At 40.5% G+C, this 144,179-nt stretch overlaps 6 protein-coding genes across 16 annotated transcripts; 5 read left to right on the forward strand and 1 right to left on the reverse strand.

The window, feature by feature from the left end:
- Positions 1-10,315: 10,315 nt before the first annotated feature.
- Positions 10,316-24,406, forward strand: LOC124143119 (kynurenine/alpha-aminoadipate aminotransferase, mitochondrial-like). Its single transcript, XM_048400168.1, has 13 exons — positions 10,316-10,352; positions 10,585-10,728; positions 12,988-13,085; positions 13,639-13,726; positions 14,604-14,672; positions 15,282-15,426; positions 15,850-15,924; positions 17,515-17,778; positions 19,873-19,955; positions 20,500-20,596; positions 22,470-22,596; positions 23,159-23,361; positions 24,305-24,406. Exons 2-13 carry the CDS (start codon positions 10,712-10,714, stop codon positions 24,362-24,364), a joined length of 1,326 nt encoding a protein of 441 aa, XP_048256125.1. The 5' UTR covers positions 10,316-10,352; positions 10,585-10,711; the 3' UTR covers positions 24,365-24,406.
- A 4,095-nt stretch (positions 24,407-28,501) lies between these two features.
- Positions 28,502-52,161, forward strand: LOC124141019 (kynurenine/alpha-aminoadipate aminotransferase, mitochondrial-like). 7 transcript variants are annotated; one of them, XM_048400171.1, is made up of 12 exons: positions 28,502-28,654; positions 30,009-30,094; positions 30,681-30,768; positions 33,076-33,144; positions 34,805-34,949; positions 35,206-35,280; positions 46,210-46,473; positions 46,747-46,829; positions 49,085-49,178; positions 50,677-50,803; positions 51,271-51,473; positions 51,717-52,161. In XM_048400171.1, exons 1-12 carry the CDS (start codon positions 28,632-28,634, stop codon positions 51,762-51,764), a joined length of 1,305 nt encoding a protein of 434 aa, XP_048256128.1. In that variant the 5' UTR covers positions 28,502-28,631; the 3' UTR covers positions 51,765-52,161. The 7 variants fall into 7 exon arrangements, with proteins under 7 accessions (XP_048256128.1, XP_048256127.1, XP_048256130.1 ...); XM_048400170.1 differs by lacking the exon at positions 35,206-35,280 and adding an exon at positions 45,522-45,596; XM_048400169.1 differs by lacking the exons at positions 46,210-46,473; positions 46,747-46,829; positions 49,085-49,178; ... (1 more) ...; positions 51,271-51,473; positions 51,717-52,161 and adding exons at positions 37,250-37,513; positions 37,847-37,929; positions 38,953-39,049; ... (1 more) ...; positions 39,623-39,825; positions 40,267-40,819 and having other exon boundaries at positions 28,503-28,654.
- Positions 52,162-52,819: 658 nt separating this feature from the next.
- LOC124141031 (kynurenine/alpha-aminoadipate aminotransferase, mitochondrial-like) lies at positions 52,820-66,180 on the forward strand. The gene is made up of 12 exons (XM_046508897.2): positions 52,820-52,964; positions 55,864-55,949; positions 56,913-57,000; positions 58,709-58,777; positions 60,028-60,172; positions 60,587-60,661; positions 61,516-61,779; positions 62,803-62,885; positions 64,855-64,951; positions 65,178-65,304; positions 65,633-65,835; positions 66,015-66,180. Exons 1-12 carry the CDS (start codon positions 52,942-52,944, stop codon positions 66,060-66,062), a joined length of 1,308 nt encoding a protein of 435 aa, XP_046364853.2. The 5' UTR covers positions 52,820-52,941; the 3' UTR covers positions 66,063-66,180.
- Positions 66,181-70,254: 4,074 nt separating this feature from the next.
- Positions 70,255-80,230, forward strand: LOC124143560 (probable methyltransferase-like protein 24). 4 transcript variants are annotated; one of them, XM_046512578.2, is made up of 7 exons: positions 70,255-70,905; positions 75,722-75,857; positions 76,748-76,860; positions 77,495-77,623; positions 78,657-78,731; positions 79,167-79,308; positions 79,837-80,230. In XM_046512578.2, exons 2-7 carry the CDS (start codon positions 75,816-75,818, stop codon positions 80,158-80,160), a joined length of 825 nt encoding a protein of 274 aa, XP_046368534.2. In that variant the 5' UTR covers positions 70,255-70,905; positions 75,722-75,815; the 3' UTR covers positions 80,161-80,230. The 4 variants fall into 4 exon arrangements, with proteins under 4 accessions (XP_046368534.2, XP_048256131.1, XP_046368542.2 ...); XM_048400174.1 differs by having other exon boundaries at positions 70,257-70,905; positions 75,722-75,853; XM_046512586.2 differs by lacking the exon at positions 70,255-70,905 and adding an exon at positions 70,976-71,638.
- Positions 80,231-85,754: 5,524 nt separating this feature from the next.
- LOC124143573 (kynurenine/alpha-aminoadipate aminotransferase, mitochondrial-like) lies at positions 85,755-103,051 on the reverse strand. The gene is made up of 11 exons (XM_046512599.2): positions 102,863-103,051; positions 101,654-101,753; positions 94,339-94,407; positions 93,640-93,772; positions 93,280-93,354; positions 92,354-92,611; positions 91,188-91,270; positions 90,279-90,375; positions 88,942-89,068; positions 86,942-87,144; positions 85,755-86,238 (listed from the first exon to the last, which is right to left on the reverse strand). Exons 1-11 carry the CDS (start codon positions 103,032-103,034, stop codon positions 86,188-86,190), a joined length of 1,368 nt encoding a protein of 455 aa, XP_046368555.2. The 5' UTR covers positions 103,035-103,051; the 3' UTR covers positions 85,755-86,187.
- Positions 103,052-114,627: 11,576 nt separating this feature from the next.
- On the forward strand, positions 114,628-127,519 carry LOC124141044 (kynurenine/alpha-aminoadipate aminotransferase, mitochondrial-like). 2 transcript variants are annotated; one of them, XM_046508917.2, is made up of 12 exons: positions 114,628-114,737; positions 115,761-115,858; positions 116,707-116,806; positions 117,740-117,808; positions 118,391-118,523; positions 118,846-118,920; positions 119,378-119,635; positions 122,063-122,145; positions 122,927-123,023; positions 124,687-124,813; positions 125,608-125,810; positions 126,959-127,519. In XM_046508917.2, exons 1-12 carry the CDS (start codon positions 114,721-114,723, stop codon positions 127,007-127,009), a joined length of 1,311 nt encoding a protein of 436 aa, XP_046364873.2. In that variant the 5' UTR covers positions 114,628-114,720; the 3' UTR covers positions 127,010-127,519. The 2 variants fall into 2 exon arrangements, with proteins under 2 accessions (XP_046364873.2, XP_046364883.2); XM_046508927.2 differs by lacking the exons at positions 124,687-124,813; positions 125,608-125,810; positions 126,959-127,519 and adding an exon at positions 124,147-124,675.
- Positions 127,520-144,179: the final 16,660 nt, after the last annotated feature.

Raw genomic sequence — 144,179 nt, forward strand, 5'->3', positions numbered from 1 at the left:
TTTCTGATGTCCCCCGCCGTGATATTGCTGGAATAATTGCTAAAAGCGGCGTCTCACTACTCACTCACACTAGTTCAGGCGGGCAAATCAGTGAAAGGGAATTTGCTATTTGATAGTTATTGAACGATATCAAATCATCGATATGCCTCAATCTTAAGTTTGACTTCTTGGCCAAATTACCTTCCTTTCACTTTGCCAATCCAAGCAGAAGTTCTGATTCATATGCGCAAAGAAACAGATCAGCAAGAATGGGAGCACGGCAGGTGCCCACGGGGATGCCGACTCCTTGCCTAAATGTCTTACCCCCAAAGTTTATGAGGAAGTTCAGCATTTCACATATTATTTTCTCAGTAAACTTCAGATGACATTTGCTTTCATTTTTGACAAAGTGACCGGAACGTCTGAAGATAGATATGTAACTGTATCTACATGTATGGTCACCACGTTTTGTAACAAGAGCCCCATGGATCAAGGAATGAAGTTTTTCCTAAAGTTTGTCGTGTGGGATAGTGGTGTACAAAGTTGTGTACAGAATTTAACCTGGTTCTTTTCTAAGATTGTAAGAAGTCCAGCAAACCGTGACGTTTGATTTCTTAGTCTCGCAGTATTTAGTGTGCAGTCCCAATGGTTCCCGAAGAAGAGGCAATAGATCTTCTAAATGAATGATGTCTTGTATCTTGGCTTCGTCGACATCTTTGGGATGCCGGGAACAGACTCAATACTTTGACGTTGGAAGTTCAACTTAAGATTCAGGTATTGCGAATCCACATGGTATTAATTCCACTTGTCACAAATATACTGAACAACAAAAGTTCCTTGACATTGAATAAGATTTAATGCAAAGTTATGTTTTTACCAAATCTGAAACAATTTCGGTTTGCAACAGATAAAAGACTCCTGTAAGTGTTCAAATGGTTTCATTTGCCATACTGACTTCAGAAAGTGCGTGATTTCATTAAAAAATTTAATTGGTGGTAGATCAGAGGAGCAAGCCGGCCAGGGGATAACAGTCACGTTGTTTTGTTGAAGAGAATCCTGAACAAGGGACGTCAAAATGGGACGTCTGGCGGGTCTTCTGGCGACAATCCCTGCACATCTAAGGCGACGACGTACGGTTTGTGAAGATATTCGTCGAAGGCCAGGGATGCTTCTTGCAGTCACTGTTGCTGGCTGGAATCGATTTCGTGGATGTGTTGTTCGAATCCAGTTTTCTTGTCGTTTATTGGTTACGCGTGGCCTGCCACTCCGAGGATGGTCTCTGACTGCATTCGTCTGTTGCCAACGTTGCCACAAACCCCAAATGGTGATTCTGTGGACGTTAAATTGTCTTGCAACATCACGTTGACTCGATCCTACTTCAAGCATACCAATGGCTAGCAGACGCTCATTTTCGGACTGGCGTGGCATTTCGTAATGTTGAATAATTGCGTAATTTTGTTGTTTTTCTGAGTGGTTGTTGTCAGCACGATGCTAAACAATGCATATGGAATCCCGTTAACGCACATTTTTATATCCATTCTTGGGTAGTGAAATGCATGGCGCTTGCATGAAAGTCAACTTTTCGATGGAATGCATGCTTTTCTATAGCAGTTGCGTTTTTGTGACTTGATTCCATACATGTACTACAATATTGAAAACCAAACTTTACTTGTTTGAAAAAACACTAAAATATTGGTGTCACAAGAACTATTGTTGTTGAGTATACTTTCTGTGAATATGAAGAAAGCCCTTCCTTGATTGTATCAAGTATTATGGTTAATCTTTGAGACAGGGATTTAGTGGCACATTTGCTGGACCCCTGTACGGATTTTTATGGAGCTTTGGAATCCCGTACAAAAGAGGAATAGACATGTATTCAGGTTTAGCCAAAAGTCGATAGTTCTGATGTATTGTTTTGGTAGATTTCGTCTTCATTTGACATACTGGCCTGATCTGTGGCATTATTTGACGTGTCACTTCTACCAAGTTCTTTGATCAAACAATTAATGAAGTGATGCTAGCATATAATGGTTATGTTATCTGAGCCCTTGTCAGTGGGAACAACTATAATATTTTCATGTTGGGCAGTCAGACTTTGAATTCCATTGTTTGCAAATTTCAAATTCAAGAGCATGCCGAATTGTCTGATTTAGCGGAGTTTGTTTCTGATTTGGCCAAACGTTTTAAAGCAATATCAAAAACAAAACTCTCCAGTCGATATTGTGGGCTTTTACTGTTTGTAGACGCACCCATAAGCAAAGGTTCCTGGAGTCGTTTAATTTCTATCAATGACACATAAAATAGTCTCGTTCCTGCTTTGTGCAGTCCCAATGGTTTATGAAGGAGAAGCAGCAAATCTTCAAATGAATGGCATCTTGTGACCATGGCTTCGTCGACGTCTTTGGTATGCAGAAACAGACTCAATTCATTGACGTTGTCAGTTCGTTGGTTAGAAAGACTGCCACCGTCTTTTATTTTGTCATTACATCCGTATGGAATTGCTGTACACAACTGTCGAATCCAATGATTTTCTCTGGACATTCTATAAGGTTTATGGCTATTAGATGGATGGTATATTTTTTTTGATATCCTAACTTTCATGCAAAGGATGGAGTGAGTTAGAGAAATGTTTACCTTTGGATTAAGGTATGTGCATTTGTTATAGGGAAGTTGGCATAATCAAGTGAAGATATGTTTAATGTTGGATTTAGAGTAACAGCTTGAAAATATCGCACTCTGTAATGTAATATTTCACAGCAACACATAATTGTATCTAAACCGTCCTGGAATGTCCCATTCTGTCCATACAGTAGCATTTGCGTGCAGTTGGTCTTCAATACTCACATCCCGTGGAGTCTGGGTAAGTCGAGAAACTAACGTACGTGTATGGCGGTAGAATGCTGCAGGGGTTTGTATCCTATATCTCAAATACGAATTAATTATTTTTTTATTTGTGTTCATTGCCCAATATTAATATTGATGTATTGGTGAAATGTTTTGTGGAAACTATTATCGTTGTACAGTTGTATATCCTTGCAGCCTAACTACCAGTAAGAAAGTGTGTGCAGGGATACCGACTATATAATAAAAATGTTATACAGGAAGAAATTGGAATGAATTTTATTTGGCCCTGTTGGCCAATGTGACTATCAGGCCACAATGACATTCTTTTACTGTCCTTCAGGCCAACAGACCAACACAAGTTCATTTACTTGGATAATATTGATTTGGAAAGGGATTTGTCGCTTTATTGCATAATATAATGTACACATTTCCTAGAGTCTTGAACAAACTGTGCACAAATTTTGCATGCATAAACATTATTTTCTTATTATTTGATAACAAAATGATTGAATGTCATGATGATTCATATCAGAGTAAAGATATGTAGGGCGTATATCATACAAGGGACAGTCACGGCAAGATTGCACGTTCTTTGTCTTCTAGAAGAGAGCATTCAATACAAAGAATATCCTTATTATGTACAGTACTCAAACCTTTTCTAAGTTTCTGAATGCCTATTGCATTGTATCCTTTTCAAAATTGTATAACGAATGTATTCTTACAGTTAGTTATGTCTATGTCGTAATTATATAGTCTTCTCTTGTAAAATCACTTTTATGAGTTTGGACTGCCAATCTTGTTTATTACCATCGATCTCTGGATGAAGGCATCAAGAAAAGATTTGTTACCGACCTAATCCATACATCGCCACAACAATACAAGAAAAACACAATTCTAATATGAGTAACCGAATTTGGGAATTTTCTACTGTAGGTTTGTCAGAGCATATTATAGCATTGAAATGGATGCCCCGTGTGTTACATTGAAATAAGATGGAGCCAGCATCGAAACAGTTTACGTAAAGAGTAATATAAAAGGGACTCTCCCATAATCATCATAGGTGACACGATTTGGTAACTGGAAACTAGTATCTAGTACAAATTTGCAGAACTTTCGACGGAGAACTTCGATGTTTTCTCTTTGTGTCCCTATATCTCACTTCTCACATCGTCAAAATCTCACTTCTCACATCGTCAAAATCTCACTTCTCACATCGTCAAAGTTGGTGCAATTTTTTTATCAAATATTTCAAAGGTATTTGTGGCAGTAACATTGTGTTTCAGCATTTATTTTGGAACGAGAGCTTTGAGGAAATAGTAGTCCATGACTTTGTCCAAATCATTTTAGGAGTTATCATTAATACCAGATAATTATGCCTTAACAACTTTAAGTTTCCTTCCTTGGATGATCACTTCTCATAATTTGATAAATATCCCGCGTTCATGAAAACCATCATCTGTTTTTTTCAATCCTTGATTTCAATTTCCCACTGAATACAGTATTGGTGCAAACATTCTTTGTAGTCTTATTGTAGAATCTGCTAGAAGTATCAGGTCTTTTGCAGATAATTGAGCAATAATGGCATACAAGTCCTCCGATACAGATATACCATCAACAATTGTTTGTGTAAAATGTGTTAACAGCTCTTTGATGAACATTGAAAGAGAATTGGTCTTAAGGTACTGCTTTTGCGTACACCCGCTTTTTCAAAGAATTACTCTGTATATTTAAATCTATTTTGAAGTCTTACCACTGCTTTAATTAGAACGACCTCATATATAATTTGTATTATCGTGAAGAATGTGTTATGTATACCATGAATATGAAAAGAATAAATGTTCAACAATGTTACTCTGTCCACCTTATCGAACGCTTTGATTAAATAAAAAAAGGTACAGAAAGAAATCCCTTGTCTTCCTCTCTTGTATGGTTTTGTGCAAGAGCTTGTAAACTAGAAACACTATCAATGTTTGAGTGATCTATTCTGAAGTACCTGGATGTGTTATATATATATATATATATATATACGACGTATATCATGACGTTGAACTGAGCTCATGCAACAAACAACCCTATATATGCATTCGTGCTTGCAACCATGACCCTAATTAGCAATGCAAGTTTTTTTCCTATTCGTGACTTGAATGAAGCATCTAATTTACATAAATTACAGACCGTCGTCATCTAAGTGTAATAATGCTGAGTGCGGCGTTAAACAACACACATACACACACACTCTCTCTCTCTCTCGCTCTCTCTCTCTCTCTCTCTCTCACACACAAACACACATACAGATATGTGCTTATATATATATATATCGTTGGTCTGAGCTTACGCAACAAAGAATATTCTATATGCATGCGTGTTCGCAACCATGACCCCGATTTAGCAATACAAGGTCTCCTTGAGGTTTTTATTATTCGTGACTTGAATGAAGCAACCTAATTACCATCAGACCTTGCTTGTTATGCTGTATGAAGTAGGAAATCAACCAGATATGCCTCTACTCTTTGGCCATCTTTTCTAGTAAGTGAAATATTTTCAGAAATGTAAATGTATTATTCTCTTATGTTAAACCATGAGCCAGATTGGATGTCTGTCACCGAGCACAGATGAGGGACAGCTACTGGACCGTCCATCTTTTTTTATTTTTGAGGCGGGGGTCTGGGATTTTGTATCCGGAGTTGGTGTTTGTATCAACTACAGCTACAGAAAACAGATATTTATTAAAATTTAAAACTTTGAGCATGAAAGTACACTATTTTCATAAATAATCAGGAAGGCTACGATAAATCCCATTTCTTCTTACCTTTTTTCTCTGGAAACTACAAATCAACATGCACTGGACACAGACATGTGTAACACAACACGCGTCTTCGTTCTGGTAGAAGGTTTATTTCCAGGAAGTACAAATGGTCCTGTCTCTCAAAAGGGACCGTTTCTCTGTGTGCTGCTAGTGGTGTTTGCCTGTTGGTCTCTCCTAGTTCTCTCCCTTTCTCTAGAACCTTCATATATTATATTGACATCTCATCGAGTGAGTGATTTGGGTTTAACGCCGCTTTTAACAGTATTCCAGTTATATCACGGCGTGTCAGCTTAATGTGTGAGGAAACCCCGAAGTGATGCAGGTGCTAGACGGTTATCACTTCGGTGAAACCCGAGAGCACGGGTATGGTGCTGACAAACCTAGAAACATAATCAGGGCGAACCGGGACACATCTAATAGAGGAATATTCATAATCACTAAGATGGTATGTTCATATATAACTGTATAACTGTTAGATCATATTATAGAAACGCCATATACCCGTGAAGATCATGGGCGTCTTCAGCAACCCATGCTTGCCGTAAATGGCGAGTGTGCTTGTCGTAAAAGGTCGACTAACGGGATCAGGTGGTCAGGTTCGCTGGCTTGATTGATGTATGTCATCGTATCCCAATTGCGTGGATCGATGCTCATGATGTCAGTCACTGGATTGTCTGGTCCAGGCTCCATTATTGACAGACCGCCGTCACATAGCTAGAATATTGCTGAGTGCGGCGTTAAACAACAAACAAAACAAAAACAAAAAGTAACGCAACAACTCCTTACTTGGACCTCTTGGTAACTGTACTGTATGAGGTAAGTGTGGACTAACGTCAATGAGTAATTTCCGCATATTAGATGGGGTGATAGTACTAGGTGTCAAACTTCCGAGGGCGAGGATGTTTAACTGTAACTATAGGTAGACCCGTGAAGATCCGGGGTAGAACAGGTCTTCAGCAACCCATGCTTGCCGTAAAAGGCGACGAACGGGATCGGGTGAGGAGACTCGCTGACTTGGTTGATGTTTGTCATCGGTCCCAATTGCTAGGATCGATGCTCATGGTGTAAATCACTGGATCGTTTAGTCAAGACTCGATTATTTACCGACCGCCGTCATATAGCTGGAATATAGTGCAGCGTTAAACAACAAACAAACTGTAGATGATGCAGAGAGAACATTATTTTCTGGATAATTTCACGAATTTCCCGACAAACAACGAACAACCTAGATACACTAACACATAATGCTCTCATTTTAACATCTTGTCTTCTAAGATTATCGTTATGTTAAAGAACTTTACATCAACGTTATGTAAGTCAGTGTCTAAATTATGTCTATCTTATCGAGATTTCAACTCGGGAGATGTTCAATAAAAACCTACAGCGAGAGATAAAGCTTTCCGATTCTTAAATAATATTTCAACATGTTTGTGTACATCTTTCACATCTCCTTCCGATACTGTGCCAAACAGAAACTCAGTGAAGTCCAGATCTCTTTGGTCTATCCTTTTTTTATCCTGAATGACTTGACGCATTTCCTTTAGTTTTGTTGGTGTCTTGTCCAGTGAAAGATATCACTATTTGGTTCTTTGAATGGTACAAAGAAATTTTTCTTTGTGGGATTGCAATAGCGAGTTCGTGCAATACTTGTAACCCTTGCAACGTCGCTTATGTCTTTGTTTAGTCCGACAAGAAGTCATTCATAAGGTTTAAGGTTTTTGACAAAAGTCAAGCGCTCACGGAACGAAATTATCGAATTGTCCTTAACTCTCTTAAAAACTAAATGTTCACGAATTAGCAACGGATTAGTAATGGTCAACCCAAGGGGGAAACTTATCGTCGTTGTCATGATTCTGCAAAGAATACATATGACGCATTTGTACTTGGTTCATACAATAGTTCATGGTTTATGCCTGAAATAGGCCGATGATTGGCTCTAATAACCGCCTTGTTTTGGGTTGTGTTTACGCTCTGTTTTTTGGTGTTTTAGTGTCTAATTTCTGATTGTCAATAACATTGATCTGCGTTTTTCTGTGTCTATGTCTTTAGGTCTTTCACTATATTCCTCATAGCTACAGCATCACTTTCTACCCGTCAGTTGCTTGCTCAGTTGTCTTATCCGGACAAACCCACTTAGGTTGGTAGGGGATTCCAGCTCATTAACTTAACCACAAGTAACTACAGGTTGGGACAAACCAATCGAGTTTAAGCCATCAATTCGCAATGTATTTTCACTGTTGTCGCATTCGTCTTCCTTACCTGAGTTGAAATGTTCACTTTTCAGATATGTCACTTGGTAAACTCATATATTCACTGCACCCTACAAGACATACCCTACATTGAGACATTTAATTCCTATTCTGAGTGCAGCGTTAAACAACAAACAAACTGTAGATGATGCAGAGAGAACATTATTTTCTGGATAATTTCACGAATTTCCCGACAAACAACGAACATCCTAGATACACTAACACATAATGCTCTCATTTTAACATCTTGTCCTCTAAGATTATCGTTATGTTAAAGAACTTTACATCAACGTTATGTAAGTCAGTGTCTAAATTATGTCTATCTTATCGAGATTTCAACTCGGGAAATGTTCAATAAAAACCTACAGCGAGAGATAAAGCTTTCCGATTCTTAAATAATATTTCAACATGTTTGTGTACATCTTTCACATCTTCTTCCGATACTGTGCCAAACAGAAACTCAGTGACGTCCAGATCTCTTTGATCTATCCTTATTTGAACCTGAATGACTTGACGCATTTCCTTTAGTTTTGTTGGTGTCTTGTCCAGTGAAAGATATCACTATTTGGTTCTTTGAATGGTACAAATAATTTTTTCTTTGTGGGATTGCAATAGCGAGTTCGTGCAATACTTGTAACCCTTGCAACGTCGCTTATGTCTTTGTTTAGTCATTCATAAGGTTTAAGGTCTTTGACAAAAGTCAAGCGCTCACGGAACGAAATTATCGAATTGTCCTTAACTAAAAACTAAATGTTCACGGATTAGTAATGGTCAACCTAAGGAGAAAACTTATCGTCGTTGTCATGATTCTGCAAAGAATACATATGACGCATTTGTACTTGGTTCATACAATAGTTCATGGTTTATGCCTGAAAAAGGCCGATGATTGGCTCTAATAACCGCCTTGTTTTGGGTTGTGTTTACGCTCTGTTTTTTGGTGTTTTAGTGTCTAATTTCTGATTGTCAATAACATTGATCTGCGTTTTTCTGTGTCTATGTCTTTAGGTCTTTCACTATATTCCTCATAGCTACAGCATCACTATCTACCCGTCAGTTGCTTGCTCAGTTGTCTTATCCGGACAAACCCACTTAGGCTGGTAGGGGATTCCAGCTCATTAACTTAACCACAAGTAACTACAGCTTCGGGGCAAACCAATCGAGTTTAAGCCATCAATTCGCAATGTATTTTCACTGTTGTCGCATTCGTCTTTCTTACCTGCGTTGAAATGTTCACTTTTAGATATGTCACTTGGTAAACTCATATATTCACTGCACCCTACAAGACATACCCTACATTGAGACATTTAATTCCTATTCCCTTTTTTAGTGCAACTCGTTTATTGATCCACGAATTGGTTTCACATTCCGGCATATATCCTTAAGCAAAATATTTTCATCTTTCCTTTGAACATCCTGCTAAACTGAGATATATATCAAGAATCCATTTCGTACTTATTTCTAAGAGAGATGGTAACGGAGAGAAAAGCAAAAGTCACTTAGGGGCCAACCATTTGACCATTAATACAGTTAGCACCCCCCTAACACCTACCCACCCCTAAGACACACCGGGGAACACCCACACCCACACCCACACCCACACCCGCACCCACCCACACCTACCCGTCATATGCACACCACCAGAAAATCAAATGGTCGATCCTTTACCCAGTATTTGACGTTGTTTACTCTTCATGAATCCGGATCTTAAGGGGACAAAAAGGCCCACAAGTGTAACCCGTTTCTTTCTTCAGGTAGAGGATTTGTTTACAGTAAGTACAAATGGCTGTCACCCGTGGCCCTTTTCACTGTTTGCTGCTGGATATGTTTGTCTGTTGGTCTCCTTACGTTCTGTCTGTGTCTCTGCCAACCACCTTAGTATTTAAGGAGTAGCAGGGCGGTGCCCTTTGGACCTGGCGGCCCAGAGTTTACCTCGTGGGTGACACAAGCCATCCATCTCTTGGCACTTCTTAGCATCTGCCCGTGTAGTAACCACTACTACACTATATGGCTTCTGGACAGTGAGACGTGATGGATTATATGATGTTCTAATACGAATGGTCACGTAGTTCAGTGTTGTCCTGTAAATGAATAGCCTGTCCAAAAGGTCCATCAACATGTATACCCCTTATTATAAACGTCTGCCCGTCTGCCAATACTAATCGTCATGGTCCACATGCCCTCTCGAACAAACAAGATAATAAAGATGACTTTACACCATATGGTCATCGCAGTGTGACTCTTGGCTGGACAGCTATGTTACATAGTTGACATATCTTACATTCAAATTAGACATGTTTCCAACACGATTTGTCAGAAAGGTCAGATGGGTCACGGGATAAACCAGCGTTGTTTATGTATGCTGTTAATATCTACATACTTCCATCGCTATATAAATTTTGATCTATGCTTGTTCCGTGCAGAAAATAACAACTTACAAGCGTTCTCCTGGAGTTATCTAAGGGAAGTATATTACAGTAAGTGCAAACCAGACAAGAATGGTAATACATTCAGTTGGGATGTCTTCACGATTCACCAGCTTTGATGTTATATTTTGCCCAGACCGAAACTGCTCTTCATTGGGCTGGAAGGATGTGCAAATGAGATATGGTTGAATAACTAGCACTTGTCGTTCTTATGGAGTGGGGTCGTTTTCTCGAACAACGAATATCATTAGATTTTTATTGTCATCCTCGTGTGTAAATGCAGTTCCAGTTACACGTCACCGCAGCAAACAGAAGCAAGGCATCGACACTCTGCCCGGGTTCGTGGGCTACGTTCATCTTTTCGTCGTTCAAGAAAGGTTGTGCCGCTGACTTCCGGGAAACCGCAAGCGATGGGCGACCATAATAGGTAGGGAATTATGCGTTTCATAGCGAATCATAGCGACCATGGACAATTTTTTTTAAATGCATGTTTGGCTGCATACTTAATCCGTCACATAGAATATGTCTTCAGCAACCCATGCTTCTCGTTAAAGGCGACTGTGTTTGTCGTAAGAGGCTAAGGCTCACTGACTTGGTTGAAGCATGTCATCGTATCCCAATTGCGTGGATCGAAGCTCATGATATCAATCACTTGATTGTCGGGTCTAGACCCGATTATTTACAGACCGCCGTCATATAGCTTGAATATTGCTGAGTGCGGCTTAAAACAACAAACCAACCAACCAACCGTCACATCATGTGTAATATCTGCAACTGCAAAGCAATGCCTCTTAAAGCATCGTTTATAAATATGGATGCAGTGAAACCTCCTTAATCCATATACGGAACCCTTCTGTTTGCAATTTTCGGGATTAATATATATTCAGTTTCACAAATCATCGGCAATATATAGATATGACCTAAACAAATAACCGCTTAGATGGGTTCAATCCCCAAGGTCGCGTGATATAAAAACTTAAGACATGAAAAGTCAGTACTTGTTATCCTGCCGGGTGCTCGTTATTAACGAGATAAAACAAGGATGAATGAATGAATGAATGAATGAATGAATGAATGAATGAATGAACACACATACGTATTGCTATATCAGTGCAATAATCATGAATGCGACGTTAAACCCTATTTCGCCACCACCGTTTTCATGGCTAGGTTTTTATGACCAATTAAACGAACATATTTAGTTATGTAAAACAACGTCAGCATCAATATATTGGTGACAATGATATGCAAACAAAAACTACATTAAGCTCATAACAGCACATACACTACATACATTAATAATAATGCATGAATGGGAATTGTCCACTGGAGATAAATGTATTGTTTGTTATTGATAGACAGCGACACCACGGAGCGTCAACTTGAAAGAAGACATTCCATATGAACCTGTACCATACCAAATATTTCTATAAAAAAACAGAGTCTATCTATCATGAACTTATTTAAACAATGTTTCTAAACCACATTTACTTTCTTGAAAATAGGATATTAATGTAAAAGTGATACACTTTCAATGCCGTGGAATATTTGCACAAATATGGAAGACATGGCTAAGAAACCAACAATGAAAATTAATCATGAAAAAAATCAACAAATTCAGATTTTTTAAAATATGTACATTTGGAAAACACTAAGGTTGCGAGTTGTAATTGATGGTTGTCGGCGTGAGTCACGGGTTTACTCTGATTAAGATCCTTGGTTTGTAACCACGATACGCCAGTGGTGTTGAGCTGCTTCTCGCTGTGTTTCTGTCTCACAGTGTCTCGTAGGAACTCGTGTTATTTGCTCCTTTATCTATAGAATCCTAGAAGTGACAATGTGTGAAGCCCATTGCTGGTGTACCCCGCGGTGATATTGCTGGAATATTGCTAAAAGCATTGTCGTGTTGTCGCATTGTTGCGTTGTCGCCCTTTCAAAAACAAGTAAACGGTGTCCAAATACACCAAAGCGCTACAATGGGACAACGCGACATCTAGTCATTTGTCGCACTGTCGCAATATCGCATTGTCGCACTTTGAATTATGCTATTTTTATATTTTACCAAAGGACGACATTGCGACATTCTTCAAGGTAAAAATAAGTCGCGTTGTCGCATTTTCGCTCCATCAAAAAGGTGTAAAAAGACGTTAAAATGCGCGACATCGCGTTGTATCAAAAGTTTCACGTTTCACGTGGAGGACACGGACGAAGGCTCCGCTTTTCGCTGTATAGAGTTGCGTCCCTGAGGCGTGCCAGAAATCTGTGATCGTGGGTTCGAATCCCGGTTTGCCCTGATTATGTTTGTCAGCACCATACCAGTGCTCGTGTGTTTCACTTAAGTGGAAAACGCCTAAAACCTGCATCACTTCGGTCCTCACTCACTCACTCACTCACTCACTCACTCACTCAAAATACCCACCCAATCACTAACTCAAAGACAACCCACTTACTCACTCAAAAACAACCCACTTACTCACTCAAAGTCCACTCACTCACTCATCCACTCGTGCGGTCGGGTAGTGGTTAAAGCGTTCGCTCGTCACGCCGAAGACCCGGGTTCGATTCCCGACATGATGACAATCTGTGAAGACCATTTCTAGTGATATTGCTGGAATATTGCTAAAAGCGGCGTAAAACCATACACACTCACTCACTCATCCACTCACGAGTTTCCCATACACTTCAGCGTGAATGGTGTGACACAGCTGAGAATCACCAACTACGACAAGTATCTCAGCAGGCCGGCCTTAAGAAGAAAACCATCGGCTCTCCGGGAACTCCAGAGTAAGTCTCGTCCCAAACTAGAACTGTCCCAAAGTGATCATCCAAACACACCATTTCTCCTCATAACTGATTATTGAGTTGCAATCTTGGTATTTTACATATCATGAATGATATTATCGATGCCATAAACCGATCCGATAACCTTTGTTAATATATGTATGATGGCAGGCAGCTCGCATGATCTACTTCTAAGCTCCATACATTCATGCAATGCAATACTGTCCAACGTGAAACTATATGTATTTCCCAGGTGTTTTGTACAAACATGACTGAAAATCATTTGCCACAACCTGATAAATGGGGCGGTTCATTTAAACAATTGTATTTATTGTATTAGATGTATTTATACTCAGTTTCAAAAGCTATCTTGATTAAAATATGGATTATTTTTTTTATAGAATAGCTTGGTTTGAAAAAAAACATCTTAACCCTCGTGTGTATCCGTTTCGTAAATATCATATATTAGAAATAACAAATATTATACCTTACAATTATATGGTACATTTATGACACGGAATGACATCCGGCTAACGACCATCTCTGGTTGTGACAGGGTATGTTGGGTCCGGTCTGGTGTTGATGGCTGGAGGGATGCCGAACGGTGGACTCTTCCCCATTGTGGAGGCGGATCTCGTCCTAAAGTGAGTTGCTATTGTACTTGGGGGCGGTGGGGTAGCCCAGTGGTTAACGCGTTTACTCGCCACGGGTTCGATTCCCCACATGTGTGAATACAATGTGTGAAGCCCATTTCTGGTGTCCCCCGTCGCGATATTGCTGGAATATTGCTAAAAGCGGCGTAAAACTATATTCACTCACTACTATTGTACGCAAAGTGCAACATCCTTTTTCATTTAGAATTATAACTTCCACTGATGTGACGTCATACATTTCAGCGAACACATATCCTCAGGCTATTATACAGTATGGTTCCTGGTTGCCCTTGCGTTGTGAAAACTTTGTAATGATTAAATGCAAAATCTTTACGCCATCTGTTCCGACCCATCTTCATTTAGCCGGTAGCTAGCATTCCTCTTTTCAGAGGAAAACTGTCATATTTTGGTATTTCGAATCAAACGCTATTCAGATGAAATATCAAATTGATAGACCAGTGAAGATCCGGGGTAGAATAGGTCTTCAGTTACCCATGCTTGCTGTGAAAAGTGACTATGCTAGTCGTAAGAGGCGACTGACGGGATCGGGTGGTCAGGCTAGCTGATGGTTGATGCATGTCATTGTATTCCAATAGCGTGGATAGATGCTCATGCTATCAATCACTGGATTGTCTGGTCCAGACTCGATTATTTACAGACCGCCGTCATATAGCTGGAATATTGCCGAGTGCGGCGTTAAACAACAAACAAACAAAATCAAATTAATAACCGAATCAGATAAACAATAGTATACCAGTATATTCAGGTGTCGTTTCTTATGTTTGAGTACATACATGTATAGGAGTCATGCCTCTATTTATTTTCTTAAAAGTATTTTTTGATTCATGTTCTATGTGTTTCAATATAGAGATGGTCGGCGGTTAACAATAGGACCACAAGAGATGAAGGGTGCTCTTCAGTATGGCGTCACTAAAGGGTAAGTTATGTAACTGCACACGTGTCTTATACGATACTCCTAACTCTTTTACTGTGTACCTAACTTCAATACTTGCGATGGGAGGGGGCACGCCAACATACCATATGCAGAGTTGCATCCCTTAATTAGATACCAGGATCCGATGGTCGAGTCCCAGAATCGCCCTTGGTTTCACCAGTTCTAACGTCCTCGATCTGCATCACTTCAGGCTTTCCCACACATTAAGTTGATAGGCCGTGATATGGAATACTGTTCAAAGCGTCGTTAAAGCAAACTCCCTCATTCTTATATATCTCTACAAGCCGTGTTTCAGACAACTGACATGATACCATATAAACTATACTGTATATTAACAATTAAATTAACTATATTTATTGCATTTTCTATTGCTACGCCGACACGTCGTGATTAAACTGATGTCCCTCTCCACACCTACGTCTACGCCTGACTGCAGTTTAGGACTGTGTGAAACTAGCCCGCCACGCTGTTTTATAACTGTAATACTGTTCATAGAATGTTTATAGAATAAAAAGATATACATTCCTATAATGTAGTTTCTATAAAGGTTTATGTACTTTCTGATATTATATTCGCGACATTTGTATTTAGCATGACAGATATCATCGACTGGTTGAGGGTGTTACAACGCCAAGTTCACCACCCCCCGACCCTCCCCCGTGACAGCACCCCACCGTCAGCTTCCAGTGACATGGACCTCATCATGTGCAATGGCTGCCAGGAAGCCATTAGTAAGGTGAAACACACGCGCAGAAACGTACACAAACGCACATCAAAATAATATCCGTGTTTACAAAAAACATATTTTATCTACGGTGTAGAGAGTAATGGTGTTATTTATTAGTCCAAGGATGCCGCAAGTCTCTGTGCAGGGTTGTCTCCTGTACGCATGCCAGGAACCTATGATCATGGTTTCGGATCCCAGATTCGCCCTGATTATGTTTCGAGGTTTGTTTAGCAACGTGCGCATGGCAGTCGGCTTTATGATATAACTGAAATACCGTTCAAATCGACGTTTAGCAAAGCTTAATCACCCACTCATTAGTCCAAACCTACTGGAAAACGTACTAAGAGTTTTATAAGTCCATTTTAAATACCATTTGTTTTCATCCTAATGCCACTTTATTGAAACGTCTTCATAACGTCTCATATGTTTCAGACATTGGAAGCGGTTCTGAATGAAGGGGACTCAATCTTGCTGGAGGAAGCAACCTACCCAAACGTGATGAGCGTGGTGAGGCGCCAGTGTTGTAATTGATGTTATCATTTAGTGCCATCTTCGTGAGTATGGGGTGTATTTAATGCACAGCCATTACAGGCTCGGATATCTTGTATTTACCGGATCAATAAATAAATACTGCAGGAAACATTCCAACGCAAATAAATGATGCAGTTGACAAATCAGGTTTGAGTCAATGAGTGAGTGAGTGAGTATGGTTTTACGCCGCTTTTAGCAATATTCCAGCAATATCACGGCGGGGGACACCAGAAATGGGCTTCACACATTGTACCTATGTCGGGAATCGAACCTGGGTCTTCGGTGTGACGAGCGAACGCTTTAACCACTAGGCTACCCCACCGCCCCTTGAGTCAATGAGAACGGATGGAAAAGGTTGAACGCTATAAACATGCTCTAGGCTGTGGACTTGGCGCATTATAAATATACACAGATTAAAATAAATACATGCAGCAAAGAGGGTTTTGGCGATCCTGGCATAGCCAAGCTGGAAGGCTCATCATCAGCTCAGGGTCCTTGTCCCCGCTATACGCAGCCCAGACAGGGAATGGGACTTCTCCCAGGAAGCACTGCCTAGTCGAACCCATCCAGATCTTCTCGGAGAATGTGAAGACTCCCCAACATTGCAGCCTTCTGCATTGATCAGATTGTCAGAGGAGTTGTATCTGCGGCAGCAAACCCGGGTACTCTCCTAGTATCAGACAAGATATTGGGAGGTTGGGTATTAGGTACCGAGAACAATGGGGAGTCGAACAACTATTACTTGGGATGCAAGCGTGACATTTCAAAAGCGACTGTTCCTGAGCAGCAAACAGAAAGCCTTCTGTTTCACTTTCAGGCCAGCCGACTTCATCCGAGCGAAGGACTCTGCAAGGTTGCTGATCTTCTTCTCAACACAGTTCACAAAAACTCGATGCAGTGATCGTTCAGATAGCCACTTCTTGAAAGACTGAATCTGGGCCGATTTGATATGACACTTCGCTCGGTTGTCACTCATTTCTGTACCGTCCAGCAGTACAGAACCGTCAACAAAATCAACATTAAGATGGAGATTATGCCCCACATCCTTGCCTTGTTTACGAAAACTGTGGAATGGCTTGTTTTCATCACGAGTCTTGACATGCTTAACAAGCGGATCATCAGACAAATAAATGTGTGCAAAAAGTGCACAATGCAATTCTATCATGAAGAGCCCCCGCGTTAATCAAACCACACCCTCCCATTATAATTGTTAAATATAAGCGATTGAGGGAAGAACGAATGTCTATTGTCTGACATGATTCCTCGTATGAGAGTGTGAGTACCCTGAAGTGGTCCCATCAACAACACCAAAAGAATACGAAAAGATGGGTCCAGCATAAGTATTTGTGGCTTTGACTCTGAATAAGTATTTTCAGCTCTGAACTCATTATTTCTTAAGTGTATATGTATTCTGCCGGATATTCTTCCTTGATATTGTCATTCTGGAGTTTGTCCCTTACCTGCATCCCTAAGTACGTGTAGACCTGACCTTCCACGTGATGTCATTATTATCATTAGTCCAAGTAAGTCCATTTATGATATGATCATTTTTACTTTTGTCATAAGGGACGTCCACTCGGCGCAAAAGCAGTGTCGGTACCATGTGATTCATCCGGCATGATACCATCAGAACTTCAGAAAATACTCGCGACCTGGGACACCGACAAATGCGGTCCGAGGCCAAAGATATTGTACTGTGTTCCTACAGGCGGTAACCCAACCGGCGTCAATTGGTCTCTAGACCGAAAGAAGACAGTGTATAGTATTGCTCGCAAGTACGACTTCTTGATTCTGGAGGACGACCCTTACTACTATATCCAATACAGCAGAGTGAGTCATTCCTCGTGTCGTGACTCGAGTCAGAATTATATTGTATATATTTGATTGTGTCCTGATTCAAATGTAATCGCTCCGATTCAACCGGAAGCGCTCGTTAAATCTTCAACATCATCATCATCATCATCATCATCATCATCATCATCTTCATCATCATCTTCATCATCATCATCAAATGTAATTGTTTCCGTATTTTCGCTTGATTTTCCCCGGATTCACATTGAATTGTGTCAATAACGTGATTCGATATTATCTAGATTCAGATTTTTATTTTATTGTGTTTGTTGGTTAAGATTATTCCCATTCAGTTTTGTATTGGTTCAGTTAGGGTTCGATATTAATTACCCTTTATGATGTAGTTGTTTATCCCTGTCGCAAATCCTTCTGTAGTACATTAATTAACAAGTCCCCTAAATATGAAGAGGAAGTGTGGGTTTGTTGTTAATAGGCCACAGTGAGCATTATACCAGCTATATCACGGCGAACAGGTATGAATTTACTTGTACCCCCACGGCCTCACAAGCCCGACTGTCAGATCCCAATTTTTGGGACTCTTACGACAAGCATGAGAACATAGCGACCTATTCTGACCCTGAATCCTCACAGCGAACATACACGTATTGCGAACCATCCGCCGCAATTGCTCTGTAGAGTTGCCTCCTTTAGACGTGATCATTGGTTGGAATCCCCTGAGTGGGGTATCCATGTTTAACTGCGACATGGTATCTCATTAATTAATCCGCACTAATAGAAGCAGTCACACACACACACACACACACACACACACACACACACACACACACACACACACACACACACACACACACACACACACACACACACACACACACACACACGTACATACACGTAGCAAAAAAAGTGCAACAACCTTCAACGCGGCGTTAAACCTTATTTCACCTCACCTCACTATCTTCTATTAATCCAATATTTTATGAATACGACACACCGAGGGAATAATTCATTGTTTACAATTGTCATGACATATTTAGAAAGCGGCACCATGTTTTACAGACATATTCATGTATAACGCTGGAATAGGTTTTACATGCATTTTAACTGCATTAGGTCATATGTCAGTATGTAAGTTAAACAAGGAGTTTCACAATGTGCTACCACCAGATGTGGGAAAATACAGTATGATTGACAATCGGATTAAGTCAAGGGGGATTTTACTTTATTTATGATAATTCGCATTAGTTCGCTTTGTTCCCAATATACTTTGATTGCGATTCAAATATTTTTTGTGTGTGATCGGTGTATAGGTATTGTAGAAATTATGTGAGTGAGTGAGTTGTGTTTTTAACCCCGCTTTTAACTGTATCCCAGTTATATCACGGCGTGTCAGCTTAATGTGGGAGGAAAGCCCGAAGTGATGCAGGTCTCAGACGTTTACCACTTCGGTGAAACCCTAGAGCACCGGAATGGTGGTGACAAACCTAGAATCATAATCGGAGCGAACCGGGATTCGAACCCACAATCATATGTTTCTGGCGTGCCCAAAGGACGCAGCTCTGCACAGCGAATTGCGGCGCCTTAGACGACTGGGCCACCCGTGCCCCCTTATGTAAATTCAACCGTAGGATACTGTTGGGTGTTATTGAACAGGTCAAATAACTTCTCGTAAAACCCAGCTATGGCAACATCTGATTTGGTACTGATGATGTGGAATTCTCACTCTGTGATTATGCATTATGGGGCAGTCTGGGTGAACTAAACATTTGGGAGTTTATATTCGGTTGAGCTGTTCAACGCTTCTTTGAGCAGTACTTCAATACAGTACTTCTTAGTAATATCCCGGCGTCTCGGCTTAATGTGGCAGAAGCCGAACGTAGTGCAAGTCTCAGACGTGTCAGTGGTTAAACCCTCGAGCAAAGGTATGGCGCTGACAAACTAAGGGTCATAATCGAGACACAATTATAAGTTTATCATATCTAAGGGACGCAACTCTGTGCAGGGATTTGCGACACGTTTGATGACTAGACAGCCAGTATCCCTATTCAGATGAGCTCTCATGTGGGCTACGTGACGATGTAGAATATATTTAACAGGTATGAGCGTTCGTTTCAGCCACTGACGCCCAGTTTTCTATCCCTAGACGAAGATGGTCGAGTAATCAGATGCGATTCCTTTTCTAAACTCATAGCTGCAGGGTAAGTCTTGACACGACACTGAACAGAGCTGATACGCTTCTGTGATCTTGTGGATTGAGCTTCGGCCCTAACAGGAAGGTCGGTAGTTCGATCACCTAGCCACGACCTACCGAAAGCCATTAAACGATGATTCTTGTTACCCAAAGGTGGTTTCCATTTTAACGTAAATATAAAACGTCAACGTCAGTCTCGTTTATCTGCCGAAAAAGATTCCATTGGGCGTAAAAGGCAAAATAGTGGTGAAAAGTATATGAATGGATCACCATTCCGGTCCATATGTGTTCGTAAATATATTTTCAGCATTGTGAAAAACATTTAACCAAATAAAAGCTTTGTTTGTAGTTTGGAAAACAAAAGCAAAATAGACCAGGTTTACAAAGATTTAGACCACCAACGTAAGAGATAGGTCTTTATTTATGCCGAATCAGAATCCATATGGCGTAAATGACAAATTAATGATGAAATGATATGAATGGATCATTTCAAATAAGTACAGTGTATGATGCCTGTGACATTTCTGCATTGCCTATGGTGTATCTATCAGGGCGCGACTTGGCTTCATCAGTGGCCCAAAGTACCTCCTTCAGAAGCTTGTCCTCCACCTGGACTCTTCCGTGGCCTGCACCAACAACCTGTCACAGGTATGTAACCTCAAACCTGCACCAACAACCTGTCACAGGTATGTAACCTCAAACCTGCACCAACATCCTGTCACAGGTATGTAACCTCAAACCTGCACCAACATCCTGTCACAGGTATGTAACCTCAAACCTGCACCGACATCCTGTCACAGGTATGTAACCTCAAACCTGCACCAACAACCTGTCACAGGTATGTAACCTCAAACCTGCACCAACATCCTGTCACAGGTACATGTATGTAACCTCAAACCTGCACCGACATCCTGTCACAGGTATGTAACCTCAAACCTGCACCAACATCCTGTCACAGGTATGTAACCTCAAACCTGCACCAACATCATGTCACAGGTATGTAACCTCAAACCTGCACCAACATCCTGTCACAGGTATGTAACCCCAAACCTGCACCAACATCCTGTCACAGGTATGTAACCCCAAACCTGCACCAACATCCTGTCACAGGTATGTAACCCCAAACCTGCACCAACATCCTGTCACAGGTATGTAATCTCAAACCTGCACCAACATCTTGTCACAGGTATGTAACCCCAAACCTGCACCAACAACCTGTCACAGGTATGTAATCTCAAACCTGCACCAACAACCTGTCACAGGTATGTAACCTCAAACCTGCACCAACATCCTGTCACAGGTATGTAACCCCAAACCACTACCAACATCCTGTCACAGGTATGTAACCCCAAACCTGCACCAACATCCTGTCACAGGTATGTAACCTCAAACCTGCACCAACATCCTGTCACAGGTATGTAACCTCAAACCTGCACCAACATCCTGTCACAGGTATGTAACCCCAAACCTGTACCAACATCCTGTCACAGGTATGTAACCTCAAACCTGCACCAACATCTTGTCACAGGTATGTAACCTCAAACCTGCACCGACATCATGTCACAGGTATGTAACCTCAAACCTGCACCAATATCCTGTCACAGGTACATGTATGTAACCTCAAACCTGCACCGACATCATGTCACAGGTATGTAGTCTCAAACCTGCACCAACAATCCGTCGACAAGTGAGTTACCCCAACCTGCACTAACAACTTAATCCATGTCTGTCACTCCCTGCCTCCACCAATAATCTGTCAAAAGGTATATTGCCATAAGCTTCCCCCCAACCTGCACGAATCACTAAATAGTGACGATACCAAGTGTTCACCAACATACGAACGCATCCCGCCCCATCTGTGGTACCTGCCACAAACACATGCAATTGCATGTCAATAGTTTACCTGAAATAGTAGGGGAACATATGGTACAAGTCAAAACAGGGAATTGCATCAGGCATATGAGTCATTTCCAAAATTTGTAAGATTTTTTGTTATATTTTAGTATCTCATTAATTATGTTATTCTAAAAATGTGTTTTAATCTTAATTTGTATCTTATATATGTCTGCACATACTACTTTATACAAAATAGCTATAAATTATAGTTAAGCTCCAAAAAATGACTTTGAAGGGTCAACTTTTCCCCATTTTGGCTTGTCACAAGCCTGATGGCCCAACTTCATGATATTCACTGATGCGTCAAAATGGAAAGGTTCTCCACACGTCTACCATAAAACGTTTTGAAAGCCTTAAAATTTGTAAACCTGATAACAAAAACTTTGAGCAAATTCGTATGACGCTCTTTAGGATGTCCGCAGAATGAGCTCAAAGCTTGTGAAATGTGTCTCCCAAAGGTTAGAAGTACTGAAACAGTATTTGACATAAAGGGAAGAGTGACCATTGGAGAGTTGAAGTCATCCCTCATGACATACAGTTTTGTGGATAGTGTCAAAGCACGGAATGGAATGAAAACTCCGTGAGTAATCTGTTCGTGTTACTGATTCAGATATTCATGTTGTAGACAGTCATCATGAAGATCCTGGTGGACATGGGACATGACGGCTTCCTGCGACACGGGGAGAAACTCGCGGCCTTCTACAAGGAAAGAGCTGACAAGATGGTCGCCATTGCTCAGACACACCTCAAAGGTGAGTCCTTATGATACAACGAGATTTCTCCATTCTTGTAAATATGGGTGAATCGCCTGTAACAATAAGGAAGAATATAAGGCAATATTTCCTATTTGAAAAACGTTCAGTTCAGGATATAACAAACAACAAGAGTCTTGAAATACCATTACGAAGTTATATCAACATGAGCGTTACTTTAAATACCATTCGGTCTTTCTGTTATATCCTCCTGAGCCTTACGTTTCACACAATTCGTTCTATATGGTTATATACAGCCAAACACACTCCAACTTTGTTTTGTCGAATTTACGGATTATTCATCATATTCGGTTGTGTCGAATCTCGGATAATTCGAATAATTTACGAAGGTCCCTTAAAGTTCGACACATCAGTGTTTGATATAATGTATTTATACACACAACTGAACATTACATTAAATGCCATTCGGTACTTCTGATTATATATTATTCTGAATAGTTACGTTAAATAACTTAGAAGAAATACAGAAGAAATATCAAAACAAGCGGTCGTAATTGCTTTCTAATTTAATATTCATCCCTTCATAAAATCTTGCGACTAGGTCTGGCAGAGTGGTCTCCCCCTGCTGGCGGGATGTTCATATGGATGAAGCTCCTTGGGGTGAAGAGTTCCCAGCCTGTTGTCCAGCGAGTCATCGAGAAGGGGGCAGTGTTAATGGCTGGACATCACTTCCTTCCCGAACCGAGGGAAACCCCCTACATCCGCGTGTCTTTCTCGTACGCATCAGAAGATGACATGAACAAGGTAACTCGACATTATTTTCTTTTCATAGGAAGGTACATGTAGGGGCACGGGTGGCCCAGTCGTCTAAGGCGTCGCGATTCGCTGTGCAGAGTGAGAATTCCATATCATCAGTACAAAATCAGATGTTGCCATAGCTGGGTTTTACGAGAAGTTATTTGACCTGTTCATTAACACCCAACAGTATCCTACGGTTGAATTTACATGGGGGGGTGGGGGACGGGGGGCCCAGTCGTCTAAGGCGCCGCATTTCGCTGTGCAGAGCTGCGTCCCTTGGGCACAACAGAAACCTATGATTCTGGGTTCGAATCCTGGTTCGCCCCGATTATGATTCTAGGTTTGTCAGCACCATACCCGTGCTCGTGGGTTTCACCGAAGTGGTAAACGTCTGAGACCTGCATCACTTCGGGCTTTCCTCACACATTAAGCTGACACGCCGTGATATAACTGGAATAATGTTAAAAGCGCCGTAAAACCAAACTCGGTCAGTCACTCACTCATAGGAAGGTGATTAGTCATCCATTGTTATGTCTCGCGTATTATTGAAGGGTGTACATGTATGACTGGGGGAACTGGTTTTCAAATCACCATCAGATAGGACTAGGCAGATATTTCAAGCGTTATAGGGATTGTAGTATACACAGGAAATTCCTGGGCGTGCCATACTGATCCATCCTGATTATGTTTCTCGATTTATAAGCACCGTGCCTGTGCTGAACGTTTAAGACTTGCATCACTTCCGACATCAAGCTGACATTCCGCGATACATCTTGTAACAGGAATACTGCGTTACTGCAGCGTCCGACTATGATCCCTTTGCTTTGATTGTGGGTGTAACCAAAGAGGCTAAGATGGGCGCTCCCATTGTATTCTCACACACATTGATATAACTTATATGCTGCTCAATGACACCTGCCTGATCAAGACATCTTCTACCTTGTTGTAGGCATTCACCTGGCTGGCTGAGGCATTGAATGAATTCCACGAAGCTAAAGGAAACAACTAAAAGGAACTTGACAAAGACAATAAACATCATGAAATAAAAAAACACGTTCACGTGATCGTTCATTATTTACAATATTGTTCTCTCAGTCGCAATTCGCTGGACAGAGTTGCGTCGCTTAGGCGTGGCAGGATCCTAAACTGGTGGATTTGAATCCTAGAACCGCCTTGATTATGATCCTTGATCTGTCAGCGCTATACCTCGTAAGCATAAATATGGCATGCCATGATATACTGTGGAGTTCAACACGTTCTCCATTGCACGGGTAGTAACAAAACTCGATCGCATACACAACTGTTCGAAACACCAGATGACCAGAAGAAATCATTTAGGTACTATGTTCTCATAAGGTTGCATGGTCTGGGTTGTCTCGTCCAGACTCTATTATTTACACGCGTCCGTTATACAGGTAGAATATTGCTGAGCGCGGCTTTAAACAACATGATATATGTGAACTATTGAACATTCCAGTTTAGTATAATAGCATCTGTGGCAAAATACCACCGTCTGTACAATCACCGCTGTTTTCACACAAGGACGTCGACGGAATGACGGGAACTCTTTGATGACGAAATTTGATTTCCTCACATCATCATCCACACGTCACACAGGACAAACAATGAGTTCTAACAAAAGGACCAAGCTACATATTCAAGAAGCTGCACTTAAATAATGTGATTAGATTATAAACAAAACTAAAAAGAGAATTTGTTCATAACTATAACATCTTATGGACATGTGTTCTTCGTGATTATGAACATGTGTTCTTCATGTTTATGGGCATGTGTTCTTATTGCTTATGGGCATGTGTTCTACGTGCGTATTGACATGTGTTCTTCATGCTTTATGGGTATGTGTTCTTATTGCTTATGGGCATGTGTCACGTGCGTATTGACATGTGTTCTTCATGCTTATGGGCATGTGTTCTACGTGCGTATTGACATGTGTTCTTCATGCTTATGGGCATGTGTTCTACGTGCGTATTGACGTGTTCTTCATGCTTATGGGCATGTGTTCTACGTGCGTATTGGCATGTGTTCTTCATGCTTATGTGCATGTGTTCTTCATGCTTATGGGCATGTGTTCTGCATGCTTATAGGCATGTGTTCTTCATGCTTATGGGCATGTGTTCTTTAAGCTTATGGGGATGTGTTCCGCATGCTTATGGAGATGATGTTCATCATACTTATGGGCATGTGTTCTTTATGCTTATGGGCATGTGTTCTTATTGTTTATGGGCATGTGTTCTTCATGCTTATGGGCATGTGTTCGTCTTGCTTATGGGCATGTGTTCTTCGTGTGTATTGACATGTGTTCTTATTGCTTATGGGCATGTGTCCTTCATGCGTATGATTAATGGGCATGTTCTGAGAGAGAGAGAAGGAGAAGGATATAGAAGGATATGTTTTGTCCACAGAAATGTTGATACGTATCCTCGTTAACAGACACATGGATGCGTGTCCTTGACGTTTACGAACAACTTTATACGTGTCAGAAACCATTAGAACAGGTCTTTTCACTTACACAAATGATGCCACCCATGTAGATAGGTTTCGTGTTTGTTCACGGATGTGAGGTTACCTACTTTTGATCACAGACAGTTGAACAAGTGTTCTTGATGTTTAAAGACAGGACTGTTATATTCGTGTCCTTGTATGAACGTCAAACGGACACTACTATGGAGAATACGAACAGGAATGCCCACGAGGCATTGACGTTTTTTAATAATTAAACAAATATATCGATATATTCACCTAAGGCATAGTTATTATCCCGTACCTCAAATTCACAGGGGGACGTCTGATACGTCAGGTATGACGTCTCCATGACGAATATAGGATATACATACGATGATGTTAACGCTGGAAACGCACTGAATGCTTCTTGCAGTTAACTTTCAAAATACGTGACTGAGGTATATTTTAGCAAAGATATTTGATACAAATAATAAGTTTGTCACGTACAACTACCTACACAATGAGTGACTGGTCTCCATAGACATGCGTTTCTTCGGACTGATTTCACCGTTTGTGTCGACATTATGCCCTGTCAGATATACAGTAAACTACGGTTATAACGAACTCAAAGGGACTATTATTTTTGATTCGTTATAACCGTAGTTCGTTATAAGCATATATACAGCATATAGTCGGGACTAAAAAGTAAGTTCGTTATATCCGTCAGTTCGTTATAAGCGTGTTCGTTATAACCATAGTTTGCTGTAGTAGAATATAGGTAGTTTTGCTTTACATTGCACATTACCAAGTCATTCTGGAAGAACACGGCTGAGCCATAATATGGCTTTGTCATTCATCGGGAACTTTAAGTGCAGGAATATCTTAGCGTGTCATTATAATACTACAATTGACACGAAAACGCATGTACATGGCATGAATATATAAAATATTTTCACAAATATCAATGCCTTGAATAGTTCTTTGGCTCTCACCTGTAAAGGTTAATAGCCCCAATGAACACCCATACAGTGAAAGTCAATGACAGTGAATATCCCTTGTTCGCCTCGAATTATGTGTACATAATTTTATTTTGTACAGACATACACTATCGAACTGTATCGAAAAAAGGTATTTCCTCAAAACAAGACATTACATGAGCGTATATATATATACTCAAACTGATCTACAGTAGCATCGTTTGTCCTTTGGTTACAACAAATACAATCACCAGAAGAAAAATATTTTGCACCGCCTCCTTAAGTCAGTCAGAGGACGTAAAACAGCCGACAAGGTCAACTTCATTCCGGAGTAGTAGGGGTAGCTGTAGTTGTAATGTCAGTAGTAGTAGTAGTAATAGTAGTAGTAGTGGTGGTGGTGGTGGTGGTGGTGGTGGTGGTGGTGGTTGTAGTGGTAGTAGTAGTTGGAGTAATAATAGTCGTTTTGGTGGTTGCAGCAGTGGTGTTGGTGGTGGTTGTACTAGTGGTAGTAGTAGTTGAAGTAGTATGAGTGGTATTGGTGGTAGCAGCTGTAGTAGTAGTAGTAGTAGTAGTAGTAGTAGTTGTAGCAGCAGCAGCATTATAGTAGTAGTACTTTCTTGTATTTTCCATATTAGTAGTACTTTCCATTTTCAGTCTGTTCGTTTCGTAATGGGGGCACGGGTGGCCCAGTCGTATGAGGTGCCGCAATTCGCTGTGTAGAGTTGCGTCCCTTGGGCACGTCAGAAACCTATGATTGTGAGTTCGAGTCCCGGTTCGCCCCGATTATGTTTCTAGGTTTGTCAGCACCATACCCGTGCTCGTGGGTATCACCAAAGTGGTAAACGTCCGAGACCTACATCACTTCGGGCTTTCCTCCCACATTAAGCTGACACGCCGCGATATAACTGGAATACTGTTAAAAGCAGCTTTAAACCCAACTCACGCACTCGTTTCGTAAACCAACCCAAAAATAGTGTAATTCACCTGGAAATGTAGTCGATATGTAATCGACGGTTTGAAATGTCTCCAAGTACAGGCACTAAACCACATTTGCTAGCACTATAGATCGGCATCCGTCTGGACTAGTACAAGCAGCCACACACACTTGGTGCTGGGTTTCGACTTTTTATTATACATATGTTGGTATAAAAAGAATTTCCGAAAAGTGTATCGTGTTTCTATCAACTGGCCGCGTCATACCAAAAAAACGTTAAAAGATGGTACTTCTTGTTATCCTGCCTGGCGCTCTATATAAGGAGATAACACATGAACTGCTCGGAGACAGTATAATGTGCCTAAGTAGGGTATTCTTGTTAACCTGCATCATGGTATCTCAATGGGCCCCTCACTATAAAACCGAAAGAAGTCTTGATTAGTTCAAGCACACACACACACACACACACACACACACACACACGCACGCACGCACGCACGCACGCACGCACGCACGCACGCACGCACGCGCGTTGCTATATAAGTTCAATAATCTTGGACGCGACGTTAAACCCCATTTCACTGCACCTTCAGTCAGTGAGTTCAAAGATAAGACCTTATGACATGACATATTTAGAGAAGATGTTTTTGTTGTTAAAATATCACGTAAACGTGATAGCTGTTGGACAACAACCATTAAGTATTATTTTTAAATTCACACGCACCACCAAAGTCAAACAATATTGCACCTGTTCATGCCTACCTGCCATGCCTACCAGCCCGGATGACCTTGAAAACCTTTCATGTGATCCCATGACTGCATAAAAATAGAAACAAAACCATTGCTCAGAAAGCCTGCAAGGTCTGAGAGACACAGGTCCTGGTAAAGTCTCATCGGGGAAAATGGGCGAAGACGCTGCTCCCGGGTAAGTCTTCTCCTGTCCTCCACCATTACTGACATATCTCAGAAAAATAGGAAATGTTACCAACACCGTGACGTCGACAACTTCCTGTCTGTCTTTAGGTTGCAGGAGCCGGGTGTCGCAATTCGACACGTTTTTATGGCCAAACAAGTGATATTGCACGTGCATGTCATGTTGGTGTGTTTCGGCGCCAGGCTCTTACGTGATTGTGTTTTTTGCGATTTTTCCATCTTTCCACCAAATTTCTGCCGTACTTCATTCAATCCCAATCCATGCAGAAATGACCCAAAAACGACAACTTTGAAATTACTCATGTTACCCCTATCGTCCTTCAAGATCCTTGGCGATCATAACATCTACTGTCATACTTCAATACCGGCTGTAATGTGTACCCAATTCCTTCATAAGTATCACACAACTATTACTAGTAACTAATATCTCTTACAATGTTAGAAATATGAAGTTACTTCCAAGTATCATCTACTTATTTTAAGAGCATACAATATAATAAGGCAAGTTAGCAATAGTTCAGGGAGATGTCTGGATTGTTGCCAAGGTGTGGCAGTTTTGACGACGTAATCGAACTCTCCAACGGACCTCATGCGCGCAACGAATCGTTTAGAAATGGGACATTCCTCTCCACGTACACGGACTAATATCTTTGTGACCTTGTGTCCCTGCATGTCAAATATTGTTAAACACCAGCCGATCCCATATAATGTAAGACGTGGGACCGAGACAAGGCGCATGCTCCTGTAAAAGCTGAACTTTGAATATTGACATGTCTAGGTAAGTTCATCACTTTTATTAATGATAATCTATGGTGAGTACATGGGTGATTTGGGGAATATTTCGATCGCCCTGTACAACATGTAATTCGTTTTATAGGATACTGTTTGACACGGCGATGGTCTTAATCGAGTGTGGACCAGACAATCCAGTGACTGAAAGTATGAGCAACAGTCGAAGTCATTCTCGTTCGATGACGCACAAAATTACCCAAGCCACTCAATTCACGGAGCCTGCCCACACGATCCGCATTTTAGGCGTTTTTTTGCAAGCCAAAGTAGCTGTGGTCCTGACCCAGACTCAAGAGTCTTCCTAACAACACCTGCACCCAACCCCTAACCCCCTATACATGTACAAATTTTGGATGAAAAATATTTTACGGTTATCAACGAAACGAAATACGAACGGATAAACGGACACATAGGTGACTTATTTTTTTGTTCCGGCCATTTGCTGTATATATGCTATATGCTATATACATGTAACGAATTACGGTTATAACAAACTAAAATTACTGGTTCCTTTGAGTTCGTTATAACCGTAGTTTACCGTACCTTTATTTTGTCAGTGCAAATCATCGTATAAACAACTATGAGAAATACTTCAACAAATCAGCAAGACGAAGAAAACCAACGATTCTCCGAGGATTCCAGAGTAAGTCATAAATCGCATGTCCCGTTCGTACCCCCTCGTGTCATTCTGGATATGCCCTTTTTGCGTCCATTTAAATGACTAGATTTGGTACATAGTGAAAACGAAATAGTAAACTTGTTGAGCTTCTTGCGACACTGTTGAATCAGCTTACATGTGTAGAAACACAGAGTTGACATTTTAGTAACTGATTTTGTAGGTTTGTTTTGTTTCTTTTGGCCATGGCTTGCTGGTCGAAGCGTCATGACGACCGCCTCCGTGGCATTGTGGATAGAGTGTTGCCCTGAGAGCTGAAGGCGATCTCCGGTCGCGCCATACTAAAAGACTAAAACATATGGTACTTGTTGTTACCCTGCCTGGCGCTCGGCATTAAGGGACTAAGGGCCATGGTGGCCATGGCTAGGCTCCCTTGTGAATCTGACAAATAATGGAAGGCAATGAGTGTTCAACAAAATTGAAATTTCAGTGAATGTTAGTGAATGGTCAATTAACATGTTGTGTATGTGTGCGTGTTAAGCAATAACATTCGTTAACTGAAACGTATTTATGCATTGTAACTGTTATACCAAATCTGGCTTAACTTTGATAGAATACCTTGGAACTGACATGCTTTACATGGCCGGAGGTCATCCTAACACGGAGACATTCCCGATCACTACTGCACAGCTACGACTAAGGTTGGTACGAGTTACATATTCGTTAGACGTCCTGCGAAATCTAAGAATTAACAATATGGCCCATGCGTTAAAACAGATCATGCGTTAAAACACACTTGAGAAAATGTTTTGATTATTGGCTTTGTTGTGACGTTCGACGTTTACTTTTCAGTCACTGATCTGAATAGGTGAAACTTCATATGTTCTACCACTAGATTGTATGGTACACTTCCATGCATCTACCCAAGGCAAGTGAGTTAACTGACCATACAAGTCCAGTTTCCACCCTTGCTGAACTAGACTGGAATTTAGGCATTATATTTTTGCTGGATATATGAGACTATGCATAGTCCAATCAAAATCGCGTAACGAAATCGACATCCACTTCGTAAACTGCCATGCAGATTTCTGTCGCTTGCAGGTTTTGCAAAGCGTGTGTACCGACATTTTGGCGTCAACATATATTTTACAAATCTTTTCATGTTTTTTCACCAAGGTCGGCGGCGGCGCCATTTTGTTTGAAGTAAATGTAAGCGACATGAGAGGTGGAATCTGATTAGTTATAGAAGGGACATCACTCGAAATAGCCACCGATGGCGCTACGATCAAGCCAAGAAATTCCAGTCTGGTTAGGCAAGGGTGGAAACTGGACTTTTACGGTCCGTTAACCGCCCTCGCCTCGGGAAGATGACTTCCAAGCCTTAAACTGGCATTATCCTTGACAAAAACCAATCACTCACTCAATTTAGTTTAGATTTCCAATGAATCCGACATTTGGTAAGTGGGCTTTCTGACACAAGGATCCAAGTTTCATGATAATCGTTCATATGATTTTGATATCATAAGTGAATGAGTTTGTTACGAACATTAAAAAATATCAAGGGTCTCCAAGATGGCCTTTAATTTGTACCATATACCAGGAAATCGAATGTGGTATTTGACGAGACGGGTAAACGCCTTATCCGTCGAGTTCCCCAAGCGCTCCTAATCTTTCAAAGTCAATTTATCAATCAAGTTTATTTCGTAATTCAGGCCACATGGCCCATGGTTCAAATTATATTTTAGGTCACTTGTCCAGAGAGTTACATCTTTGTCGATCTCGTTTTAAATAATTCACATAAATATAAATCTATCAAGCGTAGTACATTAATATTACCGGAGTTAAATAAATTCGCGAACGTAATTCTACCTTAATACTATTTCTGTAATGAAGTAAAAAAAAGTATTTCTCAAGTGAATATTTTCTTACATACAGAAAGACATGGTATTCATGTTGTACTAAATGAAGGTACGGTGTTTACATACAGATTATGTATGAGGTTTATTTAATGACCTTCTTACGAATAATCTTGACTTAAACGTTGTGAAAAGATTTACACATTGCTCTAATCGTTTGTCGCCAGGAACAGTTATATATAATTTGGGTTGCAGAAAGAGATTTTATATTAGCATAATGCACTAGAAAAGATTCCAAACTGTGGTACCATGTTTGGATATTACTATCTCTCATGTGTCTTCTTAAATGCAGACAAAAACACACGTTCTTATCATCAAATACTTTTAGCATAACATTACTTTGAAAAGGGTATCGACTTGCATTCATTCGCAAAAGCTTCAGCCAGTAGTTAATTACCCTTGTTTGCGTATTTATAAACGTGCAATGAGGTCCAGTGTCAAAATAGCTGTGTTTGCTGTAAATTTACCCACAACAAGCAAACGTTTAACAGAGCATGCCTGTATCTTTTCAGTTGTGTCATGATATTTAATACCCCATATTTCCGAACCACACATTTTATATTTTACAAGAAGTCGAGAAATCTATAAATCTGTATTACTGCACAAATGAATGTAATTATAATAATTATTCCTACTCCGGTAGCAGCACACAGTCAACATGCCTATCCCTCCCTTACTCGTGCAATTGTGTTATCATATTGATGTTATATTATACTCTTGTGGTTTTCATAATCTTTGGGGGGCACGGGTGGCCCAGTCGTCTAAGGCGCCGCGATTCGCTGTGCAGAGAGTTGCGTCCCTTGGGCACGCCAGAAACCTATGATTGTGGGTTCGAATCCCGGCTCGCCCCGATTATGTTTCAGCAAGTTTCAGCACCATACCCGTGCTCGTGGGTTACCGAAGTGGTAAACGTCTGAGACCTGCATCACTTCGGGCTTTCCTCCCACATTAAGCTGACACGCCGCGATATAACTGGAATACTGTTAAAAGCGGCGTAAAACCCAACTCACTCACTCACTCACTCATAATCTTTGATTGTGTCCATATGTACCTGTTTCTGAACTATTTGTCAATATCTTCGCTGCCTTCCAGAGATGGTCGGACATTAGACATAGATGAGGATGAGATGAAAGTGGCACTTCAGTACGGGGACAGTAGGGGGTAAGTTGTATTGCGTTAATAGTCACACATGTTCAATGCATGATTCTCTTCTTCCCGCTTATATTTGGGAGATACACATACTGTGTATTTAATGTACCTGTTACCTGTAGGGTTAACACCGCTAAATTTAATTTGGGCCTGAACGCACAGCGTGAGGTTTTAAATGTTAAATTTAGCTCGAGTAATCTACAGGTAACCCGCCTCTACATTAAAAACACAGTATGTTTATCTCCATTCTACTATGACTGAACAAAGCGCGAACTCTTTGGCGTTTGCAAATATATTGCGTGAAGCGGCATTGGTTGAGTCCAGTGTTTTGAGTGGGTTGTCGACCTGAATTGCGGGATCACCGACAATGGCTTTTAAACAAAATATGGCGTTTAAGCTTAAGTAGTTTGTGTACATCTTGATGTTCACTCCAGCATATGACAGGCATGGAAAACATGTAGCACAGCAACGTCGTCAGCTAACATGAGGTTGGCTTAGAAAACTAAGCAAGCCTTGAAAAGGTTTCGTTCTACACCGCACGTCACTATTAAGACGTCTTATCTCTCTTTGTGACGCAAAAGATATGACGTCACAGCCGTAAGAAGAAACGCGCTCACTGTTTCCTCGTAAGTTGAAATACATTCTCTTTGTAGATTGCTATCGTCTTTTTCGGCACAATGTGTATTGCCACACATCTTTTGAATATTATACTAACCGCAACTTTGCATTTAGTAACCTATTATTGTACATACAAGCACTATTCTATGAAATACATCCAGAAAGTTCCTCTGCTATCTTAGCTCATTTTGGGCATATGCTTCGACGACATCCATACTGAATTTTAAGTTGTGACCTCATCTGGTAGGAGGCTGGTCCATATTTGAAAACTGAAGTCATCTGTGATTATATGACCAACATGTTGTTAGCTGTATGGTGAGTCCTGGAAGCTGCAAGTAGTGAAATTTATATCACGAACTGCAAAGTCCGCGTTCTGCAACACGTTCATGTAATTGAACAACGTGGAGGATATGGTGTTCGTTAGGAAAATGAAACTGTTGGTGATTTCTGAAATTTGAAACTGTCGGGGTCATTTTTAGAAATTGACGTTTGTCTGAGAAGCTTACTTAAATTTAAGGCATACATAACCTTGTTTTCAAAATTTCATATTCAAACTGCATTCTTTTTCTTTTTCTTTTTCATTTCCCAGAGGTTCTAAACACTTTCCACGCAAAACCTCTCTTCTGAAGTTACCATAACACCCATTAGCCAGTCTCAACAGATGTATAGTAAATCCTCTCTGTAGTGAAATAGCAAATATCCCGTCCATGAACAAAACACCTGCGGTATTTTATCGAAGTTTCATTGTTTTGTTTTTTACCTCTCCGTGTTACGCTTCCTTAAAGCTCCCAACATCGAAACTGCAATCTCTGCACTCATATGACGTAAATACCAATGTCGTGGGTTTATATTAATATTATATAAGCTGTGGAACATTTCAGTTCAACCTTTCAAAGGTTACCCTATACAATCTGAGCATGATCATGAATATGAGGAACACTCAAAACGATTTGTTTGTCCTTATAGTTATTGAGCCTTGGCTTGCTATCTATCACCGGTATTGGCAAATTGGTAACGCTTAACTTAGAATACATTATATTTATTTGACTTGTAGGTCACTGAAGATGCGTGAATGGCTGACGGAGTTGCAGCGACGCTTCCATGATCCGCCAACCCTCCCTCCTCTTGGCGTCTCCCCATCGGCAAACAGCGACATGATCACAATCTTAACCAACGGTTGTACGGAGGCTTTAAGCAAGGTTGGCTAATCACCGATTTCTTTCTGCACATTTCCAACATGAGGGATGGCACATATGTTTCTTTTCCTACTCATAGCCTGCTACGAATCCAAACTTACATTGTTTAATTGAGAATGCTCTGTGTCAAATTAACCAAGAGGACCAGATGTATTTCTGTTAGTCTACCAGTATAACTGTTACCATAATTATAGATCCAGGATATACGCTAGAATGTATTATAGTAGTTCTACGTATACTATCTACTTCTGTTAACAAGGTCATTGGACTGGTGTTGGAGGAAGGGGACTCGCTGCTGGTCGAGGAATCAACTTATCCCTCGGTTTTGAATGTGGTATGTTGTGGACACCTTCGGTTAATAATATATTTTCGATAGTTGCAATAAGGAATCATTATTGGAAATCATATGGATTTTGAAGGAGCAGGTTCTACTTTCAGGTTGTGTCAAATCTTTGTCCTTGGTCAGGCAGCACCTAACCCGTAATGGGTGAATATCATTAATGTCCATGACGTGCGTAATTGTTGACTCTTCTCTCACACTATAGTCAGACACGATAATATAACTGAAATGTTATCCCAAGCTGGAATAGACACGACTAATTCTGAATGAGCATTGGCTGCCCAATAATGCTACATGTTAGTCTAATTCTTCTGATCATGTGAGGAGCGGTGGGGTAGCCTTGTAGTTAAACCGGGCTCGATTCCCAACATGAGTACAATGCGTGAAGACCATTTCTGGCGTCCCCCGCCGTGCTGGAATATTACTTAATATGTCGTGAAACATCATTACCTCCATCATGTGATCGTGACTGCGTTGTGTATCTTGCTGTGTAATACTCGCCAAGGCTCGCTTAATACAATGTTTATTCCTAACACAGGATATGTATCATCCCCAAACACACTCGCGTGATAACCTCTATGTATTGACCCGTATTTAAACCGTTTACAATTGAGACGCTGTTTTAAAAACAACAACAATGTGGTGAGTTTTTTATTTTGTTCCTACTTGGATCCACACAAGAGAAGTAAGATCGGATTGTCAGTATGTGAATGAAAGAGCCCAAACTCTTTCCATAGCCACAAGCAATCCTTTCTAATGGAGCCTTTACACAGGATGGCGACCTATGTGCCACCCGTGTGCGACTATAAAATTTGCCAGGTCGTCGTTGGAGGCCCAAAGGAGGCAGAGTGGTTGCCTAGGTCTTCCCAAGGTGATACACAGGAGGTTCAGTCATCTCCATGGACGCCATGGTGGCCGTGAATTTTTGCACATGTTGAAAGTAGTCAAATTTCTCAGTTCTCATACTTTGTTTGGTTGAGTCCCGTCTGGGATTCGAACCCACACTTGCCAGAGTGAGGCACCTAATCGCCAGCAGACAAAGTCAGCGATCTAACCCGCTCAGCTACCGAGACTTCCACAAAAGTCCGACTACTGGTAGTCTCAAGTCACGTACTTGAAGTACCCCTCTGACAAGTGTAAATTGGCACGGATCCCATGGCCGAAAGCTATGAATACACAACGCTATTTAGAAAGTGGTCAAATTTAACACATGTGATATTTGGGATAACACTTTGTAGTAATGTACAGATTCTCCTACTTTTCTGGGTTGTGTCAAAACGGTCGCACAAAGGTCGCCGAGGAGGTGGCTCAAAGGAGGCAGATGAGAGGCACAAGTATTGTCGTTGTTGCAGAATGAAGGCACAGTGATCGCCCAATGGACGCCAGGTAATTGGTGCGTTCTGCTGCAAATTTTCCCGTCAATCTTGGCGATGCTTCTGCCTCCCTTGTGCCTCCTTTGGGCGATGACTGTGGCGACCGCCATGCCTCAATTCGGCGACCAGGGCAACCCTTGAGACACCATGGCAATGCTTCTGCCTCTTTTCTGCCTCCTTTGAGCAACCTTCATTGTGATTGCAGACGCTGAACAACTCGAGAAGTTACTGCTGAACAACTGCTGGAGCAGTTACATAGAAACACGATTTTCTAGGTTAAGGCGACCATTGAGTGTCCTGGCCAGTTTTTGATCGCTCAAAGGTGGTACAAAGGTCGCAGCCCTGTGTAAAGGGGGAGTCGATTATCCGATTCCGACTGTATCATGATCATGTGTTGATGAATCATAATCAAACAATCAGGATGCCAGGTGTTCGCGAAAAGTAAACTTGCAAATCAGACAAATCATTCCACATGGTTTGAGGACGTTGAATTTTACTTGTGCTTAATCTCCTTTATTTTACTTTGGTACATGTACATTACAGGGTTTTGAATGAAGAAAATGTTCTTCACACCTCTTTCCTATATTCAGATTGAACCAATGGGTTGCAAACCGGTGACTATCAAGAACGACGCAGATGGATTGATTCCCTCGGATCTTAGTAACATCCTGAGTTCCTGGAACGAGGCTGTATCCGGACGACGGCCAAAACTCCTATACTGTGTTCCGATTGGTGGAAATCCGACAGGTGCCAACCTCACTTATGAGAGAAAGAAGGAGGTTTATGGTTTGGCGAGAAAATTCGACCTGTTAATCATCGAAGACGACCCCTACTATTTGCTTCAATTTACCAGGGTAAATAAATGATGGTATGCAGAAAATTGAAGAGGGTCGATTTGGTAGTTCTAGCCCAAAGAGGCACGGGTGGCCCAGTCGTCTAAGGAGCCGCAGTTCGCTGTGTGAGTTGCGTCCATTGGGTACGCCCGAAACCAATTATTCGCGGGTTCGAATCCGAATTCGAAGTGGTGAACGTCTGAGACCTGCTTCACTTAGCGCTTTCCTCCCATATTAAGCTGACGCGCCGTGATATAACATTCGTATCCAATGATTCAGTGCGTACATTAGAGTCAGATTATCATTGTTTCATTAGAAACACACTTTAGATAACTGGAATCAAACATATTTCAGCCCCTCATACCCAGTTTGCTGTCATTGGACGTAGACGGGCGTGTCTTCAGATGTGATACCTTCTCTAAATTGATGTCTGCTGGGTGAGATGTTTTACTATACTGTATTTTTCTTACCCTTTCAGTTCGACGTTACGAGCAACCGTTCAACCTATATTTAATATTAATTATTGTTGTTTTGGGGTTTCCAGAGAAGAATAGGTTCTAAGTTTCTTTTGATTTCTTCAAGACCAGACTAAACTGACAAAATGAGAACCTTCCTGTGGATCAGCATATATACTCCTTATTTTAATCTTCTGCAAAATTCTTTTTCTGTTAATCGTTCATTCATTCAAATCTTTTACTTCAGTCTCACATAATCCCATAAGGAATGGCCTATGTATTCTCATCCAACAGGTGTGATTTTAATGTAAGAATGGTGTACAGCAGGGTGAGACTTAAATAAAATATCTGTCTATCTGACTATCGGGTAGATGTTCTCTGTGCACACGGTTGCGTATTAGTCACCGCACCCAATGACATAACTTTGTGCAAACGCTTGCTCCATGAACGACTTGTTTGTGATAGAAGCATTCGTAAATACAGATCGCTGTTAGTGTAGCTTTGGTGCTGCTGACCGTGAGGAAACGTTATTCACTTATAAGTAACCTTATAACATAATAGGCCAAATAAACATACGTGAATTTCAGGTAACCTAGACTAAATAGGTATGTGTTGTCAGGTTTCTTATTTTATATAAAAACAGATGGCCTGTTTAGACTTCATGTGAGTTGCAGTGCGTTCTCGGTTGGACAGGTCACATATTTACAGCAACGATGCTAAATATTTGCAGCTATGATAACAACTTTTCGGTCCAAGCTGAATGATTAAAAGCTACATAACCCTTTCCTTAACAATCTGTCGGTCGGGTTACCTGAAACACACGTAATTTTGTTAGAGATGGACTTTGGTCAATTTTGCAGTCCAAAGGTACTGATCCACTGTCTCGTAATGTATCATCTTGTTCAAATTCGCAGTGGACAGTGTTTCCGTTCCACAAAACGTGCCAATTACAGTCCCAAGATGACCACCTGTGATTTTTTTGACAATCTCTGTTCACGTGTTTAGTGCAAGGTTTGGATATTTGAGTGGCCCAAAACAGTTCCTGGAAAAATTCATTGAATGGAAGGATGCAGAAATTGGCTCCTCTAATATCCTGGCAGAGGTATATATTACATTATGTTCCCATGTTTAGACTAGAAGACATTATTCTACTTTGAATAACGACTGTTATAGTGATGAACGATAACTGTAACGTACTATACAAGTTTTATGTAAATCATAATTATTTTTGTACATCTCGTCTGAATCATACACCAAATAATTGCCATTTTCTTGTACATATTAGGCAATCCTTATAATTATTGTTTCTTTTCTCTGTCAGACCATGATATGGAAAGTCTTGCAGAACATGGGCCATGACGGTTATATGGAACACGGGTGCCGTGTTGCCAACTTCTATCGCCAGAGGTCGCAACGTGCTCTAAGGACAGCTGACAAACATCTTAAGGGTAAATATATCCGATCGCAGCGGAGCTTTACAACTTCAACCCGCAGAGTGAAGAGCATGAATACATAATGTACTTATACTCCCCACAAAAGGATTATCAACAATATTGGTGTACTGGTTTATGTGACAATGTATTGATCACTTACATGTTTTTAGGTGAACATTTTCGGATACATCATCATATTAATTATCATTATCACTGTCTCCATTTGCATCTTTATTTGCCAGGTTTGGCGGAGTGGTCTGTCCCTATGGCTGGGATGTTCCTGTGGATGAAGCTACTGGATGTAGAGGACTCCAGACCCATCTGTCAGAAGCTGATCCAGAAAGGGGCTGTGGTGGTCCAGGGACACATCTTCTGTCCTGCCTCGGTTAAGTCCCCTTACATCAGAGTATCTTACTCTTACTCATCCGAGGCCGATTTAGATCAGGTAGAGTAGTAGCATAAATAACACAAGGGAAGCGAACTTTGAATCTTCATATTGATACATGTTGAAACCCATTCGGCTTTTTTTGAGAATAACATCTAGTAATTTGAAGAGTACAGAAAATAGTATCCTAATGTTTCCGAAATAAGAAAAACTCTAACACAATTTAACAAGTTACTAAGGTTAAAAACAAGCTTATAGTTAACTGGTTCATTGAGTGTTGACAATGATCACGTTTTCTTATATTCAGTGAGTGAGTGAGTGAGTATGGTTTTACGCCGCTTTAAGCAATATTCCAGCAATATCACGGCGGGGGACACCGGGAATGGGCTTCACACTTTGTACCCAAGTCGGGAATCGAACGTCTTCGGCGTGAGAAGCGAACGCTTTAACCACTAGGCTACCCGACCGCCCATTTTATATTCAAATGATTTGCATTTCCAGGGCTTTTCCTGGCTGGCAGAGATCCTTCGGGAAAGACAGGAACAATGAACATCACGCTCCAGTGGCTTCGTGACCTTGCAAAGATTATATTTTGAAAGAGAATGTATATGGAGCTTACAATGTTCATTTACTTTACATATACACAAGGAATAAGACAAAGTTGTGATTCAGGCGTTATAGTTTTGGTAAATGCATGTAGAATGTATATTAGAGATCAATGGTAAGGTTTGAACACTCACTATGTAATGTTAACTATTGATCTCAGACCTTTTAGCAGTCGCAAACGGAATGAGTAGAAGGATATTGTATATTGTGGGATTACATGGGATGCATGTAAGACAATGTAGGTTTCATGTGTTGAAGTGATAATATACATTCTACATGCGTTTACCATAATTGTAAAAGCAAAAACTTAAACCGAATCAAATCCTCTATAAAGGCGGATATTTGTACTTCCCAAGTACCATGTTAAATCTCACACATATCATAACGAGTATATCGAACAGTGAGTCAAGGTCGAAGCATGCGAATAAAGTCGACGTTTGATTTGAAATAACGTTCTTGTTGTTGTTGATTCTTAGGTATCTGATAGATAGCTTGTTTCCCCACCTGGTGTCTTCAATGATTTTCAATTATCCATTCGTATAATATCACCGCTATTTTACCTTTAACGTTCAATGGAATGTGTTTCGCCAGGTAATCGAGACTGTGTTCTCCGGCGTTGACGTTTTAGGTCTTGTTGATCATGCAAAGGGATACACACGTGTGCACAATTTGTCAGCAATGAGTTATTATCATAGAGCGTTATCTTGAGTATTATCCTCTTGACATCAGAGTTTGTAAAATCTAAAATCAGCGAATACCTTCAGCATTTATTGTAATTCGGCATTATATGTGTCCATAAGACAATAAGCGCTATTATCAACCAATATATGGGAGGAAGTTTGATAACGTCGTTGCTAAATCAACCGTTTTTCAAATTCAGAATTTGCCAAACTATTTTCTTTCTTCCCATAAATGATTACCACATGACTGATAACTTCCAACTCCCATTTAAGACTAGTTTTAATGGGGAGAAAATTCAGGTGTTTAATTTCAACCTTTTCTATTCTCCCCTGGCGTCGACCCAACATCACGAGCGCAACAAATTATGAGACTTTGGGCATTCCTTTACACGTAGGGCGATTATTGCGGTGTGACCTTTGTCTACCGCCTGTCTAGCCATATCAATGTCAGCTCAACCAAAACCTCATAGTGATACGTGTGGGTTCGGGACGGAAGTTGAATGGTAAATGTTCCCGTAAGTTAAACATGGATGCTGACAAGCTGCCCAAGTGAGTTCGCTATCTTTTTCTATACCAAAGGTATTTTTATATACCAAAGGTTGTATATAATGCAGTTTCAGACGAAATCTGAGAATCTGAGAATGGTTTACGTATATATATATATATATATATATATGTGTGTGTGTGTGTGTGTGTGTGTGTGTGTGTGTGTGTGTGTGTGTGTGTATATATATATTTACAGCATTCGACGAATATATTTAGGCCATCGAAGTGAACATGTGTTCTATACATGTAACATATAATGTATATCCGCAGTGGGTGTTGTTATAATAGGTGTCTACAATAAAGAAAAACAGCCAGATTCCTCTACTTGTTCAGATTTTATTATGTAAAGTACTGTAATGTTTTAAGCAGCCAATGGGCTGTGTCACACTTGATAATAAAGGATGGAAGACGAAGTAGCGTGGACCATGCTTGTTTTTTATTTCCTCGCTTCATCTCATAAGGGGCATTACTCTCATGCCTCGTTACACAAAGCATACCGCTAAAATACGTATCGTACTTTGATATATTCATGTGAACACTACGATTACATCAGAGATAAACTATGGCGCAAATGAAGACAACATGTGACCTGCATATAACGCAATCCACAGCAACGAAATTCTTTTGGGAGCTTCTCTGATGTTGAGAGACTATAAACTAGACAAAAAAGTTAAAGAACACCCCGACTTTTCACATTACTTTAGTATATTTGTCAAGACATGATCACTCAAATATCAACCGCAAAAATGAATGACAAAAATATGAAACAATCAATTTACTGACTTTACATACGGGTTAACATCCATGGCATTACAGGGGAGAAAAACTATAAATGAAAGCATAATTAGTCTTTGAACTAGTACTTTTTACACGGGTGTCTCTTTTCAGTGGAAGTCTTCATATTAACGACTATGAAAAATATTTCAACAAAACTGCTAGACGATTAACATCCTCGATGTTGGGGGGAGCCGTGAGTATGTAGACATATGCCACATGTGCCTTATATCCCCTCACTAAGCTCATGCAGAGTGAATGAAAACGTGGATTTGTCATGCTTCTCGCCACATGAAGATCTCAATATGGGTAGCCAGTTGCTATATTTCCATTTGCTATGTTTGGGGGCGGTGGGGTTGAACCGTCACCGTAACGGAGAAGACCTGGGTTCGATTCTCCACATGGGTTCATTGTGTGAAGCTCATTTCTGGTGTCCCCCATCGTGATAATGGTGGAATATTGCTTAAAGCGATGTAAAAACCATACTCACTCACTCATTTGCAATTTGGTAATATCAGTGTGTGCGCCCTCTGGGGGGAGATTCTACTCGACGGAATGGCAAATGTGGTGAAACATGATCCATCTGGCACATCCACATCTTGTTGTGCGCTCGGATATAAATGGGCTGCAAGTGTAGAGGTTTCCATGTGTGGCTGGTGCCTGTCGTGTAGGGGTCTTTCAAACAGTGTGAACATGCGGAGAACATTCCCAAATTTCAGTGACCAAAGGGATGTCCGAGGCAATTCCCTATTTTTGCTTGTAAGATAATGTTCCCGTGTTTGTTCAGGTAAAACCTTGACGTGCCTTTGCATGTGTTTGTGAGGGGTGCCACCAGTGAGACAGGGCACGCTCACTGTGAGGAGTGCCTCAGGGTTTACAATAAAATTTGATTGTTGCGGATAAATAATTATTTTGGCTCTCCCTCCATGTAACATTGACCATCACTATGGAAATGCGACTTGCCATGAAGTATTTATAACCACACCTACCTTTCCTGATGTCTGAAAACATTCACTGTAGACTATTTTGGGTCGGACCTACTGTATCTGGCCGGAGGACTTCCAAACTCGGACATGTTCCTGATCACAGCGGCAAAGATAAAACTAAGGTTGGTACGAGATTTATCTGCAGGTCCTCTTTGAGCAATCGAAAGAATTTACAATTTAGAATTTAGAGATTCTGGGTTAAATAGCTCTTGAGTTTTTCATGGTTGTAGTTTGAACGACTAAGTAGGTGTTGGGTTGAGTCATTTCATTAGTTCTCAATCTAAGCTACATTGCAGATCTTGGAATTTACATTTGAACATGACCTGCACAGCAGCCACTGAATTTGAAATGAAGCCAGTACATGCACACCATTGAATTGTTTGTGATATCTGTATGTGTGATAGGCTATAAATATTTTTTTATTATATTCGACCATAACATATTACATTCAATCATGGATCAGTAGAACGCTGTTTATGCTTGTAACTACACTATTCGTATGATTACTTCCGAGCCGCCATAATGGTACCATTGATGTCTGTCCAATCTGTCCAATTGTTTGCAATGGCTTCGTGATAATCGTTCAGTACTTCTGATGTTTTAAGTGAATTGAAATGAGTTTTCAGGACAATCACAGCAGGGGACTAGAAACTTTGGAAAACAAGACAATGTGATTCACATACATATGTTGTACTCATTACAGGAATCGATTGAACACTTTTTCTACTATTCTATCTCAACGCCTCCGATCCTTTGAACATTTATCCTGATGTCGTAGTATTGTTATCAATATTACCATTCTACCTTTACTCATTCAGTTCATCGTCACGCCGAAGACCCGGGTTCGATTCCCGACATGGGAACTATGTGTGAAGCCCATTTCTGGTGTCCCCCGCCGTGATATTGCTGGAATATTGCTAAAAGCGGCGTAAAACCATACTCACTCACTCACTCATTCAGTTCATGGTCATATTCATGCCATCATCGTCCTCGGAGGTGCTATTTGACTACTCAGATTGTGTATGCCGGTTTCTAAACTACCTGTCAATATCGGCTTCACATTCTAGAGATGGTCGAACCGTAAACATAGCTGACGATGAGATGGAAGTGGCACTCCAGTACAACAAGAGTGCGGGGTAAGATGTATTGTGTTAACAAGCATACAGGGTCAATATATACATCCTATGTATATTTGAGCAGTATTCAAGAAACAAAAAGGCATTGATATATAGATACACACACACACACACGCACACACACACACATACATACATACATACATACATACATACATACATACATACATACATACACACATACACACACACACACATATATATATATATATATATATATATATGCACACACACATACATATATACACACACTCAGGCACCGAGGCTTTCATAAAAATGAAAGTCCGACAAGTGGTAGTCTAGATCACGTACTTTGTGTACCTCTCTGACATGTGTAAATTGGCACGGATCCTATGGCCGAAAGCTATGAACACACGATGCCATTTAGAAAGTGGTCAAATGTAACAAATGTTATATTTGGGATAACACTTTCTGTGTAAAGTACAGATTATCGTACTTTTTTGGGTTGAGTCCCCTCCGGGATTCGAACCCACACTGCCAGAGTGAGGCACCTAATCGCCAGCACACAAAGTCAGCGATCTAACCCACTCAGCCACCGAGGCTTCCATAAGGACGTTGGCGAGAAACACACATAATGATTCTATGGGAAAGTGTGGAATAATGGCTTCTTTCTTTATATTGATATTGAAATTACACACATCAACACATCATTCAGTTTTGGGTTTTTTTAATTTGAAGGAAACCCGAAATGCTTAAATGGCTAACTGAGTTGATGCGACGTCTCCACGATCCACCTACACTCCCTTCTCATGGCGTCTCCCCTTCAGCAAACAGCGACATGATCACAATCTCCACGTATGGTTGTACTGAGGCCATTAGCAAGGTTGGCTGAAATCACTAACTTCATTCTGCATACACATTCCTACATGAGAACTGGTAAATTTGCAATAATTAAATAATAAGAATCAGAGTTGGTCAGTTGGGAGTGCCTGTTGTCATTATAATACATCCAGAATACACACGTACACTAGACTTGTAACAGTACACCGTGTTCCTCTGTTACACAGATCATAGGACTGGTGTTGGAGGAAGGGGACTCGCTGCTGGTCGAGGAATCAACTTACTCCACGGTTATGAATGTGGTATGTTGTGGACACCTTCGGTTAATAATATAGAGCACATAGTTGCAATATAGAGTCATAATGGGAATTCATATAGATTCGGAAGGAGAAGGTTCGAATTTCAGGTTGTGACAAATCATTGTCCTTGGTCAGCACATGTTCGCGGTTGATGAGTCGTCTCAACGACCCACGTCACTTGACTTTTTTCCCACTTGCCGCAGAAACTCGATAAAAAACTGAAATACTGTTCACTTTTCTTTCTCTTTTGACAATGTGAGTGCGGAATGTGATTATACAATCGTTGTTGGTTAATATTGTGCTGTATTTGATAAAATTATTAAATCATGCTGCTAACAAGCAGATAAAAATCAGTCTGTTAGACAGTCAGCATTTGACATGACATATGACATAATGTGGTAATTTATTAATAATACAATACGGCAACGACAGAGAATAACCAGTTTCGACCATTCCACTGGGTGAAAAACGCTGAACAGCGGGGAAAGGTGGACCACTGAAAATCAACAAGACGTATGGCTCAATCTCACTCATTAACCCAGTTCCATTGTAGCATTTTGAATGACCAAGTTATCTTCGCTTGCTATATTACAGAACAATCTTTCATGTTAATCAGATTGAACCACTGGGTTGCAAACCAGTGACTGTCAAGAACGACGCAGATGGATTGATACCCTCGGATCTTAGTAACATCCTGATTTCCTGGAACGAGGCTGTATCCGGGCCTCGGCCAAAACTCCTATACTGTGTTCCGGTTGGTGGAAATCCGACAGGTGCCAACCTCACTTTGAAGAGAAAGAAGGAGGTTTATGCTTTGGCGAGAAAATACGACCTGTTAATCATCGAAGACGACCCGTACTATATGCTCCAATTTACAAGGGTAAACGCTAACGATGTATTTGAAAAAATGAAAGGTGAACATTTATGTATTATTGCGATATGATCGTATGAAGGAACGCCGAATGAGTCAAGGAGGTTCTCATAGCCTAATTTGATACAGACAATGATTATACACAAGAGTAATAGCGCGCATCAAATCAAAAGTACATTTAACACAGAATAATGAAGTCAGGTGTTCGTTCTTTCATTTTGAATACACTTGTATCATGTCGTGTACCACATTAGTTTCAAACCACAATCAAACTTATTTCAGCCTCTCATACCCAGCTTGCTGTCATTAGACGTAGATGGGCGTGTCCTCAGATGTGACTCTTTCTCTAAAATGCTAGCTGCTGGGTGAGCTGATTGGTATCCTAAAGGTTTTCTGGCCCTTTAAGTTCGACATTGTAATTTTATCTCACTTTTTCGGAAAAGAAAAGGTCACAAGTAACCAACGATTAATGCAAAACCCTACAAATTAAAATTGGAGACTGCTGCAATGAGTGGTTGACTGTGTATCATCGTATACTATTACCCATGGGACCTTTCTTGTTGGGACTTGTTTGTGTAATATCATTCTCTTATGTATGCCCCGATATGCATGTACATTCCAGTGCTGCTGACTGAAGCAAAACGGAATTCACTTATTAACCGAAAATGATTTTAAAGAACTAATTACATGGGCACCTATAATGGTCACGAGATCGTTGAGCGAACGCTGTCTTACTTTCGTGCTTGATTTACAGGCCATCAATCAATCAATCTTTATTTCAACTACTGAAAAGGCCATAGGCCTAAAGTACATATATACATACAGTAGCAATATGAATTACATGTATCGTAACTAATTAAATATCACATGTATGAACCTATCTGATGTTCATTGCATGGTATATAAACATTGCAAGATGTTTTGTGACTGCTTCATTTTGAGATGACATGATATAGAATTTGTCTATTCTAGGATTCAGATAAAAATATGTATGTATTATTTTCTGATATTTGCATACAATAGGCAGACTAGCAAAAAATGGTATTCATCTTCTACCTCATCGCAAGTGCAATATTTACACAATCTGTTTTCCCTTGACATTGCTAAATGTCTACCCTTTTCTATTAGGTCATGAGAACTAACATCTGAATCGGGATAGTGCTGTTCGGAATTTCTTAACATCTATATCCAAAAGATATTTTTCAGTAATAATGAATGATTTAAAACAGGTGTAATGATTTAACTTATTGTGTAAACATAGTGAAGAGAACCACTTTTGAAAATACATATCTTTTAGCATTCGTCTAAAATTACATATGTTACGATCTGGAACTGCTACATGTTGCTGTCTCCAAATGTAATCATACCCGCAAGATCGGACTATCATTTTGACACCCGAGGCACAGTTATTTTTACCTCTGCTATCGTAAAGAATCATCATATTATAGCATTTCTTTGGGAATCTGGTACTTGGCATTGTAAGCAATTTTATACAATATTTTATTACTTTCATGTGACTAAACATATACATAGGGTATCTCCCACATTCCCCGTAAACTGTAACATTTCAGCACCATAGATTAGAATAGGACTGATCTTAGTGTCGAAAATCTTGAAAAATGTTTCAAAGCAAATATTTCCAAAGGGTTTTAGGTTTTCTAAAATGCCAATTAAAATCTTTTTGGCTTGCAGTGCGGCTTTGTTGCAATGCAGTGACCAAGTGAGTCGATTTGTAAAATGTACTCCCATATATTTGTCCACGAGAACAAAACTATATCACGAGCAAAAAGGAGTAGAAAAAGTTTCCGGATGGAGTTGGAAGCCCTCGTTACAAATTTTCAGATATTTGTAACGAAAGTTCATTTATGAAAAACGATAACAGAAATGGACTTAGAATACATCAAACCCCAATATTACAATAGAAGGAATCAGATAAGGTGTTATTGTTTCAAAGACAAACCTCACATTGTGATATATGCAACATAGTAATTTACCAATTTTGGTACTGATAACTTGAGATTTACAAAGGGACCACAACATGTTTCTGTTATTGAGTCAAACGCTTCAGCAAAATAAAAAAATATATCATACATTTTTTCTCCTTTTTGTGCCAGATATCTCTGTACAAGCGTCTGAAATATACATTATCAATTGTAGAGTATCCGTGCCTGAAACCGGCCTGTGCTTTTCTTATTAAAGGAATCGGTCCAAAATACTAAAGGTTTGTGTATAATACTGGTAAAAATCTTAGTGAAAACACTCAAGAGTAATACCCCTATAGTTGTTGGTGTCATTAGTCGATAACTGTTTGTGCAAATGAATTACAATCCCCAAAGTCCACTCTTGTGGAAAATAAGTCTTTTCAAGAATAACGTTAAAAAGGATTTCAAGGCAGGGGAGGAGAATTTCGGACGAATATTAAAAAAATCAGGATCAAGTTATCTTCACCAGCTGCTTTATTAATTTTAAGTTTGCAATGCCCTCTGCTTCTGCATGTATATATGTACTTTAGGCCTATGGCCTTTTCAGTACTTGAAATAAAGATTGATTGATTGATTGATTGATTGATATAGGCCATCAGTGAACAATTGAACAATTGAACTTCTGTTCGTGTGTTTAGTGCAAGGATTGGGTATTTGAGCGGTCCAAAACAGTTCCTGGAAAAATTCATTGAATGGAAGGACGTAAATGCTTTCCCAAACAGCCTAGCAGAGGTATATATATTCCCATAGAAAGACATTTGACAAAGATAGTTGCGAGGGCTGGTAAAAATGTTCTAAGCCTGACTAACTTTCAACTGTTGGCCATAACAAAGTGAACTAGTCAATATAGTACTTTGTCTGACTAGTTGATTGCAAGTGTATTGGGTCTGTTGAGGCCGTTAGTGACAACCAGTTGAACCTGATAGGGGTCCAAATGAAAACAGAAATGGAAAAGAACGAGTACCGAGCAGTCATCGTGTTTTTTACTTAACAGAAAAGTACACCCCCGGAAATTGATGACCGTATGTCACAAGTGTATGGGGATAAGTGTCCTAGCTATTCCACTGCTAAACGTTGGGCAGCTATGTTTAAGTCTGGGAGTACAAGCCTTGGTGATGACCATAGGCCTGGACGATCCTTCCATCAATGAAGAATCAAGAAGATAGAAACACTTATACAGTCAGATAGACGTATTACCATTGCTGGACTTGAAGAAGACACAGGTCTTAGCTATGGATCCATTGAAAGTAAACTATTATTCCTGAACATATACAGATGAATACGATATCTGCTCGTTGGGTGCCAAAGTTTCTGAATTCTGATCTTGAGGAGACATTGCCCGAGAACATTTAGAGCTAAATGAGAAGGATTTTGTCAAATTCAAAAAGAGATTAGTAACGGGTGATAAAACACGGGTCTACCACTATTCTCACTATGAGTCAAAATGTCAATCCATATGGAATGGCACCATTCCACTTTTCCGGCACCAAAGAAATTCAAGTCTTCAAGACCAGTGAAGAAAGTTATGGCCTCTGTATTCTGGTATGCAAAGCGTGTGATTCTTGTTGAATACCTAGAATGTCAAAAGACAATTACCTGTGCCTCCTATGCTGATTTGCTTTATCGCCTGAGAATATATCACAGAAAAGCGGCGCGGAATGCTGACTGCTGGAGTTCTACCATTTCATGACAATGCCTTTTCTCACACCTCTCAACTTGCAAAGGCTGCTGTGCGACAATGTGGGTTCGAGAGGTTCATCATCCTTCATACTCGCCAGACCTGGCACTAAGTAATTTCCACCTGTTTCCTAAAATGAATGAACACTTTCGTGGAAAGGGCTGTGACGACAATGTTGACCTCAAAGCTGCCGTGAGTGGAATTTTCAGGATTGCTTCAGAAAACTTCTTCCTGACTAGAATTTAAAACTTTCACTATCGATATGAGAAGAGTATCTAAAAGCAGGGAGATTATGTAGAATAAAAGTTCAAAACACTGTCACAATTGTTGGTTTTGTTAGTTAGGCTTAGAAGGTTTTGACCAGCCCTCTTCAAGTGTAAAATTGTCACCTTGAGATACCTTAGAAAACGTACCATTCCACTAACTCATGCGTTTGCTATGAACACTTTTCCAGGTGAAAATGAAGTTTTATCACCACATCATTGCAGTTTTCTTGTGGAGTAAATTATATAAGGCAATCTTTCTGTTTGTTTCCTTTCTTCGAATTTTCAGACCATCGTATGGAAAGTCTTGCAGAACATGGGGCATGATGGCTTCATTGAACATGGGTGCCGTGTTGCCAACTTCTACCACAAGAGGTCACAACATGCTTCACGGATAGCTGAGGCATATCTTAAAGGCACTTATTGTTTATGTATAGGAATGAATGAATTGTCTTTAACGTCGCTTTGAACATAATTTCGGACATTATCACTTCCTGTCTGCTTGATGTAGGGGGAACTCAAAGTGATGCAGGGATGAGATGTTTGACGTTTCGGTGATACCCAAGAGAAGGGCATGGTGGTGACTTACCTAGAACTAAATTAGGGCGAACTGGGATTCGAATCTGAGGTGATAGATTCCTGGGTCGGCTAAGCACAGAGAATTGTGACGTAGAGTGCTGCCCCTGAGTGAGGAGCATGAGTACAAATGGATATATACAACAACAGAACCCTTATGTTATACATATCAATATTAGATATGTCGTTATACATATTGGTTTATGTGAAAATGTATCACACACAAATATATTTAGAAAATGCATATCTTGATACTCAATCTAACTTCCTCATAATCATTGTCAATATCGTCATCTTCATTTGCCAGGTTTGGCGGAGTGGTCTGATCCTGTGGCTGGGATGTTCCTGTGGATGAAGCTACTGGGTGTAGAGGACTCCAGACCCATCTGTCAGAAGCTGATCCAGAAAGGGGCTGTAGTGGTTCAGGGACACATCTTCTGTCCTGCCTCGGTGAACTCCCCTTATATCAGAGTATCTTACTCTTATGCGTCAGAGGAAGATTTGGCCAAGGTGAGTTAGTATATATGTAGCATGGATTTAAATGCTTGTTCCTCAAACCAAAACACGATTGCGAATGTTCATGTTCACACATGCTGAAACCCATTATTCTTTCGATATTGAGGAAAGATTTGAAATTGTTGCATTGACTGACATGTGTTTGTAGAATACAAAAAGATGTAAGTTTTAATTTGCTGGTTCAAAGCAGCATTATTACTAAGCACACACACTAAAGGATTTTTTTCTCATTTCTAGGCCTTCTCCTGGCTGGCCGATATCCTTAAGGAACAATCGAAACAATGAAGAGCATCCTATGATTTGGAAAATATCTATTTGGAAAGAGAATGTATATTGAACCATCTAGTTTGTACTTTACATACATGTACACTTGTACGTATAAATACATAAAATTGTTTGATTCATGTGGTATTCATTTTTGGTAAATATTACCTGTAAAATGTATCATCACTTTGAAATAGAAAATCGTCAGTGTATTACATTGATACCAATCCTTTTTCCCCCTTGATGCCGAGCGTCAGGAAGTGTGACAAGTTCCATCCTTCAAGGCGACATTCCACTCTCTGGTCAGACACCATGGGAGAAGTGAACAGAGGAATGAATATTAGGTACATGGGTATTGTAATTATCACAAAAATGTACCATAAAAATGCAATAAACCATCCTATTATTTACAATTGAACGAACGTTTTTTCTACTATATTCTTGTGAGTGAGCTTCAATCCTACTTTAGTTATATTCGGAATTAGTCTGATATGTGCGTAAAAGCCCAAAGTGATGCAAATGTAATACGTGTATAATCTTAGTGAGCCCTCGAGTACCTGGTATGGTTTACAAACCCAGCTGCAAAAGCAGGGCAAATCTGGGATTTGAACCAACGATGAAAACAACATGGCACGCGTAAAGGGTGCAACCATGCACAGCGAATTGCGGTGCCTTAGGCCAGCCGTGCCTCAAAGATATGGATATGAAGTAAGACAAGTAACCTGATGCATAGACACGAAACGTATTGTGTCAATTCTTCCACCGGCGTTTGAGGTCTGGCGTCATATTTCGCTGAGGCTAAAATTAGTGAATACATTTTATCTTGCACGAAGCCGACAGTTATCTACTATAACATACAATGTAATGGCATCGGTGCCCATACACAGTTGCCTTTGTGGCTACCCAATTCTAGTCGAGTTCCATAACAAATGGACCCACGATTGCCTCCTCTAAAATCCCAAATCTCTCTCTCTCTCTCTCTCTCTCTCTCTGTCTCTCTCTCTCTCTCTCTCTCTCTCTCTCTCTCTCTCTCAACAAAAACAGCCATACCCTGCCACCTCCCACTTCAATCACATCTCCCTATCCTTGAGCAAGTCTAGAGTATCTAAGGCGGCTGTGACCTCCTGTCTGTCAGAAGGGTAACGACATACACATTTTCCGCGCCGTCCTTAGCGCTCTGCTAACGGAGGACTGAGTTATGTATACTGCCAACCTGTCCCAGTAAGTTTATCACCTTTATCTATCTTTTTTTTTATTATCTTTGATTAATGAGATTACATGTAAATGTTTGTCACATACTGCGTAAATCATCAATGGGTGTTGTAATAAGTTGTATATAAAATGCAGTGAGATGGCTGTGATATTTGAACGATATATACATATATAAAATAAAATAAACACTTTAAGTATAGGTCTTGGTGTGAGGGGAACTCGAAAACAAAGTAAGTAGGAAAGGGACATGCAACCTTTTACGCTTACTCTCAAAGGACGAATATATCTTCTTGTAGGTTGTGTACACAATGACTTTTAATCCGTAAGACTTTTATCATACTGTATTTGAGAATTCATTAAATGACATAACACAATCATGTATTCACCAAACACATGAGCGGATATGTGAAACAGAAGCAAGAGGTCACCTATAAATGAAACTGCTTCCATACACGATTAGAGACGTGCAGATACGAGTAGGCCCATGCAGCTACAGTAGTTCAGATCAAGCCAGCAACTGATAACCCAAATAGATAACAGTCAAATCATAACGTTTTCTTGTTTGGTACATATGTTTGTACATTCGTACATTGTAAAGGCGGATGCAATAACTACTAAAAGAGTTTTGTATTTTCTGACATCATAAACTAAACTTGTTGGCCAGGGATCATTGCGAGCGACGGCTGTGTGTCCAGAAGTGGGGGCATATTTGCTCTGATATGAAAAACGACCCTTGAGTTGTACATGTAGGTCGTCACGTTTATGTGTACATAAAGGATTGTAAACCGACAAGAGGAGTTGAATTTGCGTCACAAAACCCACATGTGAAATTGTATCGATATGCAATGTCATGACATTAAAACAACTTTATAGAATGCTGGTTAACGCTTAATAAAAGGTAAATCAAGATATAAATGTTTTAAGGTAATATAAATAATTATTCATTTTTTAACACTTCATCCTGCATGTGAAAATGGCAGTAATAGGTATCGTAGTATAAAACACATCACGTTTTTTATAGGCATTTAGGAGGTTCGGAGACATGAATGTTTGTAACAAAGAATAAAGGCGTCGTTATCCATAAAGGTTTCATGTTTTATATACAACATATGTATGAAGAAAGTACATGCTTACACAAACTGTTAATAATGTAAAGTAGAAACTGGATAATCTGTTATATTCCTTAATTAGAACACTAGTACTGTCCACTCCTTTAGAGACATTTGTATGTGCCAGAAATAAACTAAAGGGCAAAAGAAACGCCACCAAACAATTTTCAGGTCTAAAACAATTTAAATTGAAATGTAGTAACAGTTGATGTTTTATTATAAAAAAAACAACAATTATTCAAAAACTGTATTTGAAAATGACAAGATCAAAATCCATGTACTTGAAGATCTGCAGACACGTTTATCATGCTGGGTGCACTGACTAGTATTCGATCACATCCGCAGAATCGACGTCGATCTCTTTTAAGGTCCCGTGCTACACACATGGCTCAATATCGGATGTGACCCCCTCCAGCAACGATTCAGGCCCTAACACGACGTCGAACAGAGCACACGAGTCTCCTGACATCCTGATGAGGGATCCTACGCTATTCTTCCTGCAGGGCAATTGCCAAGGCATCCCTCGTCTGTTGACGGCTGTTGACGTTTCCAAATTCTGCGTCCCAAGTTGGTCCCAGAGGTGCTCTATAGGCGACAGGCCCAGTGATCTGGCTGGCCACTGTAATACGGTCACGTTGTTGGCGTTCAGAATGTCGCTAGTGACTCGAGCTGTTTGGGGCGTGGAGTTGTCCTACTGAAACAGCGTCCGCGAGTGTCGTTGCAGGAAAGGCAGTACCACAGGCCGCAACACCTCATCAATGTAACGGCGTGCAGTGAGATTTCCGTCGATGGTGACCAGATCTGTCTTCTGGTCCCCGCAGATGGCACCCCAGACCATGACACTACCACCTCCATAAGGCTCCACTTCTTGTGGACGCAACAACGTGCAGTCCGTTCACCGCGTCGTCGGTAGATTCGAAACCGACCTTCAGACTTGAAAGCTGGCACCTACTCTCGTCGCTGAAGAGCACTCTTTGCCAAATCCTCTGCTGCCACTGCTGTACAGTCCTGGCCCATCTCAGTCTGTGACGTCGGTGTAGAAAGGTCGATAGGCACGGAGACCATACAGGCGGAGTCGTCTTGCAACGGTCCTTCTGCTGATTGAATATCCAAGGCTGTTTTCGGATGATGACGTCACAGTTAGGAATCTGGACATTAGGTGAAGCACCCGTAAATACCGGTATTCCTGTGGGGTCGTGACCTTGGGTCTTCCACTCCTCGGTCTGTCTGCAGTACTGCCAGTTTGCCTGTGACGTGTGACAAGTCTGGCGATGACGCACTTGAAGTAGTCCATGATCCTGGCAACGTGCTCCTGCGTCGCTCCCATTTGCAACATATATATCTATGGCTCTCTCCGCCTGCTCTGCGGTTGGTCGAGGTCTGTTCGTTGTTTTATACGGTTTGGTGTGATGAGAGAGTTCAATAGTGCTCATGTTTTATACCAGAATTTCTTACGGATACCTTTGTTCACATTTCGCATTTTTATTGATTATATTTACTTTTCTCGCAAATCACGTGAAGCACGTGCACATGTTTCACAGGGAATAGGTACGTTGCATTCCAGCTATGTGTTCCCAACTGTTTTTGTGCTGTTTGGCAAATTTGTCGACCATCATTCATTTGGTGACGTTTCTTTTGCCCGCTTGTTTACTCTCATCAATATTTTCTTGGGAAAGGTGAAAATAAGACTGAACTTCAGATTGCCCCGATTACTCCCAAATACGGTTCTTTTACAAACCCACATCCCTGTTCTTGGCACCTGACTGGTAAGCTCTTACAACTGTTATATTTATGTTCAGGGCAAGCCATCGCATCAACAACTATGACAATTACTCCAACAAATCGGCGAAACGAAGACGACCAGCGATTCTTCGAGGACTCCAGAGTAAGTATGAGTATATCTGGTGTCCTCTTACACATTCGTAGTACAACACATTCGACCACATTCGTGTCAATGTTTGACAAGGCATAATACACCTTAACACGCATTCCAAATATACAACATCAACACAAGAGAATAATCAGTCTCGATTATCTACCGAGACAGATTCCATTGGGTATAAAAGGCAAAATAGTGGTGAACATAATATGAATGGATCACTGATACAGTAATGACACCATGTGTTCGCGAAAAGGACGGAATTCTTTTGAATGAACTTTTGAACAAATTTTGATTGGTTTCGTAACTGTCTTTTGCACATGACACAAGTCGATAAGCGAGACTTGTAGCAAGTCACGAACAGGAGTGGTGGCAGAACGTCGTTACTCTCAGGACAAAATCTTCGGAATATGAGCTACAAATGACAGTTTAATTATATGTAACAGTCATTGTGTAAAATGACACTTTACACATTGACTTCAAAATAGTCCATTTATATTACAGTTTAACTTGGAATTGTTTGGCAGTTCAAAGGGACTTAAAAACATCACAATAGACTAATTATGCTAGGATTACAATGTGTGAGGTGGATACAGAAGTAACCAAAAGATTTTAAATGTTCATTACTAAACTAAAAATTTTGTCGTTACTGAAATTTTAGAACATTTGAATAATGAATATTTGAATTTGGATTTTTTTACTTTTAGGTCTTACTAAATATTCTACTGGTATATACAAGTATCTTTCTTTTGTGAAATATTAACATCTAAAAATATTAGGTAATTCATTTCCGACATCATTTCCTGTCATATAGGCATCTTGGCTTTTCAAAAGACAGGTAGTCGCCTGATGTGCGTAAAAAGTAATAAATGTATTTATTTAACAAACAAAATAGTAGGACGTTCAGTTTTCACTGAAAGCTTGTAAAATTACATATCCTTCACTGATGTTTGAAAACACTCACTGTAGAATACATTGGAACTGATTTGCTGTACTTGGCCGGAGGTCTTCCCAACTCGGAGACGTTTCCAATCACAGCGGCACAGCTACAACTAAGGTTGGTACGAGGTACATAGAGGTTATCATGGTAAATATCCTGCATTAGGAACAAGCGTGATAACCTCTTTATTATATAATGTCATTCTTTAATTCTGTGCTTCAAAATCGCTTTCCCTCTCTCACAAACATTACCGAAACATTGCGAGTTTTCCTTGAATGCGCGCATTAATATTTATTACGTCACAGGGTAAGTGATGTGTCAGTCGGGCAGTGACAGTAGCCAATATAGTTCCAACTGAAATCTGTTTCTTATACAGCGACAAAGCGAAACAAGGTAACAATTTAAACATATTTCGGCCAAATCCAACTGTTTTTATTTGTGGAGAAGGTTTCAAGCCGCAGAGGTCTACAAGCACATATATGGCTACTGATCCCGCTTGGCTAGGCCTCGTGCCCTCGCAAAATTGTTTCAAAATTTATATCTCCAAAGTTGCCAAAACTTATAAAATGGCTTAGCTACGTCACAGTTAGGCATTGATTTTCAGTGTATTAGACTGTTCTTTTGATAATGATAGCAATTATCCCTGTAGTTTATCCAGATTCCCGATGGTTAATTCTGACTCGATCGCCGAATGACGAGGGCGACGCAATGTTTGTTTATAAACAGTGAAAGTAGTCCCTACTTGACCTTTGATATTTGCATTTCTATCCGCATATGACCCCAACGGATATCGTTTTTATCCGTTGGCTTTATCCTGCCGAGAAACCTACCCATTATATGATAAAGAGTGTTATCCACAAGACCCCCTAGCTCACTAACTGATCAGTGTGCTGAGATATCGGGAGGAATATTTGTCCGCCGATCTTCAGTGTCCAATCGTCCTCATTTTCATTTTCCCCCGATCCGGAAGCACGGGTGGTCCAGGGTTGTGTCCCTTGGGCATGCCAGACACTTAAGGTCGTGGTTTTGAATTCCAGATTCGCCCTGATAATGTTGCTAGGTTTGTCAGCACCATACCGGCTTGTGGGTTTCACAAAAGTGGTAAACGTCTCACACGGCTCTGCTCCAACATCAAGCTGACACGCCGTGATATCACCACAATAGTGTTCCACAGTGCTGTTAAACCAGACACACTCACTCATAACTTCAACATAACCTTTACTTAGAGTGAGTGAGTGAGTGAGTGAGTTTAACGCCGCTTTTAACAGTATTCCAATTATATCGCGGTGTGTCAGCTTAATGTGGGAGGAAAGCCCGAAGTCATGCAGGTCTCAGACGTTTACCACTTCGGTGAAACCCACGAGGACGGGTATGGTGCTGACAAACCTAGAAACAGGGGCGAACCGGGATTCGAACCCACAATCATAGGTTTCTGGCGTGCCCAAGAGACGCAACTCTGCGCAGCGAATCGCGGCGCCTTAGACAACTGGGCCACCGTGCCCCCCTTTACTTAGAAATCAGGGTATACAATAGATTCTACATCTCCCCTAAAACTACTGCTTTGGAACCAAAATATGTAGGTCAATTTGTTCTTAAACCTGTACTACAGGCATGGTTTTGAATTCAAAATAAACATTCTGAGTGAGTGAGTTGGTAAACACCAGCGATGTCAAACCATTATGGGACTCGAATCCCACTGCGTCTGATCCAGTGAATGTATATCGTGTTGTAAACATATTAAACATTACTCTTACCGTGCACCCATCCTCATTTCATTTGATACAATTTCTCTTTAGTGCTATTTGAGAGAATCTTTACCTTCCAGAGATGGTCGGACTGTAGCCATAGATGAGAATGAGATGAAAGTGGCACTCCAGTACGGGAACAGTTGTGGGTATGTTTTGTTGTGTTTACAGCTACAACGGTAGTTCAAACATTACTTGAGAATGTATACTCCCCAGGGAGCTGAGATTGAAAATGCACTCAATCTGTTTACTGGAGTAAAATTTCAAGTCTCTCACTAAATAATTGGATAATACACATTAGCTATCATATTGCTTTGTATCTCACCGCTCTTCTGGTGCGGCTGGGTAGCCTAGTGGTTAAAGCGTTCGCTCGTCACTCCGAAGACCAGGGTTCGATTCCCAACATGGGTACCATGCGTGAAGCCCATTTCTGGTGTCCCCTGGCGTGATATTGCAAAACGTAAAAGGGGAAACTACTTGTATTTAATACAACAGATTAAAGGATACATGGCACTAAGCCGGATTTAGCTGATACAACATTCTGCTAGAATGTTAACATGCACTAACAGAAAGTGGCTATCAACCTAATTCATAAATAATGTAGTTCATACGTGTCAGATACCTCCACGTTGGGGGAAGATACGTCCATCTGTATCGTCATATGTTGCGAGTACCCTTACAGCTGTCGCGAGGTAAGCTGTCACAAATACCATGATTGTTAAGCGTCACTTGCCAATACCACAATGGGAAACACCAATATTTGTTTGTTTGTTGTTTAAAGCCGCACTCAGCGATATTCAAGCTATATTACGGCGGTCTGTAAATAATCGAGTCTGGACCAGACAATACAGTGTTTGACATCATGAGAATCGATCCACGCAATTGGGATACGATTGCATGCATCAATCAAGTCAGCGAACCTGACCACCCGATCCCGTTAGTCGCCTCTTACGACAAGCGTAGTTGCCTTTTACGACAAGTAAGAGTTGCTGAAGACCTATTCTATCCCGGATCCTCGCGGGTCGGGAAGCACTAATTACCTAGTTGATAAAGAGTGTATGAGTTATGTTTCGAACCCGGGTTTTCATCGTCATGAGAAACACTAGACTGTCCCAACCACACGGCAGATGAAAACGTCAAGATTATTCCACTCATACACAGACCAGACACAGTATACTGACTCCGAGCACCAGGAAGGGTAAAACAAGTACCATCTTGTAACGTCGTTTGCTTTATCGCAGCCAGGTAGACGCTACATCCACCACACAAAGGTGGGGGTTTAAAATACGAGAAACACATATCACAAGTTTTGAATGTCAGCATGCCCCCTTCCGTTGATATTGTCATACTTGGTTGACTGAGTATCTAAACCTGAGTTTCTGTTAACATTAACTTGTAGGTCACTGAAGATGTGTGAATGGCTGACGGAGTTGCAACGACGCCTCCATGATCCGCCTACCCTCCCTCCTCTTGGCGTCTCCACATCGGCAAACAGCGACATGATCACAATCTGCACCAACGGTTGTACGGAGGGTATTAGCAGGGTTGGCTGACATCATCCAGTTTTTCTGTACCCAAGCTTGTCATTTCCTGCATGCGCGAATGTTAATATGTATCTTTTATGTAGTTATAAAATATTAGATTTGTTATTTGGGAGTGTCTGGTGTCATAAAAATGAAACTAATTATGATATTTTTATAATATATCGTATCTATACATCCAGAAGGTACACTGGAATGTATCAGCACAGCACAACGTACAGTAGACTACGGTTATAACGAACTCGAGGGGACCACCAATTTTAGTTCGTAATAACCGTAGTTCGTTAAAAGCATACGTACAGCATATATACAACAAATGGTCGTGAGTAAAAATAAGTTCGTTATATCCGTCAGTTCGTTATAAGCGTGTTCGTTACAAACGTAGTTTACTGTATGCCACATATTACTGTTACACAGATCCTTGGATCGGTGTTGGAGGAAGGGGACTCGTTGCTGGTCGAGGAATCAACGTATCCCACGGTCATGAATATGGCACGTATTTAAGACAAATGTATTTGTTTCCTCACAGTTGCAACTTAGAATCATAAGGACAACCACATTATGCATGAAGGAGCGTCTGCGAATCCCAGATTATGGTTGTTGGTCTGTCAGTGAAATAGTTTAGCATCAAATTCAGCTGACATACCTGATATGAGTGACATGCTGTTAGGTAAAGTGAAATAAATGAGGTTTTTTCGTCATGGTCAATTTTGAACTTAGCGACGCTTGCGTGCGTGCGTGCGTGCGTGCATGCGTCTGCTTGTACTTGGATTCCGGGTTTTGTTTGGGGGCTAACGTTCCCGGGGATAGAACCACCCACTTTCTGGTCTCGGTTAGACTCTTTATCCGCCAGACCACAGATGTGGAGATACGTTAAGAAGTTTCCTAAAATCTATCTCACTCGCTCCTGACAGAGTACGCCATACATTTCGATCGATATCCTGTGTTCCCACGTCGATGTGAAGGTGTTTAAAGCACCATCGTTAAATGGCTTTAAACAAGGTTTATGAGGAACACTTTGTGTGGTCTCAGATTGGATGTCATGAAAATGACAAACCTCATTAACTCACTTCTGATGTGGCATGGTTTTTGACACTCCAGTCCTATCAATTATATTCCTATGAAAATACGCATGCGATTACATAGATCGTTACAGTGGTGTTGTGTGTTGACAATAACGTGGTGCGTATCTGACACATGCCTGTCATCAAAAGGATTGGACAGTTATTAATAAATTAGATTTATTAAGGCTTAATACTACACATTCACCTAGCTTCATCAGATGATATTTAAATGTCCCCGTCTCGCTATAAAAGAATACAGAAAAATTCTTTCATGTTAATCAGATTGAACCACTGGGTTGCAAACCGGTGACTATCAAGAACGACGCAGATGGATTGATTCCCTCAGATCTTAGTAACATCCTGAGTTCCTGGAACGAGGCTGTATCCGGACCACGGCCAAAACTCCTATACTGTGTTCCGGTTGGTGGAAATCCGACAGGTGCCAACCTCACTTTGGAGAGAAAGAAGGAAGTTTATGCTTTGGCGAGAAAATACGACCTCTTAATCATCGAAGACGACCCGTACTATATGCTACAATTTACAAGGGTAAAGCGTTGAGTTTGTGAAATGTAAGGGGGGATGGTATGTACATCTGGAATTATAATTATCAATCAGTGTTAATTCTTGGGATGACCGTAATCAAGAAGATGTATGTGAGTGGTTTTGTATTGCGACAAGGGCTCCCAGACCGGACGGTGATAACTCGTGTCTTTGTGTGAACATAAGACGGCCTTTTATGAAACAAAGAAGAAAACAAAGACGCGTAGACATGCACAAAAGCATTATTTCCAAATTGAATTCTACCCTGAATTTGGAAAAAGCTTGATTTTGATTGGGAAATCAAAGATATCAAATCACAATAAATCTCTCTGAGTGAAACAGTCATTGTCGGTAGGCATATTTAAATAATTGTCTGTAACAATTATAGGCTACAAAATGCAAAGTTGCTGTAACTACAACATTCAAAGGATGTGTGGCAGAACATTTCGTGCAAAAAATACAGGATAGAAATCTACAATGAGAATGTATTTCAAGCTTTGAGGACAACAGAGAGGTTGTTATTTCGCGCTTTTCCATGTACGATTGTGACGTCATAACTTTTGCATCACAATTATCAATATGACGTAATAAAAGTGACATGCGGTGTAGAACGAAAGCTTTGCAAGGCTTGTTTAGTTTTCTTCAGGGTGCTCAAGTCATGTCAGCTAACGAAGTTGCCATGCTACATGCTTTCAGTGCATGCCATAAGTTGATGTGAAGTATTAGGGTGTTAAACTGCTTGAGCATATAGAGCGAAATATTTTGCTTAAAGGCTGTTGTCGGTGATGCTGTAAATTCTGACCGACAACCCACACAAAACAGTGGACTTAGCCCATGCTGCTTCACTCAATATGTTTGCCAAAAGCAAAAGAGTTCGCGTTCGGTTCCAAATTCAATTTAGCGCGGTTAAATCTACAGTTAACCCGGTTCTACATTGGAAACACAGTATGTGTATATCCTAATTATGATGCATGTTTTTTATTAAAGAGTTATCGAATGAATACCATACTACCATCAGTCTTACTTCAGCCTCTCACACCGAGTTTGCTGTCATTAGACGTAGATGGGCGTGTCCTCAGATGTGATTCTCTCTCTAAACTGATGTCTGCTGGGTGAGCTGATTTGGGAAAGTGTGTACTATATAGAGAATCTCACCTGAGTGTCTTTTGATATCAAATATATCAACACAAGTTGATAAAAGTGGAAAAATTCCGAGGCTTGCCGATGATTTTTGCCACTTTTATCAACGAGTGTTGATATATTTGATATCAATCAACACAAGTTGATAAAAGTGGAAAAATTCCGAGGCTTGCCGAGGATTTTTGCCACTTTTATCAACGAGTGTTGATATATTTGATATCAAAAGACACTCAGGTGAGATTTTATTTATCATCCAACATCATTCTTTCAACTTTTTCAATTTGTAGACAGTAATTAGCAGTGTCTTCAGTGTAGAATGTACTGCAAACAGCTTAGTAGCAGAGCCATTAGTGATGTCATTTTATTGTGACGTCATTGTAACAGTGACGTCACAATGGTCTGCAAAGCATTGTGATGTAATTTCATTGCAGCGATATCTACAGTGTAGATATCGCTTGATCTCATCCAAGCGATATCTCCTGTGGGAGCCAGTTTTTGATGATGTATTTTTCCCTTGGAGATATCGCTGTACAATAGGGGCGCGTTGCAAGTCACGAATCGCCTCCCGGGGTCTGCAACAGTTCCAAGCGCTTGCGGACTCTTCCAAAATGGCGGCGTGTTTACTGCCTGGTTTCCTTCATGTAATGAAGAACGTAAAAGTAGATGCTCGATGACGAGCTGATGAAAGTTATGACTACTTTGAAGATGTGGAACAGACTGAGGATAACGGGGTGTTAGCTGCCTTTGTTCATTTCCTCGTTGATCCAGTCAAGAATTTCTTGTTCCGTTGTCAAAGTCAGCCGCCATGTTGGTTTGAGAACGAAGCGACCTCAGCCAGTGATTGTTTCGCTTGCAAGCGGTTGAAAGTTAGCGCACTGTTGTAAGCCGGATCGCTCTACATCGCTTGCAAGCGACCGGCGCTTTGCAAAGCATCCTAGGTCTCCAGTACCCTATTGCGGTCGCAGTAGCCATTACCTGAATACCTTTGGTACCGAGAAACAAAGCCTCACTTCACTTGAGGCAATACCAGGTACCCGGTCGTGAAGCCTGTTCTCTCTTTCATACTGTATTTCTACATGTGTATATCATTTGTGATTAAGTCAATTATACGTCCACGTTAAGAGCATAGAGGATATTTGATGTGTCGAGTGAAATATCATGTTTCTCTCATCGAGTGACAAGGGAAAGGAGATATTTTCACATGGAATATCATAATCATTAGATACGTTGTGTGTAGTTGTCAACCGTGAAGCTTTGAAACGTAAATTCTCCCTACCTAACACGCAGGGACGTTTCACCACCCCATGTAAGTGCGACATAATTATATTTGAAAAACATATAAACAAAGGTAACAAAACACATTTGTCAACGAAATTCTTTATCATACATTTGGATATGATTATACATAAAATCAACGCCACAAATATTCTTGAAATCTACGAGACTATTCTTGTAAGTGAAAGAATACACGCTGGTCAAGAAACAAAAATGGCGCTTTGCGAAACGAACAGTCTCGATTGAGTTAAATGAAAATTTACAGTGTATAACGAAACATTTTCAAGAGAATAACAAACGGCAAGAAGCGATATAAACTCCATAATACCTGTCATTATTTAGCCATGTCAATGTGGAACTAACGTAAAAAGGTAGTCAACAGTTTGTGTACGACTTTTTTTTAGAAAACTTCAACTAAAGTATAATTGTAATAAAAAGACCTTTCGATGCAATCGCCCCGATATATATATAGAGAGAGAGATTGCTATTGCATTGCCGATGACTGTGAAGGAACTATAATATTTACTTATTCACCTGTTGTTAAAGCACTTTTTACAGTATCTAGATGTACACTACAAATGGTCTCCAGATCGTTGAGCTAACCGTGTCTCGCTTTAGTGCTGTTAATCTGTTAAAAATGTGAAACTTCTGTTCGTGTGTTTTTAGTGCAAGGATTGGGTATGTTAGCGGTCCAAAACAAATCCTGGAAACAATCCTTCATTGGAAAGATTCAGACCCTGGCTCATGTAATAGCTTGGCACAGGTATGTATGATATATATTCAAGTCTTAAGGGGTTGTGGCATTAATCGACATTTATGTCCCTACAAATGGCAAAATATTCTTTGAATTTGTTTGCACTGTGCAAGCCGATGAAACCATGAAGTAATATAATATCATAGTTTATCACTTAAGTATTGCAATGCTCTTAAAGAAAAACAAATATTTTAGGCATCTATAAAAGATTTCTTTCCTTTGGTTTAATTACCAGACCATCATATGGAAGGTTTTACAAAGCATGGGGCACGATGGCTATATCGAACATGGGCGTGATGTTGCAAACGTCTACTACGAGAAATCGAAGCGTGTTTCCAGGACAGCTGAAAAACATCTTAAAGGTAAAGGTATCACACATTGGTGGTCTTGGACGAACCACTGAAGGTCAAGCTATGGAAGATATGCTACATATTCAATCGATAAGGACTCTTGCTGCCACAACCCAATTCCATTCAGTGCTGTTGTCCTGTTATAATTCCAAAAGATAGTTCAGCTCAAGTGGTTTCCTGAATGATGGTCGCCTTAGTGAATGAGTAAAAAATACTTCCGTAAATTTCAATAACAGTTCAGTTATACCTGGACAAAATTAAGCAAAACTATGTGTTTCATTCTGTCTAATTTCATCGACATCGTCATAATCATTATCATATCTTCATCTTCATTTGCCAGGTTTGGCGGAGTGGTCTGATCCTGTGGCTGGGATGTTCCTGTGGATGAAGCTATTGGGTGTAGAGGACTCCATGCCCATCTGTCAGAAGCTGATCCAGAAAGGGGCTGTGGTGGTCCAGGGACACATCTTCTGTCCTGCCTCGGTTAAGTCCCCTTACATCAGAGTATCTTACTCTTATGCGTCTGAGGAAGATTTGGACAAAGTGAGTTGTGGAAAAGCCCAAAGATTAAAACAATTGTTTCTCAAACCAAACTCACGAGATAGGCAAGCTTATATTTGTTACAGTAAACCCGAAAAAACAAAGCGTCAGGCTCACCGAGCTATGACCAGGAAAGAGTCTTTACAAACCACGAGGCCAAAGAATTCTTTTCTCGTTTTCAGTCCTTCTCCTGGCTGGCAGAGATCCTCAAGGAACAACCAACACAGTGAAGAGCATGCTCCATGTGATGTGCGGCTTTGGCAAATATTCCATTTGGAAAGACATGTTAATGGAAGAGTTATTTACTTACACATTTAAATAACACAAATAAATAACCGTGATTGGATGCATCTGCTTTTTATTAAAAGTAACCCTACAAAATATGTTTGATGTATAGTCTTATGTAAACGTGGACATGCCGATTTGCAATAGGTATTGCGGGTTTGTTGAGGTTCATGTGCAATGTGGACCACATTAACTAGGCATGTTAAGACACACGTTGTACACCTATGTTACTATGCAAAGACTCGTTAGTCCAGCCAAAATAAAACTCAATCATTCCAGCCTAGTTCGGCAAGGGTGGAAACTCGACTTTTATAGTCAGTTAACTCCCTTTCCTCGAGAACATGACGAAAGATACACATGTATCACTGTGATGCTGTATAACGTTGTTAGTTTGTTGTTACGCCGCACTCAGCAATACTCCAGCAATATGATGGCGGTCTGAGTGTAAATAATCGAGGCTGGACCAGACAATCCAATGATTGATATCTACGCAACTGGGATACGATGACATACATCAACCAAGTCAGCGAGCCTGACTACCCGATCCCGTCAGTCGCTTCTTACGACAGGCATGAGTTGCTGAAAGGCCTATTCTCTACCGTACCGGTTGTAGGGGATTTACGGCTACAATAGGACATATGCAGTCACACTATACTATTAATAATGATTACAAGTTATAACGTCCATGCGTCCAAATATTATACCAGTGACAGCTTCCTACAACTCATTACATAACCCAAAGATGACAAATAACGATATCCGATAGATAACAGCGGTACTTCCTTCACGAAACCATGATACTATTGTATATTAGCCACGAGGCGAACGTTGAAACAGCTGGTGATATATACCTTCCGTACGTCCCACGTACCTCGGTTAATTTGTTTTGGTTGCATTACCGTGACCTCTCCACGTGGGAGGTCATACTGGAACGTTTTCCTTCATATGAAATCACGACTCCTTTGAGATATAGAGAGTCGGACTGTATTTATCCAAAGTAAATGTAACACATCACACGAAACGAAAGTGGACAACACTAATTTCTGCATCCTAACATGTTTAGCTCTTATACATACATAAAATCGATCTACATGTATATTCATTGGACTATGTGCACATATCGTTATATCGTGGTCGAGACCCAAGCTAATGCAACACCTGTCGCGCATGACACTTTCTAACTGATTTTATGTACACATACATAGAGGATAAAGTGTCAACAACATTATTATGGAAGCGTATAATGTGACAGTTTGTGAGTGTTTATTAATAAACACGATACCAAGAACAGTCTCCTTAAAATAATAATCATGGTTCTCGCTTAACAAAGATCTGAAGATATGCCATTACGGGTAATGTAAGAACGACCTTTCACCGTTCACAATATGTCCAAAGCGTAGTCTGGAATGGAAGTCGGCAGTTTGAAACTGGTGCCTAAAAGCTAGAGAAAGTTGCTTTCTGATTGGCGAATGCTGCTTCTTTGTGTTAGTCATTTCATTGGTCGGTCACGTTCGCGAAAGGTCGTTCTAATGTGATCTTTAATGGGATGACCTCAGAGGTTTGTGCAGAGTAGGCGCGCACCGAGATCTGATATTAATGAGATTGAAGAATAGGTAACTCTGCAAGAAACACACGGATATTAGTCACAGCAAACTAATGTGGCTGAATTTGGCACATAACATCTCGAGATTCACACACCGTGTACTTGTTAGACTGGTATGTAGTCCCAGAAATGAGGGTGATAAGCACCTTTTGGTTCGCCGGACGCCCCGTGGTATCCCGGATGCCACAGTGCATTACGCTGGATGCCATGAAATGTTATCTGGCACACGGATGCCAATATTTCAGCGTGGAAAATAACTTTTTGGGTTTGTTTCCTGTAAAATATTGAACCCTAAGCTTATGAGCACGCATGGTCATCCATGCTAAGACAAGTTAAGTGGTATATCGGATGCCAAGAGAAGCCCCCCCCCCAAAAAAAAAATTAAAAAAATAATAAATAAATAAATAATTTTAAAAAAAATAAAAAAATTAAAATTAAAAAAAAAATCAAATCAAATCAAATCAAATCAAATCAAATCAAATCAAATCAAATCAAATCAAATCAAATCAAATCAAATCAAATCAAATCAAATCAAATCAAATCAAATCAAATCAAATCAAATCAAATCAAATCAAATCAAAATGGAGCCCAAAACAAAGCTTAAGTTCATACTTTGACCCATGGATTTGGTTGTTGCAAACGATGCTGAGCTTGATTTCTCATGGAAGTCTGAGCCGTAAGGGCTAAGCAATCTGGACTTGTCTAATCATTCTACTCTTGAGTTGGATTCGTTTTTTAGTTGTTGTTTTCTGTAGGGTCTGGGAGACAGACTAACATCACAGTTATGTGTTTTTATTCTGTCATTGACATTGCCTTCGTTTGCAACTGACCGCCTTCGTGCTCTAGGGGTAGCGCGTCCGCCTGGAGAGCGGAAGGTCTGGGGCTTTCATCCCCGGGCGCGCCATACCAAAAGAAGTTAAAAGATTCTTGGTGTTAGCCTGTCTGGCGCTCGGCATTAAGGGACTAAAACAAGGACCGGTCGGCTCGGAGTCAGTATATTGAATCTGAGTGGGGTATGGTATCTCAGTGTGCTAGCACAAAAATCGGCATCAGTCCGGACTATTACAAGCAAACACATACCCACACGTGCATGCACGTCGCAAATGAGTGGAATAATCTTGGAGGCGACGTTAAACCCCATTTCACATCACCTCGTTTCCAACCGTCCACTCACGATATCCAAGCAGGCTCTGTATAGTTGACTTTTGTACTTCTTTAAGGGACGATACAACAAGCATTCACTTCTTTGGGTATTCAATCTAAATTTCTCTTTTCCAAAAATGTGTGAAGCCCTTTTCTGGTTTCCCCCGCTGTGATATTGCTGGAATATTGCTAAAAACAACGTCAAACCACACTAACTCACTCTTATCCTGAAATGCATGTTCCGTGATGTAGTGTTTCATCAGTGATGGCAACAAAGCTCAGTATTGTAATTCTAAACCACGCGGTGGACATCGGAATAAAGCGATAAAACCCTTCCACAATCAAAATTAATCGGAATCACTATCACAAAGTGATGACACAGGTCATTGCGAAGAGAATGATAAGCGTATCCTGCCCATCGGTGGAACTCGTTACAAATTTAGGGCATTTCACAACTTTTGGGGTACAATCGGGCATGCTATTTATGGGAAGATTTCTAAAGCGTTGTTCGCTTATTATTTTCTTCTTGTTATTTTACAGGTGTGAACAATTGATTTGCCTTTGTATGTGTTTGTGAAGAGTGCCACCTGTGGAGCTGGATACTCCCATCCCTTCGCGAACACCTGGCATCATCACTTGATCATATTGATGCACATACACCTGATTATGATGTGGTTCAAACGTACATTCTATTCTGCTTTAGCAGATACTTCTGGTGAATATGGTAAGGGTTTTGTGGCTTGTATTTTTATTTATTAACCTGGTGTAGAGTCAGTAACCTAGTATGTTTCTCGAAAGAACCGGCTCAAGTGGATATGACAGCTCTGTGACCCCTGTTAGTGGATCAGTGCTCATGTTTTCAGTCACTGTTTTTCCTGATCGACAAGGTTCCGTCATAAAGCTGGATTAACGTCGTCTGTGACGTTCAGAAGCGTTCAGAAGCGCATTGTTTGAAGTGTAATTAACCATAATCATAATGATAGAGGCTGATGTCATGGTCATAACTTGGTATAGGATACTGTCATTATCATAACCTAGTGGAGGCTATTGTCATGGTCATTACTTGGTAGAGCATATTGTCCTAATAGTAACCTGGTGGAGGCTATTGTCATTGTCATAACCTGATGGAGGCTATTATGATCATAACCTGGTGAAGGATATTGTCCTTATCCTAAGCTGGTGGAGGCTATTGGTCATAAACTGGTGGAGGCTAGTGTCATGATCATAACCTGGCGGAGGCTATTGGTCATAACCTGGTAGAGGCTATTGTCATGATCATAACATGATGGAGTCTAGTGTCATGATCATAACCTGGTGGAGGCTATTGTCATGTTCATAACATGATTGAGTCTATTGTCATGATCATAACCTGGTGGAGGCTATTGTCATGATCATAACCTGATGGAGGCAAGTGTCATGATCATAACATGATGGAGTCTAGTGTCATGATCATAACATGATGGAGGCAAGTGTCATGATCATAACCTGGTGGAGGCTATTGTCATGATCATAACATGATGGAGGCTAGTGTCATGATCATAACCTGGTGGAGGCTATTGTCATGATTATAACATGATGGAGGCTAGTGTCATGATCATAACCTGGTGGAGGCTATTGTCATGATCATAACCTGGTGGAGGCTATTGTCATGATCATAACATGATTGAGTCTAGTGTCATGATCATAACATGATGGAGTCTATTGTCATGATCATAACCTGGTGGAGGCTATTGTCATGATCATAACATGATGGAGGCTAGTGTCATGATCATAACCCGGCAGAGCTATTGACTGGGAATTGTCAGTGAGTGTACAGAGTGTATTGAATTCGCGTGACTGAGTGTAATAACACACGGCGAATATGTATATCAGATACCAGTGTGACATGTGTACTGGCTATAACGACCCACTTGCACCAAGATGTAAGCAGTGGACATGAAACTGCGCCACCTGTGACGGTAACTATCGATCTATTGATAATCAAACATTGCAGCCACTTGATTGAAATTCATATAACATACACAATCCCGGCGGACATAAAGGTAAGTTGTCATGCTTGCTTCAATCTGCTAGACAAGTGTATGTTATTCCTTAGTTGTGTTTCTTATTACTATGCAAATTATATTCCTGGTTGCATAAAATAAAACCGAAAGGTAGTGTTTGTAATAATAATGCCTTGTACACGGCCGGGCAAAAGAAAGTATGACCTGAGGTTCAAAACAGACCTACCTATAACTATGATACCCGTATTTAATACATCACATCGAATAACCATTTCTTGTATTTGTTTGTTAGCCACTACCATACATGATTTAATACGCTCTAATGTCCGGCAGTTTACATTTATTACATGTTTTGTTTTTCTCGTCCTCATTACAGATCATATCTTTTAGTCGTTATAATCAGTATCGTCTATACTCACCCATAGGTCTACGAGTACATGTCCGACGTGGTAAGACTGTGTACACGTTATATCAATACTCCCGTGCGCTCTCCCAGGTTTCCGTCCACACACAGATCGATCATACATTGTGACCCTCCTGTCTATATCACAATGGTTTACTGGTTTCTATAGTAACTTACATGTCCCCGATATCGATTACTGATAGAGGTCAAGTTCCTAGGCGGACATTTTACAGCAGACAAATTGTATGTAGTTCGATGTTGTTGTTGTAGTTGTTGTTGTTGTTGTTGTTGTTGTTGTTGTTGTTGTTAGGTGAGAACCACGTGCATATACAATTTCCCATGATCGCTGGTCTGCGGGTAAAACCTGAGGTAACTATGACAACAGCGAGAGAACAGGGGGGTCGTCCCGCGTAGCCGGTTTCTTTAATACCCGACCCTCTCCATGGGACTAAGCCGAGAACAGGGTACCGTTATAATCACAATTAGAGGTAATAACGAAGTATACTGTATCACTAATACGGCATAAACTGAGAGGAAATGAGAGGAAAAGAAAATATCAATCATAACAAATAGGTTGTTTTGTAAGTTACACGTGACTGGTTGTGCGGGCGCTGGTCGTCGTATGGCGCCGGAATTCGCTATCCCAACCTCACCCTGGTTATGTAACAGTTTCAGACTTGTGAAGGTCCTAGACCATCATCACTTTCATCCGACATCAAGCTGACACGCCCTGATAACTGAAATATTATTCAGGGTGGCGTTAAACCAAACTGACCCGTTGTTGTTGCTGTGGTTGTTATTGTTGTTGTTGTTATAAGCATTATCTTAATAATTGAAACGTTTGTGTTCTTTAAATAAGAACTGTGCTATTGTTTAGTGTTGTACTTAACCTGATTTATGAGTCATTGAACATGTTGAATGACGTCCAACACTTTAACTTTCTGTGTACATAGACATAATAGGATTGAATATGCTCTACATCATTGCTTCAGGTGTTAGTTTACGGTGCATATTGCGTCCATTTTAAGCGAAGATTTGCATCAACACGAGCGTAAAGTAACAGTAAATTTGAGTTGGTGACTGTATCGGGGAAATGACAGATCGATAAGCTGACAAAATATAAAACAGCATGTTTTGTAAAAATAAGACGTATGTAGTATGAGCAATAATATACATGACTAATTAAAAGTACATTCTCGCTGTGCAGAGTTGCGTCCCTTGGGCACGCCAGAACCTTGGATTGTGGGTTCGAACAAAGGTTAGCCCCGATTATGTTTCTAGGTTTGTCAGCACCATACCCGTGCTCGTGGGTTTCACCGAAGTGGTAAACGTCTGAGACCTGCATCACTGCGGGCTTTCCTCCCACATTTAACTGACCTGACACGCTGTGATATAACTGGAATACTGTTCAAAGCGGCGTTAAACCCAACTCACTCACTCACTCAATGTACATTCAAGATTAACAGTATGTGACTCCGTTAACACTGCATGCCCCTGTGAGGTAAGAACACATACAATGTAAGTAGAAGATTTTCATTTTTGAAAGGGAGCTCCAAATCTTTGCAGAACACTCGTGCAGTTTCATGAATCTATCTACTGGTGTGGCCCGGTCCACGAACAACAGTCGAAACATTGACGTTTAGAAGTTATCTAAATCGAGTTCAGATAGATTCGATAACATATAAGATCGTTGGGTTTTTACTACGTTTACTTACAGTGATATACTATTTTCTGTGCTGTGACAAATACATCTTACATATATCAATGACGTGTGTTAAAGACAATAAGTTGCCGTGTAAAGGAGAGTTTACATCCATGTTTGATGGTAGCTAGAAATGACACAAAACAGAAATGGTTATTCGATGGTGATGCATCTGTTACCGGCACCATAGTTGTATTTCGGGGCTAGTTTCGGCGACTATTTTCAGCCTGGTAACGTTTGGATGGTATCAATTTTCAACTGTATACTTGTGACCTATCGATCTTGATAAATCGACAGTGTCACATCTGCTTGGATATCGTGATGATATTGATATTTTATATCTATTTATAAAACCAAGAAAACATATTCAAAGGTTCACACAAAAATGAAACTTCTTATCTGTTATTTTTTTATAGACAAAAATAGAAATTATATAGGGTACATTCATCTGAACTTTTAATAACATGTTTTGGGATGAATGGTCATTTGATTTTAACATTCAGTAGTCAGTCAGTGACATCGGCGTGATAAGATAGTTAATCAGCTTCTGGTAGATCACTCGCTTCCATTTACAAATATTCGTCGGTACGAACTTTTGCTTACCTGTCCTTCGTGATCTGCAATACTTTCTCAACGGGGGTAGTAAGAGGCGACTAACGGGATCGGTTGGCCAGGCTGCTGACTTGGTTGATGCATGTCATCCTATCCCAATTCCGTGGATCGATGCTCATAGTTTCAATCACTGGATTGTCTGCTCCAGACTCGATTATTTACAGACCGCCGTCATATAGCTGGAATATTGCCGAGTGCGGCGTTAAACAACAAACAAACAAAACAAACAAACTCAATGGGGTTCAAGTCGGGTGAAACGCCCGTAAAATCCATCATTGTTTATAATGAAGGTCTAGGAGGTTACACACAACTAAATGTTTTCCCATAGACTTCTATAGTAACGTTATATATTTTTTTTAAATAACTAAGCATTCAACAGCTATTACCTGTACGTGTGTGCACAGTTTGGCCTTAGAGCAGCAATACAAAAATAAAAAATGACTAGCTTAGCCAGCTCCTTTTCCGAGTACAGGAAGCTAAACACACCACCCCTAGTTTCGCACCAAATGTCACCTACTTGAAAATAGCTATGGTCACATTCAGTATAAGTCATCATGTTGAAAAAGACAGTACTAAATATAGAAAAACATGGTCAGTTTTAATAACTGGATGGATGTACATTTGAAAGACATAAAAAATCTTACAGAATATCCTCCAATCACAGCCTGCAGATATCTCTCGATTTGCACTGAAGGCTCCCTACGAAAACCGCACTGTGCAAACTGGTTCTGATTTGGTGTAGTAGAACCTGGAGCCATTTCTTCGTGAAACCTGACTTGTACACGCGGGCGTCATCCTGGCGCAGAATGTAAGACTTCTGCCTCCTCCCATATCTGAATTTATTGGTCACTCGTGTATAACACTGAAAAGAAGTTTTAAAAAAATGAAACAAAGTTGTTCGTCAATTTCTTTTGAGTAGCGTATAATTAACACCCTTGCCTCGGGAAGATGATAATTCCATAGAATTAATCCTACATTTCAAGGTGCTCACTTGATTTGATGCATTTCGCGATGTAAGACCCGTTTTATCACAATATAGATCTTGATCATTGATCAGATCGTTCTGACTGGGCGCCACCATTTTGAGATACGAGAGGTGAAATCTGATTGGTCTATAGGAGAGGCTTAGCAGGAACATAACTGGTAATAGCGACTGGTGGCGCTACGATCGAGCCCAGTAATTCCAGCCTACAATTTCGCGGACGATTTTCCACGGAGATGTTTCATTTTCAACACGGTTATCGGGAAACAAACGGGCTTTCGCATAATGTTTTTGGTTTTTACATTGGTGGAGATTTACAACCTGACAAGACGCACAAAGTATCCAGTGCGCAATGTCAACAAAACAGCCGTCATGGACATTTTTAAGAAAATCGCATATTCAATACGTTTGCCGAGCTATAAACTACTGGTAATCACGTTAATGCTTTACAATATTTACATAGACAGTTAGGGAAATAGTTGTACTGTTATAGTGTGAAATTTGAAAATTGTGGGTTTTATCGTTGTTACGTTACGTCGTTTTTAGACGAAGGTGTGCAGTTTCCAGAACGTCACTCGCAAATAAACTCGGCACAGCGATAGTACACAGGCTATTTTTAGGTGGCAGCCAGAGGGTTAACGCTACAATATTTAATATATATATATATATATACCCCTTATACGTAAGTAGAGAATTTTCGTGTAGGGGGTATATATTTTTATTTGCTGACAAGTAAATTATGTAGTTAAATTCATTGTTAAACCACATAACGCAAATACATCTCGAATTATATTTTTTATGAAAGTCACAGTGCAGCGTTCATTTCTTACATTAGTGAGTGAGTGACTGGGGTTTATATTGTGGGAGGAAAGCCCGAAGTGATGCAGGTCTCGGACATTTACCACTTCAGTGAAACCCATGAGCACGGGTATGGTGCTGACAAACCTAGAAAAATAATCGGGGCGAACCGGGATTCGACCTCACAGTCACAATCATAGGTTTCTGGCGTGCCCAAGAGACGCAACTCTGCACGGCGAATCGCGGCGCCTTAGACGACTGGGCCACCCGTGCCCTCTTTCCAACATATCATGGAATGATGCTGATCAATTGGAATGTTCATTACTGAACTTATAACGAATCATTTGCTTGTTTGCAGATGTTGAGAAATAGATGTCACACGGTTCTAACGTTTCTGGGTGGAGCTTTAGTGACGTTGTTGCTGATAGCAACGTCATCGTGGCTGACCTCTGATGTCCAGGATATTCCCAAGACTAGAGTTATGGATCGAGTATGTAAGCAGTGATACTTTGAATCAATGAACCACAGATGTTTGAACCGTTTCAACAGACGTGTTGTTAAGCCTATCACATCCAAGAATATGGGAAACTGTTTTGCTTGGTTTTTGAAGTTATTACTGTTGAATGGTTAAACATACAGCTTTGTTAAATTAATGGGTGCGTGTCAACCTTTGGCGTATTTGAAGTATTATTCCGTTAGACTCAATTGGATTTTGCTTTGGTTCCTATATATATTTGCCTATTCACACACGACAGTGGATTTTAAAAAGTCAGAAACGGTATTATTCCGTTAGACTCAATTGGATTTTGCTTTGGATCCTAAATATATTTGCCTATTCACACAGGACAGTGAATTTTAAAAAGTCAGAAACGGTATTATTCCGTTAGACTCAATTGGATTTTGCTTTGGATCCTAAATATATTTGCCAATTCACACACAACAGTGAATTTTAAAAAGTCAGAAACGGCAAGTAATAAATAAAATAGTAAACTCGCTCCTGTGTAATACCAATGTTATGATCCCGTGAATAGTTCTGGTACGACAGGATCTCGATCTCTCTCTCGAGCATACATACCTCCTTGGTAATTTCGTTGACTACAGCTACAGCTCTCATAACCTGTTACTTACGGCCTTATTGAAAAACGTTCCAATCATTAGATTCCTTCCTTCGTTTGTTCTCTCCAACAAACTGGCTAGTCCTAGGGATGCATCAATAATAGCATAATGCCAGTAGTTTGATTCTACCTTTACATGAAGGCACCCCTTTACTAATATCTATGGATATGTGAACTGGAACTACCATGGTCTCAGAGCCTACAGACCTGCCAGGCATCAGCCAGGCACCTAATTCACCTATTAACAACACTGTTTGTTGTATTTACAGTTAGAAGTATTACAGTCTTGGCCACCCCAATCGGAGGCAATTCAGCAGGTACTCCCCCCAGAAGATGCACTTACGAGGATGAGCAGAAAGGATGTCAGCCAGATATATCACGAGTGCGTATACAACATACACGTAGGGAGGCACTAGGTTTCATTTGGTGCGCACCTGTTTACATAATTATAATTAATGTGCCAGTGTTGTCATGTTTCTGTGACATATAGCGTCAAAACACGTCTAGTGTTCAAAATAATTGAAACCAAAACAATTACACATTTGGGAGACCAGTGTGAAACTTTGTTTTCGTTATAACCTTCAAAATTAATTTGAAACTCAAAATTAGGTGTCGTGATGACTGTTTCTACCACCAGAGGTCAAAGCGTGCTTCAAGGATAGTTGAAACATACATCTTGAAACATACTGATTCTCTATCAGAGTGAGTGAGTGAGTTGGCATTAATCCAACTTTGAACAGAATTTCAGTTATATCAGGGCGTGTCAGCTTGATGGGGGGCAAAGCCCGAAGTGATGCAGGTCTCAGAGGTTTACCAGTTTGATGAACACACGAGCACGGATATGACAAACCTAGAAACATAATCAAAGCAAACCGGGATTCGAACCCTGAAAAATGGAAGTGTTCTGGATTAATATAAGATATATGTATATGTATATGTTGCAGTTGTTACATGGGCTTACGTTCTGTCCAATCAGGTGAAGGTTTTAATACTGTTTTGTATTACGGTGCTTTCAGCTATGTGGCCACGATACAGGTGCCGTGCAAGAGGACGATCCGTATGGGCAACTCAGGAGATGGGGGCTGGGACGTTTGTGTGGACCCACCCTACAGCTTTCATGCTCCCTGCCTGGTCTACTCATTTGGGTAGGAGAACCGGATAAACCCTTTGGTACCTGTTATCATTTCTTGTTTAAGAATCTACATTTCTGATTGACCAGTCACCCTCTTGTGAAGACCTACACAATCTGGCTGTATTGATATCATGATTCAAAAAAATTAATCGCTAGCCTTATTGATATCATGATGTAAACAATTTTTTCTTCTGTTATTGATAGTCTATGGCCACATGATAGAGCTAATAAATATTTCTTTGTTATTTGTAGCTGGGTACCCGTAGCCCAGTCGCCTGAGGCCCCTCAATTTGTCGTGACCAACCTGTTAATGTTTATTAAACTGCAAACGGAAGGTACAAAATACAACTACGAAAGGTGTATGAATAATAACCGTTTCTTGTTTGTTTCATTTTTAGCCGCCAAAAACATGGGTGTATACTTTTATTTGCCTGGCAGTTTAATTCAATTTTATTTTCCATTATCAATCTACCAGTTCTAAGTCTAATTACCAACGGTCTCAGTTTCACACAGGGAGTTAATTGCAATGTTTCTTTGTTTGTTGTTTAACGCCGCACTCAGCAATATTCCAGCTATGTGACAGAGGTCTGTAAATAATCGAGTCTGGACCAAACAATCCAGTGATTGACATCATGAGAATCAATCCACGCAATTGTGATACGATGACATGCATCAACCAAGTCAGCGAGCCAGACCACCGGATCCCGTTAGTCGCCTTTTACCACAAGCAAGTCGCTTTTTGTGACAAGCATGGGTTGCTGGAGAGCTATTCCATCCCCGATCTTTACGGGTCTAATTGCAATGCAATGTATAGAACTAAGCATACATTATGGACACGTTACCATGGAGCACAGTCCCCCTTTAATTTTCTAAAACATATTATGATGATCGGTGTTATTGTCAAAACATATAGATTTAATGTAATGAGATACTTGAATTGTTCGGAGAAATGTTTTTTAATCGGACTTTACATCAATGGATAATTGTGAACACAGCTAGTCTCCATTTAATTGTATCGGAGTAAATGTGAATTGTTTGTTCAACAGGATAAGCTTTGACTTCAGTTTTGATGATGACGTGGCAAACAAGTATGGCTGTGAGGTGCATTCCTATGACCCAAGGTAACGTCGGATAAGTGTGATTGCAAAAAGTGACTCATGTGGTTTATAACCGCTGCGGAAAATAAGCATGGCATGTGCTTGAGAATACCTTTACAACACTAAATTGTTCTGGCCCTTACAAATCGCAGCGATGCCATGTGGTAGAATAAAGTGCATACCAGGTTAAACAGGAGCGTGGAAAGGGTATTATGGAAAAATAAGCTTTTAGAGGATTGTATTATCCAAACGAATTTGAAGAAAGCAATAAATTATCACATGGGTAATAAAATTTTACCATTATTGTGGACAATACCTATCGTGCTTACAAATAAACCTAGGATCTTAGATTCGAACCCATGATCAGTGGGTCATGGCAGCTCCGGGGTACAACACTGCTCACCGCTCGTGGCGCCTCCTTAACCATGACACCATGGTCATCTGATTGTTTCTTTCCAGCATGAAGAATGTCGGCGATCACTCGAGAGGACAACAAATCTACTTCCACAAAACTGGTCTAAATTCAACTGACACCATTAATGAAGATGGATGGCGCATGCGCACATTTTCATCTATCTTGAAGGAAAACAATCATTCCAGCGTAGGTGTAGAAGCGATATGACAGGATTGTATGTGTAGCCGAATAAACAAATCATTCACTGCAGTCAACAACACAACCAGAAGAGCGTAGGTTTCCGTTTTCAGGAAACCCTTCCACTTTGAATCCGGCCCGGATACCTTCCGCAAACCTTCAAAAACAATTTTGTTCAATCGAGGTGAGACACATAATAAATTATTTGAAAATTCCCAAGAAAATTGAAGGTTGCTGAAGGTATCCTGATGGTTTCCAGAAAACGGAAAACTGCACCTTTTTTTGCTGTGCAACTGACCCTCAAGGGGGACAAGTCTTGGCCGTTAGCAGTCTTTCAAGACTGACTCAAATCATTCAAAAAACACTTTGGTTTATTTATGTTTGTTTTTTTATACACACTGCTGTATCTGCTATTAAGTGTCCCAAATACACAACATAGATAAAGTCATACAATAATGCAATCACGACTTTGGGATTTATAATTATGTATATACAAACAAGAATAAGTTTGAAGTCAGTTGTTTTTGTCTTTTTCAGGAAACGATTGACGTGCTCAAAATAGACATTGAAACTTCAGAGTTATGGGCCTTACCGGAAATGCTCAAATCGGGATCGCTGCGACACGTGAAACAGCTGTGTTTTGAAATGCATATAAAGAGGGGTTTTCAGCCAGAGCCCAATAAAGAGAAATATATTTTTGGGCTATCAATCTTTCGGAATTTATATGAATTTGGTTTTAGAATTTTCAAAACGCATAAAAATATGTACCCAAAATACACTTCAATGTTTGGAATGCTGCGAACGGGCTGTCATGAAATTTACATGATCCGCAAGGTGGAAAGCATATTATTAGTAAAATAGATGCACGACGTGAAACTATATATATGTACATTCATTTCTATTTATATATGTTGTATATTTCAGTTTTGAAATACATACATTTTAGTTTGAAAATCCTTTTTGTACTTTGTTCCGTTTTTAATAAGTTATATGACATCACTCTCATTAACACATTATCAGTTATATGTTGTGCCTGAAAAGGCTTGTTTGAGCTAAAGGCGCTCACCTAACAATGGACATAGTGTACTGCGAGTGTTTATTAGACTGTTTATACTACTTGAGAATTTGGTAAGAGTAGTGTGCCATCATCCATTCACCAAAACCACGTCAAATCCTGCATATACAACTCACCCTTATCACCGCACACAATCCATCCAAATCATATGGGTGCACACCCTCATTTAGGACATCGCCAACAACCTACAACCTCCAACTAATAGTCCACAGCCACAGTCATTGCCCGATCATCACACCTAACCCATGTCCGCCACCACCCACCTGTCCACTCACCACCATCCCAACCCAACACACAGACCAGCCGACTGTCCACACACCGCAATTTCAACCCAACACACAGTCCGTCCACTGTCCACTCACCACCATCCCAACCCAACACACAGTCCACCCACTGTCCACTCACCACCATCCCAACCCAACACACAGTCCATCCACTGTCCACTCACCACAATCCCAACCCAACACACAGTCCACCCACTGTCCACTCACCACCATCCCAACCCAACACACAGTCCACCCACTGTCCACTCACCACCATCCCAAACCAACACATAGACCACCCCACTGTCCACTCACCACCATCCCAACCCAACACACAGACCACCTCACTGACCACTCACCATCGTCCCCAAACCAACACACAGACCACCCCACTGTCCACACACCGCAATCTCAACCCAACACACAGACCACCTCGCTGTCCACACACCACTATCCCAACCTTACACACAGTCCACCCACTGTCGATACACCACCATCCAAACCCAACGCACAGTCCACCCACTGTCCACACACCACCACCCCAACCCAACATACAGACCACCCCACTGTCCACACACCACCATCCCAACCAAACACACAGACCACCCCACTGTCCACTCACCACCATCCCAACCCAACACACAGACCACCCCACTGTCCACACACCACCATCCCAACCCAACAAACAGACTGCCCTCTCGCCACCATCCCAACCAAACACACAGACCACCCCATTGTCTGCACACCACCATCCCGACCCAATACACACACCACCCCACTGTCCTCTCGCCGGCAACCCAACAAACAGACCATCCCACTGTCCACACACCACCATCCCAACCAAACATACAGTCCACCCCACTCTCAACGTACCACAATCCCAACCCAACACACAGTCCAACCCACTCTCCACGTACCACCATCCCAAACCAACACACAGACCACCCACTGTCCACACACAACCCAACCCAACATACAGTTCATCCCACTGTCCACACACCACCATCTCAACCAAACATACAGACTACCAACTGTCCTCTCGCCACCATCCCAACCCAACACACACACCACCCCACTGTCCTCTCGCCACCATCCCAAACCAACACACGGACTACCCACTGTCCTCTCGCCACCATCCCAACCCAACAGACACACCACCCCACTGTCCCCTCGCCACCAAACCATCACACAGACCACCCCACTGTCCTCTCGCCACCAAACCAACACACAGACCACCCCACTGTCCTCTCGCCACCAAACCAACACACAGACCACCTCACTGTCCTCTGTTGTGTATTAGTAGATCTAACATGTACATACCAGCTTGTGTTGTGGCAGATCTAACATATACATGTACATACCAGCTGGTGTGTAGTAGATCCAACATATACATACCAGCTTGTATGGTAGAAGATCTAACATGTACATACCTGCTTGTGTTTATTTGATCAAACATGTTCATACCAGATTGTGCTGTAGAAGATCTAACATGTACATACCAGCTTGTGTTGTATTAGATCAAACATGTACATACCAGCTTTTGTTGCGGTAGATCTAACATGTACATGCCAGCTTGTGCTGTAGAACATCTAACATGTACATTCAAGTTTGTGTTGTAGTAGATCTCACATGTACATACCAGCTTGTGTTGCGGTTGATCTAATATGTACATACCAGCTTGTGCTGTAGAAGATCTAACATGTACATACCAGATTGTGTTGTAGTAGATCTAACATGTTCATACCAGATTGTGTTGCAGCAGATATAATATATACATACCAGCTTGTGCTGTAGTTGATCTAACATGCACATACCAGCTTGTGTTGCAGTAGATCTAACATGTACATACCAGCTTGTGTTGCGGTAGATCTAACATATACATACCAGATTGTGTTGCGGTAGATCTAACATGTACATACCTGCTTGTGTTGCGGTAGATCTAACATGCACATACCAGCTTGTGTTGTAGTAGATCTAACATGTAGATAACAGCTTGTGTTGTAGTAGATCTCACATGCACATACCAGCTTTTGTTGCGGTAGATCTAACATATACATACCAGATTGTGTTGTAGTAGATCTAACATGTACATACCAGCTTGTGCTGTAGTAGATCTAACATGTAGATACCAGCTTGTGCTGTAGTAGGTCTAACATGTACATACCATCTTGTGCTGTAATAGATCTAACATGTACATGCCAGCTTGTGCTGTAGTAGATCTCACATGTACATACCAGCTTGTGTTGCGGTGGATCTAACATATACATACCAGATTGTGTTGTAGTAGATCTAACATGTACATACCAGCTTATGTTGTAGTAGATCTAACATATACATACCTGCTTGTGCTGTAGTAGGTCTAACATGTACATTCCAGCTTGTGCTGTAATAGATCTAACATGTACATACCTGCTTGTGTTGTAGTAGATCTAACATGTACATACCAGCTTGTGTTGTAGTAGATCTAACATGTACATACAAGCTTGTGCTGTAGTAGATCTAACATGTACATACCAGCTTGTGCTATAGAAAATCTAGCATGTACATACCAGCTTGTGCTGTAGTAGATCTAACATGTACATACCTGCTTGTGTTGCGGTAGATCTCACATGTACATACCAGCTTGTGCTGTAGTAGGTCTAACATGTACATACCAGCTTGTGTTGTAGTAGATCTAACATGTACATACCAGCTTGTGCTGTAGTAGATCTAACATGTACATACCAGCTTGTGCTATAGAAAATCTAGCATGTACATACCAGCTTGTGCTGTAGTAGATCTAACATGTACATACCAGCTTGTGCTGTAGTAGATCTAACATGTACATACCAGCTTGTGCTGTAGTAGATCTAACATGTACATACCAGCTTGTGCTGTAGAAGGTCTAACATGTACATACCTGCTTGTGCTATAGAAAATCTAGCATGTACATACCAGCTTGTGTTGTAGAAGACCTAACATGTACATACCAGCTTGTGCTGTAGTAGGTCAAACATGTACATATACCTGCTTGTGTTGCGGTAGATCTCACATGTACATACCAGCTTGTGCTGTAGTAGATCTAACATGTACATGCCAGCTTGTGCTGTAGTAGATCTCACATGTACATACCAGCTTGTGTTGCGGTGGATCTAACATATACATACCAGATTGTGTTGTAGTAGATCTAACATGTACATACCAGCTTATGTTGTAGTAGATCTAACATATACATACCTGCTTGTGCTGTAGTAGGTCTAACATGTACATTCCAGCTTGTGCTGTAATAGATCTAACATGTACATACCTGCTTGTGTTGTAGTAGATCTAACATGTACATACCAGCTTGTGTTGTAGTAGATCTAACATGTACATACCAGCTTGTGCTGTAGTAGATCTAACATGTACATACCAGCTTGTGCTATAGAAAATCTAGCATGTACATTCCAGCTTGTGCTGTAGTAGATCTAACATGTACATACCAGCTTGTGCTGTAGTAGATCTAACATGTACATACCAGCTTGTGCTGTAGTAGATCTAACATGTACATACCAGCTTGTGCTGTAGTAGGTCTAACATGTACATACCAGCTTGTGCTATAGAAAATCTAGCATGTACATACCAGCTTGTGTTGTAGAAGACCTAACATGTACATACCAGCTTGTGCTGTAGTAGGTCAAACATGTACATACCTAGGCCTGCTTGTGTTGCGGTAGATCTCACATGTACATACCAGCTTGTGCTGTAGTAGATCTAACATGTACATACCAGCTTGTGCTGTAGTAGATCTAACATGTAGATACCAGCTTGTGCTGTAATAGATCTAACATGTACATACCAGCTTGTGTTGTAGTAGATCTAACATGTACATACCAGCGTGTGCTGTAATAGATCTAACATGTACATACCTGCTTGTGTTGTAGTAGATCTAACATGTACATACCAGCTTGTGCTGTAGTAGATCTAACATGTACATACCAGCTTGTGTTGTATTAGATCAAACATGTACATGCAGCTTTTGTTGCGGTAGATCTAACATGTACATGCCAGCTTGTGCTATAGAACATCTAATATGTACATTCAAGTTTTTGTTGTAGTAGATCTCACATGTACATACCAGCTTGTGTTGCGGTTGATCTAATATGTACATACCAGCTTGTGCTGTAGAAGATCTAACATGTACATACCAGATTGTGTTGTAGTAGATCTAACATGTTCATACCAGATTGTGTTGCAGCAGATATAATATATAAATACCAGCTTGTGCTGTAGTAGATCTAACATGCACATACCAGCTTGTGTTGTAGTAGATCTAACATGTACATACCTGCTTGTGTAGTAGTAGATTTAACATGTAGATAACAGCTTGTGTTGTAGTAGATCTCACATGTACATACCAGCTTGTGTTGCGGTAGATCTAACATATACATACCAGATTGTGTTGTAGTAGATCTAACATGTACATACCAGCTTGTGTTGTAGTAGATCTAACATGTACATACCTGCTTGTGCTGTAGTAGGTCTAACATGTACATACCAGCTTGTGTTGTAGTAGATCTAACATGTACATACCAGCTTGTGTTGTAGTAGATCTAACATGTACATACCAGCTTGTGCTATAGAAAATCTAGCATGTACATACCAGCTTGTGTTATAGAAGACCTAACATGTACATTCAAGTTTATGTAGTGGTAGATCTAACATGCACATTCAAGTTTGTGTTATAGTAGATCTAACATGTACATACCAGCTTGTGCTGTAGTAGATCTAACATGTACATACCTGCTTGTGCTGTAGTAGGTCTAATATGTACATACCAGCTTGTGTTGTAGTAGATCTAACATGTACATACCAGCTTGTGCTATAGAAAATCTAGCATGTACATACCAGCTTGTGTTATAGAAGACCTAACATGTACATTCAAGTTTATGTAGTGGTAGATCTAACATGCACATTCAAGTTTGTGTTATAGTAGATCTAACATGTACATACCAGCTTGTGCTGTAGAAGATCTAACATGTACATACCAGCTTGTGTTGGAGTAGGTCTGACACGGACATAATAACTGTTTGATTGGAATTCTAGAAGTTGGTGAGTAAGTAAGGAAACGTACAACTTTATGGATACAACTTCTGGTTTATTGCATATATAGCGACGTTTCGATGTTGAATCTTACGTCTCTGCATTGTACGATTCCGATTATATCATGAACACTATCAAATAGTGGTGATAACATGTGTTCGCAAAAAGGTGAACCTATCCTGACCCAAAGTGGCAACCGTCACAAACACATGTACAGGCAAGTCAATTGTTTACCTGAAAAAAACCCACGAGAACCTTTGGTGCAAGTCAAAATAAAGAATTTGATACGTCAAAGAATATGATGTATTCATTTGGCAACCGAAATTACATTGAAAACGAATAGATATCCAACTACCAATAATCTCGACACAGGTAATATTCATTATAATCTCCCATATCAATTAAAGTGTATAAATACATAAGTCTTGAATGCGTTTCATATCTCGTTGTCAGGAGTTAGTGTAGATGCCATTTTGAGTAAACGTGTTTTCATTTGAGGTCTCTCAGTTCCTTCAGAACATCAGCTAATGTTGAAATTGCCTGAAAATGAAAGCATTATTCAGACAGCCATAAATTATACATTACCCTTTTCGGGTTTAATACTCTTTTCTGATCATTTGAAGAACGAGATTCCTAAGACTTTAACAGTAGAAGGGCGAACTGTAAACTCTTAATGGCAAATTGAATTGGATACGAATGGACTGAAGCAATACTAAGTTTCTAACTCCCGAGACGTGTACGTGGAGGAGTAGCTCGTCAAGTCTCGTACAACAATTCAATATCACATTCACCTATTGGTGACATATTGTTAATGGGTGTCGATGTTTGGTTTAAATGGGGTTAGTTTATATGTGAGCATGGTTTTAAGCCGCCTTTAGCAATGTTCCAGTCATATCACCTCGTAGGACACCAGAAATGGGCTTCACAAATTGTACCCATGTTGGGAATCGCACCCGGGCCTTTGGCATCACGAGCGAACGTTTAAAACACAAGGCTACCACCGCCCCCAAATACATAATGCCTGTGGATGTTGACGTCTCTGTGTAATCCTTTACTTTTTTCTTACTCCTTTATTGGGAAGAATAGTGACCCAGTCGTGAGGACACAAATCCTATCATCATCTCAAATATCACATATTCGAATCCACAAATGGGTACAGTCTGCGAGATCGAGTATTTGTGCCCCCTGCCCTAATCTGGCTGTTCAAAGCCACCCATGGCCACTTACTCATTCTCCTACTCACCTTTTCCAATTGTGTGTCCGACACCCGTGAGTAGCAGAGCCTGATGTTGGGTCGTGATGCTAGGTCCACGGAGAAGATGGAGCCGTCCATGACGAATACACCCCTCTCCATCAATCTGTCAACGACCGGCTCGGACTTGTCCACGCCCAGTAACGTCACCCACTGAAACATCCCACCGCCCGCGGGGGTCCACTCGCATAGACCTGCATTCATTGATGGGATATAAATTCAGATGTGTATCGACTATTAAACTATATTCGATAATCCTATTTAACATCCAGGTTTTACACAGATTTTACAGAAATCAAAAACACTGATAAACCTCAACGCCATACAATAACCAGTCTCGATTAAACGACGAACCAAATTCAATTGCGCGTAAAAGGCAAAACAGCGGTGAAAACAACATGAATGAACCACAAAAAGCTCCTAATTGTAATAAGGATGTTGTTCATCCATAAATCTTACATTGAAAGTAGTGATGACATCAGGTCGAAAAGGGTAAGCATGCCCGGCCCTTTTGATAGCCTGGAGGTTGCATTGTTTGAAAACACCCGCATTAAGTACAATGTGGGGTTTCAAGGTGAACCAGGCGTGTTTTAGTGAGTGAGTTGAATTTAACGCCCTTTTTACACAGAATATACAGTTATATCACGGCGTGTCAGCTTGTAGGAGGGGGCATGAAGGGATGCAGGTCTCAGACGTTTGAGACTTTGGTGAAACCTACGAGCACGGGTATGGTGTTGACAAACCTAGAAACATAATCGATGCCACTATTAGCTGATCAGAGTTACATCCCTCAGCTGCCAGATCATCCACAGTTCATGGGTTCGAATCCTAGAATGGTTCTCTTCATGACCCTTAATTCCCCAGCTCAAAACCAATAAACACAAAAATGGCTAACGGCTTCAAAGTGAGCTACTTTAGATGTTCCGTCAACAATTCTGAAAAGTTGAAGTTTTACAAAAACGGGAAGGAATATCAGAGCTGAAATGAGGGTAGAGTATGTTTGGAGTAGGACTTGTTTGATAGGCACTACTTAGAAGTTGGCGGATGACAAAGTAGAGATAACTTATGGATAACAACTTCTTTATTTACCTAATCATGTGTTCTCTGGCCATCATGTTGTTACAGTTTTATCCTTCTGTTGTCATTGTTTAACCTACTCATGTTAATCTCTCTGATGTATGCAATTGTTGTTACTGTTAATCTTCCACCTACTATAAATATTCTGTACCATGCTCATTATTCATGTGTTACTAGAATGTCAAGACCATGCCCCAGGCCGGGCTAGGTTAAAACAAGAATTGCAGTTAGATCCGCTATCTGTCATAGATCTCCTAAAGCCAAGAGATGCAAAAGCGAAGGCAAAACTAACTCTATTTCTGAGAGATGGACAGCTACTCGAACGTATATAAACAGAGCAGCCAAGGATAAAAATGAAATCATATCAATATAAGAAAATAGAAATCATATCAATACAAAAACAGAAATTATGTGAATACCAAACTCACAATAGCCAAGTGTACCCTACTCACACACAGGAGTCCCAAAGAGGGACAGGTCAGCCGAAATTGCTTAGGCAGAAGGCGACCTCTTAAACACTTAATGCAACAACAACAACATCATTATTCATTTTGAATACAAAACTCACACTATATATGTGTACCCTACTCATACACATGAGTCTCAATGAGGGACAGATCAGCTGAAATTGCTAAGGCAGAAGGCGAGCTCTTTAACACTTAAAGCAACAACATATTATTAATTATTCAGCCTTGCTTGACAACGGTATAAGATACAAAGAGAAACGACGCCTTACAGTAAATAAAGAAGTTGTTATCCATACCTTATCTCTACTTTGTTTGGAGTATCAATCAAGACATTTATGTAGTAAACAGAATCTTCGTTTGAAGTACGCAATGTAATTATTAGTCAGCACTATTAATTGTGCCCATGCCTCACAGTCAGATTTATAAATACTACGTCTCGGGCTTTACCTGTAAGATATTTCTCCATATATGATATCAGTGTGTCATTTCTCTGCTTGTAGAAGCTAGCCACCTTTTCCATGTGTTTGAGGAATTTGTCGTGCCCCCAGGTGTTCACAACCTTAGAGATAATCACCTGCAGGTTAAAAGAACAAGAGAATGATATATAGTAGCACTAACATGTACAAGGAGTTAATGTACCTGTTGTCATAAATACGAGAGTAGAGCATACGTGAGACACAGGAACTGGATGATTGCGTTTATAGCATGTACATAGAGGAATGAGGATTTTTCTTTCTACACGAATATATTATGTTATACACGCTATGATCGAGTTCCTGTGTCGTGAGAGATGGATTATATACTGTGAAACTGCAAGGTGAGTGGGATAAACAAGTGATATTGGTTATTTACTGTGTAACTGCAAGGTAGGTGGGATAAACGAGAGAGATGGGTTATATACCGTGAAACTGCAAGGTGAGTGGGATAAACAAGAGATATTGATTATATACTGTGAAACTGCAAGATAGGTGGGATAAACGAGAGAGATGGGTTATGTACCGTGAAACTGCAAGGTGAGTGGGATAAACGAGAGAGATGGGTTATGTACCGTGAAACTGCAAGGTGAGTGGGATAAACAAGAGAGATGGGTTATATACTGTGAAACTGCAAGGTGAGTGGGATAAACAAGAGAGATGGGTTATATACCGTGAAACTGCAAGGTTAGTGGGATAAACGAGAGAGATGGATTATATACTGTGAAACTGCAAGGTGAGTGGGATAAACAAGAGAGATGGGTTATATACTGTGAAACTGCAAGGTGAGTGGGATAAACAAGAGAGATGGGTTATATACCGTGAAACTGCAAGGTTAGTGGGATAAACGAGAGAGATGGGTTATATACCGTGAAACTGCAAGGTGAGTGGGATAAACAAGAGATATTGATTATATACTGTGAAACTGCAAGATAGGTGGGATAAACGAGAGAGATGGGTTATGTACCGTGAAACTGCAAGGTGAGTGGGATAAACGAGAGAGATGGGTTATGTACCGTGAAACTGCAAGGTGAGTGGGATAAACAAGAGAGATGGGTTATATACCGTGAAACTGCAAGGTGAGTGGGATAAACAAGAGAGATGGGTTATATACCGTGAAACTGCAAGGTTAGTGGGATAAACGAGAGATGGATTATATACTGTGAAACCGCAAGGTGAGTGGGATAAACAAGAGCGATGGATTATATACTGTGAAACAAGGCGAATGAATGTAGGTGGGGCAGACATGGAGATTCGGTAAAGTTTAAGTGAGCGATGTGTAAAAGTGAAACATCCCATACTGCATTTCACCTGAGATAATGCGTTCGGCCCCCCTGTCATTGGATGTTGGATAACTGTCATTTTCTCCACAATCTGCTTTGGTCCAAACACAATACCAATTCGACACCTTTCAACAAGATATGGGAGATATCAGAAAAAAGTATTTGATATTTACTGAACATACGGAAATATAAGTAGTAAATTGAAATTGACATCATAAAAATGAGAGATTGAAACTGTAATGCTGCATCAATAAGAAAGGCGTAGAAGGATTATGATAAAGTTTAATTAACGGCTTAAGTTATAAATCTTCTCCTCTTGAAATGTGTGTACATTCAATGTGTTTCTCACAATGTTACAGTTCCACGTCATTCGCCATCCTCATTGTTACATTTTACATCACCATTCATGATATCATGGTGGGACATTTCTACGCCATAAATAGTTACAGTGTAACGTGATACATCTACAAAGTTACAATTATATCTCATTATTAGCAATATTAGAGTGTTACGTTATAAGTAATCGACTCAGTTACATAATCAAAACATAAATGTTACATTGTTACGTTGCTGTTTGTTGTTTAACGCCGCACTCAGCAATATTCCAGCTATATGATGGAGGTCTGTAAATAATCGCGTCTGTGACAGACAATCCAGTGATTGACATCATGAGCATCGGTGGACGCAAGCGGGATACGATGACATGCATCAACCAAGTCAGCGAGCCTAACCACCCGATCCCGTTAGTCGCCTCTTACGACAAGCATAGGTTACTGAAGACCAATTCTAACATTGTTATGTTATGTTATCAGTGTTATATTGTTACATAACAGAACATTGACAAGTTACACATATCAAATCATCAACAATGTTACAGTGTTACATTGTAAGTCCTGACATTGTTACAAATCAAATGTTTACGTCATACAGTTTTTACCCTGGGGATAACGTCTTCGAAAATGAGTCAACTCGAATAACACGCCCATCCGTATCCATCGACAGGAAACTCGGGACGAGAGACTGCAAGAAATAGCAAACCAATTTACAGTAATCACATACTGACAATACACAGTAAATATCATCCGACATTCAGATTATAACAACCGAATGTAATTCGACATACACATAACGCTTTCTTTAGTCTTTAATCTGTATTACCTTATCTCTCTACTTCATAAATTTAGGTGATGTAAATAGTGAACATTGGGAGAAGCAAAGTTTTAATAAGAAAAAGTCAACAATTGAAAACAGCTGCAATGTTTTTTAAAGAAAATCCGTCATACTAGTTAACAGTTTCAAACATTTGTAATGTTTTGTTTATGAAATAAATCTACCTATCCTATTCATTGATAACAAGTAAATTGTTTTCGCCAAGTCAGCACAGAAGATAGATTGGGTTTTTTCTTCTTGTCATAACATGTTTATCTCACTTAAGGACTTGGCAAAGATGCCAATGAATAGTATTTTGAAAATCTGTTCGATTGACATAAATTACAACAAACTAGTTTAGCTACAGGTTAGTTTATAAACGTTTTTTGCCAAGTCAAACAATACAGAAAATATAGATGTTTTTTTCTTAGATAACAACATGTTTATTTCATGGTATGACCTGTCAAGGATGATATTGCCAATGTCAACTTATTTATGTTTTGTTTGTTTGTTGTTTAACGCTGAACTCAACAATATTCCATCTATATAACAGCGTTCTGTACATAATCGAGTCTTGGCCAGACAATCAAGTGATTGACAGTATGAGCATCGATCCACGCAATTGGGATACGATGACATGCATCAACCAAGTCAGCCAACTTATTTATGTCACGACATGAAATTAACATGTTATTTGACACCAATCGTCTATTTATTACATGTTGTCTTATTTATCTTCAAGATCTCACAACAAAACCTTACTAGTGTTATTGAGACAGGCTGTAAATAGTTCTTGCATAAAGTATTGATTTGACAGTTCAAGACAGTGAGTGAGTTTGTTTTACAACGCAGTGTTCCAGCAAGATCCTGTCGTGGGACACTAGCAATGGGCTTGTTTCACATTAATAACGTATTCCATCACTAAATACATGAAAAGGCAGATATAAAACTGACGCTCTGCAAGAAGTAGTACGGATCGTCTTCCAAGATAAGGATGTTAAACTCTCGGGCAACGTTGTAGAGGTCCTTCTTCCGTTGTTCGCTCAGGGTCTTCCCCGTGGGGTTGCTTAGACTAGGGACGATGTACATTAGATGGGGACGCCGTCCCTGGCTCCCCTCGTCCCATTCGGACAACACCTGCTTGAGGTGGACAGGGTCCATACCTTCATTATCACTTCGGATTGGAACGCCTCTGACTTTCCGTGGTAAGTACTGAAGAAGAAGGAATCCTTGAGTCAGGTGTTTTGTTGTTTTTAACGGGTGTTTTATTGGGTGAGTAAGTGGGTGAGAGAATGTTTGGGTGAGTAAGTGGTGGGTATGAGTGTGTTTGGTGAGTAAGTGGTGGTAAGAGTGTGTTTGAGTGTGTAAGAGGGTGAGTATGGGTAAGAGCGTGTTTTTGGTTAGAAATTGTGAGAAGTTGATTGAGAGAGCGTTTGGGTGAGTAAGTGATAGGTAAGAGTGTGTTTGGGTGAGTAAGCGTGTGGATGACGGGTGAGAGAGTGTTTACTTGCCAAAGTGGATGAGCAGGGGTAATAGAGTGTTTAGATGAGAAACACACACACACACACACACACACACACACACACACACACACACACACACACACACACACACACACACACATACAATCCCCAAATGGTCGGCCCTTAGCGAACGACCATTTGACATTCTGGTTCTGGGTTGGTTTTTTTAATCAATTGTCCACGAAAAGTTTTGAAAACATTAAATGTGTTAAAAAAGAGAAATTGCCTGCCTCAAAAATTATATTGTTGCTAGGTATGTTTCTTAAAATCAATTTAGGCTCATTGTTTTAGATAAATAAATATGGTAGGTCCCTTAACTAATTAAAAGGTTTTGGTGGTCGAACAGCCCATACTTACTGTAGGACTTATTGTCTGGTAAATCACTTCTTCAGCGAGAAAACAACCTCCATCTTCCACAAGCATCCTGATGGCCTGAATAAAAATAGTTAAAAGGAGTTTCTTAAAGTGTCAATAAACAACAAGTTTTTCTTTCAAATCACATAATAACTTACCAGCTTCACAACTCTTTATAATTATGATGTATAATTAGGATTAAGCTAAATCTTAATGGTCTTGTAATCGTGAATTTCATTTATCGGACTTGAAAAAGGCTGAATATAAATATTATTGATACACTAACATACAATTTGCTGTTTTCCGTGATTGATATTGTTTGAGTTGTAAAGGGTGTTACATTGGTATGAAAATGTCGCGTACCTGGACCACGCCATATCTTCCCCCGGGGGTGAGTAGCAAGGCGAGGGATGAGGGGAGTCCACCGGCGTCCATTGTTGGAGGTTTGTGTACACGCCTGTATAGCTCATCCACCCATCTTCGGATCTTTGGCATCCTGGCGTTCAAGTATTCAAATTGTAAAATATGATAAAATAGTTCCATTCCATATTAATTGCCTCAAAGCGTGATCATGTCGCCGCAAGTTGAATCATCCGGTGAATGGATCATAGTACACTCAAATTACATTGATGAGGAGAATCAAGCGCATTCATTCACTAAGCCATCTCATCCTACGGGGTACCCATTCGTTGCCACGAAACATATTTCGAACCAAGTCACTTGCCTCAGTAGCAACTACACATAATATGTTTCAGTGTGACGAAGCTCGGGAAACTCTCCGATGTGAAACTTGCGAAAAACGGTCACCCATCCACCTCACCTGTACTCTCCCGGAGTTAAACTGATCCTGGAGCTTAGCCATTTGGGTAAATGATCGGGGTAGACCTTGAATTCGAGATAGAGAGATTCTTAATATGTTCAGAATTGACTCGCAGAGAGAATCGCATAGCTTAGAACTCTGTGCCTATTGTATCTAACATATTCCAGAAAAAAATACCCGACCATTAACTTTTTTTTAAAAAAACACTGGATTGGCTACTGATGGAACTACGGTATTCTTACCCCTTCGAGCTTGTATACTGCAGACCACGTTTCATCTCAACGGGCGTAATTTCTATCTCGTTACCATCGCTGTAAAAAATGATCATTCACATATATAGTGTATAGTAAATATTTTTACTTCTGCATTTTCGGGTCTTATTCGCGCCTTCAATTTAGGGTCTTAGTAAGGACAGCAGTAATACTTCATAAGAAAAGAGAATTTATTTAATCTTCCAAGAAGATTACACCCGTAACTTCTTTCCTTCGTCGTGAAAACAGCATTACTAAATATAAAGTTTACTCCATCAAGAGAACGATGGTGGGGTAGCCCAGTGGTTAAATCGGTCGCTTGTACATGTTACGCCGATATCTCGGTGCTGATCCACACATGGGTGCAATGGATGAAGCCCATTTCTGCTGTGCCCCGTCGTGATATTGTTGACAGATTGTTAAAAGCGGCGAAAATCATCACTCATTCCATCATTGCGTCGTGTGTTGTTTATCTTCCTGCGTAATATCAGAGTGAGTCAGTGGGTGAGTCAGTTGGGTTTAACGCCGCTTTTAACAGTATTCCAGTTATATCACGGCGTGTCAGCTTAATGTGGGTAGACAGCCCGAAGTGATGCAAGCCCCAGAACAGTTACAAGAAAACATTAATGCAGAGCATCAAAGTTCCCTGCCATATGTGATGCCTCACAAACGAATAATTATGATGTTACTGAAAGGCATGATGGAGCATAATTATATTAACCACAAATAACACAACGCTGTTGTGGAAAAAAATTGGGCAATACGGTTGATACATATGCATAGGGTAGGTCTATTTAAAAATAGTTTTTTGTTTAACGCCGCACTCAGCAGTATTCCAGCCATATGACGGCGGTCTGTAAATAATCCAGTCTGGACCAGATCATCCAGTGATTGACACCAAGAGCATCGAACTACGCAATTGGAATATGATGTTATGCATCGACCAAATCGGCGACCCTGACTACCCAATCCTGTTAGTCGCCTCTTACGGCAAGCATAGGTTGCTGAAGACCTATTCTAACCTGGGTCTTTATTTAAAAAGTAGATCGAAGGAAATGGAAGCAATTTCTGGCACAATTGTAAACATGTGGAAATAGTATCGAAACTGCCAACAACATTGGCAGATGCACATACTCAGATAATAGATCACATCCTTTTTACACTTGGCATTTGGTTATAATAATGTAAATGAAAATACTAAGTGCTCCATATGGCAAAAAAGTCATACTAGATAAGGTCTTTTTGTCACAACCACAGATGCACATACTCAAAATATTATCACGTAGTTGGAGAACATTTCAATACCGGGACTAATCAATAACGGAGATTCCTCTTCTCTTGTTTTACGTTTTTTGGTCAGTTTCTTTTTTGTATTTCTTTCTTTCAAAGAATAGGAATTGTGATCATGATGAGTTGAGTTACTTGGTTTTTTATATGTACTGTTTTTTTATCCAGTGTAAGTAACTGTTGTGGAATGTGGTTTACTTGTAACAATGACTGGTTTGAGTTCATATGATGATGATTGATTGGTTTGACGTTTAACGCCGCACTCAGCAATATCCCAGCTATATGGCGGCGTTCTGTAAATAATCGAGTCTGGACCAGACAATCCAGTGCCTAATATTATGAGCATCGATCCACGCAATTGGGATCGATGCCATGCATCAACCAAAGCCTGACCATCCGATCCCGTTTGTCGCCTCTTACGACAAGCATAGTCGCCTGATATACTGTTAAGATGTAACATAACAATTCAACCATACTACTACACAGAAGTAAAACCGCTTGTGTCATTCGGATCAATCTGACCCAAACCATTCCGCTGATGAGAGTCAAATAATGCATACGAATCAAAATCCGTAAAAATTGCAATGGAGACATCATTAAAAGTTACCAAAAGTGACGGGGATATCAATATTGCTTGTTGAAATGATTCTATGAAATTTGTTTTCCCTGCTTCAATATTTGGAGCACCTGTGACGGAGCCATAAAACTGATCTGTTATGTAGACAATATCGCTTGAGGCAGTGGCTGCTGGGAGCTGGTTATGACCTAAATACCCCTCATAGCCTTCGGTGTAACTATGTGACTGTAGAGAGCTGTGCCTTCATCCAACAGATTATCGAGGTCAGTGGAACACGGTACAGACGCAAATAGATTTGAGCCATGGGACACAAAATATATGAGTGACCAGAGCTACGGCTGTACATTGAATTCCATTAAACGGTTGAAAAATACTACAGCCTTGATGCAAATTCGCCGACACACTACTCTGATTTTGCTTTGATTTTGCTACCAAACGTTTCACATGTGGCTATGTGCGGTGCACTGATTAAAAAAAAAACAGGGGACTGGGTTAATTCAAAATACGGGATATAACTATTCCAAATATTTCCAGTGAACATGAGCATCGAAACAATCAAAAGTGTGGTATGTAGAATGTGGAATTCAGCGATATTACATTTAAATTGAGATGTCGTCGTTGTTCATGAAAAAGCATATTCAGAACATACTATAATACTTATTATGCTGTTATTTACGATTTCCGGAGCACAGTTCTTCTTTTGTATACACCGTGAAAATCAGAAAATTAGTCCTTGAGGAAAAAAGGACATCGGATTACACATGAATGGTTTAATAATGTCAGCTAATGACCAGAAACGGTCAGATGCATCAATTAACTACATAAAGACGATTTTTAAGTATCTCTTATTGCTGGAATAGAATAGCATCAACATTCCACGCACATGATTTGTATGTTTTTTTTCCGTAAATGCGTGGCTTGAAATTTCAAATAAACCAACATGTCGACATACATGCTACAAAATTAACGTTTCCCGTATACTTCCCCGCCTTAAGGGCGGGGAAGAATCAGAGCTGTATCGAAGAAGCATTAGGATATGTATGTATTATTTCAGCTTTGGAAAACTTGAGTCTAATGGGTCAATGACAGGTTTCAAATCACAACATCATGCTTCTGGTTGTATCAGCTGATTTGTTGAACGGCTACTTGACACGAATGTGTGAAAGCGTTAGTCGAACGTCGTCCGCTTGTTACCCATGTAGATCCATCTGTGTGGATCACGACTGAACACATCCAATCATTCTATTATTTGTACTAATTAAATATCATCCCTCTCCTTTCCTTGCTTTGATTCACAATACATCTGCTGATCGAATTGATCAATAACGATATTTGTTTCTATTTAAACGTTTGTTTCTGCGTTTTGTACAATCATGCTATATATGCAGTAACAATCGTCTTTTAACATTATTGAATTTATCAATAATCCCAGATTTATGTATATTATGATTGAGTTTGTTTATTAGTCTTCCAAGCCGACATGATCCATTAAAAGTCTATTTGCGACCAACACATCAAATCTCTTTCAACAAAGACACCAGTAGTAATGGAAATAAGATGATTAACCAATCTGCTAATGGTCTAGCATATATTTTAAAACATCAATAATCATTATTTCATTTCTGAAAAGTAAGAACTCATTCCATAAAAAAACCCAGATGACACAAAAAATGAAAACCTTTTAATTTGTTTAAACGTCAATACATAATGTAGGTATATATTTGGTATCTACAACAAGTTTTCCAGATTCAGTCACGAGATCTAATATTTCCCGCTGAAGAGAACAATAAAATATGTTGGGGACCAAAAGCGTAATGAGAGATAATGAGCTGTCTTTCTCCAGTAATGCTTTTCCTTTTTTTTTTCCTAAACGTGGCCTGGACATTCAATTAAATAACTTTTTCACTGTCTCGGGAGTATTTTCATCCAAATGAGCCCGGAGTCTAGTAAATATGACTTTCTTGCGTGTCTTTCGTCGACTTATTGTCCTATTGGTTTTTGCAGGACAGATCGTATTCATTCGTCGGCCAGTTGTCCCAGCATCCCTTAACGGTTGCCAGATTTGCCTTGAAAGATTTGCTAAAATAAAGTCAAAATCTTTTGGATGGGGTCTGATTTCTGATATTGTTACGACAAGATATTGGAAGCCAGATTTCGCAAGTTGGTCTGCTGTATCATTTCCATGCAATATCATACGCTATATATACTGTGCTTTCAACGATGTATCGGGGGCACGGGTGGCCCAGTCGTCTAAAGCGCCGCGATTCGCTGTGCAGAGTTGCGTCTCTTGGACACGCCAGAAACCTATGATTGTGGGTTCGAATCCCGGTTCGCCCCAATTATGTTTCTAGGTGTGTCAGCACCATACCCGTGCTCGTGGGTTTCACCGAAGTGGTAAACGTCTGAGACCTGCATCACTTTGGGCTTTCCTCCCACATTAAGCTGACACGCCGTGATATAACTGGAATACTGTTAAAAGCGGCGTTAAACCCAACTCACTCACTCACTCACTTCAACGATGTATCCATCTCTAATATGTCATGAACAATGTGTCTTCGCGAACCATTGATAACAGATTCAATTGCTTTAACAGCCGTCATGGTTTCAGTAAATATAACTGCGTCATGATCATTCTCAATAAGCCGTCCAAGAGCTTGAAGAATAGTTATAAGCTCAGCAGCGAATACAGAAATGCGGTCTTTTAGCCTGAACACACTTGAAGTGTGAACATCCAAAACCCTATATGCCCCAGCAGTACGAAACATGACCGAATCCTATGAGGCATTAGTAAACATATGTGTGAAGTAGGCATAATTTTCAGTTTTATAATCCTGAGATAAGGCTTTTTTTTACATTTCGACTCATTCTTTTGTTGATGGTTGAGTTCAGTTCATAACAAAGCCCTGGTTTCAGAAGCAGCAACGGAGCAACAACGGAGGTGCGCGTGACCAATCGCAAGTCACAGACTCAACACAGTTATTAGCTGAATTATGGTGGGTTTTAGATTTGAGTTTGAGAAAATATTTGACAGACACGTGTTCATGATGAAAAGGCCAAAATAGGGGTGGTATATCTGAGCATTCAACCCGGAGAGCTGAAACTTTGTTGGGTAGTTGCAAATGTAACCATGGGGCAAACATATATAGCCGGCAGCCATTGATAGTATAAATGCTTCATATAGCAATAAATTTGAGGATTTATCACCACACCATTTCGTCTTTTGGCAATGCACTTCAGCAGATTCATAACCTTATTACTGTTGTTCACAACATAAATCATGTGACAACCACAAGTTAGTATCTGGTCGAAATAAACAACAAGAATACTTCAGAATACTTTCTGTTTTGTGGCCATCATGAGTTAGCGCTATGCTTTGAGGATTTTTACGGCTCGTTATCATTATTGCAACAGAGAAACCTTAAAACTCCACACAGTACCTTTTTGTCTTAGCATTTCTGATTTCATTCAGTGACAAACTTTAAATTTCCAAACTATCTCCAAAATGATCCATCATCAACTGTGATGCATCTCTATATTTAATGGTGAATCTGTGTGTGAAAAAGTCATTTATCATAATATTGAAAAGCACAGGGCTAATAACACTACCTTGTGGGGGTATCATTTTCTATAAAATGCATTCATATACCAGAAAGGTCCTGTCCCATGAGAACTTGAAAGACCTTTCAAAAAGAAACGAATGAACGATCAGAAAATGTTGATTTTAACCCAGATTCTGTAATTTGAAATAAAAGCAACAAAACCCTTTCCATATTCAACTGAAACCTCTGCTAATAGAAAGGTTGATTGTTCGAATCCGACTATAAGAAGTCCTTGTTTCCAGATCATGTCATATGCTATTTCAATATCGAGGAAGACGCACAACATTTCCTCCTGATTGCATGGAGCTTCTTGTGCTTCTGTCTTGAGTGAGTGAGTGAGTTGGGTTTAACGCCGCTTTTAACAGTATTCCAGTTATATCACGGCGTGTCAGCTTAATGTGGGAGGAAAGCCCGAAGTGATGCAGGTCTCAGACGTTTACCACTTCGGTGAAACCCACGAGCACGGGTATGGTGCTGACAAACCTAGAAACATAATCGGGGCCCACCGGGATTCGAACCCACAATCATAGGTTTCTGGCGTGCCCAAGGGACGCGACTCTGTACAGCGAATCGCGGCGCCTTAGACGACTGTGCCACCCCTTCTGTCTTGAGACGTACATGATGACCTGTAGATGAACGTCCCTTTCTAAAGTCCTTGACAGTATCCTTGACAGAAGGCTATTCTTCTCATAAGGATAATCCAATCGATTTGTGACTAATCTTTCCATGATTGGCATGCGTCCAGACTTTAGGAATAATCCCAGAACAACAAATATTTAGTAGATCTTGGATAATTGAAAGAGCAGAATCGGACATGTGCCTAAACATCTCATAACATAGGAGGGGCGTTCAATGAGTTTGGCAACTTGGGCATTTGTGTTTACACAAACAATATCAACTTATGGCAGGTGTGACACTATAGCTAGTCATAACATCAGGTTGACACGTGTCATAACAAGTTCCAGACACAGCAAAAAGTTAGATGTGATGGCTTCATTCACCTAAGATTGGTCACAATCATGGATTCTCTCAAACATAGACAACGCGCTGTAATAAATCCCTTAACCAAGGAGGGATGCAAAGCAAAAGAAATCCATATGTGAATTATGTGAATGTGGATTCGAACAGTTAAATCTCCCACCCTACAGCCCAGACTTAGCCCCCAGTGACTATTTCCTGTTCCAGCAAATGGCCAGCAGTCCGATCTTGACCACACAGAAGGAAGCGAGGAAGAATTTTTTTCTGCAGGAATAACTGGCGGAATAAATATTTTTCTGCAGCAATATCTATCGTCAATTTTTGGAGAGTTTATTCAGCAAAAGAAGACATTTTACTCTTGTGGGTATCAAAACTGGATTTGATGAAAAAAGTTAAACCTTATCCAAATGTTACTCAATCGCCGAAACACTTCAACCAAAACACAACTATGATTCCCTATGGAATAGATCATCATTATCGAATTACGATTCCCCTCTTTGTTTTATTTTGTTAGCCACCATCGAACGTGGGTGTATACTTTCTTTTGTCTGGCAGTATATATCAAAGCGGCCTGACAATTATGTAGTCTGGGACAGAAAAAAACAGTGGTTGATATTATGAGCATCGTGCCATTTCCACGGTGTATGATGATACCCAAACAGCAAAGTGACCAAGCCTGACCAGCATATATAATATAGTCTGGACAAGCCGTAGAGGCTGGTAAGATATTCAAAGTTAATTGCCATTTAGCGTGATGTCACATAGTTCTAGGCATATATTCGAGTCACCAGGGCAACGATTTGTAATCCACCACGTCATAATATAATTCCACTGACCGATATGATGAGAAAAACATGTGTTTAACCTTAACGTTAACGTTGCTTTGAGAAGGGGAAACTGTATGCTGTTTGGGAATCCTCCATCCATCCATACTTGTCCAGATATCGGCGTTTTACTCTTTTGTTCTGAAAGTCAAAATGAGTGAGAATAATTTTACGCCGCTGTTAGCAATATTGCCGAAATACCACAACGGGGGAAATCAGAAATGGGCTTCACGTATAATGCTGACAAACCAAGGGCATATACTCTGAAATAATCTGGGATTCGAAACCAAGAACCAAGTTCTGCACGGAGACAAGTCGTGATATAATCACAATCCCCATAAGAAATCCCTTCTGTTACTCTAAACGGCAAGGCAAAAGGAAGACTGCAATTGAAAATTGGATTTGACCACACAAATTACAAACGTTATCAAAAAACGTTACTAGACTGAAAACAGTCGCCGAAACACTTCAAAGTCCATCTAGGATAGGTGTATCCATTGCATTATCATAAAAAAAAACATTTCTTGTTCGCCTCATTTAAGTCACCATCAAACATTGGCGTATATATTCTTTCAGTAGCAGTATCAGACAAAAATAATTATCCCACCGAAGTATGATTGCAAACAGGCTGGTTAGAGTTAATCTGCCCTACTGTCCTGTCACTAGAAACTAACGACACTGATCATCCATCGTGGCCTCACGATTCCATTTTTGAAGTGTTACCAGTTTGTCACGGAGTTACGTCACAAGAGCCATGCTCGCGCCCGGAAGTGGCCCATCTCTGACGTGCCTGAAACCAGTAATCATTGGTTCGAATCCCGTTCGCCCTGATTATGTTTTTAGTTTTGTCAGCACCACACCCGTGCTCGAGGGCATCACCAAAGTGATAAACGTCGGAGACCTGCATCACTTCGAACTTTCCTCCAACATTAAGCTGACACGCCGTGATATAACTGGAATACTTTTCAAAGCGGCATAAGCTCACTCAGGTATATGTTTACCGTTCACGACCAGGAGGACTCTCGAAGCAGGGATGAGATCGTCCATTGGCGTGACCAAAGTAGTATGTTACATTGTCTGTATGCGCATTTGCTTAATGCCATGAACTCATGCCATATCATTCGCCATGCATGTACTATACAAAGACTCTCTGATTAACACACAGGTAAACCGACATCAAAGATTAAATCGCGTGAATGTAGTACACAGTGTGCAAATATAAATACAAGAAACCGGAGCTGAATACGTACCTACATACCTCCAAATAGGTGCCGGTTTTGTCAGTTTCGTTTGTTCGTTGAAGAACAAGCTGTAGTCTGCAATACGCTGGTTGTCACTGCATGCGACACCGTCAAGACATTTGGAGGACACTAGTGCACGCTTCAGACCTGGGACGATGTTGGAGCGATTTAGACGTGCCATTTTAATACAGCCTACAACACCTTGCACATAGAAGCAAATGCCAATAGTCAGAAAGCTGTCAATTCAATCATATTCGTTTATAGCTTTATAATTAATCATTCATGTCACTTTGATATTACTCACGTGTATAATTTCTACTGATTCGTCGCTAAGGTAACGTGATAAATTATGTTAGTTGTGATATACCACAGGCTGTTGCTAATTTATAACTTATAAAATCTTCTGTTTACACATGGAATTGATTAACCGTCCTTGTAGGACCAGCTGCTGCCACATTAGACAGTTGTCAACGCACATGTTAACGGGGAATTGGGTCTTATTGATGGGCATCACTGTTCCGGAACGTTTTTTTGCACAACATACACTCTTAAAACGAAACGCACAGGTTGTATGTACGTCATTGAACCTGACTACACAAAAAATCTGGTATATAAATCAGAGATATATCATTGGAAAATGTTGGTGGCCTGATATTCGACAAACGGTCAAAACGCAGCCATTGTCGATTTGCAATGTCTTAAACGGCATTGTTTTCACACTCAAAAATGTCATGGAGGAAAACAGTAAAGCAAAAAGCACGTGCAAGTTATGGCATTCGTAACTCGTGGTAGTGGCTATAGGAAGGCAAGCATAAGCCAATAATTTTTCATTCAATTGTCAACATTTTTCAAGTTCGAAAATGCCGAGACTCAGCGCTGCCGATCGGAACATCGCCATAGGACGTATCCAAAAAGGGGAATCGCAGTCTTCTGTTGCACGCCACTTCAACGTCCATTACAGCACCATTTGCCGCCTTTGGAACCGATACACACAGTTCAAATCCACTGCAGACCGTCCGAGAGCCGGCCGAGCCCTGCAAAATATCACTACATTCCACTGTTCCACCTACGTCATCGCAATGCCAAAGCTACGGAGACTGCAGGGCGGATCCCTGGTTTGAGGAGGATATCGGACCAGACTGTCAGGAGCCATCTTCGCGAGGCGGGAATCCGACTCAGAAGACCAGTTTTCGTCCCTGTTTTCGAACAGATCCATCGACAGCGACGCTTGCGTTGGTGCCATACCTTACAGCCTTAAAATTTGAGAAACTGGAGACGAGTGTGGTTTAGTGATAAATCAGGATTTCTTCTTTACCGGCGAGATGGAAGACAACGTGTTTATCGTCGTCGAAAGGAGCTTTTTGCCAAAAAATTGTGTACGTTAATTCGACAATTTAAGCGTCGGTAGTGTCATGGTGAGGGTGGCCATATCCTACACCACGAGATCTGACTTGATTGTTGTTCAGGAATATTTGACAGCAAACCGCTACATGAATCAAATTCTTCAACCTCACCTTCTTCCAATCAATGACCGCCAGAGGAAAATGTTTCAACAGGACAACGCTCCACCGCACACAGTTAGTGTTACGGTAGACTACCTTCATAATGCCAACATCAACGTCATGCCCCGGCCGTCGAGATCTCCAGATCTCAACCCAATCAAACACCCCTGGGATGAACTCGATCGCTTTGATTGTACGCAAACACTCACTCAACTGACCAAAGCGTTACAATCAGTATGGCGCAGAATTCCGCAGGACAGAATTCGTACACTTATCCAGGCAGTGCCGAGGAGATGCAGAGCCGTGATTGCCGCTCGGGGCGGTCACACGAGATACCAAGTTCAGCGTAACCTTGTGGCCTTATGTGACCTGACATTGAACAGATTTCAATGCCTGTGTACAACGACAACATGTGACTATCAAGCGCCAAAATTTCATATTTTTATCTATGATATTAAATTAATATATAGACTTTATAAGTTACAATAAATTTACTATAATTTTACATGTGCGTTTCTTTTTTTGAAGAGTGCATAAACAATAAACAACAAATACACAATGTGCGGAATACCTACCCTGACAACACAAACACAACGATGAGAGGACCTTCCAGCTCAGACATACATGAGGTGAGCGGAGCTCCAGCTCAACCTTGGGACGTTTCGTACGAGCGGCACATCCTGCTCGAGGTCGCCCTTACAGCAGCACTGACCAAGGTGACTAACAGTATAATCGTAACGCATATATAGTAATGGACGAAGAGACAATAACGTTTCTCTGGACGTCTGATCTCGGTAATGATCAGTTAAGGCTATCAATAGCAACAATAAACAATGATTTGACTACGCAAGCAGTTCGATAAATGAATAAATATATTACCTTTGCTTTTACGTCTTGTTGCTATTTATTTTAGCGTGTTTCTCTAAACGGACGTTTGATGTGTGCCACTGAACAATTAGCCGGTTTTTTTATCAATTGATGCTGCTAGTCTAGCTTTATGGCTATATGACGGCGGACAATGAGCAGGTATATATACAGTACGAAATGATCTAAATGTTTTGTATATCCGGATAACAGTTGCTTTGCACATCCGCAGACGTTGACGAGGAGTTTTCAAGAACTTTCTCTTCGGACTTCAACCTGGAAAAATCCCATGTGAGTTAGTGAGTGCGCAGCAAAATCACGGCGAAGGTCAACAGAAATGGGCTTAACACATTGTACCATGAAGACGAAAAACAAACCTTAAAATAACAAAAGCAAAAATCCAATCAGATCCTCAGTATTGTGTCCCATCCATACTTGTTCAGCTCTCTGCGTTTTACTCCGTCGTTCTGAAAGTCAAAATGAGTGAGTGAGTGAGTATGATTTTACGCTTTGGACATAAGGAATGGGCTTCTCACATGAGTTGACAAACCAAGGAACATGCTCCTAAATTTTATGGGATTCGAATCAAGAACATATCTTCACGGTCAAGGTCAAACCTTCATATAAAAATATTCAAATGAAACCCGATAGTAATGTCCTTTCTATTATTCAAGCAGGTCTTGCAACATACACTCTCACGGCAACACCACGGCGCTATATTGAGTAAGGACCAGATAAACCGGCGTTGATGTGAAAAAAACACAACCAAACAGATTCACATTATTATCTTATCTACACGGGGGCACGGGTGGCCCAGTCGTCTAAGGCGCCGCGATTCGCTGTACAGAGTTGCGTCCCTTGGGAACGCCAGAAACCTATGATTGTGGGTTCGAATCCCGGTTCGCCCCGATTATATTTCTAGGTTTGTCAGCACCATACCCGTTCTCGTGGGTTTCACCGAAGTGGTAAACGTCTGAGACCTGCATCACTTCGGGCTTTCCTCCCACAGTAAGCTGACACGCCGTGATATAACTGGAATACTGTTAAAAGCGGCGTTAAACCCAACTCACTCACTCTTATCTACACAAGTTATTTATGAGTGAGTAGGGGGTTACTGCTCTTTTATTGGTATTCGACCAAGGGTAAGGTAAACTCCAGAAATGGGCTTGACATATTGTATCGGAGTTGGGAATTGAACCCGGGTCTTCGGTGTGATGTGCGAACGCTTTAAGGTTACACACAACCAAATGTTTTCCCATAGACTTCTATAGTAACGTTATAGCTTTTTAAAAAATAACTAGGCATTCAACAGCCATAACATTTACATATGTGCACAGTCTGGCCTTAAAGCTGCAATAAAAACACAAATTTTGGCTAGGTTACCCAGCTCCTTTTCCGAGTACAGGAAGCTGAACACACCAACCCCAGTTCCGCACCAAATATCACCTGCTTGAAAATATCTGTGCTCACATAAAGCACAAGTCATCTTGTTCAAAAAGTCAGCACCAAATATTGAAAAATATGGGCAGTTTTAATTACTGGATGGATGTGCATTTAAAAGACATAAAAATCTTACACAATATCATCCAATCACAGCCTGCATATGTCTCTTGATCTGTACTGAAGGCTCCCTACGAAAACCGCACTGTCACAACCAGTTCTGATTTAGTGTAGTAGAACCTTAAACATTAAGAAAGTGGTAGTTAATTTTAACATCGGTATAACCTGAAACAGATTAATCGAAATAGATCGCGTAAAATTGATATCTGTCTCTTTATATATTAAAAATGTCTCAGCTCACAGGCCGCTTGGTACCGGTATATGTGTCACGGATATACTACTGTGCACACGAAACTGTTATATACTGCGAAACCTCGTTATATGTGATAGGAACTAGATTACCTTCCACTTACATCTTAGACAGTGTATACTTCGAACAGCTGGATTATGTGATGGAATTGTATGACATATACTCACAACATGATCTTACTATCCTTACTGGAGATTTTAATGCAGATATACGACCATCTGCTGTCCAAAGAATGAGATCTCGTTGTCTTCAATGGGTACAAAATGAACGAACCCCATATTCAGTTGTACCATTAGACGATATTACTAAGCATGCATTCTCAAACAAATGCAAAGATGTGAGAACAATGAAAGACTACATGTTTGTGAGTGTTGATTATCTGAATAACGTTATTGGTTATACTATTGATACCGATATACCATATACTGTCTCAGACCATCTGCCTATCCTTCTGTGTATAACAAATGACTGTCCTAAAAAACATATGGTGCATATAAGCTCAATTGGAAGATAGCTTGTGATACTGATCTTATGCTGTATCGTAATGAAACTGAAAATTACTTTCGTAAAGACATATGCAAGTTGTCCCAATTCCCATCCCATAATGAATATATTGAAACGTATAACAAGTACATTACAGAAGCTCTCCATGCATCTACTGCAGTAAGTATCCCATCAACGAAGATTAAACCCTACTGGAAAAAAGACAACCTGAAGTTATTACATGATGAAATGCGCAGTAAAAGACGTCATTGGCCAGAGATTGGCAGGTCACATGCTAAGAACGATGAGAACTTTGTTAAATATAAAGAAGCAAAGCGTAGTTTTAGAAGACAGCATCGTAGATCCAAACAATCGCTCATAGATAGCAGACTGAAAGAACTCTATGAGGCAGCTGAAATAGATGTACATGAATATTTTAAAACTGCAAAACGATATCACAAAACTATGGGCCAAGTACACAAACTTCTTTATAAATGTAATCAAAGTAGTAACGCGGAAGGTATTTGTGGAATCTTTCGTAAATACTTAAGAGACTTGTCAATCCCAACCATGGAAAGTCATTTTGACTGCTCTTTTGCTGATGAAGTAATATGGTCAGTCAAAAATATTGAAAACAACGAAACATCTGATGCTGATAACGATGTAACTGTTAACCATTCACCATTAGTAGTAAGTACAGTTAAAGGTCTGAAAAACAATAAATCTCCAGGACCTGATGGGCTCACAAATGAACATATTAAGTATGCGGGAAAGCATATTATGGTACTATTCAATGCTATTATTAAACATGAATATATACCCAAAATGTATCATATTGGCGAAATCTTACCAGTACATAAGGGACGAGGAAAAAGTAAAAGTGATCCATCTAACGTCAGGGGCATAACACTAACTTCAGTCCTAAGTAAGCTTTTCCAAAGAATGCTTCTAAACAGAATCGAAAAATGGACAAGCGACGATGTAGCCTTTCCTCACCCACTACAGTTTGGATTGAGGAAAAATGCTGGTGCTGAAACGGCGGCTCTCATACTTCTAGAAAGCATTTTATACTTTAACGAAAGAAACTCACCAGTTAATTGTGCCTTCCTCGATAACGAGAAAGCCTTCTTCTACAAATTACATAAATTTGGTATCAATGGTAAATTATGGAGAATTCTACGTCTGTCTTACAATTCTATGTACTCATGTGTTACTTTTGCCGGCTTCAAATCTGATTTTTTCCCTGTTAAACAGGGTGTAGGCCAGGGTCATGTCATATCAGCGTGGCTCTTTACTCTTTATGTAAACGATTTGCTTCATGACATAAGCAATTCCGGTTATGGACTATGTCTCCCATGGGGACGATGCCCGGGCATACTGTTAGCAGACGACACGACCTTGATCAGCTGTAACACAACAGGTCTTCAAATGCTCCTAAACGTTGCAGAAAATTATGGTAACAAGTGGCAGTTAAAATACAATGTGTTCAAAAGTGCTGTCCTAACTTTGGATGTAGTAACAAAACAGTGTCGCCTGAACATCTTTACATTGGTAAGATAAAATTACCTGTTCAAAAGGCAACTTTCTATGCGGGAATGTACATAAGTACTGTTAAAACTTCGGTAGAAAGAACGAGGTTAGTATGTGAAAAACTGAGAAAATTGATAAATGTAAACCATGATTCTTGCCTGTACTTTGGTGGACTTAATCCTATAGCCGCTGTGCGCATCTGGCAACGAGTGATATTACCCTGTGGCTTATATGGATGTAATGTGTGGGGAAAACTATCTTTAAAGGAATATGAAATGCTAGAAATCACTCAACGCTATTTCTGTAAGAAAATCCTGGGTTTTAAAAAGCGTATGCCCAAAGAAATAGAGAGAGACACAATTGGTGTTATATCCATACAAGGATACATAGATCAACAAAAGCTTTTGCTCCTTGGTAAGCCATGTAATTCAAACCTAATGTATATTTTCAAACAAATGTTTCTAGTCCGACTTGGACAGTTTAGATATAAAACAACACTAGTTAATAAGAACAAGTGGGACACGAAATCACCTATCATTAGCATGCTACATCTTGTCTCCAAATATAATTTATCTGACGAGGTTAATGATTATATAATGTGTTTAAATTTCATCAAGAAACGATTATTGTCAAAACTGGTGAAAGAAAAGATTCACCTACACGAAATACAATTACTAAACAATGCGCTTCTGAGCAGATTATCTCTGTCAAGATATCTTACAATCCGATCTGGACGAGAACATAGGTTATGGAAACTTGCTCCCAATAGACCAGAATATTTTACTTCCTTAGCTAGACTAGTTCGCTTAGGTTCAATGCCAATAGAATCAAAGGAATGTATTTGTGGGACAGTTTCGAATGATATAGTGAAACACGTTTTCATGTCATGTCAAAAGAATTTAGAAGAAAGAAATATCATATTTGATAAAATCATTGACTCGCTGATGTAATAATATTTGTGAGAATCTGGACAGACGATGATACCTTTCTGACTTTTCTGCTTGGCGGTTTTACCTGAACAACTTGAAGTTGAATTAGACTACAATGTATGGGCAGAGAGCATGATAAATATATTTGTGGTGCAGTTAAAAAGTGGGATGAAGTCATCCGAAGATTGCCTTTACCAAACGATGTATGTATTGTAAACACGTGTACGTTTGTAAATAGCACATGCTAATTGCCCACCTAATAACACAAATAATCAATATGATACTTGTACATATGTAAATGAACTACTTCTGACATATATGTAATATACATATAAATGTGTGTAACTACACATTGTGACAGTGTGACTGCACATTGTGACCGTGTAACTACATGCTAATTGCCCACCTAATAACACAAATAATCAATATGATACTTGTACATATGTAAATGAACTACTTCTGACATATATGTAATATACATATAAATGTGTGTAACTACACATTGTGACAGTGTGACTGCACATTGTGACCGTGTAACTACACATTGTAACCGTGTAACTACACATTGTGACCGTGTAACTACACATTGTGACCGTGTGACTACACATTGTGACCGTGTAACTACACATTGTGACAGTGTGACAACACATTGTAACCGTGTAACTACACATTGTGACTGTGTGACTACACATTGTAACCGTGTAACTACACATTGTGACCGTGTAACTACACATTGTGACCGTGTAACAACACATTGTAACCGTGTAACTACATATTGTGACCGTGTAACTACACATTGTGACCGTGTAACTACACATTGTGACAGTGTGACTACACATTGTGACCGTGTAACTACACATTGTGACAGTGTGACTACACATTGTGACCGTGTAACTACACATTGTGACCGTGTAACAACACATTGTAACTGTGTGACTACACACTGTGACGTGTGACTACACATTGTGACTGTGTGACTTCACATTGTGACTGTGTGACTACACATTGTAACGGTGTGACTTCACATTGTGACTGTGTGACTACACATTGTAACGGTGTGACTACACATTGTGACCGTGTGACTACACATTGGGACAGTGTGACTACATATTTTGACAGTGTAACTACACATTGTGACTATGTGACTGCACATTGTGACCGTGTAACTACACATTGTGACCGTGTGACTACACATTGTGACTGTGTGACTACACATTGTGACTCTGTGACTACACATTGTGACTGTGTAACTACACATTGTGACAGTGTAACTACACATTGTGACTCTGTGACTACACATTGTGACAGTGTGACTACACATTGTGACTGTGTGACTACACATTGTAACGGTGTGACTACACATTGTGACCGTGTGACTACACATTGTAACGGTGTGACTACACATTGTAACCGTGTAACTACATATTGTGACTATGTGACTACATGTTGTGACTGTGTGACTTCACATTGTAACTGTGTGACTACACACTGTGACGTGTGACTACACATTGTGACTGTGTGACTTCACATTGTGACTGTGTGACTACACATTGTAACGGTGTGACTTCACATTGTGACTGTGTGACTACACATTGTAACGGTGTGACTACACATTGTGACCGTGTGACTACACATTGTGACAGTGTAACTACATATTGTGACAATGTAACTACACATTGTGACTATGTGACTGCACATTGTGACCGTGTAACTACACATTGTGACCGTGTGACTACACATTGTGACTGTGTGACTACACATTGTGACTCTGTGACTACACATTGTGACTGTGTAACTACACATTGTGACAGTGTAACTACACATTGTGACTCTGCGACTACACATTGTGACAGTGTGACTACACATTGTGACAGTGTGACTACACATTGTAACGGTGTGACTACACATTGTGACCGTGTGACTACACATTGTGACAGTGTGACTACATATTGTGACTGTGTAACTACACATTGTGACTATGTGACTGCACATTGTGACCGAGTAACTACACATTGTGACCGTGTGACTACACATTGTGACTGTGTGACTACACATTGTGACTCTGTGACTACACATTGTGACAGTGTGACTACACATGGTGACCGTGTGACTACACATTGTGACTCTGCGACTACACATTGTGACAGTGTGACTACACATTGTGACTGTGTGACTACACATTGTAACGGTGTGACTACACATTGTGACCGTGTGACTACACATTGTGACAGTGTGACTACATATTGTGACCGTGTAACTACACATTGTGACCGTGTGACTACACATTGTGACTGTGTGACTACACATTGTGACAGTGTGACTACACATTGTGACCGTGTGACTACACATTGTGACAGTGTGACTACATATTGTGACCGTGTAACTACACATTGTGACCGTGTGACTACACATTGTGACTGTGTGACTACACATTGTGACTGTGTGACTACACATTGTGACTGTGTGACTACACATTGTGACTGTGTGACTACACATTGTGACTCTGTGACTACACATTGTGACCGTGTAACTACACATTGTGACAGTGTGACTACACATTGTGACAGTGTGACTACACATTGTGACCGTGTAACTACACATTGTGACCGTGTGACTGTATATTTTGACTGTGTGACTTCACATTGTGACTACATACTGTGACTGTGTGACTATACATTGTGACTACACATTGTGACTGTGTTACTACACATTGTGACAGTGTGACTGTATATTTTGACTGTATATTTTGACTGTGTGACTTCACATTGTGACTACATATTGTGACTGTGTGACTATACATTGTGACTACACATTGTGACTGTGTTACTACACATTGTGACTACACATTGTGACTGTGTTACTACACATTGTGACTACACATTGTGACAGTGTGACTAAACATTGTGACCGTGTGACTATACATTGTGACTACACATTGTGACTGTGTTACTACACATTGTGACTACACATTGTGACTGTGTTACTACACATTGTGACTACACATTGTGACAGTGTGACTAAACATTGTGACCGTGTGACTACATATTGTGACTGTGTGACTACACATTGTAACTGTTTGACTACACATTGTGACAGTGTGACTAAACATTGTGACCGTGTGACTACACAATGTGGCCGTGTAACTACATATTGTGACAGTGTGACTCCACATTGTGACAGTGTGACTACACATTGTGACTATGTGACTACACAATGTGGCCGTGTAACTACATATTGTGACAGTTTGACTTCACATTGTGACAGTGTGACTACACATTGTGACTATGTGACTACACAATGTGGCCGTGTAACTACACATTGTAACAGCGTGACTACACACTGTGACAGTGTGACTACACATTGTGACTATGTGACTTCACGTTGTGACCGTGTATCTACACATTGTGACAGTGTAACTACACATTGTGACAGTGTGACTAAACATTGTGACCATGGGACTACACATTGTGACTGTGTGACTACACATTGTAACTGTGTGACTACACATTGTGACTGTGTGACTACACATTGTGACTACGTACAATGCCATACAGGATCTGCAATTACAGACTGTCACGGCATAAAGAACCGCGAAAAGTGATTAACTGTTTTATGACGCAGACCTGAAATATTAATCTTCACAACTGTCATTATCTACTGTAGTTCATAGTTATTTGTTTGTCCATGAATACCAAACCTTTGTACAAACAACTACATATAATTCACCTAGTCCGCTTAGGTTATATTGATTCCGGTTATGTTTGACACGAAATATTTGTGCATATTTCAAAATCCTATGTCACAGACATTTGTGCCTACTGGCACAGTCACCAACTATTTAAATACCTATACCGAACATAATGCCTAGGACATGAACGAAAATGCATGTAATGATGTGCCACGCCATGCCACGCCACGCCACGCCACGTCACGCAACGCCACGCCACACAAACCAACTTGTTTGTGTTTATTTAACCTCTGTATAACCTTATGTATTACATATTACCCAACAGTGTGAGTCACACCATGAGGACATAGTATGCGGAAGACACCAGCTGACCCAGAGGAAGACAGACAGCAGCGGATGTAATCTATCCGCTGTGTGCGGTTGCAATTTGAAGTTGCCCTTTCCTGACCTCACAGTACCGTTATCTATCATGTTGGGGTGTGTAGGGAAAAGAATGTATATTACAGAAGAATGAGTGGGTGAATAGGATTTAACGCCGCTTTGCAGTTATTTCACGGTCTGTCAGTTTGATGTGGGAGGAAAACCCGAAGTTAGGCAGGTCTCAGGTACGACATGGATACAATATTTAAAGCCCATTGATGGAATGTTGCTAAAAGCGGCGTTAAACTAGACTCACTCACTTGAAATTTGTTTTTAGAATAAGGTAGAAATCCAAAGAGAAGTTCTTACAAATTCCTCGATCATTTCTATGACTGACTGACTGAGTATGGTTTTACGCCGCTTTTAGCAATATTCCAGCAATATCACGGCGGGGGACACCAGAAATGGGCTTCACACATTGTACCCATGTCGGGACTCGAACCCGGGTCTTCGGCGTGACGAGCAAACGCTTAAACCACTGGCTACCCGACCGCCCCTCGATCATTTCTATGGATGTGCTAGGCAACTCTTATCCGGATATAACAAAGATTTATTTGATGTAGTACGGTTTTTGCCCTGTCATTGTTCAGTCACACACCTCAAACTTCCGATTAGAGAAACACTCTGACACGGCCAGCAACATGGCGGAGGAGCGAAGGTAAATGCTATTCATGTATCGAAATGCTGGCGTAGTTACATCGTTGTGTTTCATTGTCTAACAGTAACATGGCAGCAGGTGGTCCTGAAAGGACGGTTGCCCTATTCCTTATGTAAACAGAAGCTATTTATCAGTCATATTAGCAAAAAAGGCAACAGCTTTCGACATCTCATTACCAACACATTTTATCACGGCACATAAGCGTTATCACGAATGCAGTAAATATACACATGAACCGATATACAATTCAGATAAATGGGTACAGATAAGGCTATTAAAGAACATGTTCGCATTGCCAGCATCGTCTCAGGTCTAATATGTGCATTATAGTCCTCACAGCTTGAAATAGAATCACGCAATATCGCGATGATTACTTAACGAAGATCGGTGGTCAGGTGACTGCGAGCGACTATATTGTGCAGCGTGTGTGTGCAGTTGTATATAAAACGCTTTTAACGAAGGTCACTGCTAAATATAACCGCTCGCAATCACCTGACTGTCGATTCTTTTTGTTTGTTTAATATTTGTTTGTTTGTTGTTTAACGCCGCACTCAGCAATGTTCCAGCTATATGACGGCGGTCTGCAGCGAATCTGGACCAGACAATCCAGTGAATGACATCATTGGCATCGATCTACGCAATGGGGATACGATGACATGCATCAACCGAGTCAACGAGCCTGACCACCCGATCCCGTTAGTCGCCTCTCAGGACTAGCAAGGGGTTGCTGAAGACCAATTCAAACCCGGAATCTTCACGGGACCTGTCGATTTTTACCCATATTGTAACCACGTGATCAAAACGTAACGATGATGTTTATGGCTAAGAAAATTATAATTTCTTGATAAGCGCACTTGCAATGTATGTCATTACTGTAAGAAGTATTCTGTATCGGCGGATGGGTTGTTTTAACTTTATTAGTATGATCACAAATGCAGCGGCCTTCGTTAATTAATTATCGCGATATTTCGTGATTTTGTTTCAAGTGGCGAGGACTATAACATCCTCCAAATGTCATTACAGTGTTGCATGCAGTGACAACCAACGTATTACAGACTACAGCTTGTTCTTTAACGAACAAACGAAACTGACAAAACCGGCACCTGTTTGGAGGTATGTAGGTACGTATTCAGCTCCAGTTTCTTGTATTAAATTTTATATGTGCACACTTTGTACTACATTCACGCGATTTAATCTTTGATGTCGCTTTACCTGTGTGTATATCAGCGAGTCTTTGTATAGTCTTCCTGAGTACAGGCATGGCGAATGATATGGCATGAGTTCATGGCATTAAGCAGATGTGCATACAGGCAATGTAACATACTACTTTAGTCACGCCAATGGACGATCTCATCCCTGCTTCGAGAGTTCTCCATACACCTGAGTGAGCTTATGCCGCTTTGAACAGTATTCCAGTTATATCACGGCGTGTCAGCTTAATGTGGGAGGAAAGCTCGAAGTGTTGCAGGTCTCCGACGTTTATCAATTTGGTGACACCATCGAGCACGGGTGTGGTGCTGACAAAACTAAAAACATAATCAGGACGAACGGGATTCGAACCAATGCTCATAGATTTCTGGCGTGCACAAGGGAAAAAAACTGCCGATTGCCAGACGACTGGGCCACTCCCGGGCTAGAACATGACGTAATTCCGTGACAAACTGGCAACACTTCAAAATGGAGTCGTGAGGCCACGATGGATGGTCAGTATCGTTAGTTTCTAGTGATTGGACCTCACCTCACTTGAGTTTAGAATTACAGAATGATGGGGAGGAGTCTTAATAGTTATGTTTTATGCCGACTTGATCCTACTCCGTTGAGATAAGTTCCTGGTTCGAATCCCAGAGTACTTCCGAATTATGTGCCTTGGGCATATATGTGAAGTGAATTTCTGATTACTCAAGCTGTGGTACTTTTGCAATATTGCTGACAGCAGCGTAAAATCATACTCACTCATTTTGACTTTCAGAACAAAAGAGTAAAACGCCGACATCTGGACAAGTATGGATGGATGGAGGATTACCAAACAGCATACAGTTTCCCCTTCTCAAAGCAACGTTAACGTTAAGGTATAAAAACATGTATTTCTCATCACGTCGGTCAGTGGAATAATATTATGACGTGCTGGATTACAAACCTTGCCCTGGTGGCCCGAATATATACCTAGAACTATGTGACTTCACGCAAAATGGCAATTAACTTTGAATGTGTTCCCATCCTCCAGGGATTGTCGGAAAGTGTGACTTTATTATATACGCTGGTCAGGCTTGGTCACTTTGGTGTTTTTGGTGTCATCATACACCGTCCACATGGCATGTTGCTCATAATATCAACCACTGGTTTCTCTAGCCCAGACAAGATAATCTACAGTCCGCCTTGATATATGCTGCCGAGCAAAAGAAAATAAACACCCATGTTTGATAGTGGCTAAAAATGAAACAAACAAGAAATCGTAACTTGATGGCGATGTATAATAATGTCATACGGATATCAGAGGACCTGGAGTTTGCAGTGTTTCGTCTTAGAGCGGCATTAATCACTCACTCACTCACTCACTCACTCACTCACTCACTCACGTACTCACTCACTCTAACAACTGGTGTTACACAGCATCATACAAACCACAGAATCTCATGAATGGAGTGGGTGAGTGAGTATGGGTTTAAGCCGCTTTTTGCAATATCCCGGCGGAGGGACACCTGAAATGGTCTTCACACAATGTACCCATGTTCGGAATCAAACCTGGACCTTCGCCGTGACGAGCGAACGCTTTAACCACTAGGCTACCAAACCACACCCTCATGATGGAGTATGGCATCAGAACTGTCATTTTATTCATAATTTTTTATTATGTCTTCGAAGATTAAATAATTTGTCTTTTTTAATAAATCATAACTTTTATCTTTCCTTTGACCTTAAGATGAAGACGTAAATTTGACCCTAAAATACAGAAGTGAGGATATTAACTGTACACTATATATGTGAATGATCATGTTTTACAGCGATGGTGAGGAGGTAGAAATTACACCCGCGGAGATGAACCTTTGTCTTCAGTATACAAGCACAAAGGGGTAAGAACACCGTAGTTCAATCAGTAACCAATCCAGTGTTTTTCAATAAAATGGTCGGGTACTTTTTTCTGCAATATGTTCGGTACAATAGGCACAGAGTTCTAAGCCTATGCGATTCTCTCTGCGAGTCAGTTCTTAACATAAGAATCCCTTGCAGTAGGTTTGAATTCCAGGTCCATTCCGATCATTTACCCAAATGGTTAACCTCAAGGATCGGTTTAACTCCGGGAGAGTACGTGTGAGGTGGATGGGTGACCGTTATTTGCAAGCTTCACATCGGAGAGTTTCCCGAGTTTCGTTACTGCCCAACACTGAAACACATATTATGTGTAGTCGCTACTGAGGCAAGACTTTAGTGACTTTGTTCGAAATATGCCCGTGTTTACGTGGCAACGAATGGGTACCCGGTAGGATGAGATGGTTAAGTTAATTAAATGGCTGTATTCTCCTCAATAATGTAATTTGAGGGAACAATGATCCATTCACCGGTAGAATCAACTTGCAGCGACAATTTGCTTTGAGGCAATAGATATGGAATGGAAATTATTATCATATTTTACAATTTGAATACTTGAACACCAGGATGCCAAAGATCCGAGGATGGGTGGAGGAGTTATACAGGCGTGTACACAACCCTCCAACAATGGACGACGGTGGACTTCCCTCATCCCTCGCCTTGCTACTCACCCCCGGGGGAAGATTTGGCGTGGTCCAGGTAAACAGAATCTTCATACCAATGTAACTACAAAGAATACTATACCCAGTCTCGATTATCCAACGAAACAGATTCCTTAAGCTGTTAAAGCAAAAAAGCGGTGAAAAATATGTAAACATATATATTTGCATTCAGTCATATTTGCATTTCACGTCCGATATATGACATTCACGATTGCAAAACCGTTGATATTTAGCTCAATCATAATTATACATCATAATGTAAATACCTCTGTTGCTGGTTGCTTAGTAGGTAATTTGAAAGAATAACATGTTTCTCGATGTTTAAAGAAACTTATTTTTATTTACTTATTTTTATTCAGGCCTTAAATATGTTTGTGGAAGATGGAGGTTGTTTTCTCGCTGAAGAAGTGATTTACCAGACAATAAGTCCCACAGTAAGTGGTATTTTGTTTCAATCAGAGGGGGTTTATTGTGATTTAATAGCCTCTGATTGACCAATCAGAATCGAGTAAATTCCAAATTCATGGTAGAATAGTTTTTTTTCAGCTAAAGCTACAAAACCAGATATTTTTTGTTTTAAAACTATGAGCCTGATTTTTTTCAGAAATGTAATTTCTGTTGTAGGGAATTTCTTTCTTTTTTTCAACAGTCTGAAGCATAATTATTATTTTTCAAGAATTTTAGGGGATAATTATTTTTCGGGGATAAAATCCCAGCCCCCAATCAGAATATCAAATGGTCGGCACCTAAAAGACTCTTGCCGATGCTCACCCACTTACTCAAAGAGTCTCTTACCGCTATTTAACACTTACCCACCCACCACAAACCCACTTTCTCACCCATAAAACGTGTTAAAATAACAACCTGACTCAAGGATTCCTTCTTCTTCAGTACTTACCACGGAAAGTCAGAGGCGTTCCAATCCGAAGTGAAAATGGAGGTATGGACCCTGTCCACCTTAAGCAGGTATTGTCCGAATGGAACGAGGGGAGCCAGGGACGGCGTCCCCATCTAATGTACATCGTCCCTAGTCTAAGCAACCCCACGGGGAAGACCCTGAGCGAACAACGGAAGAAGGACCTCTACAACGTTGCCCGAGAGTTTAACATCCTCATCTTGGAAGACGATCCGTACTACTTCTTGCAGAGCGTCAGTTTTCTGTCTTTTCATGTATTTAGTGATGAAATATACTCAACAACAAAAGTTCCTGTGACACCAATATTTTAGTGTATTTTTCAAACAAGTAAAGCTTGGTTTTCAATATTGTAGAACATGTATGGAATCAAGTCACAAAAACATGCAAAAGTTTACTTTTATGCAAGCCCCATGCATTTCACTACCCAAGAGTGGGTATAAAAACATGTGCGTTAACGGGATTCCATATGCATTGTTTAGCATCGTGCTTACAACAACCACTGAGAAAAACAACAAAATTACGCAATTATTCAACATTACGAAATGCCACGCCTATCCGAAAATATGCGCCTGCGAGCCACTGGTATGCTTGAAGCAAGATTGAGTCAACATGATGTTGCAAGACAATTTAACGTCCACAGAAACACCATTTGGTGTTTATGGCAACGTTGGCAACAGACGAATGCAGTCAGAGAGCATCCTCGGAGTGGCAGGCCACGCGCAACCAATAATCGACAAGACAACTGGATTCGAACAACACACCTACGAAATCGATTCCAGCCAGCAACAGTGACTGCAAGAAGCATCCCTGGCCTTCGACGAAGATCTTCACAAACCGTACGTCGTCGCCTCAGGATTGTCGCCAGAAGACCCACCAGACGTCCCATTTTGACAGGAAACCACCGTCAAGCACGTCTACAGTGGTGCAGACAGCGTCTACGCTTGACGGCCATGCAATGGGGACAAGTTCTATTCAATGACGAGTCTCGTTTTCACCTCAGCCACAGCGATGGACGGATTCCAGTGTACCGACGTCGAGGTGAACGTTACGTCAATCATTGTGTCATGGAAGAACGTCGGTTCGGAGGCGGCAGCGTTATGGTACTGGGTGGGACTACAGCAAGACAGAAGAGCCGTTTGATAGTGGTAGAGGGAAATCTCAATGGACAGCGCTACCGCGACGAGATCATCGGCCCTATTGTTCTACCGTTTTGGCGTCGTCATGGCCCAGGCATTACCTTTCAACATGACAACGCCCGGCCTCATATTGCTCGACTTGTTCAGGATTTTCTTTAAAAAAACGTGAATGTCATCCCCTGGCCGGCTCGCTCCCCTGATCTCTCACCAATCGAGCACATGTGGGATGAGATGGATCGGCGCCTTCGACGTCAACCACGTGTTCCACAGACACCCCAGGAACTTCGAAACATGCTCCAGCAGATATGGACAGATATCCCACAGGACTTTGTGCGACGCCTGGTCCATTCCATGAGACGAAGATGTGTTGCTTGCATCGCGAGGTGTACACACACGCTATGGATTTGTAAATTGACATTTTGGCATGTTCATGTTTTTTTATGAAATCACGCATTTTCTGAAGTCAGTGTGGCAAAGTAAACCATATGAACACTTACAGGAGTCTTTTATCTGTTGCAAACCGAAATTGTTTCAGATTTGGTAAAAAACATAACTTTGCATTAAATCTTATTCAATGTCACAGGAACTTTTGTTGTTCAGTATACTTTATTAATGTGAAACTAGCCCATTGCTAGTGTCCCACGACAGGATCTTGCTGGAACACTGCGTTGTAACATACTTTATGCAAGAACTATTTACAGTCTGTCTCAGTGATTCTGAGTTTTTGTTGAGAGATCTTGAAGATAAGTTATGACAACACATATATATAATATACCATTGGTGTATCATAATATGTTTATTTCATATCGTAACATAAATTAGTTGAAATTTGCAATATCATCCTTGTCAGGTCACACCATGAGATAAGTGTGTTATTATACAAGAAGAAAACATCTATATTTTCTCTGTATTGTTTGACTTGGCAAAACACTTTAATAAACATTATAGATGATTGAATACTTTATGTCTAAGCGAACAGAATTTCATATTATATTCATCAGAATCTTTGCCAAGTCCCTAAATGAGATAAAACATGAACAAAAGAAAAAAACGTCTGTGTTGACTTGGCGAAAACACTTTATGAATGACGCACTGCTGCTACTTGTTACCAATGAAAATGTAGATATGTAGATTTATTGCACAAACGAAAATTACAACTGTTTGAAACATTTCACTGGTATGAAAGTTTTGTCTTTAAAAATATTGCAGCTGATTTCAATTATTACTTTCATAATAGCTGTTTCTTATTGTTTGGTAAGGATAAAAAAATATCTTTCATAAAAGAATCTTCTGTTTTAATTGACGACGAGCAGAAAAGTACCACCTGAATAAAACGTTGCTTACATCATATAAAAATCTATGAAGTAGTAAGATAATGTAATATAGATAAACTATTAAGAAAGCGTCGTGTGTATGTCGAATTACATTCGGTTGTTATAATCTGTATGTCGGATGATATTTACTGTGTATTGTCAGTATGTAATTATTGTAAAATATTTTTAATTGGTTTGCTATTTCTTGCAGTCTCTCGTCCCGAGTTTCCTGTCGATGGATACGGATGGGCGTGTTATTCGAGTTGACTCATTTTCGAAGACGTTATCCCCAGGGTAAAAACTGTATGACTTGACACTGGAACATTGTTACTAATTTGATTTGTAACAATGTCCATGACTTACAATGTCTCTCAGAAACATTGTTGATGACTTGATATTTGTAACTTGTTGATGTTCTATTACAAAACAATGTAACCATGATGACTTGATTTTGTAACTGAGTCGATGACATAACGTAACAATATTACATTCTTGATGATTTTGATTTGTAACAATATCGATCATTTATAACGTAACACTAATATTGCTAATTATCCGATATAATTGTAACTTTGTAGATGTATCACGTTACACTGTTCCAGTATTAATGGAGGAGGATGTAACATGTTTTTTGTTTGTTTGTTTGATGTTCAACGCCGCTCTCAGCAATATTCCAGCTATATGACGGCGGTCTGTAAATAATCGAGTCTGGACCAGACAATCCAGAGATGGACATCATGAGCATCGATCCACGAAATTAGGATACGATGATTTGCATCAACCAAGTCGGCGAGCCTGACCACCCGATCCCGTTAGTCGCCTTGATGTAACATGTAACAATTAGGATGTCAAATGGCGTGGCACTGTTACATTTTGAATAACACATTGTTAGCACATTTCTAGAGGAATGGATTTTAACTTAAGCCGTTAATTGCACTTTATCATATTCACTATATCTATCTTGCTGATGCAGCTTTAAACTTCTCATCACTCTTTTTGAAAATGTCTATTTGAATTTATTACTTGAATTTTGAAAATCAAATACATTTCTGATATCTCCGATATGTCGTGAAAGGTGTCGAATTGGTATCGTGTTTGGACCAAAGCAGATTGTGGACAAAATGGCAATTATACAACATCCAATGACAGGGGGGCCGAGCGGAATATCTCAGGTGATATGCAGTATGGTATCAACTTATACCCATCATTTTAACTCTACCGAATGTCCATGTCTAGCCCACCTATATTCCATCACCTTGTAGTTTAACAGTATATGATTCGTCTCTCACTTTTCTCCTATCCGTGGGGGCACGGGTGGCCCAGTCGTCTAAGGCGTCGCAATTCGCTGGGTAGAGTTGCGTCCCTTGGGCACGCCAGAAACCTATGGGTTCGAATCCCGGTTCGCCCCAATTATGTTTCTAGGTTTGTCAGCACCATACCCCTGCTCGTGGGTTTCACCGAAGTGGTAAACGTCTGAGACCTGCTTGACTTCGGGCTTTCCTCCCACATTAAGCTGAGCCGCCGTGATATAACTGGAATAATGTTAAAGCGGCGTAAAACCTAACCCACTCACTCAATCAATCAACAACCTTGTAGTTTTACAGTGTATAACTCATCTCTTGCGTTTCTCCAACTCACCTTCCAGCACCTCGTAGTTTTACAGACTGAGTATATAATCTATCTCACTTGCTTCTCCTTCTCGTCTTCAATCCCCTTGCAGTTTCACAGTGTATAATCAATCTCGCACGTTTCACCGACTCGTCTGTCAACACCTCATAGTTTTACAGCATATTATCCGTCTCTCATGTTTACCCTTTTCGTCTTCTGGGGTACGGGTGGCCCAGTCGTCTAAGGCGTCGCAATTCGCTGGGTAGAGTTGCGTCCCTTAGGCACGCAAGAAACCTAATTATGATCGTGGGTTCGACTCCCGTTTCGACCCGATTATCTTTGTATGTTTGTCAACACCATACCCGTTCTCGTGGGTTTCACCATGGTGGTAAACGTCTGAGACCTGCAGAACTTCGGGCTTTCCTCCCACATTAAGCTGACACGCCGTGATATAACTGAAGAACTGCTTTAAGCGGCGCTAAATAAAACTCACTCACTCACTACTCGTCTTCCAACAACTTATAGTTTCACAGTACATAACCAATCTCTCACGTTAACCCTATAGTCACCTTCATCAACACGCCGAACGTTTACAGTATATAACCTTAATCTCGTATTTATGACAACAGGCACATTAACTACTTGTAGTTCTACTATATATAATTCTCTTGTTCTTTTAAACTGCAGGTGATAATCTCTAAGGTTGTGTCCCAGTATATAATCCATCTCTCTTGTTTATTCTACTCACCTTGCAGTGTCACAGTATATAATCCATCTCTCTTGTTTATTCTACTCACCTTGCAGTGTCACAGTATATAATCCATCTCTCTTGTTTATTCTACTCACCTTGCAGTTTCACAGTATATAATCCATCTCGCTCGTTTATCCCACTCACCTTGCAGTTTCACAGTATATAATCCATCTCTCTTGTTTATTTTCCTCACCTTGCAGTTTCACAGTATATAATCCATCTCTCTTGTTTATTCTACTCACCTTGCAGTTTCACAGTATATAATCCATCTCTCACGACACAGGAACTCGATCATAGCGTGTATAACATAATATATTCGTATAGAAAAAAAATCACATTCCTCTATGTACATGCTATAAACGCAATAATATAGTTCCTGTGTCTCACGTATACTTTACCCTCGTATTTATGACAACAGGCACATTAACTACTTGTAGTTCTTCTATATATAATTCTCTTGTTCTTTTAACCTGCAGGTGATAATCTCTAAGGTTGTGAACACCTGGGGGCACGACAAATTCCTCAAACACATGGAAAAGGTGGCTAGCTTCTACAAACAGAGAAATGACACACTGATATCATATATGGAGAAATATCTTATAGGTAAAGCCTGTGACGTAGTATTTATAAATATGACTGTGAGGCATGGGCACAATAAATAGTACTGCCTAATATAATGCTTACTTCAAACGTAGGTTTAAATTTCAAGTTGACAAAATAAAATGTCTTGATTTATTCTCCAAACATACTCCGCCCTGATTTTGCAAGGTTTCTTCCCGTTTTTGCAAAACTTAAAACTTTTCAGAATTGTGGGCGGAAAATCTAAAGTTCCGCAGAAGTGTTTAGCCATTTTTGTGTTTATGGGTTTGTGTTCGCTTAAAGGTCATGATCAAAACCAATCTAGGATTCGAACCCACGAATTGTGGATCTAGCAGCTGAGGGATGTAACTCTGGTCAGCTGAATGTGGCACCTTATTACACAACTAGGTTTCTGGTCTGGGTTCACCAAAGTGGTAAACATCACAGTAAAGTGACACGCTGTGGCTTAATTGGAATACTGTTACAAGCGGCGTTAAACCTAACTGCCTCACTCACTGACTTACACACAATTGGGCCACCAGAGACCCCACATTATGTTTAGTGGGGGTATTTTGAAACATTGCAACCTCCAGTCTTTCAACAGGGCGTCATCCTGGCTATGCTTTGGCGTTAACGTTTAGTATTAATGTGTTTGATTTCTATGTGTAATCGAGACTGGTTATTGTATGGCGTTGAGGTTTATCAGTGTGTTTGTTATCTAAGTCAGATCTGTGATAAACCTGGATGTTAAATAGGATTATCGAATGTAGTTTAATAGTCGATACGTATCTGAATTTATATCCCATCAATGAATGCAGGTCTGTGCGAGTGGACACCCACGGGCGGTGGGATGTTTCAGTGGGTGACGTTACTGGGCGTGGACAAGTCCGAGCCGGTCGTTGACAGATTGATGGAGAGGGGTGTGTTCGCCATGGATGGCTTCATCTTCTCCGTGGACCTAGCATCACGACCCAACATCCGTCTCGGCTTCGCACAGGTGTCGGACGAAGAAATGGAAAAGGTGAGTTAGAGGACGAGTGAGAGGATTAGTGAGTGAGTGACTTTGAACAGCCATTTCCGGGAAGGGCTCGCAGATTGCACATATTTGTGGAGGCGAACCCGGATCTCTGAGGTGATGATACTCATTGAGGCATCGTCACTAGGCCAAGGTTCCTCGCCTTTGCGGAATAAGAATATACCAAAGGATTAGACGTAAACATTCCTTTGTCGTAAGTTGGCCATTGCATCTGCATTTTGGGGCTGTGGGGTAGCCTAGTGGTTATAGCACTCGTTCGCCACGCCGAAGGCCCGGGTTCGATTCCGAACATAAGTACTGTGTGTGAAGTTAATTTCTAGTGTACCCAGCCATGATATTGCTGGAATATCTCAAAGCGCGGCGTAAAACAATACTCATTCTCACTTACTTACTTGCATATTGACTGCCTCCGTGGTCTAGCGGTAGAGAGTCTGCCCGGAGAGCGTAATGTCGTGGGTTCGATCCTTGGCCGCGTCATACTAAAAGACGTTTAAAGATGGTATTTGTTGTTACCCTGCCTGGCGCTCGGGATTAAGGAGCTGAAATATGAACTGGTCGGCTCGGAGTAAGTATACTGTGTTTGAGTGGGGTATTCATGTTAAACTGCGGCATGGTATCTCAGTGGGCTAGCGCTATTAAATTGGCATCAGTCAGGACTAGTACAAGCAGCTGCACACACACATCACATACACACGCACACGCACACGCACACGCACACGCACACGCACACGTACACACAAGCGTGCGTGCATGCACATCGCTATATAGGTGGAATATCTTGAACGCGACGTTAACCCCATTTCACCTCCCTCCCAATGGAATTAACCCCAGCTGACACCCTACATCGACACACATTAACCATATGTCACCAATAGGTGCATGTGACATTAAATGGCTGTACGGGACTTAACGAGCTACTTCTCCGCGAACACGTCTCGGGAGTCAAAAACTTAGTACTGCTTCAGAATTCGTATCCAATTCAATTTACCGTTTAGAATTAGCGTTCGCTGTTCTAATGCTAGGGCCTAAAGTTTCTTCCATGCGAATTCCTTTAGGAAAAAGATATTGAACCCGAAAAGGATTTGTTTGTTTCATGTCTGTCGTCATTGTCTCAATAATATTTTCCTTTTTAGGCAATTTCAACATTAGCTGGTGTCCTGAAGGAAATGAGAGACATCAAATGAAAACACGTTTACTCAAAATGGCATCTACACTAACTCCTGACAACGAGATATGAAACGTATTCAAGACTATTAGTATTGTACACTATAAAAGATATGTGAGATCATAATGGATATTACCGGTGATTATCGAGATTATTGTAACTTATATATATTTGTTTTCAATGTAATCTCGGTTGTCAAATGAGTACCTCGTATTCCAAAATTATGTCCAGTGCAAGTTTTCCCATCGAGATTTAATTATGGAAATATTTTTGTCACTTATATTTCCAAGTAATCCAGGATGTCTATTATGTACCCGGTGTTCAGTATGGTCGAGAGTGTCTTTTAAATGCCGTGTGTTCAATATGATCCAGACTGTCTAATGAGTGCCTTGTGTTCAATAAGATCCAGACTGTCTAATGAGAACCAGGTGTTCAATAAGATCCAGACTGTCTAATGAATACCTTGTGTTCAATAAGATCCAGACTGTCTAACGAATACCTTGTGTTCAATAAAATCCAGCCTGTCTAATGAATGTCTTGTGTTCAATATGATCCAGACTGTCTAATGAGAAGCATGTGTTCAATAAGATCTAGACTGTCTAATGAGTATCTTGTGTTCAATATGATCCAGACTGTCTAATGAGAACCATGTGTTCAATATGATCCAGACTTTCTAATGAGTACCTTGTGTTCAATATGATCCAGACTGTCTAATGAGAACCATGTGTTCAATAAGATCCAGACTGTCTAATGAATACCTTTTGTTCAATATGATCCAGACTGTCTAATGAGAACCATGTGTTCAATATGATCCAGACTGTCTAATGAATACCTTGTGTTCAATAAGATCCAGACTGTCTAATGCGTGCCTTGTGTTCAATATGATCCACGCTGTCTAATGAATACCTTGTGTTCAATATGATCCAGACTGTCTAATGAATACCTTGCGTTCAATAAGATCCAGCCTGTCTAATGTGTGCCTTGTGTTCAATATGATCCACGCTGTCTAATGAATACCTTGTGTTCAAAAAGATCCAGACTGTCTAAAGAGTGCCTTGTGCTCAATAAGATCCAGACTGTCTAATGAATACCTTGTGTTCAATATGATCCAGACTGTCTAATGAGAACCATGTGTTCAATAAGATCCAGACTGTCTAATGAATACCTTGTGTTGAATATGATCCAGACTGTCTAATGCGTACCGTATGTTCAATAAGATCCAGACTGTCTAATCAATACCTTGTGTTCAATATTATCCACGCTTTCTTTTGAGTATTTTGTGTTCAATATGATCCAGACTGTCTAATGAGAACCAGGTGTTCAATAAGATCCAGACTGTCGAATGAGAACCATGTGTTCAATATGATCCAGACTGTCTAATGAGAACCATGTGTTCAATATGATCCAGACTGTCTAATGAGAACCATGTGTTCAATATGATCCAGACTGTCTAAAGAGTGCCTTGTGTTCAATATGATCCAGACTGTCTAATGAATACCTTGTGTTCAATATGATCCAGACTGTCTAATGACTACCTTGTGTTCAACATGGTCCAGACTGTCTAATGAATACCGTATGTTCAAAATGATCCAAACTGTCCAAAGAGTGCCTTGTGTTCAATATGATCCAGACTGTCTAATGAGTGCCTTGTGTCTTAATATGATCCAGACTGTCTAACGAATATCTTGTGTTCAATAAGATCCAGACTGTCTAATGAATACCTTGTGTTCAATATTATCTACGCTGTCTAATGAGTACCTTGTGTTCAATAAGATCCAGCCTGTCTAATGAGTACCTTGTGTTCAATATGATCCAGACTGTCTAATGGGTGCCTTGTGTTCAATATTATCCAGACTGTCTAATGAATACCTTGTGGTCAATATTATCTACGCTGTCTAATGAGTACCTTGTGTTCAATAAGATCCAGCCTGTCTAATGAGTACCTTGTGTTCAATATGATCCTGACTGTCTAATGGGTGCCTTCTGTTCAAAATGATCCAAACTGTCTAAAGAGTGCCTTGTGTTCAATATGATCCAGACTGTCTAATTAGTGCCTTGTGTCTTAATATGATCCAGACTGTCTAATGAATATCTTGTGTTCAAAAAGATCCAGACTGTCTAATGAATATCTTGTGTTCAATATTATCTACGCTGTCTAATGAGTACCTTGTGTTCAATAAGATCCAGCCTGTCTAATGAGTACCTTGTGTTCAATAAGATCCAGACTGTCTAATGAATACCTTGTGTTCAATATTATCTACGCTGTCTAATGAGTACCTTGTGTTCAATATGATCCAGACTGTCTAATGAATACCTTGTGTTCAAAATGATCCAAACTGTCTAAAGAGTGCCTTGTGTTCAATATGATCCAGACTGTCTAATGAGTGCCTTGTGTCTTAATATGATCCAGACTGTCTAATGAATATCTTGTGTTCAATAAGATCCAGACTGTCTAATGAATACCTTGTGTTCAATATTATCTACGCTGTCTAATGAGTACCTTGTGTTCAATAAGATCCAGCCTGTCTAATGAGTACCTTGTGTTCAATATGATCCATGCTCTCTAATGAGTACCTTGTGTTCAATAAAATCCAGCCTGTCTAATGAATATATTGTGTTCAATAAGATCCAGACTGTCTAATGAGTACCTTGTGTTCAATATGATCCTGACTGTCTAATGAGTGCCTTTTGTTCAATATGATCCAGACTGTCTAATGAATATCTTGTGTTCAATATGATCCAGACATGGTTATCGTCCTGTGATCAGTATGTGTCAAACTTATCTGACGAGTGTCCTGTGTTAAATATACTATTAGATATAGTCAGGGTGTTTGACGTATTTCCAGGCCATCAAAGAGGGTTCAGACTGCCTCAGAGGTATCTCTTGTCGCAGGATCGGTGTCTATCTGAATGGACGAGCTGGTCAAATATGAGTTCAATGCGACTGTTTGACATATATATAACTGATTCAGATAGAGCTATGCACCTTTGATCACGTAACTCCAGTTTATTGGGTAAACAGCGAAGTAAGCTCAACACAGACTGCGTGTGTATGTTAATCCGGATGATATCACTTGGAATAACAGTATTCGGTTCAACGAGTTTTCATATTTTTCTTATTTGTATTAACATATTCTGTAAGATTATTTTAGTCAAAAGTAGACTACCCGACCGCTCAGAGCACGTGGTGAAATAATTGAGAATTTCTATGATAGTAGATAACATCTGGTGAAGCATGTGAATACAATGAAAACAGAGTTTATTTTAATCTATTCCATATGCTTTTGAAGGACTGGGTTATCATTTTAAATTTGGTTAAATCTCCAAGGCAGTTTCGACCCATCATTCCATTAAACTGATTCTTGATACGGTACAATCTGCACTTAGACACGCTACTCTCCCCCACAACCCAGCAGGTGCGCGATATCTACATATTGAAGCGCACCGGTCATTGAGTGTCTACACGATAGCTCTGAAACCATGAGATAAGGTGTGTTATTAATGCGTTGTGATCAGTCAGAGATACGTCAACTCTCGTACGTATACCCTGTTGTAAGGCGTTCTTGCCCTGGTGTTGGTATCTGGGCGCGCTCCTGCAGCACGATTAAGTGTTGATCGTCGAAAAGATTGCGAGATTGATTTGCGACAAGTTAATATAAGTTTATATAGAATAATGATTAACATTGTACAGTGCTGATATTATCTTACTTCGGCTCATCTGAAACTGCTGGGCTTTTTGGATCAAATATCCAGTAATGCATAATGTATTTCGAAGGGTTCATTTATTGTCTGAACATTCTGGCACCCTGTGGGGATTCCTGTGAAAATAGGTCGATCGCATCGTGCTTGTCGAATAGGTCGACTAACTGGGGATCGGGTAGTCAGGCTCTGCTGGCCAGCCATTGATTGTATTTTTACTGAGCCCCAGAATAGGCTAGCACTTTATGCTCTTCCAGAAGTTTAATTTGAACGTAGCATTCTACACCCTGTTTGTCAATGAGGGTGGTGAAGAATTCATTTCGATCATTATAAAGATTTATCACTTTGGCGAGGATCGTTCCTTATGCACATCGCTGATGTGCCTGTTTTTTTAAGATAAGATAACAATTACTTATTGCAACACATTCCATAAAAGAACAAATGCAATGTAAAACATGGCCACAAATTACATGTACACAAATACAACAACAATACATACATAATCAACAAGAATAAAGCAAAATGAAGTAAGTCATGAATAAATATTTTAAATGATGAATATGTTGATGTATCATGATATATTGGTTGAAATTGTAAACATGAAAACAAATGGTATTAATTGAGCTGATATTATTGGAGACACTATATTGGAACAGGCCATCTTCATCTTTAAATTAGGAGTACTTAATTTTGGTGAATTTGTTAGCTAAATTATTATGTTATATTATTCTTTTTTGGCTATGTTTTATACAAACTTCTGATGGACATGTTCAGCCGAGTCTTCAATGGATTGGTGAAGGCGGGTTTGTGCTTCTTGATATACAGGCGACCGTGATGTGAGAATATTGACTGCGCCGTCACTCACTCACTCACTTACTCACTCACTCACTCACTCACTCACTCACTCACTCACACACTCACTCACACAACAAACACCCCACCCCACCCCATGTGACTGTACTCGGTGGAGTGAAGGCGATAGCAACACAACGATATCTACCTTATCTCTGTCTGAATTCGCGCTCACACACCGCCTCAGCATCCCAATTGATCACAACGTAGAAGCTGATAAAAGTTCAGCTCTTACCGACGCGTGCAACTATGTAGAATTCAAGAGTAGTCTTTCTTAAACCAATACGTTTTATCAGGTTTCATTGGTAAACACACTCAACTCCCATGTCACCTTTGGCATGGTGTTTGGTGCTCAACAGCTGCCCAGTGTAACAGTTACGACTCCGTACATTAAAACCAGTTCCATTTTAAACGCGTCTTAATATTCCTGATGTTTGTTGCTGCTTCTTAGCTGGATCCTTGCTAAATGTTCTATGGGTGTACTCCGGTCGTTAGAGCGAATGGTGGTCAGGTTCGCTAACTTGGCTGATTGCATGACATTTTACTCCGACAGCGTGGATCGTTGCCCATAATAATAATAATAATCATAATGCCATTTATGTTGCGCTATATTTCCACAAAATATCGATCACTGGATTGTCTGGTCCAGACTCGATTATTTCCAGACCGCCGTCATATAGCTGGACTATTGCTGAGTGAGGCTTTTAACAAACAAACAAACAAACAATCTTTCCAGGAGAAGGCGGTGGCGCAGACGAGTTAGTGAACGGAATGAAAGAAGCGCACGTACAATAGCTAACTATTTCGAAATAACATGCTTTGCCTTGCATTATCCGAAATATCAGTAGGAGTATTACAAAGTGTTAATTTTGTTCGGAATCAGAACACCGTACTTGTTGATCTACCCTAAAATGAACTTGTATTGTTGTCTGAAGTGTCTGAAATCTAATATTGTGTTGCATCCACTACAACGGAAATCCCCAATAACTCCTGTCACTCCTTGCAGTGAAATTACGAAGGATGGGGTGATTCCACGGAGTTTCATCATTGTGTCAAAATTATCTGATAAATGGACAAAAGAACGGAAACATGCGGTAACCATTGTTGTCAAATATTGCTGAAACACATTGTTTAGAGGACAATATCCCCGCACTGATGTGACGCGGTGCCTATTGGCAGGGGAACTTCTCGGACTCAAATGTCCGCTATCCAAGGGTGACCTTGTGTTTCACCAATCCTTGTGTATCTTTTTTCCAGGAGAGACAAACGGTTTGACGGTGTTGTCGCCCTCTGCTGTTTCAACTAAAACTGTACTCAACTCTGCCTTGTCGAGATAAACAGCCATTAGCACCATGCCTGTCATTCTCGCCAAAGTCTCAAAAGCTTTCGTCCTGCGTCGTTCTCGATTTACCTTCCACATTAACCTTTAGCGCCGTTGTAACTGACACTGTTCATTACAGCGTTACAGTTCACTCACTCACCTACCTAAACACTCACTCACTCACTCAAAATATACTGCGTCTGAACTGCGGCATGGCATCTCAGATTGCTAGCACTATAAAATCGGCATTAGTCCATTAGTAAAAGCAGCCACACACACACGCGAGCGCCAACACAAACACGCACAGACACACACACACACACTACCACATAAACTGTCAAGCACACGCACACGCGCGCGCACGCACGCACACACACACGCACACACACAATTGCCTCTGATTATGACAGACGTGTAATTTTGCACTGTGAATATTTTATAAATGATCGAAATGAATACTTCCCGACCCTTATTGACAAACTGGGTGTTGAAAGTTGTGTTCAAACTGAACTTCTGGAAGAGAATGATCTGCACGCACTATTCTTAGGCTCGGTAAAAAATACTATCAGGAAAATATGAATCAGCGTACTTGGGAAAGCATATCATCAATATTCTGTGAATGTATTCGATTATCCCCAATTTACATCTGTTGTGTCAAAATAGTTCTCACTTGTGGACATAGTTGATGATGAATATTTGTTTATATATCTTGTGTTGATAATGCACCTGTTTATGTAAATACTAGCTCCGTGCATTTGCTCTGAGAATATCAGAGATATTGTAAATCTTCGGATGTAAATTATGGAGTAAAGAAATTCACTCGCTCGCTCGCTCGCTCACTCACTCACTCACTCACTCACTCACTCACTCACTCGCGTCGCTATATGAGTGCAATGACCTTGAACTTAACGTTAACCCCATTTCACCTAATGTAGAGTAAGAACACATACTATAACAGCCAGCCAGACAAATCAGGTGAGCTATCTGAGATTACCCTCTCTATTTAATACGTGCACAGCAACCAGTGAGTGACTTTTATGCTGCATCTGCAATACTCCAGCGTCATCACGACGGGGTACTTTAAGAAAGGATTTCACGTAACGTAGCAATATCGTGAATCTCTTCCAGTCCGCAGTGTGATGGGCTCCACAGAAATCCGGCCCGTCTCGTTTCGCCGAGGGAACTTCAACCTGACTTACATTGTGAGACGAGTTCTATTTTAAGTGGGCAAGTAAAGTGCAAGGAAATACAACTACACAGTGTGCAGTTTGCGTCTCAGCTGTCAGCTGTCTGTTTCTAAATGCCTCTTTCCTTTTTGTACTTTAACAGCTATTGTGCCTAACCCCACGAGCCTGGCGATCGTGTGTGTGTGTGTGTGTGTGTGTGTGTGTGTGCGTGCGTGCGTGCGTGCGTGCGTGCGTGCGTGCGTGTATGTGTGTCTGTATCTGTGTGTGTCCGTGCGTGTTTGTGTGTGTGTGTGTGTGTGTGCGCGCGTGTGTCTGTATCTGTGTGTGTGTGCGTCCGTGCGTGTGTGTGTCTGTATCTGTGTGTTTGTGCGTGCGTCCGTGCGTGCGTGCGTGTGTGTGTGCGTGTGCGTGTGTGCGTGCGCGTGCGTGTGTGCGCGCGCGCGCGTATGTGTGTATGTGCGCGCGTGTGTGTGTGGCTGTATGTGTGCGTGCGTGTGTCTTGAAATTGTGTCTTGAAAGTTACCAAAGTTAAGTATTAGCTTACTCATTCCTCGAACTATTCACGCAATATTCGGCTCCGGACACATCACAAACCCATGTATTCAGATACGACTTGATACTGTCATGTACGAGAATGTAGGTAACATATACACGGGGGATTGAGGGGGGGGGGGGGGGGGGTATATAAACACAATCATCTTGATATGGACACCTTTTTTTTCAGTGTTCATTGGGACGAATTGTTCCTCCTTTGAATAGACAAGGTACATACACAAAGGAATGTTTGTTTAGTACGACATGTACGGTATTTTACGTTCATTGTTGGGTAGGGGATTTCCTTCGTTTCACCGCCTTAAGGACGGTATCCAAGTCGAACATGCTCGAACCAGGTCGAACCGAGTCGAACCAATCAAACATGGTTTCGATTCCTACTCCTGCTAAAATCTCTTAAGTCATATGTGATATGTGAAATCCAAATGCGTGTATCCAAATTAATATAATGAGCACATCCGATGACCCCTGTTCAAAATCGTATTGACAGAAACGAAATAAAGCGTATCTGTAAGTATATTGATGGTAACTGGTAACTCCACGAAGAAAGCCTTGCCAAAGAGCGCTGTAGTAGAGTGATTCCACGCGCGCAGGGTTGTGGGGTATATTCCGGGTGCGTCTTAGCGTGTGGGTTGTGGGAACGGGTGCAATGACGTCACGCGTCAACCCGGCTAGCCAGGAGTGTTTTGATGGTGTTTATATGCGTCATATGAAAATATGGAATGATACTTGTTTCCGAAAACTTTAAATCTTCTTTAATCAAATAGAAATTCGATGGTTACCACAAGGATTCGGAAACTTGACGACAGTTGTCTATGGCGCCGCAATTTTCTGTGCAATCCCCCGTCGATTAGACGCCAGAAACCTATGAATGGGGGTTCTTACCCAAATTCAGCTTTTTTTTGTTTCTAGGTACGACAGCACCATACCCGTACTCGTGGGCTTCACCAGCATTGACATAATATAAGGCCTGTATCACCTAAAGTGAAATACTGTCAAAGCGGCGTTAAACCAAATCTCACTCACTAACCGTCACAATCTGAGACACTATCCCAAAGGGGTCAGGATTGTTTAGCAAAATAATTACCTCGGATGCGTTCTGTGTCACAATACGTGCAGCGTTTCATATTGCCCATAAATAATTACAACGAGGCCACTATCAACACCCAGCTGTACGGCTACTATAGGCATAGATACGATTAAGTAGTCAGCGCGTACGTGAAACGCATATCGTGAAATCCGGGACATGATTCATCTTTGTACACAGGCTTCGTCAAGGACACTAGCGGATGACAAATCGGTTCAATGGTTAGTTTTCAAACTCTGGTTAGACGCATTATCAAGTCCTATGGCTGAGGAGCCGACCATTTGATATTCAGGATAGGGAAGGGTTTAAGAAAACTAACCTGAACAAACGAAATCAGGTCACTGGACATCCCGGATGTCCTGATACATAATGTGGGTTCTAAACAATTGTTTAACTCTTTTTTTCAGTGACGAGGGGCACGTGTGGCCCAGTCGTCTAAGGCGCTGCGATTCGCTGTGCAGAGTTGCGTCCCTTGGGCACGCCAGAAAACCTATGATTGTGGGTTCGAACCCCGGTTCGCCCCAATTATGTTTCTAGGTTTGTCATCACAATACCGGTGTTCGTGGGTTTCACCGAAGTCGTAAACGTCTGAGACCTGCACCACATCGGGCTTTCCTCCCACATTAATTAGCACTAGTCCTTTAGTCCTCGACTAACAGTTAAGGCATCATAAGGACTAGAAGAAATTTGACCTTTTTAAGGGTGTTGCTCTATGTTATCATTTCAGTCGACTAAAACTGTTATTTTATAACGCTGAATATAGGAGATTTGTTTTGAATAAAGACTTAGAAATGTTCAAACTTCATGAAATCGTAATATTTTTCCCCACTGAACGATGGAAGCGTACTTAGTGATATATATTTTGTTCACTTTACGTGTTGAAAAGACGTTTTCAACAAAGTGGTAGATAGATATAAGTACTGTTGAAAGCGGCATTTAACATAACGCACTCCTCACGTTAGAGAAACCCTTTCAAATACCTATTGCAAATGCAGCGGTAACAATCCTTCTATTCAAGTTCATACGGTACACGTTAAACGAATGCGTTTGCACATAACACGCCTGTAACCCTATCAAAAGTCGGGTAGTGTTTTCTAGAAAACATATATTGGGATAACAATTTCTTTGAACGATCTAGAGATTAATTCACGTGTTTTATTAATGCAAAGCAAATAATATATTTCATTGATATATTTCAGCTCGCGGATCCACTGGGGGTGGGAGTGTGCAGGGTTTGTGTACACCACCCCCATTTTTGAAACACCTTACGTGGCAACCCGTATTTGACCCTTAATGGGTAGCCTGGGTACCTCACCCTCTCCCTAGCTTTTGATAAACTCCCCGCTCCGCCCAGTGAGTCATGTCCCGCTTAACAAATAAAGAACGAACACTGATTTACACGTACATGTGTCTTCATGTAAACTAGGTCAGCAAATCTGCACGATAGAAATGATATTATACAGGACAATCAGTGACCTTGTTCACACACACTTCGGTTGTGTATTATTTGACCAGACAATGGGGCTATGTACACCTCGATACCAAATTATGTATGTTATGGTGTGATACCCCTCACCCGATTCGTCTACCCGGGTAGTGACTAATACTATATTAGTTTTCATACATGCGTCCCTTGACTCCGGCAGGGTGGAAATGATTCAGACGCGACAACCTACTATTTGGACTTGTCGAGGCGCCTTGTATTTATGCACACTCATGGCCAGAGGGTCAGGCAGTGTGAAGAATCGCTCCGTAGCTGGTGAGAATGTTATTATTTAAACTGAATTTGAGATGTGTCATGATAAATTCCTAGTTAATACTAGCTTTAACGCGACATACGCGCAACTGTGTGAGTAAGCAGGGCTGGGTGACAGTAGAGGGGCTTTGGACATGGAACAGTTGTTGTGTCGGTGTCGTTGTGGTAAAGGACGAGACGTTGTAGCAGCGGTAGTAGTGGTTGTAGTCGTGGGAGTAGTTGTAGCAATGGGTGGAGTATTGTGGTAGTAGAATGAGTAGTATCTAATAGTGTAGTAATTGCGACAATAGTGCATTAAGTAGTATTTAGTAGTAGTAGTAGTACTACTAGTAGTAGTAGTAGTAGTAGTAGAATCAGTAGTGACATGTCGGATTGTAGTAGTAGTAGTAGTAGTAGTAGCAGCAACAACATTACTGTTAACAGCAGGCGTAGACGTAGTAGTAGCATCAGCAGTAGTAGAAATAGTAGTAGTAGTAGTAGTAGTAGCAGCAGTAGTAGTAGAAGTAGTAGTAGTTGTAGTAGTAGTAGTAGTAGTAGTAGTAGTAGTAATAGTAGTAGTAGTAGTAGTAGTAGTAGTAGTAGTAGTAGTAGTAGTAGTTGCAGCAGCAGTAATAGAAATAGTAGCTGCTGTAGTAGTAGAAATAGCAGCAGCAGTGTTGTGTTGTTTATTCCGTAATGAGGTCCCCGGCCAGTATATACAAGTATATACTCACATATTTAGTTGACAGAGAAAGTCAAAATGTTTGCCTTATGATGTACAGAAGTAGACAGTATTACTACTTAGGATAATTGATGACATCTTTAAACTATCTATTGCCTTTCATAAGTGCTGAGAAAACATATTTACCGAGACTGTTAAGTAAAGACGGATTTGAGCTGGAGAATAGCATTTTAAGTTTTTACTGGTTTGGATGGACACAATAATACTTTGGTAAAATGTTGTGTCTTAAATATACATAGAATGGACATTGGAGGCAAAAATGGTAATAGTAGTGGTAGTCGTAGCAGTCGTAGCAGTAGTAGCAGTAGTTGTAGTAGCAGTAATTGAGGCTTTGTCGTGTTGTCGTAGCTGCAGTAGTAAAAGAAGTAGTAATTGAGGCTTTGGCGTGTTGTAGTAGTGGTAGTAGTAGAAGCAGTAGTAGTAGCATCAGCAGTAGTAGTAGTAGTAGTAGTAGTAGTAGTAGTAGTAGTAGTAAAGGCTTTGTCGTGTTGTAGTAGTAGTAATAGTAATTGAGGCTTTGGCGTGTTGTAGTAGTGGTAGTAGTAGAAGCAGTAGTAGTAGTAGTAGTAGTAGTAGTAGTAGTAAAGGCTTTGTCGTGTTGTAGTAGTAGTAATAGTAATTGAGGCTTTGTCGTGTAGTAGTAGTAGTAGTAGTAGTAGTAGTAGTAGTAGTAGTAGTAGTAGTAGTAGAACTAAGTGGCGTTTTGTCGTGTTGTCGTAGCTGTAGTAGATGCTGCCTGTTACGCCGAAACGTGATGTTCGAACAATACAGCCTGTTCATCAGTACCAGGCTGTGTCGGCCCACCATATCTTACACCTGCATCTAAATTCCCCGCACGTATCCGCATCCACATCCCCCACACAGGTGTTTACGGGTAGCCATGTGCTGATGCATGATGGGACCACACAGTACGACGGACCATCTGTGACCAGTCCCGGGGGTGGCGAGGGAGCGGTGGCAGGAACGTTGTGGGTGAGGGGAACGTCAGTTCCGTCATGTTCCGATTGGAGAGACGAATAACGTCATTTCGTTACTAGATATTTTTTATGCACCATCTCACACAATAAACGATTCAGATTAATGTCACATCCTGGTTATAAAAAAGAGTGGTTTTTCATCATTTTCGTTTCCTTTTCATAATCTATTCCAGATCTATGAAACACTGACGACGATTTACATCACAATACGGATTTGAATAACAGGATATTGTTTTTAAGGTCATAAGCTGGTGCAACGTTTGACTCGCACTTTGGACTGTTTCTGCAACTAGAAAATAATGTCTTAACGAATGAATAATGCACGGAAGTTATAATGGTTGTGAAGGATAAAACAATAGACTAATGCTTAGTCTTGAAAATATATAATTTTAATAGAATGAAAGTTGTAGAAATAGTAGTAGTAGTAGTAGTAGTAGTAGTAGTAGTAGTAGTAGTAGTAGTAGTAGTAGTTGTGGTAGTAGCAGTAGTAGTAGTGGTAGTAATATCTGCAGCAACAGTAGTAGAAATAGTAGAAGAAGCAGTACTAGTAGTAGTAGTAGTAGTAGGAGTAGTAGTAGTAGTAGAAGCACAGTAGTGTTAGCAGAAGCAGTAGTAGAATGAAAGTCCTTACGTTCAAATAGCCCCGAGGAGCCCCAGAGAGAAGAGATTGTTGAAAATATATACTTGCTTCATTTAGCATTACAGTAAGGGCTGGGCGAAAGGGGAAAATAAAATGGTTGAGGGACTGTTGGACAGACTAGGTAGCACCACACGAATAGCAGTTGTAGGTAACCGGAAAACACTCTTTAATTGACATTTGACATACATAACATCAAATCAAATAAACCCACGCAGTGTTAAGCACTTGTATACTCTCGTGTTATTCCGACGCGGGTACGAGAAAGTGCGAGTGGTACCGAATTAGTGAATGTTTCAACATCACACCAGTTTTCCATCATTTACTTAATTACACAAGCTCGTCTGGCATGCGCATTTGCCAGATTTCAAATAAACGGTGTCATTTGGCGACATCGTCGGTTTCAACCAGACACTGACTAATTAGATAGGTGAATTAAAACTACGTGTTTTTTATTTGCTGTATTTTCAAGTACTTGTGAGCGCCGAGACCAAATATTGGCGGACATCACTGTAGTGGATTGCTGTTGGCGTACTTCACGCACGTGTTGATCAGTTTCTAGAGTATGTATGTATGTATGTATGTATGTATGTATGTATGTATGATGTATGTATGTATGTATGTATGTATGTATGTATGTATGTATGTATGTATGTATGTATGTATGATGTATGTATGATGTATGTATGTATGTATGTATGTATGTACAGACATTGTACTGTATCCGAAACCATATTGAGCACGAAAAAAAGTGACTCTGTTACATGTCTGCGTGGACAACTAAAAGTGACTCTTTTACATGGACAACTAAACGTGACTCTCTTACATGACTGCATGGGCAACTAAAAGTGACTCTTTTACATGGACAACTAAACGTGACTCTTTTACATGACTGCATAGGCAACTAAACGTGACTCTCTTACATGACTGCATGGGCAACTAAACGTGACTCTCTTACATGACTGCATGGGCAACTAATAGTGACTCTTTTACATGGACAACTAAACGTGACTCTCTTACATGACTTCATGGGCAACTAAACGTGACTCTCTTACATGACTGCATGGGCAACTAAACGTGACTCTCTTACATGACTGCATGGGCAACTAAACGTGACTCTCTTACATGACGTCATGGGCAACTAAACGTGACTATCTTACATGACTGCATGGGCAACTAAACGTGACTCTCTTACATGACTTCATGGGCAACTAAACGTGACTCTCTTACATGACTGTATGGGCAACTAAACGTGACTCTCTTACATGACTGTATGGGCAACTAATAGTGACTCTCTTACAGGACTGCATGGGCAACTAAACGTGACTATCTTACATGACTGCATGGGCAACTAAACGTGACTCTCTTACATGACTGTATGGGCAACTAAACGTGACTCTCTTACATGACTGTATGGGCAACTAATAGTGACTCTCTTACATGACTGCATGGCCAACTAAACGTCACCCTCCAACATGACTGTAACCAAGGAAATAAATTTGTATTTTATAGGGTGACTGTAAGAATCTAATGCTATGCCTATGTCTTGTGTATAATGAAAATGAGTTGAGTGTCATAATTTGCCCTATCAAGGCTGGATAGCATAAAAATTGCAACACAAATCGACAACTAAAACTTTCTTTTCGAGTAAACTCTGTTCTACTACAAATCCGTTGTGAATAAGCGAACCATACACTGATAAACAATGTTTAGTTTAGATAACAACTGCTAAAACGTTGATATATAGCAGCGCACAAAATATGCAGGTCTTCAATGACACTATTTCACACCAATACACACTCGTATCAAGACTTGATGGTATATGTCGAGACACATTGCTAAACTTTACGTCACGCTGTATTTTCTTTCATCCCATCTCAAATGACACCCATTATCACCCCAGATCGCCATAACAAGCTATGCTAATGGCCAACCTTCTTGTTATATATATCAGACCTCAACACTGCACCGTCTACAGGTAGAGTGAACGGTATACTAGTATATTTGAATGACACCTAGCTATCCCTTCATCAAACCACCAAAGAAAATACTTTATGCCATTTAAAGTTATGTAAAATCAAAGTTTTCGGTGATTTTAAAATGTCTGTCAGAAACATTTTTACTTCAAGACCAAATGTCGAAAACCCCTAACAGAATGGTATCTGCGGAAAGAGCAGATATAGGTAATAACCACAATACAGACAAGCCAGGGGACAAAATGATACAAAGCGTCAAAAAAGAAAGAAAAACAAAAGGCTTAAAGCTGGCCGAAGTGTGCGGGGTAAATGTTCCCAATTCCAAATACATTTTTGAGATCCCGAGGGCATAACACTAGGAACTCGTCTGCCCTAAGGATTGTACGACTGGGAACACCAAATCTGGCAAGCCTCACAACAGAACCACGCATCTTTAAGACATCATTATCAACATCAAGATAAACACTAAACATGTAATGACTGCATGGTCTATCGTTTACATTTATTTGCGTATCGGACATGCATAAATATGCTTCAGTACGAGATAACCCAATATCTCTCCAACACCTGCCCGAAATTGAAGCCATCAGTCTCAGGGACTCTTGTGTCTAGATGTACATTTTATATATTTCCGAAGCACGTTTCATAAATAAGGGGTCTCACAGATAGGCCTTATCACCTCCGCGATGACGTACTTCCCTCCGATACTCGATAAAGGCGAATTTACGTAAAGAGACAGAAACTCATTATAATGTTTTTACGACAAGGGCATATCGTCACGTTAAAATCTAAATACTGCCGTGTTATCGGGAGTGCACCTACTTGTTGGCCATGTGTCAAGATTATAGCTTGATTTTTGTGCAGACGGAAAGGTTGCATGTTTAGCACTGCAGTCACGTATACATGAAGAGGAGTGTGGGTTCAGCCCGTTCTAAGAACGATATAGGACGGGGAAGTCGCATGATCGACAGCTGAGCAGAGGCTGATCTTGCAATGCTATGGTGTTAAGCTCTGAAAATAACATAATTCATTTTTTTAAATGTGTTTTTTTTTTCTATGGCTAATGAAGTCCATATATTATAGAATTGGATTCAAAATCCTATTTCAAAATCCTAAGCGCAGAGGTTACTGTGTACAATAACGATTTGACATCGGCATTATGCAGACTCTAAACCAAAGATATCCAAAATTCCTTAAGCAAGTCTACAATACTTGGGCTAGTTTAGTTTTCTTCAGTTTCTGAAAATGAAGAAAGCCTTTGTGATCCTTTCAATACAGAAGGCTTGGTTGATGGATGGCATCGATCCCAATTGCGTGGATCGATGCTCATGATGTCAATCACTGGATTGTCTGGTCCAGACTTGATTATTTACAGACAGCCGTCATATAGCTGGAATATTGCCGAGTGCGGCGTGAAACAACAAGCAAGCAAAGCAAGCTATACAGAAGGCATGCATTGGACTGGCCTGCTAAGTCCCCCGTCCCCAAAAGAGCATCTGTCGGATGCACCCAGCACCCGCAAACGTGGCCCAGCTTGGGGTTGCTCTTCAGGCAGAATGGCGGTCAATACCAAGGGCAACCATCCGCAAGTAAATCAACACTGTGCCATCCAGGTGTCCTGCATGTATGGCCCAATATGGTTCGACACACCAGATATTTGATCTACAACCCTGAAATAAACATTGCAGGCATGTTTCGTCATTACACCGTCGCTATAATTTTATCAGTTCTCTTAGTTTTGTCGGCAGTAAATATTTTAAACTAAAAACAATTTCACACACAAAAATTCTCAAATTATTTTCAAGTCAGAGACTCAATGTTTGTCTTCATACCACATAGAGCGGCATCATGTGTCCACGATAATTGTTACCCTGTCTGGGGCTCGGCATTAAGGGGCTAAAACAAGGACTGGTCGGCTCGGAGTAGGGTATTCATGTTAAACTGCGGCATGGAATCTCAGTGGGCTAGAACTATAGATCAGCATCAGTCCGGACTAGTACAAGCAGGCAGACATACACGACCAACCGTGACAAACAATTTCTAAAAAATATATTTGAAAATAGGTACCGATCAAAAAGAAGTAACTTTAGTATCGTAAACACATCTTATTAGTGTGGTTATTTTCGGTTAAAACTATGGACGAGTGGATTACATGGCTGCTCACTAAGAGCGTCATCGTTCCTGTAGACTGAATATCGCCGATGTAGTTGCGACTACACTTCATGAAACAACAATAACACTATACTACAAAAAACACTCTCCACTCCACTCCACTCCACTCCACTCCACTCCACTCCACCTCCACTCCACTCCACTCCACTCCACTCCACTCCACTCCACTCCACTCCTCTCCACACCACTTTGCTCTTCTTCGCTCCGCTCAACTCTACTTCTCTCTACACTGAGTTCCGCTCCATTCCACTC

This window comes from Haliotis rufescens, unplaced genomic scaffold (assembly GCF_023055435.1).
Source record: "Haliotis rufescens isolate VD_foot unplaced genomic scaffold, xgHalRufe1.0.p SCAF_2, whole genome shotgun sequence".
Lineage (NCBI taxonomy): Eukaryota > Metazoa > Mollusca > Gastropoda > Lepetellida > Haliotidae > Haliotis > Haliotis rufescens.

Excerpts from the sequence above, each read along its gene's own strand:
- LOC124143119 (XM_048400168.1), top strand. Across the intron at positions 15,925-17,514 it reads ACCCAAACGTGATGAGCGTG|GGACGTCCACTCGGCGCAAA; the intron begins GTGAGGCGCCAG and ends TTTTGTCATAAG. Across the intron at positions 17,779-19,872 it reads ACTATATCCAATACAGCAGA|CCACTGACGCCCAGTTTTCT; the intron begins GTGAGTCATTCC and ends CGTTCGTTTCAG.
- LOC124141019 (XM_048400169.1), top strand. The coding sequence starts at position 28,632 with ATGGGCGAAGACGCTGCTCCCGG. Across the intron at positions 33,145-34,804 it reads CAGTACGGGGACAGTAGGGG|GTCACTGAAGATGCGTGAAT; the intron begins GTAAGTTGTATT and ends TTTGACTTGTAG. Across the intron at positions 37,514-37,846 it reads ATTTGCTTCAATTTACCAGG|CCCCTCATACCCAGTTTGCT; the intron begins GTAAATAAATGA and ends AACATATTTCAG.
- LOC124141031 (XM_046508897.2), top strand. The coding sequence starts at position 52,942 with ATGTATACTGCCAACCTGTCCCA. Across the intron at positions 58,778-60,027 it reads CAGTACGGGAACAGTTGTGG|GTCACTGAAGATGTGTGAAT; the intron begins GTATGTTTTGTT and ends ATTAACTTGTAG. Across the intron at positions 60,662-61,515 it reads ATCCCACGGTCATGAATATG|ATTGAACCACTGGGTTGCAA; the intron begins GCACGTATTTAA and ends CATGTTAATCAG.
- LOC124143560 (XM_046512569.2), top strand. The coding sequence starts at position 71,609 with ATGATCGCTGGTCTGCGGGTAAAACCTGAG. Across the intron at positions 71,639-75,721 it reads GTCTGCGGGTAAAACCTGAG|ATGTTGAGAAATAGATGTCA; the intron begins GTAACTATGACA and ends GCTTGTTTGCAG. Across the intron at positions 78,732-79,166 it reads GTGCATTCCTATGACCCAAG|CATGAAGAATGTCGGCGATC; the intron begins GTAACGTCGGAT and ends GTTTCTTTCCAG.
- LOC124143573 (XM_046512599.2), bottom strand. The coding sequence starts at position 103,034 with ATGGCACGTCTAAATCGCTCCAACATCGTCCCAGGTCTGAAGCGTGCA. Across the intron at positions 93,773-94,338 it reads CAGTATACAAGCTCGAAGGG|GATGCCAAAGATCCGAAGAT; the intron begins GTAAGAATACCG and ends CTTGAACGCCAG. Across the intron at positions 87,145-88,941 it reads TATGGAGAAATATCTTACAG|GTCTATGCGAGTGGACCCCC; the intron begins GTAAAGCCCGAG and ends CAATGAATGCAG.
- LOC124141044 (XM_046508917.2), top strand. Across the intron at positions 119,636-122,062 it reads CGTACTACTTCTTGCAGAGC|TCTCTCGTCCCGAGTTTCCT; the intron begins GTCAGTTTTCTG and ends TATTTCTTGCAG. Across the intron at positions 124,814-125,607 it reads TATGGAGAAATATCTTATAG|GTCTGTGCGAGTGGACACCC; the intron begins GTAAAGCCTGTG and ends CAATGAATGCAG.